Here is a 110,663-nt window from a genome sequence, read left to right on the forward strand (position 1 = left end):
GCAAGATGGTGGAAGCAGAGAGAGCAGAGAGAGAGAGAGAGAGAAAGACAGACTCTCTTCCTTTAAAGCCCTCGGAACCACGCCCCTGACCACCAATTTTAATCCATTCACTACTGCACGGTCCTACAATCACCTCTTCAAGGCTCCACCTTTCAATCACCATAATAGTATTTACCACCTTCTTAACAGTCACAGTGGGGCTGTTTCTAATACATAAAACTTAGAGGACACAATTCAAGCTTTAGGGAGTTTTAGGGGGACATAATTCAATGCACTACAAGGGGCTTAGGTTAGGCCTGGGGAAGAACTGTCCCCCAACGAACAGCGATGTGTTCCAACCTGGGAAGCCCTGGATTCCCGCTCCTGACAAGATCCCAGAGGGCACTGCCTGGGCCTCATGCCCTGACGCCAAGCCCCTTTCCACACACCCTGACTCCACTGGCCCAGCCTTGGGGATTTCCTGGCTAAGGAAATGGCCAGCCCGGCCCATCTCAGAAAGGCCAAGTGGCCTGAGGGTGGGGAGGGTGGCAGCTAGAGGAAGGCCAAGATCCTTGTGGCCAGACCGCGAAGCCCTGCTCCCCTCCAGCCTGGCCTGATGTCAGAGTCCCCTCCCGTGACGTTCATGCAGGCTGGCTCCTCCCTCATGAGCCCCTCCCTAACCCAATCATCATTCATTCGCATGTTGTCCAACTTGCCTGCGTTCAGATCCCAGCTCTGCGCTTACCAGCCATGGCAACCTACTTACCTCTCTGGGCCTCAGTTTTCCAATCTCAGAAGTGGGGGGAAACGATGGTATCTGTAGCCTGTCAGCCTCCTCGTGAGGGTAAGCTGCGGTCTTAAACACAAAACACCTAGGACGGTGCCTGACACAGGACGCATCTTTCCTTATAGCACTTGAGGGGAGGTGGGGGCAATTCTGGGGGCTCCAGGATTGTTCTAATCCTTGGGTAATGAAGTCTACTTTATAATTATTATAATTTCATAATAATAAGTTAAGCTGTGCAGTTTTCTGTATGTTTCACAATTTCTTTTAAAAAGTTTTTAAAATTCTCTCCTTTCCCCTAAGAAGTCTTTTATCTGTTCATCACCTCCTCCCCTCACCTCTGTTCATTCCCCTTTTTGTTGTCAGTTTCTAAATCACCCAGTCACTTGCTCGTTTCATCCATGCCTTATCTCGGGACTGGCAGGTCAGCCAGTGAGAGTGCAGCCTTGTGACACCGAGGTCAAGGGTGCAGGTTCCCCTTACTGGCCAGCCACCAAAAAAAGTTCACCTTCTCTCTCCTGACACAAGGGCTGGGCGCTGCTTGCACAGGCCTGGTGCTCCCAGCGTCTCCTGTCTGGCTCCCACGGGAACGTCCATGGCCACAGGGGGCATGTGGGGAGGTGGCAGCACAGTGGCTCCAAGGCTGCTGGGCTGAGGCTGGCCAGGCAGTTGGGCAAGAGTGGAAAGACCCTGGAGGAGGGGAAGGAGGTGCTGAGGCCGTGGGCTCTGCTTGCCGCGGCCCCCACCCTGCCCTGCCAGCCCAGGTGCGTGACCGATGGGGGCCTCCCCAGGCATGGGGCACCTAGGAAAGCCAGCCCCGGGGGCCTTCTTGCATCCATTATTCATCTTCCACTTTGAGTCTTTTTTTTTTTTGTCTTTTTCGTGACCGGCACTCAGCCAGTGAGTGCACCAGCCATTCCCATATAGGATCCGAACCGGTGGCGGGAACGTCGCTGCGCTCCCAGCACCGCACTCTCCCGAGTGCGCCACGGGCTCGGCCCTTCATCTTCCACTTTGAATGCAAGTGATGTGTACCTGCAGGAGAGGGTCGTGCACAGGTCTTAGGCTGGTTTTCAGAAAGTGAACCCACTTGTGAGCTAGTGTCCTCCTGTCACTCCTGTCCCCTTCCGCACCCCACATGTCACCCTGGCTTCCAGCACCACACACGGCTCAGGTGATGTTGGAGTTTGGTAGAAACAGCACCATCCAGGACGGGTGCTTTGCCTCTGCCTTCTGTCTCTCAGCGTGGCGTCTGGAGGTTCAGCCATGTGTGTAGCAGCCCCTTGTCATCATTGAGCAGTGTCCATTGTGTCTGCCTATCCTTGTGGGATGGTCCTAGATGCATAAATGGAAATGACAGAGGAATGACTTGCAAGGCTAGTCACTCCTAGGATGCTGCCCTCTGGGTTGGGATAGGGGACAGTCATGACCAGAGGGGAGCAGGAGGCAGCAGGTGATGTGCCCTTTCTTGGCAAGGAAGAGAAGCACCTACCAAGCATATTTTTCAGAGCAGAGGGAATGGGCCTTACGCTTCTTAGACAACAAAATCAGGAACAACCTTGACCTTGACCTCATTGTGTTAGTCCTGAAATAGCACATCTTGGCTCCCCCTCCATCAGACCCTGACCTTCACCCCCAAAAGTCTAGGGGGTACCCATGGCTCAGAGTGCTCTCGGTGCCGTCTCCTTTGCCAGGGTCTCCCATGCTTGGACTCTGCAGATCTGGACTGCACATCGGCCCTGCCCACTCTCCCTGAGTTCCAGCAAGGGCCAGGAGGTGCAACACAGGCCTGCCGGGGAGGAGGGGCCTGTGGCCAGACTGCCTGGGTCTCAGGTTGGCCACCTGTGAGCTTGGATGAGCTCTATAGCCTCGGAGCCTTTTGGGCTTTAGTGAGAGAGAGGGAGAGAGGCCCCAGTCTGTCCGCAGGCTCCTGACACCTCCTTATCTCTATATCCCAAGTCCCCTTCTGCACAGAGCTGATGGTCCCATTTCACTCAGGAGGAAACTGAGTCAGCTCCGAGGAACAATTTGTTGAGCAGGATTTGAACTCAGGTCTCACTCAAAGTCTGTGCTGCATCTGTCCCAGCTGCCACCAGCCCTCAGCCACACTCGTACACCCAAGGATGTGCACCTAACCTGCGCACACGCTCCCACAGAGCTGCGCATCCATTCATCCCCTTCGTGAATTATAAAACCGCCATCAGATGTCTACAAGGAGCCACAGTGCTCCAGACCCCAGATGCAGGAGTGGGGCCAGAGCCCTTGACAAAACAGCCTGAGTCCCTGCTTTCATGGGACCCACATTCTGGTAAGGAGCGACATTGTAAAAAAAAAGGTTAAATTGCTCATACATCTGTGATAAGTGAAAATAATAAGTAGATGATAAGTAGAAAAATAAAGCAGGAAGGGGAGACATGAAGATTGATATTTTATGTGAAGCTATCAAGGAAGGACCCTCAGAGGAGGTGACTTTCGAGCAGAGAAATGAGGAAGGGAGTTACAGATAAGTGGGGGGAAGCCAGTCGAGGGGACCAGCAGGTGCAAAGGCCCTGGGGTGCGAGCAGCTTGGGCTGTTCCGGGAACAGCAGAGAGGCCAGTACAGCTGGACCAGCAGGACCAGCCAAGAGGAGAGAGTGAGAGATAACCCCCCCAACCCTGTGGGGCCTTATAGGCCACAGAGGATGAGGGAAAGTTGTCACTGCACATATGTGTGTGTGTGGCTTCACACGTCCACACCTTGTCAGCCTGAAGAGTGCCCAGAAACTGAAAGAAGAAGCAAAGCCCTTTCTGCAACCCCCCTGCCTCCTCCCACCCCCCGGACCGACCGTGACAGAGGTCACTTCCTCTTTCCAGTACATTTAAGGCCCAGCCCGGGAGTGCCCTGGAGAAGTCGAGGCCGCACCACTGCCCAGCCATGGGGGACACCTTCATCCGCCACATCGCCCTCCTGGGCTTCGAGAAGCGTTTCGTCCCCAGCCAGCACTACGTGAGTAACCCCGGGGCACCGTAGGAAGCCCAGCACTCAGGTCCAGTGCCTGCCCCTCCAGGGAGTCCTCCCTGAGCAGCTCAGTTGCAGGGGGTGGTCCTCCCGGGCGGAATGCCTGACGCCTGGAGCTCTCTCTCTCAGCCACCCATGGTGTCAGTTACATTAGAGTCAGATCTTCTCCATCACAGGGGCCATAAAACTACACCCTCCTTCCTTGAGGGGCTGGAGAAATGCCTGCCCAGACATGGCCACCCCATCATGGCCTCCCCCAAGCCCAGCAGAAGGTCAAAAAGGAACTCCACTTAGAAAATTGTATGGCACTTGTATGGAACATTTAGTACTATGTGCTATGACCTTTCTCCTTTTTTCATAACTTTTAATTTTGAAGTAATTTCAAATTTACAGAAAGGTTGCCCTCCAAAGTACCAATAACTCCAATATTTCTTCACCCAGATTCTAATCTCCCCACCTCTCTGTCTCTCTCTCTCTCTGAATATAAATTTTCTAAATCATTTGTGAGTAAGTAGAAGACATTGTGTTTCTTCATCCTGAAATACTAGGTGGTGTCTATTTCTTAAAATCAAGGACAGTCTCTCACATAACCGCAATGCACCTGTGTCAAAATCAGGAGATTAACATTGACAAAACACTACGATCCAACCCACAGACTTTGTTTAGAATTCCCCAAGTATTCTATTTGTCCTCTGTAGTAAAAACTTTTTTCAGGTCCAGGATCCAATCCAGGATCAATTAGTCATCATATCCTTTAGCCTTCTTTAATCTGGGTCGATCCTTATCAACTTTGGCATTTTGCAGAGAGCAGGCCAGTCACTGTGCAGAGTGTCTGTGGAGCTGGGTTTGTCGGATGCTTCCTCACTGGGTTCAGTCGTGCACTGGGGCAGGGACGCCTCAGAGGGCTTGCAGTGTTCTGATTGTGTCCTATCCAGTGGCACACAATTGTGACCTGCTCCAATACCGGAGATGTTAACTTTGATCCCTAGGTCGTGGGCATGTCTTCCAAGTTTCTCTACTGTAAAGTTATTGTTTTTCCCTTTGTAATTAGTAACTAACTTTTGGGGAGATTCTTTGAAACTATGTGACTCTCCTGTTGCTGATGACTCTTTCCTAAGTCAAATTAACACAATGAACACCAAAGAGTGATTTTTCAATGCTGTCTTTCCTTCTGCATTTATTAATTAAAACTTTGCTGTAAGGGTCTTTCCTTCTCCATTATTTATTTGTTTACTTACGTCATTAGGGACACATGGATTTCTACTTTATTCAGTGCGTTATAATCCATTACTATTGTGACTTATTTAATGCTTGGGTTGTCCCAGACTTGGCCAGTGGGAGCTCCTTCAAGCTGGGTTCTCTGCCCTTTTGACATGTCCCCACATCCTTCTGGCTCATCTTGATTTCTGACACAAGATGTTGCAGGATTATTCTGCATATTCCAGCCCCAGCCCTGGATTTTCTAAGGATCCCTGGTTCTTTTGAGTGGGGAGAGACATTAGAACCCAAGATCTGGAAGTGAGGCGTGCTCTTGGCTACTGGGACATCACTGCTTATGTTCTTTCGGTGTGCACGCTGGGGGACATAGTAATTTCGTACGATTTTTTCCTTTCACCATTTGGTATTTGACTGTGAGAACCCTGGCTCCCAGCAAGGTCAGTAATTTGCTGCTTTGCTCAGTTCTACAATACACGTGAAATTGTTTCGGAATGACCACACCCACACCGTGATGAGTAACAGTCTGTGCTATTCTTTTTGTCTTTTTATCTTTGGACTGAGGGGAGGAAAAGTGCTGTAACTAAAATTTACTTGGATTATTTCTTTTCCATTTTTCTTTAATATGATTATGTTACCAATTTGATATATAGTGAAGTTCGCTTGTTTGTCTCCAATTTTGAGGTTTTAAAAAGGTCTTTGTTGATTTAATTTTATTTTTATCTTATCTTCTTTTGTGGCTGGTTGGTAGGGGGATCGGAAACCTTCACCTTGGTGTTACAACACCAGCATCGAATCACCCGAGCTAACTGGCCAGCCCTCGTTTTATTTTTTAAATGTGTAAAATATTAACATGCGTTCAAGCAGCAGAATTTGACAAAAAGGGCTGGCTGGTTAGCTCAGTTGGTTAGTGCACAGCCTTATAACACCAAGGCCGTGGGTTCGGATCCCCGTACCGGCCAGCTGCCAAAAAGAAAAGAAAAGAAAAGAAAAAAACTTGACCAAAAGATGTAGTCAGAGACTTGTTCTGGCATATCTTTCCTGTGTTTCTATTTGCAAAAATAAGTAGATATAGGTATAAATATTTTCTTGTTTTTCCTTCTTTACTACACATGGGTAATAAACAAGGTAGCAATGTATGTATGCTTTTTTTTTTTTTCATTTTGCTATAATATCCGGGGGTTCTCTCCAAATTAGATCATTCATTGAGTCAGTCTCATTGTTTTTACATCTGTGCAATATTCCATTGTGCACTATGCTGTTTTTTATTTAAACGATCATTTAGATTGTTTTTACTATTTTGCAGTTACCTAATTATCCTGCATTTCTGTTGCTGTGAGGGAAGCTGAGCGCCTCTCCGTGTGTTTAAGGGCGACCTACACACGTGCGCGTGCACTACCAATTATCTGTCCGTGCCTTCTGCCCAATTTTCTATCAGACTTTTTGTCCTTTTCTCTTCAAATTAAAAAAGTTCTTTACGTATTAGGAAGAGTAACACTTTACCTGTGATAAATGTTACAAATGTTTTCTCCTAGTCTATCATTTGTCTTTTGGCTTTGCTTATGGTTTTAGATGCAAAAATTTTAAATTTTAAGAATGTATTTGGAATATCAACATTTTCTTGTATTGCCTTCAGGTTCTGAGTCAGTCGGAAGCCTTCCTACATGCCCATGCTATGATCCCACGTTTCCTTCTGGCACTTGCATAATTTCATTTTCTACATTTAGATCTTGTCTATTTAGAGATTATTCTGGTTGGATGGGGTAAGATATATTATCCAATTTTATTTCCCTAAGAGGCTACCAGTTGCCCCAACATCAGTGTCTAAAAACCCACCTCTCTTCCTGTGATTTGAGACACCACTTCAATCTTACCCTACATTTCCATTTCGAGGTACTTGGCTCTGTTTCTAGATTTTCTATTCTGTCCCATTGGTCTTTTATTCATGCACTCGTACCACACTGTTTTTAAAAAATTATTGCAGCAACATATACATAACATAAAATTAACCATTTTTAAGTGAGTAGTTACTGACATTAAGTACATTCACTTTTTTTTTTTTTTTTGGCAACCATCACCATTATCCATCTCTAGAACTTTTTCATCATTACTAATGGAACCTCTGTACCCATTAAACAGTACCTCCTCATGTACCCTTCTCCAGCTCCAGGTAACCACCATTCTACCTTCTGAGTTTATGGATTTGACTATTTTAGGCACCTCATATAAGCGGAATCCTACAATATTTGTCCTTTCGTATCTGGCTTATTTCACTTAGCATAATATCTCCAAGGGTTATCCATGTTGTAGCATGTGTCAGAATTTCCTTTCTTTTTAACGCTGAATAATAGTCCATTGTATGGATATACAACATTGTGTTTATTCATTCATGTTGATAAATAACCCTTTGGTTATTGTGAATAATGATGCCACAAACACTGGCGTACAAATATCTGTTCAAGTCCCTGTTTTCAGTTCTTATGGGTATATACCCATGTATTAGTCCATTTGTGATGCTTATAACAAAAGAGTTAGAACTGGGTAGTTTATAAAGAAAATGAAATTTATTGCTTGCAGTTTCTGAGGCTGGGAAGTCCAAAGTCCATCTGCTGGTGGCAACAGTGACCCAGGGGGTCTCACATTGCAAAATGGTGGAAGCAGAGAGAGCAGAGAGAGCCAGGAAGACAGCCTTTCCTCTTCTTTCAAAGCCCTCAGAACCATGCCCATGACCACCATTTTTAATCCACTCACTACTGCAGGGTCCTACAATCCAATCACCTCTTCAAGGCTTTTCCTTTCAATTATCATAACAGAATTTCCCACCCTCTTAAACAGTCACAGTGGGGGCCACGTTTCCAATACATAAAACTCAGGGGACACAATTCAAGCTTCAGTGAATTTTGGGGGGACATAATTCAGTCCACTACAACCCAGAAGTGGAATTGCTGGATCATATGGTAATTCTATGTTTAATTTTTTGAGGAGCTCTGTTTTCTATAGTGGCTGTACCATTTTAGATACCAATAAGCAATGCACAAGGGTTCCAATTTCTCTACATCCTCACCAATATTTATTATTTTCTGGTTTTTTTGTTTGTTTGTTTGTTTACAGCTATCCTTTTTTTTTTTTTTTGAAAGCTAGCCAGTGCTGGGATCTGAACCCTTGACGTTGGTGTTATCAGCACCACGCTCTAACCAAGTGAGCCAACCAGCCAGCCCCTTCTTCCTTTTAAATAGTTTTATTGACGTATAATTTATATACCACATATGGTTTATGGTATACTTACAGAGATTTAAGTACACCGTAATCTAATTTTTAGGACATTTTTACCTTCCCAAAAGAAACCTCGTACCCATTAGTATCTATTCTTTTTACTCTCCAATATTTATTCTGAAAAATTTTCCAACCTGGATTCCACCATTAATATTATTCTACATTGCTTTATCATGTATCTATCCATCCATTTCATTTTGTGTGCATTTCAAAGTAAGTTGCAAACATCAGTACACTTTGTCGTAAATACTTCAGCATGCATATCATTCAGTATGAGTTCAGAATTTGCTTATCGTTTTTTCTCTTTCGATGCAAAATTTACGTAAAATGAAATCCACACTCTTAGAGATACATTGGCTGGGTTTTGATAGTGCTATCTCTACATGACCCCAGAACATTCCTTCATGCCCCAGTCGTCTCCCTTGCCTCAGAAGCATCCACTGTTATGATTTTTTTCCACCTCAAATTAGCTTTGCTTGCTCTAGAATGTCATAGATGTGGGGTCGTCTTGAGTGTGGCCTTTTGTATGTGTCTTCCCTCAGCCAGCACGGTGCTTTCGAGATCCATCCATGCTGTTGCGTGTATCAGTGATTTGTTCCTTTAGGTGGCTGACTGGTATTCTCCTAGCTGTTTTTGCTTATTTTTCCTCACTGAATTCTTTTTTAAAACTATGTAATGGCTCGTAAAAGCTTTATTGAGATATAATTCACATGCCATACAATTCACTTCTGTAAAGTGTACAATTCAGTGGTTTTTAGTATATTCACAGAGTTGTACAACTATCTCCACAATCAGTTTGGGACATTTTTGTCACTCCTCCCTCCAAAAAAAACCCTGTTCCCATTAGCAGTCACTCCACATCCCCCCAGCCCTAAGCAACTACTAATCTACTATAGAGTAGTCGATTCCCTAACAGATATAGATTTCCCTATTCTGGACATTTCATATAAATGAAATTATACAGTGTCTTGCTAAGTTCTCATATTGTTTGAGCCCAGCCCTTTCTATTTCTTACTTCGTGTGATGCTTATGCCTACCCTAGGAATGAGGTCCTACTTTTATCTCCAGTTTGTAGGTGAGGAATTTGAGTTATTTGAGAGAAGCTGACCGTCTTGTCCTAGGTCCCAAAGCTGGAGAACGTTGGCTTCTGGGTCCGTGATGTTTGTGTCCTTTCTGTGGCCCAGGCTGGGCCAAAGATCTCCTTCACCCGGATCCTCTGAGCTGCCACCAAGGGGTGGGGGTGGTCTAGGAGCACGGAAGGCACCCTTAGAAGCTGAATGAGGTCCCTCTGCCCTGGCCTCCCTCCAGGTGTACATGTTCCTGGTAAAGTGGCAGGACCTGTCCGAGAAGCTGGTCTACCGGCGGTTCACTGAGATCTACGAGTTCCACGTGAGTGTGCGGGGGGAGGGGGGCACTGCCTTGCCCCACTCTGCCCTGTGGGAAGGGACCTGCCAGGTGGTCGTCGGGAGCTGCAGAACCCGGGATCCCCCCAGTCCACAGTTAAAGGGGGCATATTTTTTCACTTTAAAAATGTTTTTACCAAAAGTATATTTATAAAGTTAATACTTTCACCATCTGTAGGTCTGCAGTTCAGTGCAATTCACAGTGTCATGCTGCCATTACCACTAGCCATTCCCAGAATTTTTCATTTTGCCCGGCAGGAAGTCTGTGCCATTCAACGCTAGCTCAAGGGGACATTCTGAAGGGGTGGGCTTGCCCTGTTGCTGCAGAGAACAGCCTGGCCAGTGTCACCACTGAGGTCCCAATCCCAGGAGTGTGTTCTTTAACTGATAGTCACTGTCCTGAATAGGACCCCTCATGTACCAAAAGGAGGGTTGACAGTCCTGACACCCAAGAAAGCAGGTCCTCTTGCTTTTCGGGTGCCTGCTGTCATCAAGGCTCACGGGAGCGAATCCCAACAGCTCTAAAAGGGAGGGCCCCCAATGCCAGTGACCGGCTGAACAGAACTGGGGATGGTCATCAAGGGGTTGTGTTACACGGGCCATGGCTGCTGGGTCCCAGTCTGAGACAGGGTCAGGTTGGTGGTGGGTCCACCAGAGCCAGATGGGTCCCCCAAAGACCCACCTCTACAAGTAAGGCCCTGCTTAACACAATGAACAGAGTCTGCAACCATGGGGGCTCTGCACCCACCTGGGATGAAAAATTTAAACTGAAGTGCAAATGAGCCCTGCATACCCAACACCCAGAATTCACAATTGGTGGCACTGGGCTGTTTGCTTCAAGGCTTTTTTAAAGAAAGGCTGGCCAGTGAGCTCAGTCGGTTACAGGCCTGCTGATAACACCAGGTCCAGGGTTCCATCCCTGCAATGGCCAGTGGCAAACAAACAAACAAACACCAACATTACAAAAAGAACTCGAAGGCTGCCTTTATCCCACACCCGTGTCCCAGTTCCTACCCTTGGATGACCACACACACACACACACACGCACACACACACACACACACACACACACACACACACACACACACACAGAGGGTGAGTCCTAGGACAGCTAGTAATGTGTGTGACGGCCTTGGCACCTGTCCGTGTGGCTCTGTCTCACCTCTTTAAACTGGTTTAGGTTATTCCGCAGTAGGCTCAGCCTATATCGATGGTGGACTCATTCACTTACTGAGCGAGCTCCTTCCCGTGGATGAGCAAAAGGCAGCCAAGGGGTAAAAGCAGATGCGAACCCTCACCCTTACCTCGATAAGAACTGAGGAGAGAACAAAGCAGGGACAGGGACGGGGGTGGGAGGAGGGTGAGAGGGTGACTGTCAATGCAGTTGTCAGGAAAGGCCTGGCCGAGGGGGTGAGCCGAGCAAAAACCTGCAGGAGGAGAGAGCAGGGAATGCTGCTGATCTTGTGAGCACAGAACGGGAACAGCAGGAGCCCAGAGCAGAGTGGACCGAGGGCAAGAGTGGACCGAGGGCAAGAGTGGCCGCAGAAGAGGCCAGCGAGGTGGCCGGGGCAGGTCCGCAATGAGCGGGCAGCCAGGAGGGCTCCGAGCAGAGGAGGGACAGGCTCCGACGTGGGTGTTAGGAGGAGCCCTCCGGCTGCTGGGTCGAGGACAGACACGGGTGGGGGGAGAGACGTAGGGAGGCCGCTGTAACCCAGGCCTGCGGGTGGCTCTGCCCAGGGTGGTGGCAGTGCCGGGACTTGACGTGGAGGGGGCAGAGAGATAGAGGAATCATGGATACCACCAAAGAAGTTTCTAGCACGAGGGATAGGTTGTTTCCAATTTTGTGTTTCTACAGGGTTGTAATAACGAATATTTCTTCCCATCTTCTTTTCTCTTTATGTCTAGAAAACCTTAAAAGAAATGTTTCCTATCGAGGCAGGGGACATCAACCCAGAGAACAGGATCATCCCCCACCTCCCAGGTGAGGAGCGGGGCTGAGTCACCTGGGCCGGGTCACCTGCCCCGGGTTCCACCACCTGCCCTGCAAGCAGCCCCGCTGCACACTCCCACCCCTCTCAGCCTCGCGGTGCTCGGGAAGGTGCTCACGGCCCCTCTGGCGCCCCTCCCCGGCCCGACAGCTCCCAGGTGGTTTGACGGGCAGCGGGCCGCCGAGAGCCGCCAGGGCACGCTCACCGAGTACTGCGGCGCGCTCATGGCGCTGCCCGTGAAGATCTCCCGCTGCCCCCACCTGCTCAACTTCTTCAAGGTGCGCCCCGACGACCTCAAGCTCCCCACGGACAGCCAGTGAGTGGCCTCCTCCTCCCAGCCGGCAGGAGAGGGCGGCAGGCGGGACTTCCCCACTTTACAGATGGGGAGACTGAAGCTCAGAGAGGGAAAGAGACTCGGCCAAAGTCACACAGCCGGCCCAAGAAGGAGGCAGGACTCCAGCTCTGGCCTGGGTGATCTGGCCCGTGTAACCCAGCCAAGTCTCCATCTGGACTCCTCTGAGCCTCACGGTGCAGGGGAAGGAACTCTAGGCTGGGGGTCCGAAGTCCTGGGTCCTCATCCTGACCTTGTGACCGCCTGCCCCAGGGACCTGGAGCTGGTCAGGGCCGCCCTCTGAATGCAGGCTGCCCGTGGGTAATGGGTGGGGATGGCCAGATGCCGTAGTGGTCGCCATGCAGGGCCCCCAGAGGATAGGGGGTCGGTGCTCCTGCTAACTGCTGAGCGGGTCTCGTGCCCCTACCCTGGGGTCTCCCACACCCAGGTCCCTGCATGCAGGGCATCTAAGAGGCTGAGTGAGCTCCAGGCAGGCCGGGCAAGCCCTCTCTCTGTCTCTCTCTGGCCCCTGAAGTCGGGGGGAGATCTGTCCATCACCAAGGCACCCAGGCTGCCAGGATAGCAGCATCGCTCCAGCAAGTGCTTACTGACCCTTGAATTGCCCCGGTCCAAGGAAGGTGATGCGAATGACCCCCCACGTGATCCCCCCATGGTCCACCCCCACGGCCTGCTCTCTCGAGGCTCCAGAAGGAAAGAGATGGCCCATGAGCTGACACGCGTCTTCCCCAGGCCTAGTGCCTCGCTTCATCTGGCTGGAGCAGGAGGCCCATGCACTCTCTGCAGGGTCTGCGGGAGGCTGGGGCTGTGCCCTCCTCATGCCCCTCCCTCGGGCTGGCCGAGCAGAGGCCCCAGTCATTCCCCCAAGGCCCTTCCTTGCCAGCTCCATCGCTACCTTCTCTCAGTAGTGGCCCCATTTCCCCTGGGAAGTGGTTCTGTAGGTCTAATCAGCAGGAAGCTGAGTATCTGACCTAGACTGTTCGTTCTCTCCTCAGGCTGAAAAAGCCGGAAACATACCTGATGCCCAAAGATGGCAAGAATAACGTGACAGGTGAGAGGGCCAGTGCGGCCGGGGGCAGGGGCACCCTCAGGGGATTGTCAACACGGCCAGCAACTCAGAGCTTGGGGTGCACAGGGATGAAGGCAGGAGGTGTAAGTAGGCTGGGAAGGCTCTTGGATGCTGTATTAGTCTGTTTTCATGTTGCTCTAACAGAACACCTGAAAGTGGGTAATTCATAAAAAGTTTATTTTGCTCACGATTCTGAGACAGCTGCATCTGGCACAGGCCTCAGGCTGCTTCTACTCATGGCAGAAAGTGGCAGGCAGCAAGATCAGGTGCAAGATCACATGGTGAGGGGAAGCAAGAGAGGGCGGGAGGGGAGGTGCCAGGCTCCTTTAACAACTGCCTCTTGGGGGAACTAATAGAGCGAGAACTCAATACCACCACCCCAGGGAGGGTGTTAGTCTATTCAAGACCCAAAACCTCCCAACACTGCCACACTGGGGATCAGACTGCACCACGAGCTTTGGGGGACAACATATCCAAACTATATTAGTTGTCCACTGAAGAGCTGGGTATTTGGGGGTCACGAGAATAAAAAGGGCACCTTGCAGGTGGCTGTGTTGCCCAGCACAGATCCTGGCTCCCAGCCTGGGGATGTTTGTGGCTGAATGAATGAACAGGTTTTGATGGCCAAGATGACCTTCAGAGGTGACACAGGGGCATGACAGTTTCTCTTGTTTATTGCACAGTAGTTGCTAATAATGACACCTCACATTTATCTTGCACTTACTCTGTGCTGGGCATTATTTTAAATGTATTAACTGCCGCAACCATCTCTATAGCAGTATGAAATATTAAATGTATTAACTGCTGCAGTCATCTCTACAGCAATATGAAATAGGTACGCTGTGCTGTTATCCCCATTTTACAGCCAAGCACAATGAGACTTGATGTAAGTTGAGACTCTTGCCCAAGGTCACACAGCTGCTAAGTGCTGGAGCAGGATTTGAACCAGCATGACATCCAGACAAGTGCTCTGGGTTTTCTGAGTGTGGCCCAGAGACAGCAGTATGCCAGTTTGCCAGAGCTGCCTTAACAAAGTACCACAGGCTGGGTGGCTCAAACAACAGAAGTGTGAGCTCTCACAGTTCTGGAGGCTGGAAGTCCAAGATCAAGGTGCCAGCAGGCCAGTTTCTCCTGTGGCCTCTCTGCTTTGCCTGCATGCAGCTGCCTTCCTGCTGTTCTCACAGGCCCTTTCCGCTTCTTATAAGGACACCAGGCCTATTGGATTAGGGCCTCTCCCTTATAACCTCATTTTAACTTAATTACCTCTTAGAAGACCCTGTCTTCAAATACAGTCATATTCTCAGGGTCTGTGGGTTAGGGCTTCAGCGTGTGAGGTTTGGGCTCACAATTCAGACCAGAACAGGGAGCTTCGGCATCACCTGCGGGTAGGTTCAAAAGGCAGACTCAGGTCTCACCACAGACCCCCCCGAGTCAGGATCTGCATTTTATTAAGTTCTGCAGGGGATTCCTATGCACGTCAAATGAGAACGGGGATGCTGTGAAGCCAGGGCCAGGGTCAGAGCGTGCGAGGCGCTCAGTAAATGCAGGGCTGCGAAGACCACCTTGTCTTTGCTGCTTTCCAGTTTAGCTGGGTGGGGTGGAAAGCCAGCATCTGTGGGGTGGCCCACTCACCCTGCCCTCCCTCTGCCCCAGACATCACGGGCCCCATCATCCTGCAGACCTACCGTGCCATCGCCAACTATGAGAAGAGCTCGGGCTCAGAGATGGCCCTGGCTATGGGCGACGTGGTGGACGTCGTGGAGAAGAATGAGAACGGTCAGGCCTCCCTGCCCTGCCTTCTTCCCCAGGCGCGCAGGGACCCACAGCCACAAGCCCCCGCCGAGGCTCAGGCAGCCCAGAGCCTCCTTGTGGCTTGGCCCTCTGGGGGGCGCAGGCTCCTTCAGGGGCCCTGGATGTCCTCTCACACTGAGGGTCGCCCTTCCCTCTGAGTGCCGCCCGGGGTGTCTGTGTGTGTCCCACGCCGGGACTGTGTGTGTGCCAATGCACTGCTAGGTGGGTGTGCGACTCCCCTGTATGAGGGGCTCAGAGCCAGAATTCATGCGCATGTGTGTGATGGCGGCGTCCAGTGTGGTGAAGGGGACCTTTCTGAGTCTGAGCACTGGGAGTCTGTTTGTCTGTGTCCATCTGTCCTGCCAGGCCCCACCCCTCATTTTCCTCCCCCACACCTGGCACAGGCTGGTGGTTCTGCCAAAGGAAGGCCATGCGCGGTTGGGTCCCGGCATCCTTCTTGGAGCCCCTGGACAGTCCCGACGAGTTGGAGGACCCGGAGCCCAACTATGCAGGTGGCCCCTGCCCTCCAAGGCCATAGAGGTGTGGGAGGAAGGGGGAGGAGGGACCCAGGGATATTGAGAAGCCAGAGCGACTGCTTTGGGGTCTGGCCTGGTTGCCGGCTGGGCAGAGGGAACATCAGGGCTGAGGCCCCATGGTCTCTGGTTTGGTGGCCCTGGTAGGTCTTGATACCCTGGGTCAGGACAGGAAAGCTGGAGGTGGAGCAGAAGGTGTGGGATGGGGAGGAGGTCCGCCTGGGGCACGTGGTGGCCGTTGGCATGAGGCCAGGTCTAGTGGGAAGCTGAATGATCAGCTGACCTGAGGCTCAGGAAGGAGGGCTGCCTGGAGGTGCGGCATTATCACTGCCCAGAAGGGGAAATCTGGCAGCCCCAGGGCTGGATGGGGCCTGTGCTGAATTTGAAAAACACTGGATTTGGTTGCCCATATTTTAAAATTGAGTGATTTCACCATTTTGTGTGGATTTATGGCTCCTCTCTAAAAACTGGAGAAGACCTGCAGCCCCCCATGCCAACAGCTGGCTGGAGTGGAGTGGCTCCTGGTGCCACGTGGATGGGTGCCCCTCCCTCCCACTTCACAGCCAGCCGATCCCCACATGCGGGTGCCTGGCCCAGGGTTACGGGAGCTCCTGGTCCCTGGTGTGGATGGCGCTGGCTAGGAGGGGGCAGCTCACCCAGGTGTAGTGGGCAGAGGCAGAAGTCCTGAGTGTGCCCAGGAGTGGGTGGCAGGAGGAGCCTGCAGAGGGAGACCAAGGGGGAGCAGGAGGGGGGCGGGCGGGGAGAGCCAGAGGAGGCGGTCATGGGTCCAGGTGGGTCTGAGCAACTGGAGGAAACCCAGGCTGAGAGGAGGGGTGGTGAGCCCTGTACTGGAAAGACCCTCACACCGTGCTCTGTATCCTACTGTGGACCAGGTGAGCCCTATGTCACCATCAAAGCCTATGCTGCCGTGGAGGAGGATGAGGTGTCCCTGCCTGAGGGTGAAACTATCGAGGTCATTCATAAGCTCCTGGATGGCTGGTGGGTCATCAGGTAGGAGAGCCCCTCACCACCCACCTGAGAGTCAGCCTCAGCCAGGGCGGGGTGCATTTGGGCTCTGGGCCGATGTGGCTGTGTGACTCTGGGTAAGCCACTACCCCTCTGAGGGCTCAATTTCCATCTCAGTAGCAGGTGAGTGGTGAGCCCACCCTGCCCATCTTGTGGGCCTCAGTGTCTTGGTCCAAGTGGGTGCATTTTTCCTTTGTGACTTAGAGTCTCTTCCTGATCACGCCTTCTGTTATTCCCTCTCCAGCAACACAGTTAATCGTTGTATGAATTACTACTCTGAAAACTGGTAGAGCAGACCATACCATCCCTTTTCCTTTCAAAACTGTCTTTGCAATTCCTCCAAATGAATGTAGGAATGCTAATTACTTTTTTCTGGTTCTGGGAAAAACAGAATCATAGGGGCTTGCTGAACCATTTCGTTGGAGTGAAGGGGCCTCCCAGGTCATTGCCTGCATTCTCAGAGCCCTGGGCCACAGGGTGGCTCTGGCCCCCAGCAAGCTTATCCTGGGGCTGTGGCCACAACACACATACCGCTAGCATGTCCTGGGCCGGCGAGTTTTGAAGCAGCGTTTCTTTTAGACCCACACAGTTAATCCTCATCATGACTCTGCCCCCATCCCAATCTTCTTGTGATTCTCCCACTAGCCAGGAAGAATTAGAGTTTTACCATGTGAAGTTTGTATTATGCAAAGGTTTTTTTTTTTTTTTTTTTGTTTTCCTAACTCCCAAATATAGTATTGAGAATGAAAATGAAAATCTTTTCAACAAATGGTGCTGGAACAGCTGGATAGCCAAATGAAAAAAACAAAAACACAGACCCCTACCCCACACTATACAGAAACATGTATTTCCGGTGGATCACAGGTTTTGAAAGAAATAACAGAAAAACCTGGTAACTTGGGGGTAGGCAAAGGTTCTTAGGACACAGAAGGCAATCAGCATAAATGAAAAAATTGACAAATATAATCTTGCAGATGTCCTATAGCAAGACCTGGGGAGACCTGGATCTGCTAACTTCCTCCCCCTGCCCAGGCTTTGAAAGGAGAGCTGGCTGGGAGGGTCTGTGTTGAACAGATGAGGAAACTGATGCCCACCGGGGCAGGGTCTGGTTGTTTGCAACCTCTCAGCCTGCCTTGACCCCAACTGTTGAGAGGGAGCGCCCCCCAACCCCCAGACGACTTCCCCAGCCTCAGGGGCTGCCTCTGTTGCAGGAAAGATGACGTCACAGGCTACTTCCCGTCCATGTACTTGCAAAAGTCGGGGCAGGACCTGACCCAGGCCCAATACCAGATCAAGGGCCGAGGGGCGCCGCCCCGCAGGTGAGTGTGGGTCCCCGAGGCCGGGCGGGGTTGCGGGGGCAAAGATGCCGATGCCCAGGGCTTCCTGAGGGGGGGCAGGCGGAAGGCCGGTGAGGGGCGGGGGACATGTGCCTGGGCCCTGCGCAAGGACAGGGGCCGTGTCGGTGAAGGGGACAGCCGCTCCACCCTGCCGCTCCCCACTTCCTCGGGCTAGTCTATGGATCCCAGGGGCGCCCATCCCAGTCCCGCTGGGCAGAGACTCGGGTGCGGTGGGGGCGCTGGGGCTCTGACGACGCCCCCTACCCGCTGGGCCAGGTCGTCCATCCGCAACGCGCACAGCATCCACCAGCGGTCGCGGAAGCGACTCAGCCAGGACACCTATCGCCGCAACAGCGTCCGTTTCTTGCAGCAGCGTCGCCGCCAGATGCGGCCGGGGAAGCAGAGCCCTGGGAGCCCGCTGCGTGAGTGCAGGCTCGGGCGGCGCGGAGCCTGGAGGGCGGATTCAAAGGAGAGGGGGGGCGGGGCCTGGAGGGCAGATTCAAAGGAGAGGCGGGGCGGGGCCTGGAGGGCGGATTCAAAGGAGAGGCGGGGCGGGGCCTGGAGGGCGGATTCAAAGGAGAGGCGGGGCGGGGCCTGGAGGGCGGATTCAAAGGAGAGGCGGGGCGGGGCCTGGAGGGCGGATTCAAAGGAGAGGCGGGGCGGAGGCCGTCAGGCCGCGCCAGAGATTCTGACTGCGTTCCTTCGTCCGCCAGTCGAGGAGTCGCAGACGCAGCGTGCGAAACCGCAGCCCGCCGTGCCCCCGCGGCCCAGCGCCGACCTCATCCTGCACCATTGCAGCGAGAGCACCAAGCGGAAGCTGGCGTCCTCCATCTGAGGCAGGAGCGCCGCTCCCGGAGAGTGCCCCAGCCCCTCCTCCATCTCCTGGCCCTATCCCTGTATATATTTGTATATAGCCTCTGCTGTCTGGACGCCAAGGACAGCCCCAGGCCCCCGCCCCACATGGCTACCCGCCACCCTCAGTAAACGCTGCTTGGAGTGGACAGGAACTATGCAGAAACGCAGTGCGGACAGGACTCCGCCCTAGTGGATATTTCTAGAATAAGGACCAGGGTTGTGAGAGCTGCTGGTGGGGGGGAATTGCAAGAGCTGAGGTGCGATTGCATAATGTCTTGGCCAAGAACACGTTTGCACAAGTCCAAGTGCAAGAGGAAATCCAGGTCCTCCACTGACCGTTCGTCTGGACAGAAGCCGCCTGCTCGAACTCTGGCCTTACTGCAGAAGAGTCTTGAAGATAGATGGGTTTAGCAGGCCAGCCCTGTCTCATGACGGGAGATGAGCTGCAGTCCAGGGTCAGGAAGGACAAAAAAGTTTGCAATTTAGATATGGCGGTCCTCTGATTATTCACTGAGACCCTGCCCCAGTTAAGAGGTTGTACCAGAAAAAAACATTCACTGATGAACAGAGCCTCACCACTTACCCTAGAGATGCTGCCAGCCTGTGGCTTCAAAGTCTTTGCGGGTGGGTCTCTCCTAAACCACAAAGACACTATGGTACAAAGTGGAGCTGCAAACCTTGGAAAAGATGCAGCTTGTCATGAAGGCCATGACGGGCCTGGGGAGCTGCTCCTCCTGCATGGGAAATGGCTGTGTGAAGATGGGTAAGGCCGGTCCCCTTAGAGATGTGCTTTTCAAGAGAGTAATTTGACCATCGAAGGATTGAAAGAGGCCTTGAAACCACCGGAGCTCTCACCTAGTTTTACATTTTTGCAGACCCTTGTCTGCTGGAAAACTCCAGCATCAAGGGTTATCATAAAAAGCTATGGAAAAATTAACCACCAAACCCAATCCCTCTGTTTGTTCAGCTGCAATTATAACCTTTTTATTAAATACATTATAAAATACTTATTTTCATAATTTTTATTTTTTCCAAGCTGTAGTTCTGATCAAATGTTTTTCCGTGTTTTTTCTATATGTATTTCTGGTTGCTTTGAAGTGGCCTTGTGCCGGCAGTACTGGGGAAGAGGCCTTGAGGTGGGTGTGCATGTGGTCAGGCAGACGTGCTGCAGGCCTGCCGCCTGCAGACGTGCACGAGAGGAGGGGGGTGGGTGTGCCTGGAGATGCCAGCTCTGAAGAAGGGCTGCAGTCTGTTCAGCTAACAATTTTCTTGAGACCAGGCATAGTGCTGGGCTCGTCACATCATCTCTACTTCTGAGAACCCTGTCAGGCAGGTATTTTACAAATGAGAAAACCGAAGTCCTGGGAATGTAGGTGATCTGCTTAACGTAACATGGCAAGAAGATGGTAGAGCTGGGAGGTGAAGCCAGGCTCTTCTTTGATTCCAAAGCGCTACTGGGTCCAGTACATTGCCTGACCCTGCAGAGCACATGAACTGCAGGGCAGGCCTGGTGGCAGGGGTGTCTGAGGTATGCTCAGAGGAGGGAGTCTGTGCACACAGGTGCATGCCAAGCTGAGGGCGAGGTGCATCTGGCTTCCAGGGCCCTCTGCAGACCCTAGTGTCCCTGGGGACTGTGTTGGTGGACTGACCAGCCTTTTCTTCTGCCCATCCTGGGATGGGGAAACAGGGCCTTGGGACAGATACAGGGTACTCCCTACCCCAGGAAACTGAGAGACCCACCAAATCCAGCCCCCAGCTCCTGACCTGGTTCCTTCCCCATCTCCACCTTTAAGTGTTCCCATCTGCAGATATCCCATCACCATGACTACTGAAAACCACCTCCACTCATTCCCTCCTTTCCCACAATCCTGGCTTAGTGACATGAGTGACAGTGCTGATCAACAGGCAGTGTTCGCCAAGCCATTCTGGTCCCAAGACACATTCCAACGTAAAGAAGGAATCTCAGGGCCTTAGGAGTTGATTCAAAGCAGAATAGTCTCATGAATGGTCCAGTCAACAGAAGGCAGCCTAGGCTGAACCCTGTTGTCCCCTCTGTCATCCAATGGACTAACCACCAGGGAGCCACACACGACAGGTGATGAGCTCAGAGGCTGCATGACACATGCTAGGTCTCCACGTTAGGCATGGTGAAGGCTTAGAAATAAAGAACATGGACATTGGAATCACACAGATCCGGGTTTGAATCCTGACTCCTCTACTGGCTGTGTGACCTCAGGCAAGCCACTCAACTACTCTGAGCCCCAGTTGCCTGTGTATAAAATAGGGGGTTGATCTTTTTCTGTCACCTGGCCACACCTCTGATATATGATGTCATTATCCACTCAGGTACATCAGGAGCTGGTCCTTCCACTAGCCCCATTATAAATCAGTCCATTCTGGATTCCTTCTTCAGGAAGTGAGCCTCTGAGCTCACTGGACAGAAATTGCCTGGGTGGGGACATTTCCCCAGTGTCTGAGGATAGGCACTTGGGCTCCAGCTGGGGCTGGCACCTTGTGCAGGTCACAGCAGCCTGGAGGCTGGTCTCTCCTCCTGCGCCTCCCTTTATTTGTATCAAAGCCCCTCTCTCCACTGCTTCCTGAGGTGCGCCCCCATGCTGGGATCCTCAGCCTTCTTCCGCTCTGGTCACAATAATTCCCCCCAATCTGGAAAGTGTTCACAATTTTGGGTCACTAATTCCAGTGATTAAGAACACAGATATAAGTGCCTTCAAATGACAACCCTTCAGGGGAAAAATGCTATGCAGGAAAGGACACTAGATCAACAGACGAAACTGGAGTATGAACAGTAAACTACATAAGAGTATTGCATCAATGTTCAATTTACGGAAGTTGGTAACTGAATCATGGTGATGTAACAGAATATCCCTATTCTCAGAAAATGCTCCCTGAAGTATGAAGGGCCAAATGATGTATGTAATTTTCCCTCAAATGGTTTGGAAAAAAAAATGCGTACACATTTATACACATATTATGAATATGCATAGACATTCGTTTATACACACATAGGCACTGATCATAGACACAAACACACATATGAGAAAGGGAGAGAAAACAAATGATAAAACGCAGGGGTAAATGGTGACAACATGAGAATCTGGCTAAAGGACGTACAAGTACTTTTCATATATTTTTGCAACTTTTCTATAAATTTGAAATTATTTCAAAATAAAAAGTTAAAAAAAGAGACAACCGTCAAACCTCAACTTACTTTGTTTTTTATAGCTTATATTATTTGGATGTGGGCTTTCCATTTTAAGCTTGACCTTTCTAGCTTCATGTGAAGACAGAGACAGATAACACAAGAATACTACAGTATATGAATATGTCTCTAACCAATTCTCCTTAAACTTGGAAACATTTTAGACCACGTGGAATACCATGCAAATGGGGGAGCAGTAAATGTGTGCATATCTGCCCCTCAATGAATATACACCTCTCTCTCTATTCCTCTAAGTTAAACTTTGAAGTGCCAACCACAATGCCTGTGGGGGTCAAGCAGGTATTGTGAAGGACTGAAACAGGCCAGGTGTAAGAAAAGTCAACTCCTGAAAGGGATAGCCCTTGGCTCACCTGGGAGAGTGTGGTGCTGATAACACCAAGGCCACGGGTTTGGATCCCTATATAGGGATGGCCGGTTAGCTCACTTGGGAGAGCGTGGTGCTGACAACACCAAGTCAAGGGTTAAGATCCCCTTACTGGTCATCTTTAAAAAAAAAAAAGAAAAGAAAAGTCCCCCTAAGGTCAAGAACAGGACAAGGATGTCTGTTCTCTCCACATCTGTTCAACATTGTTCTGGAGATTCTAGCCAGGATGATCAGACAAGAAAAAAAAAAAAAAAAAGCATCCAGAAAAATCAGCTACTAGGAATACAATAAAACTTTCTTGATTTTTACTGAACTATGGTGAAGCATAAAATGTCATACAAACAGGTGTGATACTGCAAGTTACATTTCCGGTTCAAAGTGAAAAAAACTGAAAACAAAATATTTGCAGATTCATTTTCTCATCTCACAATCCCTTGGGCCTAGAAGATTCAATCCTACACAACACAGGTCACTGCCAGTTCTTTCTGTCATGTTGCAATGTGCAGCACGGAGTTCCACGGGGGGTCCTTCGGCTGGGAGCAGTATTTCATTTTACTTAGTTTCATAATGGAAAACAGCTGTTCACAAATGTGGGTACTCCCAAACATGGAGAGCATCCTGGCACAGTGGGTTTTGTATTTCGGGTAGCTGCTCCAGAGGTGTTTGTAGAATTCTGGTATCCCGACCTTGTCGTATTTTGTTTTCAGCACTGTGTTGCATTGCAGATCAATAACCTCCATCTGCAGTTCTTCGTGCACACTATCAATCTTCATGGAGAACGGAGAGCTGAACAGGGTCAGTTCACTTTCATAGAGTTTGAAATCAGACAACCTTTTCTGGAATTCAGTCTTCAATTCCACAATTTTGGGAATGTAGTTCAGGCCATCACTTTCATTTCTGGAGACTGATTTCAGTGTGGGAAAATGGGCCAGATTATTCCTGGCCAAATGAGACTCCCATAGACACAGTTTTGCTAGGAATGCCCGAATCAGGTCGTACATTTGCGTAACAATTTGTGAATGCCCTTGGAGGGATATGTTCAAAGTGTTCAGATGCATCGTCATGTCAACCAAGAAGGCCAGGTCTCTGATCCAATCTCGAGAGCTCAGTTGAGGCAGGGGTTTTCCTCTGGATGACATGAAGGAATCGATTTCTTCCAACGATTCAAAAAATCTCTTCAGCACCAGCCCACGACTGAGCCACTTAATCTCTGTGTAGTACAAAAGGCTGCCATATTGGCTGTCCAGTTCATAAAGCAAGGTTGTGAACTCGCTGTGGTTCAGCCCACGGGAGCATATCCAGTTCACAGAGTTAACTACCACGTCCATGACATGGTCCATCTTTAACTTTTGAGCACAAAGTGATTCTGGGTGAATAATGCAACAAATGGACTTAAGTTCTGAGCCCTTGCAAGACATTGCCACCTTGGACTTCAGCTTGGTGACAAGCCCATTACTTACATCCACCATCGCTGGAGTGCCAGTGGAGGCCACGCTTACTAATTTTGACCAGTCGATAGTGAACTTTTTAAGACTTTTCTCAACACGCAAAAATATCTCATTTCCAGATTTTGTACCTGTCATGGGCACCGTATCCAAAAGTTCTTCAGATACATCAAAATTCTCATCGACACCACGGATGAATATGGCCAACTGCGTGGTATTATTTATATCTGTGATCTCATCGATCGCAATAGAATATGCTACAAATGACTTGATTTTTTCACGTAACTTCTCCCATAAGTTCCCAGCCACATCTTCTACGGTCTGCACAACAGTGTTTTCAGTTGGATTCACATTTGCAAACAATTGTTTTTGTTCAGGACACTCAATTTCTGATGACCCTAAGAGATACTTCCTGAGCCCTTTTTTTAGCTCATGAAGCTTCTCATCACGCACCTTTTCAGTATACTGGTCATAGTGCTTGCTGTGGTTGGTTTGATAATGGCGCCTTAGGTTGTATTCTTTGGACACAGACATGCTCTGTTTGCATATTAAACATGTAGGAATATTCTGCACTTCCACGAAGAAATACGCTCTCTCCCACTTTTCTTGAAACACACGGCCCTCCTGGTCTATCTTTCGTTTTCCCACTTTTCATAGAGACATGGAGACAAGAAATATTTCACTTTTCTCTTTACTATCAGAACAACAACAGCAAATGCAGGATGATAAACACGAGGGCTGAAGTGGCTGGGGGCAGGGTGGGGCTGACTGGAGAGTAACCCACCCCCACAGAGAGGCACAGCTGACGCTCTGCTCCAGCCAACTGCTGCCAAGAGGGAACATGGGCCCCCCATGGCCAGATCTTCAGATTTCCAAAGAAAACCTAGAGATTGACTTTTTTGAAAGTGTGCCTGGCTTTTCTATTTTCCTTTTTTTCAAAGAAAATGTAATTTTATTAATACTATTTTTATATTCTAGGATGTTGTTGAGGAGCAGTTGGGAGGGAGGGGGAGAGGGGAAGGGGTAAGGAAATGGAATGGAAGAAGGAGAAAGGAGGAGGGGAAGGATTGAGGCCTGTGGCAGCCCCTCATTCCCACAGGGGAGACAGGGGCGCGGGGGATTGAGGGGGTTGGGGTGTTCCAGTGGTGGTTTGCTCATTGCCAGGCTGGGTGCAGATGTCAAGGGATGTGGCAAAATCCATCGCCCCCCACTGTCCCAGCTCGGGAACCTGGGGCTCTGCTTGCTGTGGCTTGGTGGTCATCACTGGGCTGGTTGCACCTTTTGGAGGGGCATGGCCGAGGCCCAAGGCCCCTCCACTGCCCTGGCTGGGGAGAGCCTGCGGTGCTTCTTGCAGTGGCTGGGTGGTCGCTGCTGGGCTATGTGCCTGGCTTTTCAGTGTTGGCTTCTACTTCTCATTTTTAAGAGGAATATGAGCCAAACAAAAGACATCTTTGGCGGGGTTCAGTGTGTAGCTGTATTTGCTACAGCTGGTTTCAACAGCAGTGATTTGACAGTATGTTTGCATTTGAATGTATATTTTCTCATTTGATTCCCAAGAGAACGTTGAAATAACAGCGATGGAAGTAAGCACAGAAAGCATATCATTTGCCTGCTGTGAGTCTCTAAAGACATGGGTGACAGCTGCAGAACTGCACAGAACTCACACATATAAATGTGTTCAGGTGTACACGTGCCGGTGTTTTAAATTTAAAGGACCTTGCCACCGTGAAGGTAAGCAAGGTACTTCCAGAGAACATAGACATGAAAGTTCACTTTAAGAAAATGTACGCAAATCTACAAAGACAGAAAGTCAATTAGTGGTTGCCTAGGGCCAGGGATAGGAATAGGAAATGACTGGAAATGGGTAGGAGTAATCCTGGGGTGATGAGAATGCTGTAATGTTAGACTGTGGTAACAGCTGCACAACTCTAAATTTACTACAAATCACTGATTGTACACTTAACACAAGTGAATTTTATGATATGCAGATGATGCCTCAATAAAGCTATTCAAAATATATAAAAAATCATTTAGCAACCAGATGAGCTTAAAAATAATAATTGAGCATTTTAAAAGAACACTTTAGCTTTCAAACTTTAGGATTAGGGGTTACCCAGTGACTCAAACTCTGGAGAACATCTCTGTTTCTTCTGCTTTACCACCTTATAGGAAACTGGCTGACCTGCAAGGGCTCTAGGGGAGACATTAAAAAGATTTAACAAGTAGAGTGGCCTGTGCATTGCTCAATCGCATTGCTGAATCAGAACGGATGTCAACTTTAGCACCGGAGGTGTTTCTGGGGCTCCTGCTGTGCCAGGTGGTACCCTTTTTGCTTTGGAACTGTGGGGATGTCAGGTTGGGGTCAGGGGTGCTAGGGGTGGGGCTGCAGTAGCAAGTAGTCACTATTTACCAACTAACCCTGACTAGTTAAGTATTGTGACCTCAAGTGCAGCTGTGCAGGTGGCCCCAAGGGAGTCCCACCACAAAGCGCTCTTGAACAAGGGTGTGCTACATCACACGTCACACACAGTTTGATGTAGATCAAGCTTCATGAAACTGTTGTATGAGAAAAAATGCCTGGTTAATAAAAAGCAACAGAATTATGGGACTTTGCAACATGCAGGAAAAAAATTAAGTACATGTAAAAGGCTGCATGCTGTGCTCTGAAGCTCAAGGCTCAAGAAGCAAGGACCCCATGGCAGTGCCCACTGAGACACCTCACACAGCATAACAGGTGCTGGGACACTCTTGCCACACAGAATACTCACCATTACTAAGCTCAAGTCCTGGAAGCGGTCTGAAGAGAAACAGACATTGGTAAATGGAACGTTTTCCCTCTCTCGTCCAATTAGTTCTATTTGACAAACTTTGCTGAGTGTCAACTCTATGCTACGAGGATTGGGAGATAAAACTGAGATGGGGTGCCCACAATCACCAAGAAACAGGAACATGAACACGACTCTCAGAAGCAGAAGATGGTAAAGTGAGAGTGAGAGGCAGCAGGGCCCAGGAGTTAACTGGAGGGACCCCATGGCCCACCTCCCGGGGCAAAAATCTCTGGCCTGCTTCCTGCCCACTTTGGGTAAGTTATGATCTTCAGATTCCTTCCCATGACCGAGCCAGGGACTCTCACTTACCTAATGACTGTGAATTTGATAAACTCTGCGGCATCCAAGATCCTTCTCATAGAGCTGATTTCCAAGTAACCAGGGGCTTTGAACACCACCCCTGGGGGCATGCCATCAATCACCACACAGCCAGGGTTGAAGGTGATTTTCCTGTAGGGAACTTTCACAGGGAAATCCACACCAATGGCTTCACCTGTGACAAGACAAGCAGCATAAAACTAGTTGAGTCTGTCACTTACTTTTCGCAAACCATGCTTAAACTTTAATGTCAAGATTTAAAAATTATTCTCATTAAATGACAACACCGGTGATCAGCCATTATTACTTTATTTTCGAGCAATACTATGATGTGTGAATACAGCCTTATTTATTTTGAAATTGTTGTGGGAAGTATAGCAGACTCAGTTTCTCCATCCATTAAATAGGAATGACCATAGTACCTACCTGAAAGGTTTTTGAGAGGATTAAATGATTAAACACATGTCAAGCACTAAAAATAATGCTCACTCAACATAAGAACTCAGTAAATCAAAGATAGCCATTATCATCATCATCAGTGTTTCCATGCACAAGGGCATCAGTGAAAATACACACTAATTTTGATCATAGACTTCTTGTAAGATAAAATCTTCTTTTATTTATTTATTTATTTTTTATTTTGGGGGCTGGCTGGTAAGGGGATCTGAACATTGACCTTGGTGTTATCAGCACCATGCTTTAACCAAATGAGCTAACCAACCAGCCCAAAATAAGTATCCTTTTAAAAAGAAGTATTTCAAGTATGCAAATACTGGATATGTAATGATATAAATTTAAAACTTACCAAATTTTCGGCTAAAGAGGTCATTGACTTGTTCTCTTAGCTGTTTAATCTTTTCAATGCTTGATAATCTCTCCTTCTCATTATCTAAAAATAATTAAACAAATAAACAAACCAGGGTTATTAATGTATTTTCCCCCATGAAAGCTTTTGGAAGAAATGCCTGTCAGCACTTGAGAAAGCACTTTACGTGGCTTACCATTCAGTTTACTTTTAGCAATAATTAAGCATTTTGGAAACTTGTAAATGGAAGCCATTATAGACAATAGAGGATTTTCCAAATTACGACCCTATATAAACATACTACATACTACTTTTAGAAAACACTTTCAATATCATGTAAGACAAAGATGTCCACTTTCACCACCACTCTTCAACATTATAATAGAAATCTGAGCCAATGAAATATGACAAGTTAAAGGAAACAGATACACTAGGATTAGAGGGGAATACTTTTCAATACTTTAAAAATTTTATTCTATTTCATTTTGAATAACTAAAGCAATCACATGTCAAAGTTCAAGAGGAAAAAGAATGAAATTCTGCCATTTGCAATAACATGGATGAGCTTAGAGAAAATTATGTTAAGTGAAATAAGCCAGGTGCAGAAAGAGAAACACTGCATGTTCTCACTCATATGTGGAAGTTAAAAAAGTTATCTCACAGAAATAGTAGAATAGTGGTTACTAGAGACTAAGGGAAGGATGAAGGGGGTGTGGGGTATGGGGATATGGTGGTCACTGGATACAGAATTGTAGAGAGATAGGAAGAGTAAGATCTAGTGTTCTATAGCAATATAGGAAGACTGCAGTCAACAAACAAATTACTGTATATCTTCAAGTAGCTAATTGAGAGGATTTTGAATGATCCTGACATGATGGATATGCTAAATATCCTGATAGCATCATTGCACACTGTATAAATGTACCCAAATATAACACTGTACTCCATAAATATATACAATTATCACAGGTCAATTAAGAAAAAAAAAAGAAGAAGAAGAAGAAGAAGAAATAGTAGAACAGTGGTTACCAGAGGCTGGGAAGGGGAAGTGTGGGGAAGAGTTTGCTAAAAGGATACAAAGTTACAGTGAGATAGGAAGAATAAGTTCTTCTGGTGCTCTAGGGTGACTAGAGCTGATATTTTATTGTGTATTTCAGGATAGTCAGAAAAGAGGATCTTGAATGTTATAACCACAAAGAAATGATAAATGTTTAGGTGACAGATATGCTAACTATTCTGGCTAGATCATTATACAATATATGTGCATGTACTGAAACAAACTGTATCCCATAAAAATGCACAATTCAAAAATAAATAAATAAATTCAAGAGGTATAAAACAGTATATGGAAACATCTCTCTCACATCCCTCTCTCAGCTGTTTCTTTTCCCAGAGGAACTACATTATTAGATTCTTTTGCATCTTTCTAGATATATTTTACATACACATAGTTAGAAAAGAAGATTATTTAACAATGGGCAACAAATACATTTCACCTCTATGACCAATTACAATTCAATGGTAGCTGGTACGTAGAGTTGCCTTCTCTGAGATGGATTTTCCAGGTAAAGCCAGGGCTTGGCCAGGAGAAACAACATACGATTAGCAGTGTCAGACGTGAGCAAGATATCTGGGGTGTGGCAAACTGCAGCGTATTTTATATTCCTGAATTATTCTTCAGTTGTCAGGGTGAACTAAGCAAAAAACGACCACTCTAAGAGACTAACCCATATCATAAAATGGTGAAGACGAAATGAAAAATATAATATAAAGTAAATTATGACAAAGCCAAATAAACATCCATACCTGGGACTGTCACCTGAACGATGTTAAGATCTTCAACACCTGCTGCAGAGTTTGTAATATTGGTTGAATTTGTGTTTCCTTAAAACAGAAATTGAAGTTTAGAATTTATAGAAAATAAGGCCAATTCTCTTCTAAAAATGTCAACAGCACCATTTTGATCAGAACCCAGACTGAATTTTTTTAAATTGCAGAGAACATTTAGCTACAGGATACCGAGGTGGCTCGGGATCAACTGACATCTGAGTCTCTGCACTTCAGTGCTGCTGTCAAAGGGGAGGGCACGAAGACTTCTACTTTGTTCTTAGCTCCTGATACTTCGGCCAGTCTATAATTTTAAGAAAGGTATTAAAATTATATTTCCTTTGTTGTTACTCTCAATATAAAGGGGAAAAAGGGAAGTCAGACTTTATAAGTATGCCCTAAAGGACATTCAAAAAGCAGATATCCTGTGAAAAATGGATTAACAGGCATAGTCTGGGAAAGGCTCAGACACGGTTAAACAACAAAAGCATGGCTAACATCATCAAGTTTTCTAGTCAAACGATAAAAACAATATTTACTTAAGTTATATGTGACGAATGTAAATTAACCTGTCTGGTCCTTTCTGAGAAACACAGAGCTCAGTCCTATGTTATGTGAATGACCTTCACTCGGGCACGGGAGAGCCTGCACCTGACCAGCATGATCTCAAAAGCACATAAGTAGTCACAGCGTCAACAAAAGGCAACAGGTTTTTCTGTGGTGCCCATGCTGCTTCCAACATAGAATTTTTGGAGAAATGTGGGAAAATTTGCTGCTCTTGACCTTAAAAGCACTCAATTTCTTTTTTTCTTTTTTTTTTTTTTAAGATGACCGGTAAGGGAATCTTAACCCTTGACTTGGTGTTGTCAGCACCACGCTCACCCAATGAGCTAACTGGCCATCCCTCTATGGGATCCGAACCTGTGGCCTTGGTGTTATCAGCACCACACTCTCCCGAGGGAGCCATGGGCCGGCCCAAGCACTTAATTTTTTAAAAAATTAAATCTAATAAATCCTGGAAAGTCTGACTCTGTCAGGTACAACAATAAGAGATTACTGAAACTACAGTGAGGTTCCATCATCACCTTGAAATAAGAAAAACATTTTAGGGCACTTAACATTGCTAAGCCTCCAAAATACTCAGAACCAAATTCAGGTCATCAAACTCAATTAACAGATCATGCCAGAGAATGAGGCACTATGTTCTCATGTTCATCTTTTTAACATAATCAAAGTGTTTATGTTTTATCATTAAAACTGATTCCTCAGGGCTGGCCTGTGGCTCACTTGGGAGAGTGTGATGCTGATTACACCAAGATCATGGATTTAGATCCCTAAACAGCAATGGCCACGCGGTGCTGACAACACCAAGTCAAGGGTTAAGACCCCCTTACCGGTCATCTTTAAAAAAAAAAAAAAAATTGATTCCTCAAAATATAAATATCTGTCACAAAACACACTAAGCACAATGTCTCTTTTAAAATTGATCAAATCCGGGCCGACCCCGTGGCTCACTCGGGAGAGTGTGGCGCTGGGAGTGCCAAGGCCGCGGGTTCGGATCCTATATAGGGATGGCTGGTGCGCTCACTGGCTGAGCGTGGTGCGGGCGACATCAAGCCAAGGGTTGTGATCCCCTTACCGGTCACAAAATAAATAAATAAATAAATAAATAAAATACAATTGATCAAATCCAATTAAAATTAATGCATACAAGTTGGCAATTAATCCATTAGTTACCCTTCACACTTCAAATGGATGGCACTTCTCAGTGGTGAGTCTATGTCTGAACTCTTAAACTCTCACTTCACACAAGCAATGACTGCTCCACTGCCTTACAAGTTAGTTTACAGCTTCTCATCTGGCTCCAGAGTCTAGCGTCATTGCAGTAATTCACGTTAGACAAAGGAGAACAAGGGCACACCTGCAGATGGACTTCCAAATGCATTAGTCCTCTGCTAGACGCATTCACATTAGTGCATACATTATTTACCGAATCACTTATGACTAATTCTTTAAAAAACTGCCACCCAGAATAAAAGGATGCTGAGGCCTGCACTCCCTATACAATTGTGATGTCCCCATAAACAAAAGTACAACACAGGAGCCACCTTGGAGACAATTTTCCATCAACCAGCATTTAAATCAGTGCTGGACTTTGATTCTACCATGAGATTTTTCTCTTTACATTCTTAAAAGTACCTTCAGGAAACAACCCAAATGTCCATTAACAGATGAATGGATAAACTGTGATTTATACATACAATGGATTATTATTCCACCTTAAAGAGGAAGAAAGTTCTGATACATGCTACAGCATGGATGAACTCTGAAGACATTAAGTGAAAGAGGCGAGACACAAAAGACCACATATTTTATAATTCCATTTATATGAAAGATCTAGAATAGGCAAATCCATGGAGCTAGAAAGCAGATTGGTGGCCAAGATCAAGGATTCAGAATCCCATACTGGCCAGCTGCCAAAAAAAATAAATAAATAAAAATAAAGCAGATTATTGGCTACCCAGGGCTAGTGAGAGGGGAGAATGGAGAGTAACTACTTAATGGGTACAGGGTCTTCTTTTGGGGTGGTGAAAATGTTTTGAAACTACATAGAGGTGGTGGTTCCACAACACTGTGGATGTACTAAATGCCACTGAGTTGTTCACTATGAAAGAGTTGATTTTATATTATGTGAATTTTACTTCAATAAAAAAAAAAATACTTTAAGGGATTTCCTTTTGTGGAATTTTAAGGAAAAAAAAATCCTCAAATGTCCTTAGCTGGTTCAGAAGGATGCTCCAAAATCAAGCGTACCTGATGCCACGCTAACCTTAGGATGACTCTGAAACTGGGCCATGTAAATACCATGTTTTATCTGTAAACCTACTAGGCCCTGCTGACTTCAAGCACAGATGAATCAGCACAAATCCAACCTCACTGATGGAAAATCCCTATGGAAATACATCGCCCCCTGGCTGTGGATCAGTGACATCGTCCCTCTGTGCTCTTCTCCCCTGACAGCAACATAAAGTTGTCAGGCTAAAACATGCAGAGAGGATGTCCATTAGCACAGACCCAGATGATATCTGAATTTTTCCCCTTAAGCAATAAATATATGCTTACTGTGAAGAATTAGGGAAATAGTGAAAGGCAGAAGGAAAAAATTAAAGTCAAACATAATCCCAATACTGTTTGAACAGTTTGTTTTTTTTGTATTTTCTTCTATTTTGTTCTTTCTATATAATAAATTTTCTAAACAAAACCAAGATCTTACTGTAATTTATGACTCCTCTGAGCCCTCCTCTCTTTTGTTTATAACTTTTCTTGTGACAGTTTTCTTAGTTTTCACGAAGCACATGTGAGCATTTTTCTAAATGAATCGCCACAGTCCATTCTGACTGTTGGACACTTAAACTGCACCTACTTTTTCTTTGCTATAAATGATGAGAGAGCTTTTACTCCCCTCTGAAACAATCAACTGGATGAAACCTTTTAGAATTCAAATGAATGAAGTACAATGGAGAAATCAAATCAGGACAGGAACGTTCAGTACATCTTGCAACTCTCCCAGTCATGGCACAATGAATTCAGGCCCTGTGGTGTTCCATGTGCAGTAACATTATCTCTAAATAAAAAAGAGCCACTCAGCAAAAAAAAGTAAAAACAACTTCAAGTGGACAAACATTTATTTTAAAAGCGTAATCATTTCTTTAGTTTGTATACTATTATCCAAAGACTACCACATTTCTGATGGAAAAATGGAAAGAATGCAGTTATTTAATTTTATAATTCAGATTTTTACTAATTCAAATTCATACTTGTTCAGGTGAGTGAGATTTTATTAAATGCTAGCGTGGAATTATATACCTAATGACATTAATTCTGAGACCTCATAACATTATTAAATATGCAAAATAAAAGAACTTCTCACACTAGGGAGACACTACGGATCAGCTCATATTCCAGAAGCAGAGATAAAAATATCCTTTAGTGGATTACTACGTGGATCACAGTGAAAGAAACTACACACATCCTTTTAACTAAATGGGCGGAAAATCCACAAATTCCAGGATAAATTGTCTCATTCATTTACCTAAGAAATCAAGACAGCTTTAAGAAATTTTTAATTATAAAAATGGTCTTGGAATATGTTTCTAAATACTTGACATGGTTTTGAAACAAGCAAACACACAAACAGAAAACTAAACAGATAACACGACAGTTTGTAAGTATTTTAAATAAAATAACCCTACAAAGGGATCCCAGGAAAGTAAGCCCTGACTAAACCACACTTTCTTCTTTCCTTCCTTTAGACACCTGCACTTGAGCTGAGTTCACAGTCGCAGGCCCGAGGAGCAGCTGTTCCTCTTGAACTCTGCTCACCCACCCTGGCAGGACAGGGTGTGTCTCTGAGTGAACGCAGTCCTTTCCCTTCCATTTGTCCCCACTGGCCCCTCACCATCCATTCTTTCCTCATTTGTTTCACTGTGGGCCAGTGCTAATTTGCAAGGCTTAATTACGTTGTCTAAAACTGGGTCCTGGGCTGGCTGGTTAGCTCAGTTGGTTACAATGCAGTGTTATAACACCAAGGTCATGGGTTCAGATCGCTGGAACAGCCAGCCGAAAACATAAATCAATAAATCAATAAAAGTGGGTCCTGATGGGACTATGGGCTGCGCGAGTCCTACAGACACACACATTGATTTCAGTCTCTTCCCCACAATAATCCTTTTACAAACAATGAAAACCATACTTAGCAATGTGACTGCAACCAGGCTTTTGGCAACTAACCTTCAATTTTCACCTCAGCTTCAGAGTTCTCATTTGTTTCAGAAGGGACCAGCTGAGTAGAATCTTGGAAAAAAAAAAATTTCTAAAATGACATTGATTATTAAGTATTCTCTTCATGTTCCAATATTTCACTGCTCTTATAACAAAAAGTAGCATATTCTGGCATTTTAAATACAGTTCATACATAATAAATGTGAAGGTAATTTTAATTTTATAAGGTATACTAATAGGATAATAAAGGATAATTTTATAAAGGATCCTCTTATAAGGGATAAACGGAGATAGAAACTTTCAGATATTATCAAATTATACAGAGTTACCCACATTAACGGACATAGAATTCTTCTATTTGGGGTAATGGGATTCATGTGGTCATAGTGTTTTCTTGTTGTCATCAGGAATTACTAGGATAAAAAAAAGCCATTTGTCTTGGTTAATAGCTCCCCTCTTATCCCACCAGTAACGCCAGGGCGATTCGTAGTCTATAGTCTATTGTTACATGCAATCATGACCGATCTTCCAGTGGACAAGAATTATGACATATATATTAAATTCTACATATAGACAAAAGGTATAAATAAATCCTAGGTAGAAGGGAGACAAAATTCCTACCTGGCTAGAGATTATCTTGCCTAACTCTGGCTCATTTTAGAAAGATTTGCCAAAGATGATATTAATTATGAGTAACAGGAAAAAGACTAGAACTCAAAGCTAATTTAACTGTTTTGATATCGTGCTGTAGCCATGTGAGACGCTGTCTCTGGAGGAAAATGGGTGAAGGTACATGGGACCTTCTCTGCACTACTTTTGTAGCTTCTTGTGAATACATAACTATTTCAAAATAAAAAGTTAAAAAACAAAATTAATTCAGGTCCATTATAGACGGACTTCCCACTGTACTGTGACAATAAAAATATCCCCAGAAAGAAAGTACCTCAAAGACCAACACCCAATGAGTACCTCTGCCTCCCCACCGAACCCCAGCTCCGCAACCGACACCCACCCACACGGTCTTCTTTCCATTCTATCTACCCATTTAAAAAAATGGCCAAATGACATCTTAACAGTCTTTAACAAAGGGAAGTAAAATGATTAAAAGAAGAACAGGTTTGGGCCGAGCCCGTGGCGCACTTGGTAGAGTGCTGCGCTGGGAGCGCGGCGACTCTCCCGCCGCGGGTTTGGATCCCACATAGGAATGGCCAGTGCGCTCACTGGCTGAGTGCTGGTCATGAAAAAGACAAAAAAAAAAAGAAGAACAGGTTTAAGCTGAATTAGAAACAATTGCTCTCCCTGACACCAAGTTCAGAGATTGAGCTGAAGAAAAAGAAAAAACAAAAAATAAACGGATGAATCCTGTCACATGATACAACATAAACGAACATTGAGAACATGGTTCTGAGTAAGACAAGTCACAAAAAGACAAAGACTGTATGATTCCATTCATATGAAGTATTTAGAGGTGTCATACAGGAAGTAGAATGGTGGTTACCAGGGGCTGGGGGAGGGGATGGGGAATTGCTGTCTCATGTGTACAGAGTTTCTGATTTGCAAGCTAAAAAAGTTCTAGAGATCTGTTTCACAACAATGTGAATATACTTCATACTACTTAGAGATGGTTAAGATGTAAATTTAATGTTATATATGTCTTAATAAAAAAAATAAAGTTAAACAATGATATAGTCAAATTGTCCTCTTGTTTTAAAGCAACTAAGTTCCAAACAACTAATTTTACAAGTGAATAAACAATTCTAAGACTGGAATCCATCTCACTATAGTCTTTTTCCTTGGGCAAAATGTATCAAAATTTTTGGGGTCACAGAACTGATGGATAAGTTACTCAGGGGGCTGTTGGAACCATCTTCTGCAATAAAGAACTCCAGACCCCACAAGTCAGAGAAGTTACTAAAAATGATCACATCAGCTCCTTGGAGAATGCTGTTGACTTAGTGAAAACAAAACAAAAGAAAATCATTTTGGTACTGTACTTGTTAACTATCTGTCTTAGACAGATAAACAACTCCTAAAAGCAAGATCATCTTGCTTGAGAATTGACAAAGATGTTTCATGCCTCTAGGTTTGGAGAGGAAATCTCTTTTACTAATTTCATCCTGGGGGGCTGGCCGATTAGCTCAGTTGGTCAGAACATGGGGCTGATACACCAAGGTCCAGGGTTCAATCCCTATACCAGCCAGACACGCCCCCCCAAAAAATAATAATAAAAAGATAATTTTATCTTGGATATACACAAACCACCTTATTCTCAAGATTTATAGATGATGCTCAAGGTTTATATATGAATGGAGGGAAGTATTATCAAATTTTACTTCTAATTCAAGAATTTCCCAAAATACTATTCAACTATGCTCAAAAGAATTTTAGCATGCCACGTCAAAAGACAAAATGAAATGAGCAACAAAGAGCACCAGGTGCAAAGTTAACTTCTCTACCCAGGAGCCTTAAGTAGAATCACTTACAGATGAGAAAAGTAAGAGAAGAGTAGAGCCCTTAATACTATGTCTGAGGACGAGGACTCGAGTTTTCTAAGGCGGCCGGCATGCCAGAAGAGTCACCTTCTTTATTTCCAAATATGTGTGTTTAAAAGAGTATGTTCTCTTGTAAAATACTACAAACTTTAGAAAAGAGAGAAAGAGAAACAAAGTGCTTCATTTTTCTAACCTTCCATTGGTAATTCCATTTCTATTACTTCATTGCTTGTGGAAGAACGATGGCTTTCTGAAAGGAAAATAAATAAAACATAACAAAGTAAGAAATAAGTATTCTAAAAAAGGAATAATTTAATACAATGCAAACAATTCAAGACCCACACAGGAACACACATGAAATACTCCCACTCCCTGAAATAAAATTCAGACAAATGATCCTTTCTTTACTTCTTCTCTTCATCATTGTATCTTGACTTTGGAAATTTTTAAACATACAAAAGCAGAAAGATCATATAAGGCAGGCCACATGCCCATCAACTCATGTAATCCTGTTTTATCTGTGTCCACTCTGCCCCCACGCACACTGCGTGTTATAAAGTTAATCCCAGCTATGATAAAATCCCACATGCAAATGCCGTGGTATGTACAAGTAAAAGACAAGGGCTCTCTTCCTTTAGGGTTACCACAGTATCATGATTACCCCCCAAGTTAACAATAATTCTTTACCTTCATCTATTATCTAGACATTGCTCAAATTTCCCCTGTACCGGCCAGCTGTGAAAAAAAAAATTCCCCAACTGTCTCATAAACATCTCTTTTGCTTGTGGTTTTCTTTTTTTTGGTGGCTGGCTGGCCGGTATGGGGATCTGAACCCTTGACCTTGGTGTTATCAGCACTGTGCTCTGACAAATTCACTGGCCAGCCCCCTCATAAATGTCTTTTAAAAAAGAAAAAGAACTATTTGGAAATAGTTTTAAACTTATAGAAAAGTTCCAAAGATACAATAGTAGAAAGAACCATAAGATGTACACACCCTTTGCCCAGATCACATTATGGTAACATTTTATTCCATATCCCTGATCATTCCCCCTCCCTCCCTCCCTATTTAGAGAGAGAGGTGTATATATACATAATTCTTTATTTCTTCTGAGCCACTTAAGGGAAAGTTACATACATCATGGTCCTTTATCTCTAAATACTTCAGTGACTATTTCCTAACAAAGGGGATATCCCTTTACATAATCACAATAAAGCTTTAAAAATCAGGAAATTTAACACTGAGACAATATTTCGACCTATTCCAGTTTTGTCAGTTGACCCCAAATGTTCTTTATAGATTTTCCCCTTTCAGTACAGGGTCCAATTTAGGGCCAGGTAGTGTTCCTAGTTGTGTCTCTTTAGTCTGCTTTAATCTGACAGTTCCACAGTCAGTCTTTGTCTTTCATGGCATCGACACTGTTTAAGAATAGAGACCCCCCTCCCCCATGTTCCCCACCCCAAAAGAATGCTCCTAATTTTGCATTTGCCTGATGTTTCCTCGCCATTAGCTTCAGGTTTTGCATTCTTGGCCAGAATACTACCTCGATGATGTCGTGTCCTTCTCAAGATGTCACATGGGGGGCGGGCATAATGTCCACCTGTCCCTCACTGTTGATGTGAATTTGATCACCTGGTCAAGGTATTGTCTCATTTCCCCGCTGTATAATTACCATTTTTTCCCCTTTCCTCTTATAACTAACTAGCAGCCTATAGGGAGAAACTTTAAGACCATGTAAATATTCTACTCTTCTCTAAGAGAAGACTCCTCTCTAAGTTTAGCATTCATTGATGATTCCCGTTTGACCCAACCTATCATTATAATGGTTGCAAAAAGATGGTTTTCCAACTCCAGCATTCTTCCTATCTTCCAGTCGTCACTTGGCACTCCACAGTGAGCAGTGTTTTTCTACAGTTTGTTCAAATCAGGATCCCAACAAAACCCACACATATGTACATGGTTATATCTCTAAAATAAATCTCTTTTACTTTAAAACAGGTGTCTCTCCATTTTTTTTTTACCTGCCGTTATTTGTTGATGAAATTAGTTCCTTTGTCTCACTGAGTCTCTCATGTTCTGGAGTTAATGACTGCATCTTTGTGATGGTTTCATATGTTCCTGCATTCCCTGGATTTTCTGAAAACTGCTTGTTAGATCTAAAGTCTGGATCAGACCTAGGTTTGATTTTTGGGGGCAAGAATCCTTGCCAAAGGTGGTGTGGTGTACTCCCTGGTTACCTCTCTTTGTGATGTTAACCAGGGGACCAGTGAGTTCATGGTAAAGTCCCCATCAACCTTTTATGAATAGTTTTAAGGGCCATTGATGATTATTGTCAAGGTGCATTGTTTCATTAGGAGTTGCAAAATGGTGACAGTTTATGATTCCTATTTTTTAAAAATTTTATTTTATTTTTGGCCGCAAAACAAGTCTTAATACATTTAAAAAGACTAAGATCACAGAAAATGTGTTCTCTGACCAAAATAACAGAAGGAAACTTAGAAAACTCACAATGTGTGGAAATTAAATAAGACTTTCCTAAATAAACAATGGGTAAAAAGAAAAATCACAGGGAAATTAGGGAGTACTTTGAGATAAAAGTCAAAGCACAACATATCAAAATTCATAGGATGCAGGGCTCACACAGTGCTTAGAGGAAAATTTAGACTTGTAAACACATATTAAAAATACGAAAAATCTCAAATCAGTAATGTAAACTTCTTCCTTAAGAAAATAGAAAAAGAAGAGCAAACGAAACCAAAGGCAAATATAATTAGATAAAAACAGAAATATATGAAATAGGGAATTAAAAAACAATAAAGAAATTAAACAAAACCAAAAGTTAATTCTTTAAATTAAAGATCAACAAAATTTGCAAACCTTTATCTGGACTGAACAAGAGAAAAAGAGAGAAGACAGAAATGACTAAAATCTAAAATAACGCACGGGCCTGGTAGAGCAGGTGCTTCTATTACGCTGGAGTGGGCTTAGAGGAGAGAGATGTCCTCTTCTTTTTCTGGTCTCTGCTGGTGACTCTCCTTGTGTCATTGCAGTCAAGTGTCTGGCAGACCACCTGCACGGCAGCTGTGGCTACTGCTGTGACATTGAGCTGCTTTTGCGTGGAAGTGGTGTTTTCGGCATGCTTTTGCCTGCTTCTAGGCAGGGGATGCTGCCGTTGGCTCCTGCCTAGAACTCTAGGCGTGCTGTTTCTTGCCTGCTTCCAGGCAGACGGGTCTGCCCTCAGCTCCTCATGACTCCTTTTAAAAAGCCTATGTTTTATTCCTCTAAATTATTATTGGTAGGGATCCAAACTCTCAACTTTGGTGTTACAGTCTCCAAATTCTTTGAGTGAAAAAAAGATGCAGGGAGGGGCTAGCCGGTTGCTCAGTTGGTTAGAGCGAGATGCTGGTAACACCCTGTACCAGCCAGCTGCCAAAAAAAAAAAAAAAAAAGGTTGTGGGGGTGGATCTAGCACATATTTTATTTGCTAGGTAAAAGACCACATCCAAATAAATTTGGGGTTTTACTATCAATGACTATAACTATATTATTAAAATATTAATTAATGTCTGTCAGCAACAACAACAAAAAAACACCATCATTTATACTTTTCTTCTACTTTTTCCCTCATGTAAAGTGCAGATGCGTATATTTACACTCTTCCAATGAATGACAAAAACCAAACCTGCCACACTGACGCACATTGTGGGACTTAAATTTAATTCCTATTCCCGTGACTTAAAAAAGAGCAACTGAGGTTTGAACAGGTAAGAGCCCTCACAAACTTCACGCTAGGAAACTCACAAGCCACACAATGTTTTACGAGGCCCATGGCCCTGACAAAACAATGAAATTTTTGTTTATTTATCAATTCTGCAATTATTTGAAAAAAAGTGGTAGGTTATATCTGGGCACGCTGGATTTAAGCTTCTTTTCTCTTTCCAGTCTCTTGCCCCCAATTTCGTTTATACTCTTAACATTTATAGAACATTAAGTGGCCATATTGGAAGAGAAGGGAATAAGAGGGAGGCTGAGGCAGGAGTGGGCTTTCCACTGAGGAGTGGGCTAAGAAGAGACTACTGGTAAGTGGTGAAGGGTGGGCACACCAGGACAAATCGGTGGAACCTTCCAACAGCATGTCACAGGAGGCTGTACATACCCAGACACTCTGGCCCACACGGAACCAGTAATTTTCATTCTCTTGTTAAATCTGAAGAGAACTACTATACTCATGCTCTGTGGCGTCATTAAAGGCAAGTAAATCTTGCACTGCCCACGTGAAGATCAGATACAAGCGAAAAGCTTTTTCTATAGCCAAAGTGCATAGTGTCGCAACACCGAACAGAACATGCAAACTGGTTTATCAATTTGCTGATTTCCATCACAACTGTGCTAAAAAGCAAACGTAGGGGGTTCGAAGCGTTTCAGGGCTGATGAGGAAAAAACACGGCAGTAGCACGCACAGCTTTATTTTGGCTATGCTTTGACAGGTCTGCAAGCCGGTAAAGTCCCTCACAGGATGAGAACATCCAAAGACTATGGGGGTGGAGGGGGCGGGGACACCATCCAGAAGGGGAGAAGGGCAAAGGAACTCCCTGGGGAGAGGGAGATGGGAGAAGGGACTTCCAACTCTATGTGAGTTGCACAGCAGCACAGAGGGGTTCTCTGGTCAGAGTTCAGAAGGGCGGCAGAGAACTGGGGGCTCTATAGCCCTGGGGTTTTTTTAATCTATGGCTAGCAGATGTTGGTTGAAGTTTCTTGGTGTACACAAAACAGGCAGGCTCTAAAAAGGGCTAAAAATCTGCTTATTCGGACTATGTTTAAAACAACTAAATGTGTAAAAACTTTAGTTTGGCATGGGCAGACTTTTGAGCTAATGGGTCTCAGCCTGCTGTGAAGAAATAAACAACCTAGGGGCCAATATCCAGAGGCCATCTTTGGCTCATTTACATAACACGAGTAACTTCCACACTGCACCATCGAGCTGTTCACGCTCAGCAACATGCAGCCACAAATACTACAAAATTCAAATCAGTTAAATACGGAAGCAAGTCAAGTACCCACGTTGGGATTTATTGTATGACTTTAACAAGCAGAAGTAGAGGTAAGTAATTTTAAAACACATTGCTCCTTATGAGGTTCATTTCCTTCTTGACCTTGGTGTTATCAGCACCATGCTCTCCCAAGTGAACCACTGGCCAGACCCCTCATTAAGTTCATTTGCAAGCAAAATAAAGTTTACATAAAAAAAAGATGTAAGCCAATGCATCTTTTTCCCTCTTCCATTTCAAAAAGTCAAAATCCAGAACTAAATATCACACACAGTAAATTTAATGTAAATTAAGTTTAAAATGCTGATGCGCTCTGCAAATTGGCTAGAAAAGTGTATCTTTGAAATATTTCAAAATGACGAATTTTCCGTCAGAAGGATCATTTTTGAACAACCTGCTTTGGAACATAAATTTAGTCATCAAATTTGGATTAAAAATATGGAATAGTAGCCATTATATAAAGAAACAAGGCAAAATTAAAAATAAGAGAGTGGCTATGAAATTCTGACGCATGCTACAATATGGATGAACCTTGAGGACATTACAGTAAGTGAAAGAAGCCAGTCACAAAGAGATAAATACTGTCTCATTTCATTCATACGAGGTGCCTGCCGCAGGCAAATTCAGAGACAGAAAGCAGAATGGCAGTTGCCAGGGGCTGGAAGGAGGGAGGAATGAATGGTGAGTTAGTGTGTAATGAGCACAGTTTCAGCTGGTGATGACAAAACAGTTCTGGAGATGGATCGTGGGTACAGCCGCACAGTAATGTGAATGTACTGAATGTCACTGAACTGTGCACTTAAAAATGGTTAAATGGTAAATTTTATGTTATATATATTCTACCACAATAATAAAAAAGCAAAAGCAAATTAGTGACATGATGACTATTATTGTGGCCAATTTACCAAGAGGACAAGGACTCAGGTAAATCTATCCACGAAGTTACAGCAAAATCCTACATCTTGAATGGGTATGAGATGTGTTGAAAAAGATCTGATAAGCAGTTTGCTCAAGTCAAAAGTTAAAATTAATCACAAACTTTCTTTCATACAGATTATTTATACAGATTACAGATACAGGTTAATCTTACATTTAATCTGCTTATTTCTTTTATTTATTCACTACATATTATTTATATACATTATTTATTTCATTTATTTTTTAAATTATGTATTATTCACATACCATAAAATTCACTCTTTTCAAGTGTATGATTCAGTAGTTTCCAGCATATTCACAAGGTTGTATAATCACCACTGCTATCTATTTCCAGAACATTTTCATCATCCTTAAAAGAAATGCTGGACACATTAGCAGTCACTCCCCATTGCCCTATTTCTCCAGACCCTGGTAACCACTAATCCACTCTGTCTCTATGGGTTTGCCTATTCTGGACATTTCATATAAATGGAATCACACAATTTGTGACCCTTTATGTCTGGCCTTTTACATTTCATATGCTTTCAAGGTTCATCCATATGACAGCAAGCATCAGTACGTCATCCTTTTCATGGTGGAGTAATACTTCATTGTATAGATACACCACATTTTGCTTATCCACTTATCAACTCATGGACATCTGACTTGTTTCCACCTTTTGGCTATTGGAAATAAGGTAAAAGTTTTTGTGTGAACACATGTTTTCAATTCTCTTGGGTATATATACATTGAATTTGGTATATGTCTAAGAGTGAAATTACTGGGTCAAGTGGTAACTGTCTGACTTTTTGAGGAATTGCCAAACTGTTTCAAAAGCCACTGTACCATTTTGCATCCCACCAGCAGTGCATGAGGGTTCGTTCCTCCACATCCTAGCCAACACTTGCTGTCTGCCTTTCTAAGTATCATCATCCTAGGGGGTGTGAAGTGGTATTTCACTGTAATTTTGATTTTCTCTAATAACTAATTATGTTTAGCATTTTTTCATGTGTAGTACATCTTCTTTGAAGAAATGTCTATTCAAATCATTTTGACCATTTTTAAATTGGGTAATTTGTATTTTTTTTTTTTATAAAGATGACTGGTAAGGGGATCTTAACCCTTGACTTGGTGCTGTCAGTACCATGCTCTCCCAAGTGAGCTAACCGGCCATCGCTATATACGGATCCAAATCCATGGCCTTGATGTTATCAGCACCACACTCTCCCAAGTGAGCCAAGGACCGGCCCTGGGTAGTTTGTATTTTTGTTGTTGGGTTGAAAGAGTTCTTGGTCAAGGGTTCAGATGCCCATACTGGCCAGCTGCCCCCGCCCCTCCCAAAAAAAAGAAAAGAAAAAGAATTCTGGATAGTAGATCCTTATCAGATATATAATTTGTAAATATTTTCTCCCATTCAGTTGGTGGTCTTTTCACTTTCTTGATAGTATTCTTTGAAGTGCCAAAGTTTTTTATTTTGATGAAGTCCAATTTATTTTTTTCTTTGGTCATCTGTGCTTTAGGTGTCATATCTAAGAAATCACTGCCTAATCCAAGGTCACAAAGATTTAGTCTGTGTTTTCTTCTGAGAGACTTTTTTACCTCTTACATCTATCTAGGTCTTTGATCCATTTTGAGCTAAGTTTTTTGGTGGCTGGCTGGTAAGAGGATCCAAACGCTTGACCTTGATGTCATCAACACCACACTCTAACCAATTGAGCTAACTGTCCAGCCCCATTTTGGGTTAATTTTTGTATACGGTTTGAGGTAGAGGTCCAAATTTATTTTTTTGCATGTGCACATCCAGTTGCCCTAGTACCATTAAAAAAAAAAGACTTCTTTCCTCATTGAATTGTCTTGGCTCTCTTGTTGAAAATCAATTGGCTATAAATTTATGTGTTTATTTATGGACTCTCAATTCTATTCCATTGATTCATGTCTATCCTTTTTTTTTTTTTTTTTTTTTTTTTTTTAAAGATGACCGGTAAGGGGATCTCAACCCTTGACTTGGTGTTGTCAGCACCACGCTCAGCCAGTGAGCAAACCGGCCATCCCTATATAGGATCCGAACCCGTGGCCTTGGTGTTATCAGCACCGCACTCTACCGAGTGAGCCACAGGCCGGCCTTCTATCCTTATGCCAGTACCACACAGTGCTGATCACTGTAGCTTTGTAGTAAGTGTTTTTGTTTGTTTTGTTTTTTTGTTGGCTGGCTGGTACGGGGATCCAATCCGTAGTAAGTTTTGAAATCAGGAACTGTAGGTCTTCCACTTTGTTCTTCTTTTTCATGATTGTTCTGGCTATTCAGGGTCCCTTAAAATTCCATATAAATCTTAGGAAAGTCTTCCAATCCATGAAAACACAGATTTATTTTATTTTATTATTATTTTTTTTTTAGATCCTCTTTAATTTTTTCAACAATGTTTTATACTTTTCAATGTATAAGTCTTACATTTCTTTGGCTAAATTTATTTCTAAGTATTTTATTATTTTTGATGTTATTGTAAACGGAATTTTTGTAATTTCATTTTTGGATTGTTCATTGCTAAAATAAAGAAATGTAATTGATTTTGTATATTGATCTTGTAACCTGAAACCTTGCTAAACTCATTTATTAGATCTGATTTGTGTGTGTGTGTGTGTGTGTATTCCTCAGGATTTTCTATATACTAGATCATGTCACCTACAAATAGAAATAGTTTTACCTCTTCCTTTCCAATCTGGATGCCTTTTTCCCCCCTTGTTTAATTGCCTTGGCCAGAACCTCCAAAATAATGTTGAATAGAAGTGGTGAGACCAGACATCCTTGTCTTGTTCCTGACCTTAGGGGGAAAGCTTTCAGTCTTTCACCATTAAGTATGACATTAACTATAGGTATTTTGTAGATGCCCTTTATCAGGTTCAGGAAGTTCCCTTCAGTTCCGAGTTTGTTCAGCATCTTTATTGTGAAAGGGTGTTAGATTTTTTCAAATGCCTTTTCCTACGCCTACTGAGATGATGGTGTGGTTTTTGTCCTTTATTCTATTAATATGTTGTATTCCATTGACTGGTTTTCATATGCTGAACTAACTTTGCATTCCTAGGATAAATTCCACTTGGTCATGGTATATAATTCTTTTTATATGTTGTTGGATTCATTTGCTAGTACTTTATAAAGATTTTTATGCCCATATAAATATACCGGTCTGCAGTTTTCTTTTCTTGGAATGTCTTTGTCTAGTTTTGGTATCAGGGTAATACTGGCCTGATAGAATGAGTTAAGAAGTGTTCCCTCCTATTCTATTTTTTGAAAGAGTTTATGAAAAATTGGCATTAATTCTTTAAATACTTGGTAGAATTCATAAGTGAAGTCATCTGGTCCTGGGCCTTTGTATGTAGGAAGTTTCTTGATTACTAATACAAACTCTACTTTTCACTGACTAACCAAATTTTTTCTTTTTTTTTCTTTAGTTTCAGTAGTTTGTCTATTTCATTTAGGTTACTTAATTTGTTGGCATACAATTATTCACAGTATTTGTGGTAGGAAGAATAATGGATCTCCAAATACACCTTACACCCGTGAATTTATTATGTTACATGGCAAGGGGAAATTAAGGTTGCAGATGGAATTATGTTTGCTAATCATCTGACCTCCAGAAAAGATCATCCTGCATTACCTGGATGGGTCCAATATAATCATGAGGGTCATTTAATTGTGGAAGAGGGAGGCAGACAAAAGTAAAGCAATGTGAGAAAGACAATGCTAATCCCTTGACAGGTAGAAAGCGGAATGGTGTTGATTCTTATACATCCATAAGTGTCAGGGAAGCCTGGGCACAGTGTAGCTTAGCAAAGCTTGCACTGTGCATACTTCATTCCCAAGGGACCTGGAGGGGGTGGTTCCTGCACATGCAAAAGACCTGATGAGATTTCTGTGAGTTCCACATGGGCCAAGATGTGGGTGTGTATATGTGCATGTGTGTGTATGTCTAAGGGTTTTCTGAGAGGTCTGTGCTGCAGACAGAGTGTGAAGTCCCAGTGGAGGTTGGGTAAGGCATCAGATTTTTTTTTTTTAAAGGTGACTGGTAAGGGGATCTTAACCCTTGACTTGGTGTTGTCAGCACCATGCTTTCCCAAGTGAGCTAACCAGCCATCCCTATATAGGGATCTGAGCCCGTGGCCTTGGTGTTATCAGCACCACACTCTCCCACGTGAGCCACGGGCCAGCCCTAGGCATCACACAGATTTGCATGAACTTCTGAGCACTGTGCCTCCAAGGGACAGACGCCATTCTGAGCACTTCACATGTGCTGCATTTATGGATTTAAAAATTTCCCCTTACTTAAGGAGTACATGAAGACATCAATACTTCAATATATGAGTATTTAACCTAGATGGTTACAAAAACATTCAGTGTTATGAAATAGTCCATGATGTCAGACAATTTGAACACTTTTAGCCTCAAGAACGACACTGCCCAGCTTAAGGAGTTCTACAAGGAATTCATCTTGAATAGTTATTTCCAAGCCAAGCAGGAGAAAGATGATAAATTATACACTGAACCTAAATGTTTTTCTTAAAAGTAATATAATTCTCTCTAAAAAATTAAAATAGAATGAATACAGATACATCCACCTAATCATTTATTTGTTTCATTGCTGCCTTTGAGCGCAAACTCTACAAGAATCCTACTTATTTTGATCATCACGAAGGTTGCTTAAGTTCAAAATTATATTCTTGGGAGTCAAGATGTAATTTAATTTTAAGTACTTTTTCAAAACAACGGTAGTTTAGAAATGGAGGTTACATGTTTCTCTGTGAGTGACACTGTGAATTCAACCAGCAGAAGTGAGTGCCCAGTGTGTACAAAGCCCTGGGCTTGAGCTCCAGGGCTGGAGTGAAATGCTGCAGCTTTACCCCAGGAGACCACCACTAGTTGAGGGAGTTCTCCGTAAGAGCTTAAATAGAAGAGAGAAGGCTGCACTAAATGCTCTGTGCTATAGTAGGGATCTGAGAAGGCTCCCTGCAGGAATTGAGATGCTGGCTGTGCCCACACGGAGGAGTGGAATCTCTTTAGAAGTCTGCAGAGTAAAAAGGGATTAACAGAGGCATCTGGTTATATAAAATCCCAGTGGAAGGAGGATTCGGGGCAGGGTGAGTGATCAAGGGAGAGTGATTGTGGTGGAAGAGGCAGGTGGAAGAGGAGGGGAGGCTGGAAGGAGGGGTAGGAATGCTGCAGTAAATGGGACTCTCTCTACAGGTGATGAGGAGCCACTGACAGCATGTGAGCAGGGGAGGGGTGGAGACCTGAACAGATCCCAGTTTGCAGATAATAACTCTGATGGGTGGTGGTGTGTGTGTAGGGTAGATTGAAAGGAAACCTCTGCCTGGATGGAGGAGACTGGTCACAAGGGACTGCAACAGGCCAGGATGCGTGGGTAAAAGTGGGGTAGAGACTGGCCCAGGACACAGCAATTATAATAGATGCATTCACTGGTTTCTGCCTTTAGATTTTTTTGGGGGGGGGGGGGCAGCTTGTACAGGGATCTGAACCCTTGACCTTGGTGTTATAACCACACACTCTAACCAACCAAACTAACTGGCCAGTCCTCTGCCTTTAGCTTTTATGAAAATGTTTTTTACTAAAACTTATTGAACTACTTAATGCTGCCAGAAAATTTCAAAGTTACGATTTTGTAGCAAATGTTTCAAATTTGATAATAATGTTTGAGGAATTAAATTGCAAATTTTTCTGCACTCTGCCTACATTCACAGTGGAGCTAAAAGAGAAAGGATCGGGATGCTATACAATAGTCAATTAATAACACACTGGGGTTCAGTAGGACTTTGCGTCTTTGGGCAAAGGACCCAGCCATATAACTGCACAGACCATCTACCTGTGCCATGTTTGAAAAGTGTGTGTGTTTGGTGTTAATTGTCTTTTGCTCCCATTTAACTTGTCTGATGTCAATAAAATTGCAACTATGATTAAGGATGCACATTTGAATTTCTTAACGCTCATCTCCATATCTTTTAATCTTTAATATTTTCTCCATAACAGAGGGGACAGGCTAGACAGGAGAGGATTAAGGGAGAAATGTTTTAGAACACAAAAAGTAAGAATATTCGGGCCGAGCCCGTGGTGCACTCGGGAGAGTGCGGTGCTGGGAGTGCCGCGACGCTCCCGCCGCGGGTTCGGATCCTATATGGGAATGGCCGGTGCACTCACTGGCTGAGTGCCGGTCACGAAAAAGACAAAAAAAAAAAAAAAAAAAAAAAAAAGTAAGAATATTTAATAAACAAACTCACGCAAAACGAACCCTAAAATACCTTTACATTCACATATGCCTAAGAGCATATGGATTTAGACTAAATAGAATCTATTTTATAACTGTCAGATCATTTACCCTACATGGCAGTATGCTAGATCCTAGGTAAATGTACATGGAACTTTATGACTTCTACCCTGTTTTTCAGGAGGGTCGTAATAAAAATTTTCTATTACAAATAACTTTTGGAGAAGAAAATTATTATAAAACAGTATTACCTTGCATATTACACTGATAGTAACTAGGATCTTCTGATTCTTTCTTGACTGACACAGCTGCTGCTTTCAGTGAAATGCCTTTGAATACAATGGAAATTATAAAATTATGTGTTAGGTCAAACCCACCAATGGAGAAATATGACCAGATAATATAACTTTCAGGTTCTGTTTTGATTAATATAGCAACATTACAATCAGCAAAAGAACTTGCAGCTTACTATGAACAAATCTGGCTTATCAATACAAAAATATAAATATATAAAACATATATTTGTTTTATGTATAAAATAATATGAATTAATAATATGAAATAATGTAAAATCAACATAAAGGAAAGAAGAAAGGAAGGAGAGAATGATGGGGGAAGGAGTGGAGGCAGGAAGGGCTTCATCTACAGTTCTAGTACCAATTTTGGGAAATTTTCCCTTTCAGGATAGTTGAATATATAAGGGTACTTTAAGAAGTTTCTGGAAAGGGCTGACCCTGTGGCTCACTCGGGAGAGTGCGGCGCTGGGAGTGCCGAGGCCGCAGATTCGGATCCTATGTAGGGATGGCTGGTGAGCTCACTGGCTGAGCGTGGTGAGGGCGACACCAAGCCAAGGGTTATGATTCCCTTACCGGTCACAAAAAAAAAAAAAAAAAGTTTCTGGAAAGACTGTATTATATTTTAATTCTATTTCTTCATGAACTTTAAAAAATACCCTCATACATATGCATTTATGTGAAATGTTGTAAACATTCTTCTGTAATGGGACCTGAATTGGCATGTATAATCTTTATCTTACTCACTATAATGGAACAGACTTCAAAACCTGGGGAAACTACGCTAGTAAAACCAAAAGCATTCATCAGGAAAAGGTCTGGTAGGCTGCAAAAATTAGCCACAGATTTCTCCCATCCCAGTATGCATGCCCCTTTGCAAAGTGGCTTTCCACACCTCTTTTCTAGCAGTTGGAATCTATTTCTCTGCCCTTTAAATCTGGGCCTGGCCGTGTGACTTGCTTTGGCCAAAGGGACATTAGCTAATGGGATACAGGCAGGGGCTTGGAAAGCGCTTGAGCATCTGTGACTGCTGCTCCTGGAACCTAATTGCCATGGGAACAAGCCTAGCCTAGTCTCCTGGAAGATGTGAGGTCACCAGGAGAGAGAGGCCCTGCTGTCCCAGCTAAGGTCTCAGGCCTGTGACCATCCAGCACCTGCTGAACCAGCCCACCCAACACACAGAAGTGTGAGAAAAAATAAAGCATTGTGGAGGCCACAGCATTTTTGAGAACTTTTTTTTTGGGGGGGGGGCAGCTGGTTGGTAGTGGGATCCAAACCCTTGACCTTTGTGTTATAATACTGTGCTCTAAACAACTGAGCTAATCAGCCAGCCCTGGAGTACTTTTTTATACAGTAATAGATAACTGACACTAAAACATACATACAACTTAACCATGAATGTTAATAATAGCAAAGATTATGGCACTGCTTGGGATTCACTGTTTAGTATTAATTTACAAGCCTTTTTCGTAACCGGTACTCAGCCAGTGAGTGCACCGGCCATTCCTATATAGGATCCGAACCCGTGGTGGAAGCGTCGCCATGCTCCCAGCGCCGCACTCTCCTGAGTGCGCCACGGGCTCGGCCCTTAATTTGCAAGTTCTAACGGGTCTTCTGAAAGCCCTTAACAGTTCTGTTGGTATAAGGATAGTGAGACAGGATACTGAAAAATGTGACTGTCAAAAAGAAAAATTTGGTGGAATAGCCGGGGAGCATAATAAACATGGCTAATGGCCATATTTTTGAAACAGAAGATTAACTTAAGGAAATTGCTCAGAAATGGGACAGAAAGGTAATCTCATGGAAAGATTAAAGGAAAATTGACAAATGGAGGTCTATTTCTGCATAAAAAAAGAAAAAAGATATTAATGTGTTTGTAAGTAATGTGAAAGAATTTTTGCAAAATGGTTAAAAGTTGTTGCCTCTAAAACGGGGATGGAATTTGAGACGTACAGGGAGATTTAGCAGGGACAGAGTGTTCTGAGAGGGGAAAGTGGAAAGGTGAAGAGGGATTTACTTACTGCTACTAATTACTTGACGGGGTACAGGACATACTACCCAAAAATATGGCCTGTTGGCATTTGAGAAAACAGAAGTACGAAGGCCTCTTTCACCTTCCCCTAGCCCTTCTCCCCAGAAAGCAGGCCAGAAAACCTAGCTGACCTTCACCTGAAGCAGGTCATAAAACTCTCAATTCAAAGGTACCCATCCTATACCTGGAGGAAAGGAATATCCTTATCTCTGAAGACAGACATGAATGAGAACAAACAGGCCTTGCTAAGCTCCCCAAGTTTATCACCATTAGACCATAACCCTTTGTCCAATCACACTTCTCCAGCTGTCCACTCTTCATCACACCTAACCAGAAAATACACAAGTTCCCCTGTTCCTCTGGGTCTTCATTTGTGAAGGCTCCCACGTCACGTAAAATGTATTAAATAAATCTGTATGCTTTCCTCATGTTAATCTGTCCTGTTACAGGTGCATCAGCCATGAACCTAATGATGGCAAAGTCCTTTCTTTCTTCCCCTACATACTAGTCTTAATTCTTTTTTATTTCAAACAGGTATAATATTTGTAATATTTTATAATACATTTCACATGAAAAGTACAAGTTCTAGGTTGATTAGACACTAACAATTCTACTAAAAGAAACCTTTGATGAACATGTATTCTCTAGCTGTGCTGTCAAGAAAAATTCCTTTTTAATCCAGGCAACTGAAACCAGATTTGACAGTTGTAGAATGTGTTTGAAATGCTAATGAAAACAGAATTACTTCAGCCTTTCCTCAAAATAAGGGAGAGAAGGAGAGAAGGAGAGAAAGAGAGAAGAGGGGAGAGCGAAAGAGATTCGAAATTCAGAACCATTGCAATACTCGTTCTATGTAGCAAATGCTGCACAGTATCATGAGAAATAACACTGTGTGTGGCCAGCTCTCAGAGCCTGCAGGCAGCAGGAAGCGATTTGTGCTGCATCATGAAATCTGCAAGAGAATATCATATTAACATGGAGTATATTTTTGTTCCAACTGAGCCACATCTCCAAAGACAGGCCTTGACAAATGCAGCCTGTGTTAAGGCAGATGAGGGAGGGGCCTGGGGAGGTGTCGGGCTTTAAAAACTAACACCACCTTAAGTGACATTACAAGTGGCGCCATTATGGGCCCACAAGGGCGTATTAACGTGGCAGCCTAAAACGGCGCCGGTGCCGGGAGGAAGTAGGGTAGGGGTATCTGCGGGAACCTTAGCCCTTATTGGCCAAGTACATGCTTCTGCACTCGAGGTTGCAATAGCTAGGCATTGAGACAAGATGCATGCTCTCTTGACCTTTAGGCTGATTATGTAAAAAACCTCCCTTCCCCATTTGCCTTTATTTTATTTTATTTTATTTTATTTTATTTTATTTTTTTGTCTTTTTCGTGACCGGCACTCAGCCAGTGAGTGCACCAGGCCATTCCTATACAGGATCCGAACCCGCGGCGGGAGCGTCGCCGCGCTCCCAAGCGCTGCACTCTCCCGGGTGCGCCACGGGCTCGGCCCCCCATTTGCCTTTAAAAGCAAGTGCTTGTGTGATAATAAACAGAACTGCTCGACAGAACCCCCGCCGCGTCTGAGTGTCCTTTAACCAGGCTGTTTTTGGGGCTGGCGGCTGTGCTCACCTCTCTTCACGGCTCTCTTCCCCTGTCTCCTTCCAAAGGGAACAGGAGGGAAAGGGGAATCCCGGGCCATTTGCTCGCCCACCGAAAGCAACGAGGCTAGGGCTGTTCGGTCGGCCAGCGGCAGACCCGACAGGGAGGGTCCCTGGACAGGTGCTGAGAACCCCTCACTCCCACCACCTGTCTCCCCAGTTTCCCGAAGGAGCCCGCGCTTGGGGGTTAAAATTCTCTGTGACCACCCATGACACAGGCAGAACGTATCTGAGCTTTGAGAAGCATTCAAAGCTAAAATTGAACAGGCAAGAATTGACCTGTCAGGTAGTAAATGAGATTAAGACTCTACTGCTGATTCTGCTGAGCTAATTGGCTCATTTCTTTCCATCAACGTGAGTTGGTTTTGCCTAGAGCCACTACAGTGGACAAGCGCCACTATTTACAGACCCTCATTTGAAGATGGAACTTCCACCAAGCACATGTTCACATGCTGACAGGAGGAACATGAGCACACACAGTTGTGGCAAAAGGACCCATAAGTACAACAAAGGAGGAGTCTTGCCAAGGAGACTGACTGGTCCACTTGTGTCCCTGGTCCCCCTCTCCAGGGATTTGGGAAACTGCTGAGCATAAACCACACCCTGAATGCCTAGGGACACTGGGGTTCTGACTTCCATTTTAGTCCAGCTAAAGTTTCTATTTTCCTTTTGTCTGTATCTTTTCCTCTTAATACTAAATATTTTCTTCCAGATTATCTTAGATAGAATTTTAATTCTATATTTACTATTTACTTCATATTTCTTGGGTGCTTTCCTAAGCATTATGAAATTCAAGTTTAACCTTGTAAATCCAGCTTGTGTTCATTTTTATCTTTTTGAGTTTTGATTTCATGTACTTGTTATTTTAAGTTTCCTAATCTTTCTACTTTTAATGCTTTCAGTGTTTCCCCATCCCTTGATTGAACACTTGAAGTTTTAAAAATTTTTTTCTATTCTTAACCTTTTAACATTTTTAACATTCCCCTCGTTTTGTTTTTTTGAGAAGTAGGGGAGGCTGGGATGGAGATCACTACTTTCATCCATTGAAGAGGGATTTTTTTCTACTATACATTGACATAATTAGCATCTATATTGTGGAACATTTAGAAATGACAGAAGAGTGCAAGAAAGCAGTAAAAAAAGATACATCTCCAAATAAAAATACTTCTCTATTTGTAAATCAAGTTATAATTGCAAATGCATATTCAAGACTTTTTACTCATTTTGCATTAAGGTTCTAATTTAAATATAACTAAAATAATATTTTGTCCACAAATACATCTACTTATTAACATCTTAGTACCTAGTATTTACTAAATTAGAAGGCTCACTTTTCTAGCTATTTGAGTAAAATATGATTATTCTGCAAATAAGGTCCCAGTTGAGGTGAGTTAGTGCCCTAACTCTCCTTCCCCCATTTTTTAGTAAAACAAAAGAAAGAAGTCAAATGATAAGCTAAATGCTTGATTCTAAAAGCATTGATGTACCTACCAGAATCTTCCACAGGTTCAGTTTTCACATTGATGGGGCCACAGCTGCAAGAAGAAGGGAGCCTGGTCAAGACAGGCCGGGTGGGGCCCGATCACAGGCACTTGGACATGCTGCACCGAAGTGCCCTGGCTCTCAATGCCATCCGACCCCTCCCCCATCAACTGAATGCAAAATTGCCTCAATTTTAACATTAATGTTCTTAATAATCTCTTACAAAATTAAAGGTGTCACTGAGTGTAGTCTTCTAATTCCAAGCATCCTTTGAAATAAAGAATTTATAACAAAATATTGAACAGTAACATATTAACCCTTCACATTGCACTTCAAATGCTGTAAGGAAGCCTTTCCATAGTCTAAAAGCTCACACTTGGTGGTTAGATGTGGATTTTATTGTTTATTATTTATTCTTTACCTTTCATTTGGCAATATTATTGATCTCTCAGCATCTGTTACCATCACATGACCACCTGTGCGGGAATAAAAAGACACAAATTAGCCTCTTTCAGAACCTCGAAAGAGGACTGACATTCAAAGGCACATAAATTGAAAACAAAGAGAAAACAGAACTCCCAGCTCAAGGTCATCATGGAATAGTAGTGGGGGGAAGAGAACAACTCAAAGCAGCCCCATGTTCTGGGGTGATTTGTGTGGGCAGAACAGGGGGGCTGCAGCATGGCTGCAGATCCCAGCCTTGCTGCTTACCAGCTGGGTGGCCTCGAGCAAGTCACTAACCCTTTCTCTGCCTCTGTTTCCTCATGGAAATGGTGCTTGTGTGAGGATTAACAAATACATGCAAAGTGATCAGAACAGTACCTGGCACATCATATGCACTAAATAAGTGTCAGCTGCCATTACTATTATTATTATTCTATAAACAAAAATACAAGTTATCTGGAACAACAATCACCTGGTCACCTGCTACTTTCCCCCTGGCGCCCCTCCTTTAATAGGAGCTAAAGTACTACAGGAACTCACGATTGCTCCGGAAATAGTCTTTACTCTCTGATTAGTCCATGGCTCAAAAGAACCAGAGCCCTCCATACCCAGCAGTGTGCCTTGTGAACTGTGCAACCCCCACCTCCAGCCATCTCATTACTCTACCTATGTAATCTCGGCAAGACATCCTCTTTAGACCTGGTCTTTCATGAACAGCCACAGGCCAAGGTTTCCAACTACATTCCAGAATAATAATTTAAGAAAATAAGAGGTGGGCATAGGCAGATCTTGAAATGCCTCTAGTGAGGCTACTTTTGTGGGGGAGGTCCCTTCATCATTACACGTTAAGTAGACTGTGAGGAGTTCTGGGTTCCCATCATGGCCTCAGGCACTCTTCCAGAAGTTTCTGCCTGTTCACATGGAGTGAGATTCCCCATAGAACCTGTTGAGACCCTGATTATCCTGAGGGCCAGATCCTCCACGAAGCCCTTCCAATCAAACAATTCTAACCCATTCCCACTGCTCTTGGAGACTTCCTCCAGCCATTCTGAGAGCACCACAGGTCACCCCTGGCTCTCTGTTAGACAGTCTCATTCCTTCTCCTAGTCCATGAGACTCAGAGGCGCAAGAACACATCCTAGATCCACTCCCAAACTCAACAATGCCTTTTCCATGGCTGGTGGTCAAAAACCACACAGTGACTTCTAGCATTCACACACTCCCACGGACAAGGATAAAGTGGGTCCCACTGCCCTCCACGGTCTGGGTGCAGAATCTCACTGCACAGAGAATCTCACTACAATGAGAGCTGGGAAGGAGAGCTGTGTCTCAGCTCTCTTGGCTAGGTGTGTCTTTCCCTGAGCTGCAAATCCCCTACAAACATCTGACCCCCAACCCTGGAATGTCAGAGGTTGCCTTCTCAAAGAGGAGAAAAAGCTTGCATATGAATTAAGGAAAGCAGAAGTGGTTTAGCAGCTCAGTTCAGCCACCAAGCATAAGAAGCTGTCACTTACCCAGCTGACTCTCTGGACCTAGGAAAGGTCTGCAAGAAAACCAATACCATTACCCAGCATGAACACATAAGATAGTATTACACATCTGAAAAATCAACTTTTAAACGTAATAGGATATAATTAACAAACTAATTCAAATTAGCTGTCAGTTTATCTTTAAGTGAACTAACTGTCATAAGGAGGCAGAGCGTGTCACCTGTTTATTACGAATGAAATCTCTGCTTTGTTTTCCAAAATCCATTTCAGGGTTACAAGATCGTAATTCTCAGGGTGTTGAAAAGCAACTCCTTCTGGAAGCCCCTGCACTACCACAGCCCCCTGGTCTTGTAGCATCTGCTCATAGGGAACAGGCACCATTGCTGTCGTCCCTAAGGCTTTACCTAGAAGAAGAGGCAAATGTCTTTACACAGCATAAGCATAAAACTCTCCTAGTCAATTTAATTTAATGTAATAAACAAACACAGGTGGTGACATTAGCCTTTGAACACATATTAAAAACATAAAGTGCCCTATTTCTCTATAACCCAAGTTAATACAATTCCCAACGGGCCAAAATAAAAAATATATACAATGTTTTACCTTAAATCTTCACATAAGAAAGAGAAAATAATAGGTCTTTTTCTCCATTCTCTTGGAGGATGCACAATTTGGGGTACCTGCCCTGGCGTATCCAGGGCTGCAGAGAGCACCCCTTAGTTAGCTAGGCTGCTAACAAAAGAGCATGAGACCCCCAACCCAAACCTTAATTGTCACTATGTCACACCACACAAGTCAGGCCAATCTGCCTTCAGAAAAAGTGATAATGTCAACATGGCTTCACATCACAATCTGGAGTTATGTCAGTCTCTCTGCACTGGTTGATGAGCCCAAAGTGCTGAAGTCCCATTTCTCATAGAGAAGTATGACCTAAGACCCCAAGATACCCTATGCTGGAGGTCCCCAAAGTCAAACACTCACAGGGACCAAAATGCGTGAAGCTATCTAGGAATGATAAACAAGGTCCCAAGACACTATTGTCCTTATATTGGAATTAAGTATAACACCTGCATAGTTATTTGGTTATCTAGTTTTCAAAACACTGTATAGGTTTTTTTTTTTTTTTAAATCTGTCTTACTGCCTCTGGGAAAGCATGGGTAGGTGGAGGGATAACTGAGGGGTGAGGGAGGTGACTAAATCAACACCGAACATATTTAACAAGCGCGCTGGCCTTGCTGTGGGGGCTCCCTGACATGGGACAATGGAATAAAGACTGGTTTGATGGATTAGAACAGACCAAGCTGTCTTCTGAAAGAACACTTAATCTGGTACTTAGAAGCCAGCTCTTCACTTGATGAGAATGTTGGTTTCAAAACGTTTGAAACATTCTAGGTAGTCACGCTAATGAAACTGTAACACTCTCCTACTCCTTAGTGAACTACTATTTAGAGAATTCATGCTTAAAGTGAACTTTACCATAACAAAAGCAGAAATAGTCCTCGACTGCTTTCCTGAGTATTTCTGTTTCTCCTGAGTGGACCTGCATCCCGTTCACAGGGCAGGGAGGTTTCACCTCATGCAGCCCTTCCACAATGCCTGCAAACGCAAGATTGGCACAAGGTCAGTAGCCAAGCATTTCTACTGTACACTTCCTTACCATATGTGTCTCTGGCATTGAAAGGAAAAAGGAAAAAAAAAAAAAAAAAAAGGAATAAACATAAAATAAGATCTTTTCATAAAAAAAAAAAAAAAAAAAAAAAAGAACAGGGTATTTATGAGGAATGGGATATAACATGGTGTTCATCCCTGAAATAAATCTATTGATAAAGAACTATAAGAATTCACCATAAAGCTGGCCGGTTAGCTCAGCTGGTTAGAGCACAAACTTATAACCCCAAGGTCACGGTTCGGTTCCCTGTACTGGCCATTTGCCACAAAAAAAAAAAAAGAAAGAAAAAAATTAGGGCCGGCCCATGGCTCACTTGGGAGAGTGTGCTGTTGGTAACACCAAGGCCATGGGTTTGGATCCCTATATAGGGATGGGTGGTTAGCTCACTTGGGAGAACGTGGCACTGACAACACCAAGTCAAGGGTTAAGATCCCCTTACCGGTCATCTTTTTTTTAAAAAAAAAGAATTCACCATAAAAGGAAATAGTAGTAGTTTAAGGAAAATTTATAATAGAAATCTTATTTGCTATGCAGTCGAAAAGTGACAATAATTGTGTAGGAAGACCATTCCTCTGAACACTTTCAAGACCAGGCCCCCAGTCTTCACTCCAAAAATTTTAAAACTGATTGTTTAATCAGGGTATAGTCAGGACACAGAAATCACACAGTAATTTGAACAGGGAAAGTTAAAAAAAGAATCATTAACTAGATGATTTCTTGTTAATCTGTAACTACTAAGGGGTAATAAGTGCTCTAAAGAATACAAAAGGAGCAGGTAAAGGGACCAGCCACGAGGGCTGGGCTGAGGCGGAGCACTCAAGGAAGGAACAAATCAGGAAGATGGTGCCCCAGGGCTGAGATCCAGACCTCTCTGGAGAGCATACAGACATGGTCTATAGGACACAAGGTCTGCTGGTGTGCTGCAAGCTGCAGTGGATAAGTAGGAACCTACTCTCTGGGGGTGCCAGCAGAAATCGCTGGCAAGTTGCCCAGAAGGTGCCTGTAAGACTTGCTGGGCACTGCATGGAAGCTGTCCTCTCGGGGGCTGGCAGAATTCTTTGGAAGTTGCTTGTAGGTTGATGCCAACAGAATTTGCTGGGAAGCCTCCTTCTGGAACTTCCCAGGAATTCTGTGGGACTTGCAGGGAAGCTGGCTAGGATACCAGTGGAAGTGACTGGGAGGCTGCATGTGGTAGAGGTCTCACTGAAACTCACAGGAGGTAAGTGCCGGGTATCCCAAATGCTGGTGGTCATAATGTGTTGCAGGCATGAGCAGATGAGAGCCCACAGGAAACAGGAAGAGAAGTTCCTTCCTCCCCCAGTATCCTCCCCGAGCCCTCTTCTGACCAAGGTAAATATTGTGCCAGCTGCCTAAGGGGCAATGTTTACACAGTCCTGCTCCAATATCACAAAGCACGGCAAAGAAGGGTGGACTTGGAGTACAGAGGCAATAAATCAAGAACTGTCACACTGAAAACTGTCACAGAGCAATTTCTGTGCAATGGAGTTATGTTCTAAGGTTGAACATAATGCAAAAATTGTGCATGGGCAAAATTATACCTGAAAACCCTCAGTCACAATTGAGTTCAGACTATATAGTTCTGTGGATACAATTCTGCAAAGCCATTCTTAGGCACATTTACATTTCAGACCAGTAAGTTAGGCTGAAAGAAGGAGGCAGATGAAAACCCATGTGTGTTTGCTCATTCAAACAATTTTGGCTTACAATTAAAGTAAGAGATGAACAGAGTGGTAGAGAACGGACAACACTGCCTGCAGAGTTTGCTCAAGGGGTCAGTAAACTACAGCCTGAGGGACAGATCTTGCCCACTGCCTTTCTTGGTAAGAGTGGTGAACTACAAATGATTTTTACATTTTGAAATGGTTAAAAAAAATTCAAAAGAAAAAAAATCACTTCATGCTACATAAAACTACATGAAATTCAAATTTCAGTGTCCATAAATAAAGTTTTGTTGACGATACTCATTCATTTACATTTTGCCTATGGCTACCTTTGCACCCAAACAGCAAGTTGAGCAGCTGCCGCAGAGACCATAACAGCCCATAAAAACGAAAATATTTACTTTCTGTCTCATTACAGAAAAAAAGTTTGACAGTCCCTGATTTACTCTATATAGTTTTAATATTAACCTATAACCCTAACATGAGTTGATCAGAAATTTCTGTTGTTGTTGTTTTGAGGATTAAATTACTGAATAACCCACAGGGAGCTGGTTTCTAACTTGAGAGTGAAGGTGAGTGTGTTCTGATGCAACTCCACAGTAATTTTTCCTTACTACCAAACAACTTCTAAAAAAACAAACATCACATATTTAAGAATCACATCCAGCATTCCAGTTTGAGAAATGGCAGAGAAGCATGTATCTACCAACCTAAGCTCTGAACAAAACAGTAAAATCAACTATTTAAAAGCACTGAGAACAACCAAAAATAGGCGGAAACTGGAGGGAATGCTATACTTAAAAGGATGGAGGCAGGGACCGGCCCGTGGCTCACTTGGGAGAGTGTGGTGTTGATAACACCAAGGCCACAGGTTCGGATCCCTATGTAGGGATGGATGGTTAGCTCACTTGGGAGAGCGTAGTGCTGACAACACCAAGTCAAGGGTTAAGATCTCCTTACTGGTCATCTTTAAAAAAAAAAAAAAAAGAATGGAGGCATTAATACTCGGTGACATTCACAATTAGCGGCTTTTTTCCTGTAAGGACTCCTTAGTTCCTGTGGTACACAAAGAAATAGAGCTCAACCAAAAGCAGCAGTCTCAGTGAAGTGAGGAAATCTAAGTGGGAGGTCAGGACTCACATAGTGGATGGAAATCGGGGGGAAAAATCCTGGAAAAGAGCAAGTCACAGAGGTAGGAGCTCCAGTATCTTCATATAAACTTCTTGTAAATTCTTGGCTGTCCCCAAAACTATGCAAGCACAGGTGAAGACTCTAAGGAAATGCAACATTTGGAAGCTAAAGAGCTGAGCAAAGTGCTTGCTTCAGCAGCACATATACTAAAATTGGAACAATACAGAGAAGATTAGCATGGCCCCTGTGCAAGGATGACATGAAGATTCATGAAGTGTACCATATGTTTTGCTGAACTTTCAGAAGGAGAGAACAGACCTATAGTTAGTAGAGGTGGGAACAGGGGTGGTTAGGGAGTCATTGGGTAAGGGACACAAAGAATAGTTATAATATGTTAATAATACTGATTTAATCATCACATACTGTACACAAATACTGATAGTTAACTCTGTACACCACAAATATGTATAATCAATTATGCTTCAATTCAAAAAATAAATTAAATTAAAAAAAAAAAAGCTGAGCAAAGATTTAAACAGTTGAGTGGTGCTAGGAAGACAGAGTTTAAAATTCAAGTCCTGCCAAGGTAGAGAAGCTTGTCACACACCTTGTAAAACCCAAGAAGAGACACACCTTAGGAGTAAGGGCCACCTTCTAAGACTAAGAATGATGCTCTAGGATAAAGGGCAAAATCAAACTAGACTCGTCCTAACATGGTCCACACAGGGTCATGGTGATCTGCCAGTAACTTAACTGCCTGCCAGAACAAACATATCATGCATAATACCCAGTATAAAATAAAAAAGTAATACAAATGTGAAACAGAAAAATGTGACCCATGATCAAGAGAAAAAAGTCTATAGAAGCAGACCCACAAATGACCCAGATGTTGAAATTATCATTAAGGACTTAAAACAACTGCTATAAATACATGAAATAATTTAGAGGGGTGATGAACAGAATAGATGAGTATGAGAGCAAAAGAGATAATATAAAACTTTCCATGAACTCCTGATATACAGGGAATCCCAATGGAGGAATATAAATATGAAAAAAAGGAAGAAAGAAAGGGAAAAAGAAAGAAGAAAATGAAATTACAGAAATAAAAAATAATCTGAATTCTGCAATAAAATTTCACAGGATGGACTTAACAACAGTACATTGGATACAGCAAAAGAAAGAATCAGTGATGTCAAAGAAAGGTCAATAAAAATGATCCAGTCTGAAGCTTTTAGAGAAAAAAGAATGAAAAAAAAAGGAACAGAGTCTTAATGAGATGTGAGACAATATCATAATTTCTTCCATCTGTTTAAACTAAGGGCTGGACAGTTAGCTCATCTGATTAGAGAACAGTGTTGATAACACCAAGGTCCAGGGTTTGGATCTCCTTACCAGCCAGCTGCCTCCAAAAAAAAAAAATGTAAATGAAGAAGAGAATGAATCAGAAAAAACATATAAAGAGATAATTGCCAAAAATGTCCAAAACTGACAGAGGCATTAATTTGCAGATTCAAGAAGTTCCAAAGAACAAGCAGAGTAAAAACAAAGAAGACAACATGTGGAAATAACATGGTCAAACTGCTGAAAACCAAAGATTAAACAGAGCTAGAGCTAGAGGAAAAAAAATCTTAAAAAGAGCTAGGGAAAAAGATACATTACCTTCAGAGGAACAAAAATAAGAATTCTAAACTGACTTTGTATCTGAAACAGTGAGAGCCAGAAGGTAATGGAATAAAATTGTTAAAGTATTAAGAGAAAAAAAAATTTGTCAAGGTAGAATTCCATATTAAGTAAAAATATTCTTCAAAAAGGAAGGCAGAAAAGTGATGTCAGCAAGATGGCAGACTAGGAAACAGCAGGCCCCCTACCCCACAGAGGCACTGGACTGACAATAATAAGACCAGAACCTCTGTGAGAATTCTAGAGACAAGTTGAGAAGCTACAGCACCTGGGCCATTGTAAAACCAAAAAGGGATTCCAGCACAAGGGGTAGGAAAATTCTCATGGTCATTTGTACCCCTCCCTCCATGTGCATAGCATGGGGCAATTGGGAGGAAACCCCCCATATTAAAGCTCCTCCTTCGGATGGAAAAAAAGTGTGGAATGGACCATTCACCCAACATTCTGGCTTGTCTGGGGGATACTTGAGACACTGGTTTCTGTCTCACCTGACTTAGAGCACTGATAGGATTGGCACCAGAGTTTGGAAGCTGCTGTAAACAGAGGCAAGTGACCATTAGAGCTGCAGTTCCACAAACAGATGCCAGGGAGAACAACACCTGAAAAGGTTTGAGAAGTCCCAGAACCTCCAGCTGATTAGTGAAGGCCTTAGCCTGCACAAAGCCAGTACACAAAGACTGGAAAAGGTGGTTGTGTTTTCAAATGCCCAAATCTCAGAAAAAAATTATAAGGCATATAAAGAAGCAGGGAAACATGGCCCAGTTAAAAGAGTAAAATAAAATTCAAGAAACCAACCCTAAAGAAACACAGAGGTAGGAGCTGCCTGACAAAGAATTTAAAATAATTGTCACAATGATGCTCAATGAGTTAAAAGAGAACATAGATAGACAAGTACATGAAAACACATAAACTATGCATGAACAAAACAAGAATATTGACAAAGAGATAGAAGCTGTTAAAAAGAACCAAACAGAAATTCTGAAGCTTAAAGATACAATAACTGGACTAAAAAAAAAAAAAAAATTAAAAAAAGAAAATAATAACTTGGCTGGAACAATTCATTAAACTATGAATAGCCCTATATCTGAACAATTAGCATGCAACTATGAATCTTAAAAAAAAGTTGTAATTAAATTTCAATGATTAGAAATTCAACTGACATCTGACGTTAATGAATTGAGAATACCCTTTTTATCAATTACATAGTCACTGTATTATATAAAGATTTCTTCTCTTTTCAATCTGTCTTTTTGATAATGGAGACCCAAATTTAGTATCTTGGAAGTTAATCTTAATCAACCTATCACTCAATCTCTTCTGCACCCCACCCCCCATATAACAGGGTACTTCAAAAAGTTTGCGGGAAAATAGAATTAAAAAATATGAATCTTTCCATTAAACTTTTGAAGACCCCTCACTCATGCGTGCATGTGTGTGTATCCTTCTCCAAGGGTTATAAGATTATCCTTGGAGATATCTATCACCACACACACCACCTTATACCCTCTGACAAATCTTCCTTGTTTTTTTTTTTCCTTTCTTGGTTCCAGGCCATACTAAATTGTTAACTCAGTATTTTGTAGATAAGCTACAGTGGTAAAAATCATAATCATAAAAGGTATAGGTTTTAAGCCCTGGTGTAGTTCCCTGACACATGGCCACATATGCCCACTAATACTCCTGGACACTCATATCTTCGCATATTGAAAGCTCTGAAAGTGCCACAGTAAAAGAAAGGGAAACAAGAATAACTGTACAATGGTTATTAACAAAGACTAATACTTGATCCCTGGAAGAGAGTTTTCCCTTTCCTTTGGGAAGAATTAAAGTGAGAGTATTTTATTAAATGTAGGTTTATTTTAGGAATTAAAGACAATTTTCTCTATGTTCTTCAAATTTCTTCTACAAAACCAGAGTACTCCTGAGAACATAATACAAAATATATTGACCATTTTTCCTGGACTCTTCATTTGGTACGCTGAGTCAAAGGAGATGTGTCAGAACCATTTGTAGGATAATGTTTATGATATGTTAGAAGAAAACATTACATACTTCTTGCCCACAAACATTTAAAAATTTATGAAATACAAAAGATAAAATCATGAACACCTACAGTATTTTGCAAAATCTTTCTGTAAATCCTTTCTGGCATTGACAAAAGCGCATCCTCTCTCGGTTCCAACAACAAACACGTCTTTTTCATATACTGCAATGCAGGCCACTTCTGCCTTGGACTTGGCCAGTTCTTTACACTGAAATAGAGACAAAAAATGATGCAATCTTTTTTGTTTGTTTGTTTTTCTTTGGTGGTACAGAGATCCAAACACGTTATAACACCATGCTCTAACCAACTGAGCTAACCTGCCAGCCCCCAAATGATGTATTCTATACAAGGGCAGATTCAGAGTTTCTGAGGCCTGAGAGGTCTGCTTGAAGAAAAGAATACAAAATTCAGTCCAAAAAGAAATATTCATTTAGAGTTACACACACACACACACAAAAAAAAACCAACTATCAAGCAAATACCATAAACATCGTGAAACCCAGAGAAGAACATATTGTCATTCACTGCTTGACAATCCTCTCCAATGTGCCTTTTTTCTTACATTTTCAGATGTAGACTCTGACTGCCTCTTCATATGACAACAATTTTATAATATTTTCTATGGAGTGAATAGAGAAAGAATTTGATATTTCCTCCAACATGGTTGCTTACATTTTTATTACTGATGATAGGCATGCATACAGCATGAAAACTCACACACAGATACATTTGGTGTTCATCATAGTGCGACAGGTTTATGCCCTACAAGAAGTCTGATAAATTCTACAACAAAAAACAAATCCTCTGTTTACAATTTTACCAGTTAATGATTGGAAGAATTTTCCAGAGTAGCTTCTGCCTCTGTACATTTAAAACCTATTTCTCTTCTACCAGCTACAAACGTCTGAAGTTGAGCACTATGGCAACACATTTATACCTCAATACAGCCTACAGCTTTGTACCCTGACATCATGGCACTGAAGAAGTTGACACTGTGGACTGGAGGAGTATGCCTGGAAACCATTTCTACACTGGGATTTCTAGCAGTAACTCACCCATACACAAAAACAACAGCAAGCCACATAACGACACTAAACTAAAACTAAATGGATATCCAACTCAGCTTCCCCTTACTGAGACTCCAAAGATGCCTGTGTCTACTCCAACATCATCTGACACAGGGGATTGTAGGAGGAAGAATAATGGCCCCCAGAGATGTCCATGTCCTAATGCCCAGAACCTGTGAATATATTACCTTAATGGCAAAATGACTTGGTAGATATGATTACATTAAGGATCTTGAGATAGGAAGATTATCCTGGATTATTGGTGGGCCCAATGTAGTCGCAAGGGTCCTTACAAAGAAACGAGAGAGATGTGACAATGGAATCAGAGTGATGCCATTGTTGGAAGGGGGCCACAAGCCAAGGAATGAGGGTTGCCTCTAGCAGCTGGAAAATACAAGGCACAAATTCTTCCTGGGAGCCTCCAGAAGGAATCTTGACACCTGACTTTAGCCCTGTAAAACCCATTTTCTGACTTATGACCTCCAGAACTGTCCGATGGTAAATTTGTGCTGTTTAAAGCCACTAAGTTTGTGATAATTTGTTACAGCAGCCATAGGAGACTAATATAAGGACTGCGGCAGAAAGAAAATCAGAGTGGAAGGGGACAACAACTTTAACAGATTGTGGTTAATAGAATACCTTTCTTTAGCACATTTTACAAAAACGTACACATATGGCTAGGACCTCTCCGAGATCATGGCAGGGGCCAGTGCAAAGGAAAGGGTTGGAAGCTTAAGCTCTATTAGCTTCATGGCAAATCTACCTCTGTTTATGTCGAATGAACCAAAAATTCAATACAGTCTATCCAAAATATATAATCTGGTATCAGGTGAACTCATCGATTTTTAGCCTTACTTAGGTCATCATTAGTAGACAAGATCTTTTAAAAGGATTTTTTCTCATTTTATAAAAATTTAAGCAGATACAGGAAAGTACAAAGAAAAAGAAATCACTTTTAATCCCATTACCCAGAAAAACCACTATATGCATTTTGGAATACGCACACATGCGTACATAATTTTTAAAAACAAAATGGGAATTGTACTAACGTATATAAGGTTGGCATTCTGATTTATTTGCTTAACATTAATTTTTGAGTATTTTTCAAAATGCAATTAAATAATCTTAAAAACACTTTTCAATGAATAGATAATATTCTATCCCTACCTATATATCATAATTTAACGATAACATTATTGAAATGTTTTTCCTGGTACAAATGACACTATGATAAATGCCCATAAATGTAAATATTTCTGTGCATGTTTATTTCCATGGGATAGAATCATACATGTGGAACACCTGAGGATGTAAATTATTTTAGGGTTCTTGAAACATTACAAATAGCATTTCAGAAAGGCTTACCCTCTCACCACCACATGAGAGAGGCCATGTCACCCTACCATTACAAGAACTGAGAATCATTATTTGTGGACCTAACTTAGTCACTGGCTTCCTAAGAACAGAATATGGAAAGGGAAAAATAATAACTTCACAATGGAGAAACGCAGCAGATGCTACCTGTATTGCTCAGAGTTCTCCAGAGAAATAGAACCAGTATGTGTATATATATACATATAGAGATACAGAGATTTATTATAAAGAATTAGCTCATGTAATTATAGAGTCAGGGAAGTCCTACTATCTGCCATGTGCCAGCTGGAGACCCAGGAAAGCTGGTGGTGTGGTTTGAAGGCCTGAAAGCCAGAGAACCAATGATATAGATTCCAGTCAAAGTCTGAAGGCCTGAGCACCAGGGAGCACCAAGAGCACCAAGGGCAGAAGATAAACGTCCCAGCTCAACAGTCAGGCAGCGAATTCAACCTTCCTCTGCCTTTTTGTTCTGTTTAGCCCTCAACAGATTAGATGATGCACACCTACACAGAGGAGGGTCATCAGTCCACCAATTAAAATGCTAATCTCGTCTAGAAACAGCCTCACAGACACACCCAGAAATAATGCTTAACCAGCTGTCTGGGAATCCTGTAGCCCAGTTGAGTTGACACATAAAATTAACCATCACAGTACCTTAACTAAGTGATCCAGGTTAACATCACCAGTGATAAGTCATGTTGACATAAAGTATTCTGTGATGTGATGAGGAGCATTTCACCTCTGTGGCCTTCTTGCCAAAACCCCATAACCCCAGTCGAAACACTGGTGAAACCCAAATTGAAAGAGAGTTGATAAAATACCCTTCAAAACTGTCAAGGTCATGAAAAACAAAGAAAGACTGAGAAACTGTCACAGACCTGAGAAGATGAAGGAAACATAACGACTAAATGCAATGTGGTATCATAGGGTGAATCCTGGAACAGAAAAATTACAATAGAAAAAATGATGATATCCAAATAAAGTCTGGAGTTGGTTAACAGCAATGTACCAGTTGATCTATTAGTTTTGACAAACGTACTATAGCTATATCAGTTATGAGTGAGGGGTATACGGGGACTCTCTGTACTACCTTTGCTGTTTTTCTGTTAATTTAGAAAGTATTGCTAAATAAAATTCACTAAAAAAATTAAAACTCTTTGGTTGCTAGGCGCTGGAGATCAGGGGGAATGAGGGCTTAGTACTTAATGCATGCAGAGTTTCAGCTTGAAAAGCTGAAGATGAAAAAGTTCTGGAGATGGATGTTTGTACAACAATGTGAATGTACTTAAGGCCACTGAACTGTACACTCACAAATGATTAAAATGGCAGTTTTTATATTATATATATTTTACCACAATAAGAAAAAAACCTCTAGATTTTCACCCAAGTAAATTTCTTACCTCACATCCAACTCATCAGTAAGTCCTATTAATACACCTTCAACAGATCTGTCTAGTCTGATCACTTCTTGACACCTCCATTATACTCTCTAATCCAGGCCACCAAAACCTCCCACCTGAACCACAGCCACAGCCTGCTCCCTGGTCTCCCTGCTTCCACTCTCGTCGCATGTTAATTGACTGTTCACACAAGCACCACTCCCTGACCTATCACTCATTCACTCAGAACCTTCCAATGGCTTCCCATCACACTGAAGGAAAAAAAGTCCAAAGCTCGATATCATCCAGCCACTCAAAACCTCTTGAAAATTTCCTCTGACCACTTTTTGCCCTACTTTGCTCCAATATTACTGGACTTCTTGATGTTCCTTGAAAATATCAAATTTGTTCCTAGCTCAGGGCCTCTACACAAGCTGTTCTCAGTGGTTCAAACACTCTGCCCCCAGATATTGGCATGGCTCACTTCCTTTCTTCATACAGGTCTTTGCATAAAAGGCAGCTGCCCTGAGAATTCCACCCCAACCCCACATCCTAACCAGCCATTCTCTCTCCTAAACCTCTATTTCCTAACCCTCCTTTTCTTTGTAATATTATATTTATTATATATACTGACACAAACACACACACATAGAATTCATTTACTGTTTCCCCAAATTTTCTCAAGTCTTCTGGCCCCAGTGCCTAGAAGAGTGCCTACTGTAGGAGGTGCTTCATGAATATTTCTGGTCAGTTCCTGTTCAATATTCCCGGGTAAGATATTCTACTTTTCTCCAAATAAATCCTAACACTTTCTTTTAAAATTTATTCCAAGTTTTTTGAAACAGTTTTATATATCCTCAGATAATACAGGATAATCTCCCCATCTCAAGCTCCTTAACTTAATCACATCTGCAAAGTTCCCCCTGCCAAGTAAGGTAACACTCACAGGTTCGAGGGATGAGAACATGGACATCTTTGGGGGCCATTATTCCGTTTACCATAGGTTGCTTTCAAGGTTTTATCTTTATATTTGGTTTCCAGCAGATTAAATATGATGGGTCTAGGTTTGGGGTATGTGTGTGCATGTGCATGCAAGTGTATATATTGGGTGAGTTACGTGTGTGTTTGATATTTTGCCACCTGACCCAATAATGTTCCTTACAGAAAATAAAATTAAATAAACGTGTATGTATGCTTTTTTTTTTTCTTTTTTCTTTTGGCTCTGGATCCAATCCAGGGCCACACTTTCTATTTGGTGTCCTATCTCCTCAGTCTCCTTCAATCTGGAACTATTCTCCAATCTGTCTTTGTCATTCATGACACTGGCATTTATTAAAAATCTAACCCTGTTATTTTGTAGAATGTCCCTCAATTTGGTTTGTCTGATGCTTCCTCATTAGATTCAGTTTCTGCACTTTGGGCAGAAATGCCACACATCATTCAGGGGACTCATGATGTCACTCTGTCCCATTACTGGAGATGTTAACTTCAATCACTTGAATGAAGTGATGTCTGTCAGGTCTCTACATAGTAAAGTTACTGATTTTCCCTTTTTAATCAATAGGAATCTCACTCAAGTCTCTCATCAAATTTTCACCCACCAGGTAAAGTTTACATTTTAGATGTAAACAGATGCATAGAAGTAGATCATTAATTTACCCTTGAATTTAGACAAAAAACATTCTCAAACAATGCAACAAAAATAACTTCATTAAATGTCAGATACGGAAAGCTTAAATTTATACAATTACACCCATAATGTAAATAAATAAATAAATAATAAAATAAATAATCATATCCTTTACGAAGGATACCCTAATACAAACAAAATGTAAAACTTGAGAACATCGAAAGTGACACTAAAGTGTTTCACAGTTCTGTAATTTTGACAATGACTCAACTATGGAACAAATTTCTAGAACTGTGAGGCCATCTCACCATGGACTCGAGAGCAGACATGAGGAACGTCACCACCATCCTGCTCTCTGAGGACTCCTCATCTTCAGCAGGCAGCGTGGACACTGCTACTTGGGCCATGATCCCTGTGCAAGAGAAATGAGAAAGTGAGTGGTAGACGTCCACAGTGTCCTATACACCTGCGTACAGCTCTGAGGGGCCTCACAAATGACCTAGTTCAAACTTCCTTTAGAGTTGAAGAAACTGACCTTTAAAAACATTTAGTGACTTGCCCAACATCTCTGAATAGTGACACTGTCTTAGAGGGTATGAGTATTTTTTCCACTAAACCTACACATCACCTCCCCATAAAACAAATTTAGGTATTAACTGTTTCCCAGATGGAGACATAGGAAATGTACCTTGTAGATCTAAAATGTTTCATCAGATTTCAGCATGGTGGTACCAGATATCACTTTCTGTTTCACTTACATGTAAAAAGGAGGTAAGTAGGTCTGTATACCTAATATAGGAAAAGAAATCTCTTTCTTTTCTACCCCCATTGGATTTCTCCTGTAGAAAAGCTGACTCTAAATTTTGCCAAGCTCTAAATCAAGTTAGCTTTTAAAAATGCCTTTGAAAAAATTCTCCAAAACCTTAAAGAGTTTTTTGAAATACAGCATGCAAATTAAATACCTGTCAGATATGTTGTGACCCTCTAATAGTTGGCTTAATTATATTTGTAAGAAAAGATAAACAGATCAATATAAATATGTACATGGAAGGAAAACTGGAGATTTAAGGGAGCAAAGTGTGGTGGTCATATAAGGCTATTCAAAATATTCACAAATATCTCTTTCTGAGCACGTGGTTCAATTCCTTGCCCACCTGAATGTAGTATGACCACATGACTTTTGTGCGCTGATGATGTCAGGGAAGTGACATCACTTCCAGGCAGAGGCTTTGCCATACTTCTCCCTCCTCCTCAAGGGCTACTGGCAATGTTCCCTATGGGACTGTTCCGTCACCCCGGGTTCCAGATTAGGGACAATGTGGAACAGACCCCCAGCCAACTCACTGTTGAACAGACCTTTAGTTCGAGCAAGAAATAAATCCTTTCTCCTTTAATACTCCAAAATCTGGTGTCATTTGTAACCACAGCACACCCTAGCCAATCAGAACAGATACAGAAGGCTGAAAAGGAATTCTAAAAATGTAACTATTTAAGTTCTCTGAAGACAATAAAAAAAAAAATTAGTTAATTTTAAAAAATAATAAATTCTCTAAAGACACTGGAGGATCCCCTAATTAGAGTTATAATCTTCCTGAGAGAACAGACTAGCTATGCTGAGCCACTAGGATGCAAACTGTTTTGGTCAAAAATTTTTATAAATCTATCTTCTTATGAAGTAGAATATGAGGGGAGAGTCTAACTTCTTACCTTCATTAATTAGTATGCAACAGCCTATTAATTAAGGCATATTAATTAATATATAGGCATGACCTGGGCAAGGAATACACACACTTGAATTTGAAGCTTTTAAAACAGATGAAACCTCTGGTACTCTTCCCGTTATCACACTCATATTTGAGAACAAATGGAGGTTTGTGAGTGTTGTTTTTCACAGCAAGGACTCTATACTGACAACAGAGCTGGAGTCAGAAAAAGCAGCACCCAACAAGGAGACTCTTAGGTCTTAGAAAGTCTTCTTGAGCTTTCTATATTCCACTACTATCACTCAGTGCACTCAGCTAAGGAAATGCATATCAAAAGGTATGTAACCGCAGAGGCATGTTCTTCCATTCACCAGAACATTCACTCAGATTATGCTCCATCCTTATTATGTCTAAGCTCAGAATATTTTTATTCATAATCTTATTTTGCCTCTAATTCCTCGAGAGAGAAAAAGGAAGAGATGTACTCTCATTCCACAAACTCAGTGACTTGTCCAGTAAAGCTAGAATACACGCCAGGACAATTTTCTGCTGATTGCTGTTTTTTTTTTTTTTTTTTGCAACTGGCCAATAAGGGGATCTGAACCCTTGACCTCAGTGTTAGCAGCACCACACTCTCCCAAGTGAGCTAACTGGCCAGCCCTGATTGCTGTTTTTTTTACTTCTTCTCATCTTAAATTGCCATAAAGCTGCTATTACGTCACAACACTCTACGTGTGTTAAGAAATGGGAGACAGATGCCATGCCAACTGCTCAGGGGGTTCTGCAGACGATGAGCGGTCCTATCTCATCACCAGCACTTTCCAGGGGAGGCGGCAGAGCCCCTGGACTCCAGTCAGGCCTAATGGGGGAGGCGCCTTGTGTTTGGGGCTTCCTGCTCATTGGGGATGCGAACATTTGGATCGCCACAGATTTGTCACTGACCTGTGCTTTTCCCGCCCCAAGAGGCTGTTTCCCTGGGGAGTCTTTAGCTGAGACTATTCCGGGACATTCCCCACAGTCCTCACCTGGAGACTGCTCCCTTTCTTTTCCCTGTCCCTGAAAGAAAGTGCCATCCACTGGTGGCATAAAGGATGACACAAGAGGACACACCACCAGCCCAGTTTATGGAGCATGAGGCATGATGCTCTGGTCCTCAGGGAGTCAAAGGCCAGAAGAGCCAGGGTGTGGGTTTGCCAGACCCCTGCCTAGCCACATGCCCCAGGGCTGTCCTCAGGTGCCTCTGCTATAAAAAGAGAGGCTACGTCAACTCCTTTAGAAAGGGCCCTTTGGCCTCTGACCTTTCATGAGTCCCCTCAATTTAAAATCAAAGGGAACCATACATGATATGATTCCATTCACATGAATGTCCAGAATAGGGAAATCTACAGGGACAGAGAGTAGATTAGTGATTGCTTAGGATGGGGGTGAGAGGAGAGTACTAAAGGATACAAGGTTTCTTTGGGAGGTAATGAAAACGTTCTAAAATTGACTGTTATGGTTGCACAACTCAGTGAATATACTAAAAACATTTACTGAACTGCTTCCTACATGCCAAGTGCTTTTCCAATCATCCAATTTAATTCTCACACATCCTCTAAGGGAAAAATTATTCCCTGTGCAAGGACACAGAGAGGTGAGGAAGCCTGCTCAGGTTGTGCAGCTGGCTAATGGCGGAGAAGGGGCTGTAACCGCAGTGAAGAAGCAGATCAGCAAATGGGAGGAAGGCCCTTGAAGTGGAAAGTGCTCTGCAATGGGATAGCCACATGTCCTGGGCCAGGACAGTCTGGGTTCAGGCCTACCACGGGTGAAATTATTATAGCACTCCCTTCATTCTCAAGTGCCTGGAAGATGAATTATAAAATGTGTACGTGTGGGTGGCTGTGTGAAATGAAAAAAAATCACTAGGACACAGCATTCTATGTCCTTAAACAACCTCCAAACACAGAGGTCTCTCAATGAAGTGGACCGAAAAGGGATCGAAGTGAGACACCTATCTTTGAACTCAAAGACTGTTTATGTCTGCATATTTTATTAGCAGGAGGAATAATGGCCAAAATGATCATTCACTGTTTCTTTTTCAATAAGCCCTTTTCTTTCTTTTTTTTTTTTTTGGATGGCTGGCTGGCATAAAAATTATTTTAACTGATGTAATGATCCTCATTAGAATTGTTTCATTTGTTTATTAAAGATGAAATACCTGTTCATGTCATTTTAAAAATGTTTAAGGTATAACTTGCATATAGTAAAACTTACCCTTTTCAGTGTACAGTTCTACGAGATTTGACAAATACAGTCATGTAGACACCATTAAAATCAAGGTATAGAACAGTTTCATCATCCCCAGAAAATTCGTCCATGCCCTCTGTAGTCAATCATAGCCCCCACGCCAACTCCTGGCAATAACTAATGTTTTCTATTTCTACAATCTTGCCTATTCCAGAATGTCATAAATGGAATCCTACACTGTGTTGCTGGGTGGTATCAGTCATTTATTCTTTTTATTACCGAGCATTCCATGGTAGGGATGTAACACAGTTTGTCTATCCTTTTGCCAGTTAATGAACATTTGGATTGTTTCCAGTTTTTGGTTATTACGAATAAACCATTCACAACAACCATTCACATATAGGCTTTTGTGTCAACGTAAGTTTTCATTTCTCTTGGGTAAATACCTAAGAGCGGGATTGCTGGGTCATGTGTTAAGTATGTTTTTAGCTTTATAAGAAAGTGCCAAACTGTTTTCCAAAGTGGCTGTACCATTTTGTGTACCACTAATATATGAGAATTCCAGTTGTTCTGCAACTTTGCCAACACACAGTATTTTCAGCTTTGAGAATAATTTTATTCATTCTAAAAGGTGTGGGCCGAGCCCGTGGCGCACTCGGGAGAGTGCGGCGCTGGGAGCGCGGCGACGCTCCCGCCGCAGGTTCGGATCCTATATAGGACCGGCCTGGCTGAGTGCCGGTCACGAAAAAGGCAAAAAAAAAAAAAAAAAAAAAAAATTAAAGGTGTGTAGTGGTATCACTCTGCGGTTTTAATCTGTATTTTCCTAAAGACTAATGATGCTAGGCATCTTTTCATGTGCTTATATGCTATCCATATATCTATCTTCTTTGGTGAAATGCCCATTCAAATCTTTTGTGTCCCCCCCATCCCCTTTTTGGCAGCTGGCTGGTAAGGGGATCAAAGTCTTTGACCTTGGTGTTATCAGCATCACATTCTCCCAAGTGAACCACCAGCCAGCCCCTTTTGCCCATTTTTTAATTGTGTTATTTGCTTATTTATTATTAGGTTTATAGAGCTTTTTACATATTCTGGTTACAAGTCCTTTACGAGTGATTTGCAAATATTTTCCCTTTTATTATAGAGAATATTATCACAGACGGGACAACGGGTAAAACCAAACGAGGTTTCAGGATTAGACAGTAGTAATGTTTCAAAGTTAATTTTTTATTTTGGTTGTAATACTGTTACATAAGAGAACATCCTTGTTTAAAGGAAGTACACCCTGTGATGGTTAATTTTATGTGACCATTTGACACTGGATGCCTAGATATCTAGTTAAACATTATTTCTGGTATGTTTTTGAGGGTGTTTCTGAAAGAGATTAGCATTTGAATCGGTGGACTGAGTAAAGCAGATGACCCTCCCCTACATGGGTGGGTGGGCATCATCCAACCCAAGGAGGGCCTGAACAGAACAAAAAAAGTAGAGGAGGAGGAATTGGCCCCTTTCTTCTGCCTCACTGCTTGAACTGATAAAGTAGCTTAGGGGCCATGATATGTAAAAAAATACGCATTTGTAAACATTAGAATCACAGGCAATGTTGTGAGATGCTCATGCTGAGAGCACCACCACTCCCCCATTTAAGGGAATGGCACATTCCAGGTTCCCATATCAAGCTCACTCCTACACATGTAGGAAGAGGAGAGTGGCAGGAAAATGCCTACAATATTTAAATGGTTATTTTTCTCATCTAATTTTTGCAGATCAACCATGGTAAAACTCTCATAAATTAAACACATACATGGTACAACTCCACTATGTATTATTTTGCACAATTCTTTCCATAGAGAAAGTTTCAACAAAAGCTCCCTTCCTCTAAAACACAAAAGCAAATTGCTTGGTTAACACCAGCTAGTACTAGTGGTAAAGATACTATTTTCTGTTAATTATACCATAGTAATCCCTAAGAGACTGTGATGTCAAAACTCTGGTTTTTAACAAAGAATTAAAAAAAAAAAAAAAGGCAGAATGAAACCAGGTGGAACTCAAAAAAGATACTATCTGTTGTCATCAACTATGCTACTAGCAATAATAAGAAAAATGAGTGTTTCATAATTATTGAGCTTTGTTTGCATCTTTTATGTAACAAGTGAAGTCTTTGTCTTTTATATTTTATGATTTAGAACCATGCGGGTTTGGCTGGTTAGCTCAGTTGTTTAGAGAGCCACCTTGTAACACGATTCAGATCCCTGTACCAGCCAGCCACCAAAAAACCCACAAAAACACACACAAAAAAACACAAAAATTAGAACCCACCATGCATTAACAGAACGTCAAAAATAATGAAATCACTTTAAGCTAAAACAAACACAGTGTTTCCCATCCCAAGAACCCTTTCCTGAAAATGAGAGAAAAATTCTATGCATTTTTTTCTTTTTTTATTTACTTTTTCCGTAAGTGCTTGTACCACAGAATAAAATCCCCCAAAGCCTATATGATGATTAACTCCTCTTCTACTCACTTCTAAAGTACCAGCAGCGTTCACTGAGATTGCAGGTACTTGACATTTTGCTATTTTAAAAGTGGAGAAGTAAACTTTATTTTATTATTATTTTTTTCTTAAAAAAGATGACCAGTAAGGGGATCTTAACCCTTGACTTGGTGTTGTCAGCACCACGCTCACCCAGTGAGCAAACGGGCCATCCCTATATGGGATCCGAACCCATGGCCCTGGTGTTATAAGCACCGCACTCTCCCGAGTGAGCCACAGGCCGGCCCCAGAAGTAAACTTTAAAAACCCTCAAATCTCACTATTTTTCCCAGCAACCCTTAAGGACTTCCTCCCCTTTCTAATGTAATACTTTACTAATGGAAAGCAAACATCTAGAACAGAGGTCAACAATCTGCACCCTGTGGGTCAAAACCAGACTGGCACCTATTTTTGTAAATATAGTTTTATTGGAACCCAGTCACACACATTCATTTACATCTTGTCTATGGCTGCTTTCCTCCATAGGCAGGAAGGAGTGCATGCGTGTGCCAGAAAGCACGTGTCCCCAAAGCCAAAAATATTTACTATCTGGACAAAGTTTGCCCATCCCTAGTCTAGAATTTATACCCACCACCTACAACTTTTCAGCATTTGGAATGTCAGCCACTCTACTTATTAAACATCTAGTTTGTTTCATTTTTTTCTTGTTTTCAGGATATGATGATAACGTTTTGGTTTGTTTTTTGTCAGCTGGATGGTACAGGGATCTGAACCTGTGACCTTGGTCTTATGAGTTAGCGCTCTAAACAACTGAGCTAACTGGCCAGCCCCCCCATTTATTAAACCTCTAAACTCATTTAATAAACCTCTGGTTTATTTTTTAAGCTGTTTCTAGCTTTTCCTTTCCAAAGACTAATTTTTCAGGACTCTGAGGGCTTGATTTTATTTTATTTATTTTATTTTTTTTTTTTGAACCAGTAAGGGGATCACAACCCTCGGCACGGTGTGGTCAGGGGTCTGAGGGCTTGATTTTAATTAACAAGTTCCTGAGATGCCACCTTCTCCAGTTTGGCGCAGGCCTATAGTAAATGAAACCACAAACTCAAGTTTCACCATTCAACAAAAATGCATTGCACACCTGCGATGTGAAAATGTGTGCTGCTGGCAGGAAAGGGAGGTGGAAACAAAGGTGAATAGAATCCAGCTACCGCTCTCCAGTGAGACAGACCTGGTTACACAACACAGAATTGCAGGTAATAAAGGCAAAAGAAAGCCAGACATCCTTGAAATGGGTCAGGGCTTGTGAGAACACAGTGAACTGGGAGGGATGAGAGAAATAAAGGCATCTGAGCATTAAGGTAGTCCTCCCCTTATCTGCGGGGTTGTGTTCCAAGACCCCCAGTGGTTTCCTGAAACCACAAATAGCACCAAGCCCTATATATACTAAGTTTTTTTCCTCTGCATATATACCTGTGATAAAGTTGAATTTATAAATTAGATACAGTAAGAGATTAACAATAATAAAAATAGAACAATTACAATAACACACTGTAACAAAAGTTATGTAAATGTGCTCTCTCAAAATATCTTATTGTACTCACCCTTCTTATGATGATGATGATGATGTGAGAATCTATTCCTAAATCTGTGTAACCATCCCTTACTTGCAGTAAATGGCTTGGTGACACTCGTTTCAGGGGATCCCTTGCTGAAGTCTTCGTATAGGCTCAATGCTTTCTGGCGCAGCGCGTTGCTGTCAATCGGAACACGTTTTCTGTTCATGTCTTCCACCCACAGATTCAAAGCCTGTTCCATCTTAACCAAGCACTTATCACGCACCGTGGCTGTAACTTTTGCAGTTTGAGGGGCGACAGCAAAACTAGCACGGATTTCTTTTTCCTTCTTCGCAATTTCACGGATAGAAGATTCGTTCTTACCGTAGATTTTAGCAACCTCAGCATAGGATTTCTTTTCTTTCCTTATTAAGTCCAAAACTTTCACCTTTTCACTTAAAGGAAGCACCTTACGGCTTCTCTTTGGCATATCTGGATTGCCAGTCTCACTCCTCTTGCGCTTTGGGGCCATTATGAAGTAAAATAGGGCTACTTAAACACAAGCCCTGTGGTACTGCAACAGTTGATCTGATAACTGAGACTGCTACTAAGTTACTAATGGGCGGGGAGCTATACAGAGTTAAATACGCTGGACAAAGGGATGATTCACGTCCCGGGCTGGACGGAGAGAGATCTCATCACGCTACTCAGCACGGCATGCAATTTAAATCTTATGAAGTTTATTTCTGGAATTTTCCATTTAACATTTTGACGGTGGTTGACTGTGGGTAACTAAAACTGTGGATAAGAAGGGAAGGGACTATCCAGGCTGAAGGCGTGGGGGAAGACCCAGGACTCTGGGCAGCAGATCTCAAGGGTTAAACAACAGGCAGACAGGCAGAACCATGACCCACTCCAAATCACCACTGCAGATTGATCCTAGCTGCAACCTGGAGCCAAGCCCTGTGTCCACTGAAGTCACACAGATGATGCCTTCGTCTCCAAGTGGAAGAAAAGGCTGCTCAATTCTTCAATTGCAGCCGTAAGCAATATCCAATTGGCCAGTTTCCAATCTTATATCTACACATCCGTTTACTTCAACTTACCAGCACGAAAATACAACATGAATTTTTTTTTTTCCTTAAAACACAAAGCTTGGACCAGCAATTCCACTTCTTGGTATACACCTATGAGAATTGAAAACAAATGTCCACACAAAAACGCGTACAGGAATGTTCACAGCAGCATTATTCATAATAGCCAAAAAGTGGAAACAACCCAAATATCCATCAATTGATGAAAAATCAAAATGTGGTATATTCATAACCATGGATTCAGCCATAAAAAGGCATGAAGGAAGCCAGACACAGAAGACTCCTTAGGATGAGTCCATCTACATGAAATGCTCAGAACAGGAAAATCCATACACAAAAGTAGATTAGTGGTTGCCAGGGGCTGGGGAATGACGGCCTAATGGGTATAGAGTTTCCTTTCAGGTGCTGAAAATGTTCTGGAATTAGACAACGGTGACAGGTGCACGACTCTGTGAATAGACTAAAACCCCTCGCATTACACACTTGGAAAGGGTGAATTTTACGGTGTATCTCAGTGAGGCTGTGAAACAACAAAGCTTGGGTCTGAAGGGCGGAGGATACAGTCCTGTGAGCCTTTTTCCCCCTTTGAACTCCAAACCAGAAATGTGATGGACTGTGCTCCTGGGCCTGAGTCCTGTTCTCCAGGTGTCTGGGTTTAATTTTTGCCAACGAACAGGGACCTGGAATCCGTCGTGCACACTAGACCCACCGACAAAACTCACGCCGCGGGCCACTCGGTGACGCGTGACGTGAGGGGGCGGAGCCAGGGCAAAGTTACCCGGCAACCGCAGCAGCCCCTCCCCTTCATCTAACCAATCAAGCGCGTCCGCAGGCAAGGCGAGAGCCCCCTCCTACGCCAGGCGGAGCGTGACCTCACGCGCACCGGCTCCCGCCCCCGCCCAGCCAATCAGAAAGGAGAGGGGTGCGCGCTCCGTGCGTGCGACCGTTGGCCCGCGGCAGGTCTTCCCCGCCCCACCCCCACTCCCCAGGTCCTGCCCGCGGAGAACCGGGTTCGGTGGACCGCCTGGGGGCGCCAGGACGGCCGAGGGCCACCTCCCGCCGTTCACCCGGGCGGGCCGGCGGCCTCCTCTCCTCGGGCCCTCGGGAGGAGAAAGTTCCGAGGAAAGCACCCGTTTTTAATGGCGGCGGAGGCTGCGGCGGGGGCGGGGTACGCACCTGAGAGCGCCGGCTAGCGGGTTGCGCTGGGCCGGCCGCGGGTCCGAGGCCCGGGCCACCCGGGCAGGGCTGGGGGGGGGCGGTGGCCGGGAGCCCGGCGCCGGGGACGAGCCCGAGGCGGGGCGCGGCGTGTCTGTGGCAGCCGAGGACTCTGCTGTCCGCTAGCCCTCCTTTTTCTCTTTCTTTCCTTTTTTTTTTTCTTTCTTTTTTTTTGTTTGCTTCCTGGAAGGCAGCCTTGACTCGTGTGTCCGCAGCGCCCCCAGCGGGGGCTGCCGCTTCCGGTCCTGGCGAATGTCGCTTGGTGTGCTGCGTTAGCTTTGAGGCGCCCAGTGTGGCTCCAGGGGGTCCGGACGTGCTCAGCAGTCACCAGTTTTTGATGAGTGACCGGCACGTGTCTTTTCTCACCGCCCCAAACGTGCATGTAGTTTCCTGCTGTTATTAATATGGTTTTTTTTTGCGTGATTGCAATTCATAACTTTAAAAGCGGTTAGGTCACAACTCGGGTGGCCGGTAAATCTGCCTTAAAGTCCATCGAGTTGTTGTGAACTGCAGCAGCCTGTCCTGACCCTTTGACGAGGTCAGTGGCATCGCCAGCCAAGCGTGAGCTGTCCTTCAGATGGTGGCGAATATCGAACGTTACAATTGAATATTTAGTCTGATTGAATTACAAGTACATATTAATAGAAACCATTTACATATTGTTCAGATTTAAAGTATCCCTTTTTTTTTTTTTTTTCTTTTTTTGGTGTGGCTGGCTGATATGGGAATCCTAATATCTTAATTACTTAGTATTTTTAAGAAATCAGACATTACGGACACATTTGAAGGCACCATTCTCATTCTTGTATTTCCTCCCCACAAGTAATTGCTGTCTTAAAGTTAATATATATGTTATAACACCAAGGTCAAGGGTTCGGATCCCCATACTGGCCAGCCACTGACAAAAACAAAACAAAGTTAATATTTATGTTCTAATGCATATTTTTATTCTGCAAAAACACAAGTGTTCCTAATTTGCTGATAGTATTCTGTAAGTGGCTGTCAAATGTTTATGCTTCGTAGCAGAAATTGTGCCCCCCCCCCGAAAAATCTTACCTTTCAAGGTAAAGACAATTCGACAGTGAGTTGAGAAGTTATCTGCTTTTCTGACAAAATTTTAGGAAGGAATATTTGAAAATATTATGCTACAGTCTATTCTCCTTGTTCAGGGTAGTTATGTTCTACAGAGTTTAAGTGAACACTGAGTGAGTTCTGAACTATTGCTGCTAGAGGAAATCCAGGATTAGGTTCCTGGAGCCCCTGGCCATTTTTGTGAACCTTTCAATATATTACATTGTCTTATGTCGGTTTCTGTTTAAAGACACCTTATTTAATATGTATTGTTAATTCGTTAACATTGAACTATAGTTACCAGCACCGTAACTCCCGTGTGAACAAAGCTTATCTAATGCATGTAATTCTCTTCGTAAGGCTTGTCACCGTCACCGCTTTCTTTGCACTTAAGGACATTAGACAACACATTAGCACTATACTTGGGGACCATTTTAAAGAGCAAAGTAATGCACACATAAAAAGCACAAAAATGTGGAAAATGTTGCATTAACTCATTAAACGTTGCATTAAGGTCAAGGAAAGGATGCTTGTTTACCATGGTATGAAACAAGAAGGCAGAGCATTACCTTGTTTGGCCTCAGCTGGAAATCTGCGCGTCAAGCAACTCATATTTTTGTCTTCCGTGTATGTCCCTGAACGACTGGGAAAACTATTCGTTTGGAGTTTACCAATAAACGTTAGTGAGTAGGCGAATTCACCAATACGAAATTCACAAATAACAAGGATTGACTATATTTTGTTGCCAAAAACAGAGCACAAAACTCCCATATTTGTCCATTTAAACTTGGAAACAATTTTCTAATTTGCTTAACAACCTTCTGTATGAAGAGTTTCAGTGTTTTGAACCCATTTGTTAAAAGTGTCAAAATATACATCTGATTAGTTTGAAAGAACAACTGATTAACATCAGAAAGGGCTGTGGTATGCACCACTATCTCTAATTTCTGTCCTCTCATTTTCTCTAACCCACTCAAATTAATCCCCATTACTCCACTAAACTGGATTTTTCTAAGGTCACAAGGACCACCACATTGCTAAATCATTTGGTCATCTTGCAGTTCGTGAATTAATTGATCTATCAGCATTTGACAAAACCAATCACTCTGTCTTCGAAACACTTCTGGGCTTCTAAGACACCACAGTTGGCTGCTGTTCTGTTTACTTTTCTGGCTGCTCTTAGTCTTTTGCTGGTCCTTCTCTTTTTCCTATCCTTTACATAGTACAATACCACAGGATCCAGGCTTGAGTCTCTTTGCTATGTGCCCTAACTCTTTAACTCTCAGGGCCTTAGATACCATTGATATGGTTATGACTCCCAAATACAGTCATGCCTTACTGTCTGAGAAATGCTTCTTAGGTGATCGATTTCATCATTGCGTGAGCATTATAGAGTCTATTTACACAAACCTAAATGGTATAATCCACTACATACCTCCAGCTCCATTCTAATGTGTGTGTGTGTGTGTGTGTGTGTGTGTGTGTGTGTGTGTGTGTGTGTGTGTGTGTGTGTGGCTGGTAAGGGGATCCTTGACCTTGGTGTTATCAGCACCACCCTCTAACCAAATGAGCTAACAGGACAGCCCTCCATTATAATCTTATGGGACTACTATTGTATATGCAGTCCATTGTTAACGGAAAGTCTTTATGTGGCACATTACTGGCTATATCTTCAGCCCAACCATTCCCCTGAACTTCAAATCTCTGAAACCAGCAGCATACTCTGAAATCTTCACTTGGAGAATGAATAGGAATCTCAAGAAGAACATGTTCCACCCCATCCAAGTTCCTCCTGAAGTCTTCCCTATCTCAATTAATGAAACTCCACTCTTCCAGTTACTTGGGCCAAAGCCTTGGAAGAACCCTTTACTTCTCCCACACCCAACACCAAACCTTGAGACAACTCAGTCAGCACTAACTTTACCCAAATTCTACCACTTCCTCTCTACAGGCACACTGGTCCAAGTCAACAGTTGTCTCTTGCAATAGACTCCTGATTTGTCTCCCTAATTCTGCCCTTAACACTCTTCATGGGCTGGCTTGTTAGCTCAGTTGGTTAGAGTGCAGCCTTGTAACACCAAGGTCAAGGGTTCAGTTCCCCATATCAGCCAGCCACCAAAACAAAACAAAAACAAAAAAATCCCCAAACACTCTTCAGCCCATTCTTAACACAGCAATAAGAAGAATCCTGTAAAATATAACTCATTTCATTCTTATGCTCAAAACTGTCTATCTCAGAGTGATGGTCCTGACTTATGCTTCTGGACAAGATGAAATACCAAGGATCAGATTTATAATCCCCCTGAAACAAACACACACAAAATGCATGAAACAATGTTTTTTCAAGGCACTGGCCATCTAAATAGGCTGGAACAACCAAACCCAAATAAATGTGTGATAATGAGGACACTCTAACCTTGAGTAAAATGAATAACTCCAACTCATGCTGAGACCAAGAACCCAGAATGATGGTAACTTGAGAGTGATGCTAATGCCCTAAGTTTTGGTCACACCCTTTACCTAGGTGAGAGCCTGACCACCTAGGGAGAAATTGCTAAATAAAAATCATTGGAGGCCATTGCTTTGGACTAAGGTCCTGTACTGGTCCCCAGTAGACCAGACTGAAAACCAAAATGGAGTCAGTCTGGCTAAATTCCACTTCACTTAGGTTGTGAATGACCTTTAGAGAAGTCAGGAGAAAGAGACAGCCAATTTCCTGATTAGGCCAGCTTAAATCTTCAATAGGTATGATAATGAAGTTCCCTCTGCTTTATTCCTTACACACAAGAACCTGAAGTAAACTGTGAACTAATCAGTTATTTTCCTATTGTCTCTGGAGGTCCCCACACCTTACAGGGAAAGTAATTTTGTTTTTTGTTTTTTTCCTTTTGGCTGTCTGGTATGGGGATCAGAACCCTTGACCTTGATGTTACAACATCATGTTCTAACCAACTGAGTTAACCACCAGCCCTATAAGGAAAATAACTTCGATGTGACCAATCTGCTTTTTGTTCTTCGTTTCTGCTTTCTTCAGCCTTTATAAAGCATTCGTTTTTTGTAACAGACTTCGGATCACTTCGCTGATTCTTTCAGATGATGTTTCCCCAGTTGATCCTCACATTTGGCTCTCCATAAGCTTTACAAAAAAAACAAAACAGAATATTGGGCTGGCCCGTGGCTCACTTGGGAGAGTGTGGTGCTGATAACACCAAGGCCAAGGGTTCGGATGCCTATATAGGGATGGCTGGTTAGCTCACTTGGGAGAGCGTGGTGCTGACAACACCAAGTCAAGGGTTAAGATCCCCTTACCAGTCATCTTTTAAAACAAACAAACAAACCCCAGAATATTAATTGTAATATTAGTAGTAAAAAAATAAAAGCAACCCAAATGACCACCCAAAGAATGGTTAAATGGTTGATACTCGTACTACCTAAAGCAATATACAGATTCAATGCAATCCCTAACAAAATACCAATAACATTCTTCACAGAAATAGAAAGAAAAATTCTGAAATTTGTGAGGAATCACACAAAAGATCCCAAATAGCCAAAGAAATCTTGAGTAAAACAAAACAAGCAAAAACAAAGCTGAAGGCATCACACTACCTGACCTCAAAACATACTACAAAGCTATAGTAACTAAAACAGTAACTAAAATGGTATGGTATTGCCACAAATACAGACACACAGACCAATGCAATGGAATAGAGAGCCCAGAAGTAAATCCACACATCTACAACCAACTGATTTTCAACAAAGGTGCCAAGAATATGCATTGAGGAAAGGAAAGTTTCTTCAATATATGATGCTGGGAAAATTGGATATCCACATGCAGAAGAATGAAACTGGACTTCTATTTTTCACTGTATACAAAAACCAGCTCAAATAAGACTTAAAACTATGAAACTACTAGAAGAAAACATAAGGGAGATGCTTCATGACATTGGACTGGGCAAGGATTTTTTGGATAAGACCTCAAAAGCACAGGCTTCAAAAGCAAAAATAGACAAATGGGATTACATCAAACCAAAAAGTTTCTGCACAGTAAAGGAAATAATCAACAGAATGAAGAGACAACCTACAGAATGGGAGAAAGTATTTTCAAACTATACATCTGACAAGGGGTTAATCCAGAATATATAAGGAACTCAAGCAACTCCATAGCAAAACACAAATAAATTAATAAATAAATAATGAGCAAAAGGCCTTAATAGACATTTCTCAAAAGAAGACATACAACAGGTATATGAAAAAATGCTCAGTATCACTGAACATTAGTGAAATGCAAATCAAAACCACAATGAGCTATCACCCCACTCCAGTTGGAATGGCTATTATCAGGGGGCTGGCTGGTTAGCTCAGCTGGTTAGAATGCAGTGTTATAACACAAAGGCCAAGGGTATAAAAGTAAAAAAAAAAAAAAAAAAAGGCTATTTTCAAAAAGACAAAAGATAGCAAGTGTTAGCAAGGATGTGTAGAAAAGGGAACCCATACACACTGATGGTGGGAATGTAAATTAGTATAGCCATTATGGAAAACAGGATGGAGTTTCCCCCCCAAAATTAAAAATAGAACTACTGTATGATCCAGCAATCCTACTGCTATGTATATATTCCTACTACTGAGTATATACCCAAAGAAAATGAAATTGATATGTCAAGGAGATATCTGCACTCTCATGTTTATGCAGCATTATTCATAATAGCCAAAATATGTGATCAACCTAAGTGTTCAACAACAAATGAATGGATTAAGAAAACACAGTATATATATACACAATGAAATACTATTCAGCCATAAAAAAGAATGAAATGCTGTCACTTGCAACTACATGGATGAATCTGGAGGACATTATGTTAAGTGAAATTAGCCAGACAAAGAAAGACAAATACATGTTCTCACTCATATGTGGGATCTAAAAAAGTTGATCACATAGAAATGGTGAATAGAACAGTGATTACCAGAGACTGGGGAGGCTGGGAGGGGGGGAGGGGGAGTGGTTGGTAAGTGGGTACAAAGTTACAATTACAAAGGAAGAATAAATTCTGATGTCCTATTGCACAGTAGAGTGATTACAATACCAGAGGAGAGGGTCTGGGGAAGCCTATGGCCAGCCTCAAACCACCCCATCCTCTTATGACTCTGCCACAGGAAAGATCTCAAGAGCAGAGTCACAGTAGACAGTGAGAACAGGTTTAATGTAATGAATAAGAGATACAGACTTCACAGAGAGAGTGCGGCCTAGCTCCAGAGACTGAGCAGGTCCGACGCCGAGTTTAACACAAAAGTAAGAAACACACACTTAAAGTTTACCTAGTGCAGGCTGGCTCAAGAGAGTGAGCAGCCACCTGCTAAAAGTAAACTTAACACACAAAAAAAGCTTATATACCTCAGCCTGCAAAGTGCGAGTTGTTCCCAGGAAAGTGAACAACCCCACCTCCTGCTGGGATTCAGCTTTTATAGTTTTGCTATCAGATACATATTCGTGATATCTAATGAATATTTAAGTAAGGGGTGGTTTCCAGTTATGTAACATATTCTTGAACATGCTCACTTGGTTTCCTTTTAGGGCATGTTCATTGGTCAAATTTTATCACATGCACCAGACATATTCAAGAATATTCTGGCTCTTAGGGCCTCCACTGGAAGGTCATTCAAAGGATAAACTCCTTTCCACTGAGTATGCTCGGTCACTGGAGTCACACACGCCCACACAAATTCCTTTTACTGGGCATGCTAAGTTACTTGAGTTATATACCTCCTTTCTACCAAGCATGCTCAGCCGCTGGATTTGCATAAATCCACCCCTTGTGATTTCAATCTCCCTGTGTTGGTACCAAAAATAGGTTCAATGAGCAACAGTAACTCTCCTCTAGGGGAGGGCCTAAGGGAGGAGCCTGAGACCTTGGGGAGTGGCTTGAAACCCAGAGGTGTGTCATGAAGCCCAAACCCATGGAAACTGAGCATCTCCTATCTCAATTATAGCCCACAAAAAGGTGTTGTATATGCCAAAATAATTAGAAGAGAGGATTTTCAATGTTCCCACCTCAAAGAAACGATAAATATTTGCAGTGATAATATGCTAATTACCGTGATTTAATCATTACACAACGTATACCTTTATCGAAACATCACATTGTACCCCATAAACATGTGCAATTATTATGTGTCAATTAAAAATAAAAATAATTTAGGGGCTGGCCAGTTAGCTTACTCAGGAGAGCTGGTGCTGATTACACCAATGCCAAGGGTTTGGATGTCAGTACAGGCCACCTGCCAAAAATATAAATAATAAAATAATCTTATTAATAAAATAAAAAAAAATTTTTTTAAATGCTAAATTTAAAGAATACATCTATTTATCCTAGTTATGCTGTGAATAAAATTGTTTAAATCTAAAAAAAAGTTAAATAAGATGTGGTTAATTGATACTGATATGCAATAGTGAAAAAGAATGGGATAGATCTGAACAAACTGTTATGAAAATAAAAGTATCTCCAAGTTTTGAGTGAAATGAAGTGCAGAATAAGGTGCATATTATACCATTTTCTTCATTTCTGAATTTTTTTCTTTTTTCTTTTTGTTTGTACCATTTTCTTTAAACACACACAAAAAATAATATTTTTTTCAATGGCAAGATATATGGGTGGGACTGGAGTTAAAGAGCCTTTACCCTTATCCATATGTGATGTTTAGTTAATTTATTATTTTTTTTTTACAAAAGAACTACATGATATATTAATTGTATAATTAAAAGTTAATAATAGGGCCGGCCCCATGGCTCGCTCAGGAGAGTGTGGTGCTGGTAGCGCCGAGGCCGCGGATTTGGATCCTATATAGGGATGGCGGGTGCATTCACTGATTGAGCATGGTGCAGATCACACCGTGCCAAGGGTTGCAATCCTCTTACCGGTCAGGAAAAAAAAAAAGTTAATAATAATGAAAATTAGGGCTGGCCAGTTAGCTCACTTGGTAGAGTAGAGCATGATGCTGATAACACCAAGCTCAAGGTTTCAGGTCCCAATACTTGCTAGCTGCCTAATAATAATAATAATAAAACATGTAAGTCTAATTGTTTCCACTCTTTTTCAGACTGGAGAAATTCAGATACCTCAGGGTATGAGATAAATCAGAACGTGTACATGAAAACATCCTTAAAGGTGGGGGGAAAATTCAGCTTGGCTAACATAGCAGATATTTTGATGCTTTGGGATCACTGATATTTTGCTGTAGGACCATCTTTTCCAAGCAAAAATCTGGACAAAGTGCAAATACTGTCCAGCATAAACCCAATCTATAAAACCAACAAGGTTTTGATAATAAAATATAAAAGCCCAATTTTGACTATAAATCCAGTTCTTTATTGGCCAAAATTGACTTTTAGGCTGTTTTATCCCATTTGTCTATGAACAAGAGCTACAAAATTGATGGGTAAGCATTGCCACCCAGAGGCTGGGGCTCGCATTGCAGAGTTTGTCTTTTTGTCTCCAAAATCTTAAACCAAGGCGTCTTTTGGATATCCCTTAAAAGTAAAATGTTTTGGAAATTCGGGAGATGCAAATAAGACTGTTGATTTTCAAAGTTTGACAAGTGGGGCCGAGCCCGTGGCGCACTTGGTAGAGTGCTGCGCTGGCAGCGCGGCGACGCTCCCGCCGCAGGTTCGGATCCTATATAGGACTGACGGGTGCACTCACTGGCTGAGTGCCGGTCACGAAAAAACGACAAAAAAAAAAAAAAAAAAAAAAAAGTTTGACAAGTGAAGATTTTTAAAAATCCTACTGTCTATCATCATTACCGGTTTGTAGAACAGACATTTAAAACAAGAAAATCATAGGGCCAGCCCGTGGCTCACTTGGGAGAGTGTGGTGCTGATAACACCAAGGCCGCGGGTTCGGATCCTATATAGGGATGGCTGGTTAGCTCACTGGCTGAGCGTGGTGCTGACAACACCAAGTCAAGGGTTAAGATCCCCTTACCGGTCATCTTTTAGAAAAAAAAAACAAAAATCAAGAAAATCATAAAGCCCCTAAACTCAGATGAGAGGACAGTCCTGCTTATGAAAAGACAGTTAAAAACTGCATACACATTTCATAGATATATAAACATCTGATGACTGTATTAATAATATTTACATAATTCTTTTTTATCCATATGTGTCTCAGTTTTATCAATTAAGCAGAGCCAGAGGCAAGGTCTTTTTAAAAAAATAATTAATTTATTTTTTGGCAGCTGGCTGGTACCCTTGACCTTAGTGTTTTAACACCACGCTCTAACCAGCTGAGCTAATTGGCCAGCCCAGAGACAAGGTCTTACACACAGATTGGGGAGATATCAGAAGTGAGAGAGCAGGGAGAGTTAATGAGTAATGCTGTCCTTCCCATGTAGAGGCAAACTGCCTAAGATCCTCTTTTGCATTGGGATTGAAAAGAACACCAGATCAGTATCCCATATCAACTTTCAGAGGCCATGTTGACCTACTCCAGTAAAATACTATACTCAACACAGCTGCTCTGATTGGGCTACACACTTGCCTAAGTTCACAGTGGTCCACTGTCATCTGTCATGATCCATTTGGTATTTTCAGGAGCCAAACTCAATGGGGGTATGATAGGAAAAACCACCCCTGAATCCTTTACATCTTTGAAGGTGGCGTGAACGTCTACAATCCCACCTGGAATGCAGTATGTGTTCTGCTTTAGTACTGGGTGGGTCAAGATAGGGTGAGGAAACCAGTGTGGGCTGCCAAGTATATCTATTCCAATCGCATACTTGGGTACAGAGAAACTACCAGGAGGTGGGTCTATGGACATGTTTGACCTCCTGTGAGGCATATGAATACTTGTGCCTTGCACCCACCAGCCCTCACTCTAACTGGAGGCCTTGATGGTGTTTCAGGTCATATGGTATCAGTGTCAACTCAGACCCTGGATCCAACAGCTCTTGGCAGATGTTATTCTCATTTCTCTAGTGTCCTGTAGCTCTTGTAAATAAACACAGGTTCCTGTGGGAAATGATTAGGAGAACATGTATTGCCTATACTTCAGGGTCCTTCCTCAAGTGGACTCAGACTCCCCTTCAATTACTGGAACGGGTCAGATCTGAAAACTGGGTGAGGGATTGTGATTTTCCATTTTCCTAACCAACGTCAGCCTTCTGCTCACCAGGTTTTATTTTGATTACACAATTCAAAGAAGCCCCCTAGCTGTCTGCCCTTACATCTCATCACTCAGAACCACCACAGTCAGATAGCCAAGGCCACAGACTGCTGGTGGTCAAGGCACTATGTTTGCTTGGCACTCTGCCCTTGTTATGCTAAATTCACCCACCTCCTGTTAGTGAAGTCTTGCCACCTGACCTATGCTGTTCTGGAACTTTCCATCCTCTTTGGGAGTCTAGTTTCATAGCAGCAACTCCTGCTATCACCCTAGCCTAGGGACCCTGAGGTTCTCCAAGGTGCTAGAGCTTTCCTCACCAGTGTATTTCTTACTGCCTTAGTGAAGAAATAGTCTCAGGGCCCTCCCACGGAACATGGTCAGCTGATGGGTTCTCTGGTCTCAGGAATCCACTCTAACATTCCCATCTCCCTGAACTTCTGACCCTTTTCTCTGCAAGGGAGTTCTGCATCTCCACCTCATTGACTGCACTACTGCCATATGTAAGGTTCAAGGAGCCGTCCCAGGAACACACTGGCATCAACTCCTAGGCAGGATGTTAAATCTGAGAGAGATATACCTGAGTCAACAAATTCTCCCCATCCACTCTGTCGAGCTAGAGCTAGGGTCTCTGGTGCTCACAGACCCCTCAAACCCGTTCACAAACCCCTAATACGCAGGTCTACGAGCTAGGTAACTGGCAAAAAGGTCCTTGGAGCATTGGCTGAAGTAGGAATAGTCTTCGTTCAGCTCACACAACATTATGAGCCAAGCAGTTGACAGAGAAACTCAGAAACTCAACCGCTACAGGCAAGGTCCAAAGAAAAACTGAAACTGAGCAGCTGCCAGCATAGTAAACGTGCTCTATTGTTAGACGTGAGCTCTCTGCCGCCAGCATGCTTCACAAACTGTAGAACACACAAAAGCTATAAAACTAAAAAGATACATTGGCGCACATGCGCACTAACTCCACCCACACAACTTGTTTACAAGAAATGTCTAGGGAGCCTGACTAAATTATTCTATTTTCCCCACACACTCTTATTCTGCCCTGGCTGGTCTACACCCTGGAGATATGTGTACATGCACACATATTCCCCTAGTTCCTGCTGGTTCATATTAGCCAGGTACTGCTATTTCCTCCTACAACAGGGACTGTTTTTCCTTGCTCAGGCTCTACTGGGAATTGATCCTAAATATTACCTGGAGCCAACGAGGTGAGGCAGCTATATCTTGAGGATAAGCATCCTCTTCTGAAACATCCTCTCAGATGAGTGCTTTGCATGGTATCCAGGCAATGGGAGACTGCTCTCTTATATCAAGGGTGAGGGGGCCACTTCTGCAGGCCTGAACATTTCAGGGGATAGGGGGTCTGTGTTTTAATATTCCCAGATGCATGGTACCAAATGCCCCATCTTAATCTCAGGGTCCCACCCCTTTGCTATCAGGGCCTGACGTGAGCATAGGAGAACTGTCAGGCTGCATATACAGCCCCCTTTGCAGCTCTGTTACCCTTACAATGACACCCCAGCCTACGGCTCCTCCATAGTTGCAGGAGGCCTGCTGGTTTTCCCAGCATGTCCTGAGTGAATAGCTGGCTGACCTGAACCTGTCATTATCTTTCTTCAAGGCTTTCTACACAGTTAATAATGCATGCCAACTCCACAAACCTTGCAGTTACTGTGAACCCCACCCTATTCATATGATAGGCACTATACATCGTCCCCCCAGCACAAGTAAGAGCTGTAGCAGCGATGATGCTACAGAAGCCAGGGGTTATCACCACCCCTATTCTGGTGTCTTAGACAATGCCTCATGTGCTGGTAGTTTATTTGGGGGGTGATCCTAGTTCCCTAGGATCCTAGGAATGAGGGAGTGGAAAGAGCCATGCAGGAAAGGAGAAAAAGCCAATAGAAGGGGGCCCAATGGAGGTTGCTATTGTGGTCAAAGGGTTCTGATTCTGCCAGGACTCCTGAGAAGTGCACAGAGGGGCTGCTCAATGGACCATGGTGGCAGCATTTATCCATTGGCTGCTAACTTCATTGATTGAAGTTTGCCTCCTAGGACACTAATGCCTTCTCACTTCCAAAGTGCATTTGTGTTTTGGGCCCATGAGCTCCATTCTGTGTCTGAGGCACCTGCAGAGGTTTTGGTAGAAATTTTTAAATGCCTGGCATGCACATGGGACAAGAAGCTCAAAGTGTGTGTTGTTCTGGAGAGTGTTCATCGAGCCATATCAGAGACAAGGCCTAGAGGATGTGCTGACGGAACTGGATGTGCCTACTCCCATACACATTTACAGATTTACAAGTGCAGAAAAGCCAAAAACTTTACAATGGCCAAAAAGTGAGCTACCATTTTTTTCCTTTCCAACCTCATCTCCTACCTCTCTTCACCTCCTTGCTCAGCTTCAATCACCCCTGCCATCTGCGTGGTTTCCCAAACACACTTTAGTTGTGATCAGTTAACATGTATTCAGAATAGCCACATACCAGAGGCAGCTACGAGGGCACTTTAAAAAGCTCATAGAAAAATAGATTAAAAATAATGCAAATCTTTTTGTAAACTTTTTGAAGTATCCTCAGATTAGGAGCCTGCAGCCATCTCTGTTTCCATCAACACTGGGGGATTTGCTAATGAGCTTAATGAGCATTAGAAATGGATTTGGTAAAATGAGTGGCTTATTAATTGGTGGACCAGCCAGGGCCCAGTGAGACAGAAACCACCCAGGAATGTGGACAGGAAAAGTTTAATGTAAAGAATAATTAATGGGGGCCGACCCCGTGGCTCACTTGGGAGAGTGCGGCGCTGGGAGCGCAGTGGAGATCCTGCCACAGTTTCAGATCCTATATAGGGATGGCCGGTGCACTCACTGGCTGAGCGTGGTGTGGGAGACACCAAGCCAAGGGTTATGATCCCCTTACCGGTCACAAAAAAGAAAAAAAAAAGAGAATAATTAACGGGCTGGCCCATGGCTCACTTGGGAGAGTGTGGTGCTGATAACACCAAGGCCACAGGTTCATATCCCTATATAGGGATGGCTGGTTAGCTCACTTGGGAGAGCATGGTGCTGACAACACTAAGTCAAGGGTTAAGATTCCCTTACTGGTCATCTTTTTAGAAAAAAAAAAAAGAATAATTAACAATGACAAGGGATTGGAAGGTAAAAAGTAAAGAGAATTCTAAAGAATATAGAAATAGCACATGGAAGAAGCAGTCACCCTGCAGGGTAGGGGAGGAAGAGGCCATCCCTAGGCTGAGTGCTAGACCTAGCTGGAAAAGCATAGCCATGACTCATTGGCTGGTAGTGAAGTCACTGTAGTGCTGAGCTGGCAGAACTCAGTGGCAATGTGCACTCTGGAACTTTCCAGAAATCCACTCTGTAGGGGGCCAAGGAAAGTCATTTATGGGGAGGTGCCTCATTGGAGGCACTCCACTGTGACGTCAGCCAAGGAGGCTGCAGGAGTAAGCTGCTGGTTGCTCTGTGCTGCTACTACCAATTGCTTCAAATGCTCTGTGAAGAGAAGAACCTGCAGCTGGGATGTGATAGGTTCTGAACTTAACTGGTGCCATTTTAGGCAAGGCCAAGCACAAAACGGTCCCAACCCTCCCCCCTTCCCTTTACAAGAAACCTCCTGATTTCAGAGAAACAGAAACCCTTTTGCTTCCACAAGGGTGCAATTCTCCACCTTGGTCTCATAGCTTCCACATTAGCATAATACCCCTCCTTGACTGTATCAGCCAGCCCTTGGCACCCTATATAAGCTCTCCTGCCCCCACACCTGGTGCTGTCCTCTATTCTGAGGACAGCCCTGGGCTGCCCTCCACTTTGAGCGCAGCCTGGCAGATTCTTTTCCTTTAATAAAGCCTGATCGGTACCCAGCATCTCAGCTTGCTTTCTTTCATTTTGGTGCAGAAACCCAGGAAGGCTCTGGCCAGTGTTGTTGGACAATCCCCACCTGGGTTGATTGGCCCTCTGCTGCCCTTCCTGGACCTGCCAATCTGGGTCCTTCCAGGACTCTCTCCTTTCGCCATTTCAGACCAACACATCCAACATCAGCCTCAATTCAGGGTGAGTCAGTGGGTCTGTCCTGCTTCTATGGGTTCCCCTGACTATTCTCTATGATTACGGTGTCTACAAAACCCAGTCGCCTGGCTGAGGGAACCCCTCTTGTTCCCCCCAGCTATTGGAGGATGCTTCTCTAACTGGTCAGTGGCTTTTCTCTCGAAAAGAAGGTGGACAGTGAAGAGGACACTCTTTGTTGGCACCCTTCTTCTACTAGGACTGCCCATTTCCTTTCTCACCCTTCACAGGGGATCCTCGCAATCCAGACCTCCAAGTTGTATGCCCTTGGGCTGTCTCCTGACCAATTTGCCCCTTGGCCTTCAGGGAGACATTAAACCTAAACATCTCATTTTCTACTGTACTCCATGCTCTATGCCTCTGGGCTGTCTCCCGGACAATCTCTTGACCTCTAGGGAGACATTAAAACTTGAATGCATCACTTTCTACTGCAATCAGGTTTGGACAGTGGATACCAGTGGCCACAAGATGGCACTCTCAATTTAGATACTCTCAGAGATTTAGACAACTTTTGTCACCAGAATGGCAAAGCTGGAGAGATTCCTTATGCTCAAGCCTTTTTTTCTATCTCCAGTTACAGTCCTTCTTTCTGTCAAAACTGTCTCAAATTCTCCTAGCTCATGCCCAACCTCCCCTTCCAGACTTAGATCAATCTTCTGATCTGTCAGCCTTCACCTTTTTCCTCTTTTCCCCCTACCTGTTCTTGAGACACTCGTGCTCAGTCACCCAACTCCTCTCCTTCTTCCCCTTCATCAGGTAACAACCCTGCCTCAGCTCCCACTCTTTTATATCCCCTCTGTGAAGTGGCTGGGATGGATGGAATTGTCCAGGTACATATCCCCTTTTCTTTTTCCGATCTCTCCCAAATTGAAAAATGATTGGAACCTTTCCAGTCTGACCCAGACACATATTTGTCCCCCAAGGACAGGGAGCAGGTCTGGATAATGGCCCAACAACAGGCAGATGAGGTACATGCTCAAAATAACAGACAGCCAGTGGAGCTGTTGCAGTGCCTTGCACGGACCCAAATTGGTACTACCAGGCTGGCCATGGGGATCAGGATCTCTGGGATAACATGATCACACACTTGATTTACAGCCTCCAAAGGGCTGCTCATGGCCAATTCCAGTGCTAGGGTAGTTGCCACCACCGCCGCGACTGCAGCTGCCACTGCAACTGCCGCCACTGCTGCCTGAAAAGTGGGCTTGGGAAGGAAGTGGTCACCATGCTTGGAGCTTTGCTCAGAAGTGTCTTTGCCCCCTGAAGCCCTCCCATGGGAATGACCATGGATAAGAGCGAGCTGGTCCAGAAAGCCAAACTCACCAAGCAGGCTGAATGCTATGATGGCATGGCTGCAGCCATGAAGGTCGTCAAGGAGCAGGGCCACGAGTTCTCCAATGAGGAGAGGAATCTGCTCTCTGTCACCTACAAGAATGTGGTGGGCACCCATCATTCTTCCTGGTGTGTCATCTCCAGCATTAGACAGAAAACAGAGAGGAATGAGAAGAAGTAGCAGGTGGGCAAAGAGTACCGGGAAAAGATAGAGGCAGAACTGCAGGACATCTGCAATGATGTTCTGGAGCTGTTGGACAAATATCTTATTCCCAGTGCTACACAACCATAAAGTAAGGTGTTCTACTTGAAAATGAAAGGAGATTATTTTAGGTGTCTTTCTGAAGTGGCACCTGGAGACAATAAGCAAACCACTGTGTCAAACTCCCAGCAGGCTTACCAGGAAGCATTTGAAAGTAGTAAGAAAGAAATGCAGCCTACACATACCATTCGACTTGGCCTGGCTCTTAATTTCTCAGTCTTTTATTATGAGATTCTAAACTCTCCTGAAAAGGCCTGCAGCCTGGCAAAAATGGCATTTGATGAAGCAATTGCTGAATTGTATACACTGAATGAAGAATCTTCAAAGATAGCACCCTGATCATGCAGTTACTTAGGGACAATCTCACTCTGTGGATGTTGGAAAACCAGGGGGATGAAGGAGATGCTGGAGAGGGAGAGAACTAATGTCTATTGCACTTTGTGATCTGTTCAGTATCACTCTGTATCCTCCACATATATCCCTTTGTGCGATTAAAAAAAAAAAATTGTACATTGACTTTCGATTTTTCACAGCCTCAGCCTAGCAAAAATGCTCCATGGGATAAACAGCTGGTGTTTGTATCTAAAACTCAGATTGGTCACATAAATGCCACGGCATTCTGAAGTTTTGATTTTGATTAATATTGGCAGGATTACTATGTGCTTAATTTTTAAAAAACTGAACACTGTGATTATGGGGTTTTGTAATTTAGCAGAACTCTTACTGGTAGAAAAAATAAACCTGAATTATGTGTAACTTTTTGGAAGGTTTAATCTGATATCAAAATAGTCACTGAAATACAATTCCATTGTAAAGTTATACAGAAAGTTATAGAGATTATATTGTGACGCTGGGACGTGGAGTGAGATACATATCATTTGGCGTTCAAGATTTATGGTAATTCACAGTAATTCTGCCTTTTGTTCACGGCTTATAGACACTTGACCAGTTTGGGCTGTTGCCACTTAAAGGTTCATGACCACATATGTCCACACAGTCTTCCTCTGAGGAAACTCGAAGCCTGAAATTGAAATTCTTTGTGGCAGATAACTGGGTTATGACAGCGCAAAAAGGTCTAGTGCTCGTACAGTGCATGTGACTAAACCCCCTTTCCTACAGCAGTGTGTTACCGATCTGCAGCTTGTACTTCAGTAGTAGAATCTGTTTCCTTGTAACCACTGAACTAAAGAACAAAAAAAGCCATGTATTTTATGAATGGCCTTATCTGTTCCGGATAAAATCTTTAAGAATAGTGTTCTGTAGAGATTACCTTTCACCCAGTCTTTGGGTTCTTCCTAGCTCGGGCCTTTTAAATTTTGAAATTTAAACCACCTTCCCCACTGTCCTTTTTGACTCTTGACTTTGGTTTTCTCTTCCTTCTTTAGATTTCTGTTCTTCCGCTTTCTTCTTTTTTTTTTTTCTTTTTTCTTTTTAATACTATATGGGTAGGGTGTGAGAGACATTGGTGAGCACCTTGGTGAACAAGCCTTGCTTTAAATAGTTGAAAAGAGCTTCTGGCACCATAGCTCTGTCTTCCTCCAGTTCTCAGCACAGTTGTTGCTCTTCAGTCGTACCAAGATCTGAATCAAAAAAGTATTTTAAATGTCCATGATTTCTCCCTGTATTGCAGCCAGCCCTGATAATGCTTGTTAGTACCTATCACCAGATCTCCTAAATGTACTCATCCAGCCCAGTTCTCAGACATGTTTAAACAAGACCCTATAATGCAGGGAAGTTCAACGGACACTGCAATGGAGAGAATCAAGAATAGCGAGGCCTATCAGTTTCAAGTTTCACCCTCCACCTTTAACATTCCACATAGCTGAAGAGTCCATATGTTTGTCCATCTGCTGAAATGAGAAAAGAAAAATTCACGCACTGATTTAAAACAAACAAACAAAAAAGAAAACAGCAACAACAACAAAATCCCTCTGTTTCTAGCTGGAAAAAAATGTGCAGTTAATACTTGATGCTTGAAAATGCAGTAGTGAATGAGGAACCAAGCCTGTCTGTATATCTGGTAGCTCTTTCTTGCTTTGTTTTTCTTTACCAGTATCCTGCCTAACATTTGCTTCTGTGATGGTTACATTGCCTAGCAAGCACACCTGTGGTTGTGAAAATAGTATAGCAAAAAGAAAAATCCCCAGTTATCGATGTACTAGATTTGTGTATGTCTTTTAAACAGTTCTAGTTTCACCTTACATGGAATAATCAGGAAAAGTGTAAAAATTCAAAAGTATAATAAAAACTTTTATCAGTTAAAGCAAAACAAAACAAAACAAAACAAAAAACCCCAAAAATCCAAAAGGCTACTCAAAAGTCAGTTAATTATGATAAGCTTAGAGAAATCACACAGATATCCACTGAAAATCCTAGTGAGTTCCTAACCCACCTCTCTGAGGCTTTACATAAATACACATGTATAGACCCAAACTCCCCTGCATGCATGGCCCTCTTACACTCTCATTTCATTACCCAATCAGCCCCTGACATTAGAAAAAAAAGAAAAACACTAAAAAACTTAAGGATGGTCCAAACATGACCCAATGGGATCTCCTCAGAGCAGCTTTCAAGGTTTTTAGCAATAGGGAGGAGGAGGAGAAGAAAGATCATTACAAAAGAGATCAGGCCAAATACCAGCTCCTGGCTAATGCCACCCGTGGCTCACATACTCCAAAGCCAGTTGCTTCCAGGGGCAAGCTGCCTGGGAACTGCTTCAAATGCAGCCAACTGGGCCACTAGGCATGGGCCTGTCCTAACCCCAGCCTTCCTCCCTGCCCTCACTGTAAACAGCCAAATCACTGGGGGGTTGACTGTTCCACTCACCAGAGAAGGAGTGGTCCAGTCCCCAACCCACAGCCTTTGGCTTCATGGCCATCCTTACTACAGCTGCTTGGCTTTGCCTAGGAGGAGGACTGATTATGCCCAGGGCTTGGGGTCCCCACAGAGATCACCACACGTGAGCCCAGGGTAACTTGCCTCATAGCATGTAAGCCGATCTCTTTTGTCATCGATACAGTGGCCACTTACTCTACCCTTCCTGAATATGCAGGACCAACAAACTCATCCTTTATCACAATAGTAGGGGTCACGGGCACTCAACCACTTTCCTATACCCTCCCTACATCACACCCAATTCACACACAAATTTTTAATAATGCCTCAATGCCCAACCCTCCTTACTGGGATGGGACATTCTTTTCAAATTCAAAGCTACTCTTACCCTAAACTCTTTAACTCCAGCCACAATACTCCTGTTACAAGCCACCCCCAGACCTGGCCCCTGAGCCTTCCACCTTCCCCTCCCCCTCAGATAAGGTTAATCCCATAGTATGGGACATTTCTTCTCCCTCCATTGCTATGCACCATTTTCCTATCCTTGCTAAGTTGTGGAACCCCTCTTTGTTCCCTAATGTCTCACAACACCCCATTGCTAACAAACACCTAATAGTCTTAAAACCCATCATACACAAACTCCTTTCTTCTCATCTCTTATGGCCTATCCACTCACCTTTTAATATACCCATCCTTCTGGTTATAAAACCTAATGGCTCATACTATTTAGTACAGGACTGATCCTGACACGCACCACTCCCAACAACTTACTTGGACAGTGTAGAGGATTCATAAAGCAAATGTACTTCACAGGGCCCGGTTTTCCAAAGCCTTGCAGTTTCAAATATTGACCTTGCAAAGGACAAGAAATCTTCCTCAGGCTATAAAGTCTCTGGTGTAAGATAAAGATTTGTAATACAGCAAGGTTGCTGGCTCAAAGACAGACTAGTTACTGATTGTTATGTAAAGTTATTGGAAAGCTGCTGGAGGGAGAAGGAATGTTTGCTAAGATCAAGCTTTTGTTAACGGACCACTTAATTGCCTTACTGGAATGTCATCTGACTTGTTTCACTGAAAGTTACCAGCCTATATTGTTAAACTATAACTCCACCTATGTCTCTTCCTGGAACTTCCTGGACTGGAGAATAAATGCAGGAAGAGAACCCCAATTCAGGGTTAACTTCCCAAGGAAGGAATGCCTCTCGCTTGAGGGTTCTGGGGAAGTTAACCACTTTGGGGCTTCTCACTGCTCAGATGAGATGGGCTATGAGTAATACTTTGCAGTTCCGTCACCCAGGGGAAGTGGAATGACAAATCCGTGGGGGACAAAGCAACAGCACAGTTTTGCCCCAGGGATTTTGGGATAGCCCCGACTTCTCGGCCAGGCCTTCACTCAAGACTTATCTGAACTTCCTTCAACTTCTAGCACTTTAATACAATATGTGGACAACCTCCTCCTTTGTAGCCCATCCAATGAGGTCTCACAGGCCCACACTGTTGCTCTCCTTAATTTCCTGGCTTCCAGGGGATATTGAGGGTCCCCCAGCAAGGCCCAAATTTCTTTTCCTTCAGTTACCTATTTGGGAGTCCACCTCGCCCCCCCCCCCAACGCCAGAGAAATAACAGGGGATTGCTAGTTTCTGAACTTCCTACTCCTACCACAAAGGGTGAAATCCTTTCTTTCATGGGGCTTGCAGGGTATCTTCGCCTGTGGATTCCTAACTTTGGTGGCTAGCAAAGCCACTTTATGCGGCAGCCAAAGGGGATCCTGCCATTCCTTTAAATCCCACAAAGTCCATTCACTCTGCCTTCCAGTGATTAAAAGCTGCTCTCCTCACAGCCCCAGCTCTATCCCTCCCAAACCTACCTCATCCTTTTATCCTATACCTCACTGAAACCCAAGGATTGGCAGTCAGGGTTTTGGGACAAGTGGCAGGAGATATTTTCTCCCCAGTTGCATACCTCTCTAAATACTGGACACCACAGCTCGAGAATGGGCCCCCTGTTTATGGGCCTTGGCGGCAGCTGCCCTTTTAAAAACAAGAAAGCTCTAAACTAACTTTTGGACAACAAACAGTTAAGACCTTCTCAGCCATAAGGCCAAGTCAATTCTCTCCCCTTCCCACCTACAAACTATCCACCTTACTTTCATTGAAAACTCCCAGTTCTCCTTTAAACCTTGCCCTCCCTTAAATCCAGCCACTTTCATCCCCAAACACTCCCAACCCTTAGAACACAGTTGCATGGAGGCTTTAGACTTCTTTCTCAATCCTTTTCCACACATCTCCCCACATCCCATGACGCGGCCCCAACATACATGGTTCATAGATGGAAGCACCACCTCCATGCCTGCCCCCTGGGTGGGTTATGCCAGAGTAAATCTAACACAAACTATTGAGGTTGCCCCCTCTCCCCTAACACCACTTCCCAACAGGGAGAACTCATTGCCCTCACCTGCACTCTCACTCTAGCAAGTAACAAATGAGTCAATATATACACTGGCTCTAAGTGTGCTTACCACATCCTACACTCCTGCGTGGCCATGTGGAAGGAAAGAGGATACATGACCACTCAAGGAGGGCCCATAAAAAATGGCTAACTGCGAAACAGGCTGCTCAATCACCAGCGCCCCCTCACTCTTCCTCTCTCGCTCAGGTCCTTCTCATTGCCCCTACACCCTTATCCCAATACACACCCCAAGAAATACAACACCTCCAACATTTGGGAGCACAGAGGAAGGACAACTGGTATACTCTCTCTGGTCGCTATGTCCTCCCTACTGGGCAAGCTGAGCTAATCCTTTTAGATTTCCATAATTCAGTTCATATAGGCTATGAACCCCTACTACGCCTTCTTTAGCCCTTATATTACTCTCCCCACATGGGCAAGTTACTAAAACAGATCACTCAGAACTTACTTTTGTGTACTCATTGCTCCAATCAAGGTGGCCTCCAAGTTCAGTCCTTTCCCACCCACCAGGCCAAGAAGGTACACTCCTGGCCAGGACTGACAAATTGACTTTACTCACATGCCTCCCCACAAAAGGACACACTATCTTCTAATCTTAGTAGATACCTTTCCAGGATGAACTGAGGCTCTTCCATGCACTTCAGAGGATGCTACACCAGCAACGCATGCTCTTACCTCAAAAATCATCCCTCATTTTGACTTGCCCACCAGCCTCCAGTCTGATAATGGCCCAGCATTCATTTCCCAGATTACACAATTCACAACACAGGCACTACATACCAAATGGGACTTACATATACCATATCGGCCTCAGTCATCGGGCAAAGCAGAAAAAGCCATTCACCTCATAAAAACACACCTCACCAAGCTGTCCATGGAACTTCACCTCCCTTGGACCCAACTTCTCCCTTTAGCACTCACTCGCCTGTGAGCTACCCCCTGCAAGCCCACAGGCCTCAGCCCCTTCAAACTTATGTACAGCAGACCCTTTACTCTCATATCTCTCCCTTCCAGTTCATCACCTTTAGGCAAGTATCACTGTGGGGAAAATAGGATAATTTAGTCAGGCTCCCTAGACATTTCTTGTAAACAAGTTGTGTGGGTGGAGTTAGTGCACGTGTGCACCCATGGATCTTTTTAGTTTTGTAGCTATTGTGTGTTCTGCAGTTTGTGAAGCAGGCTGGCAGCAGAGAGCTCACGTCTAACAATAGAGCACATTTACTATGCTGGCGGCTGCTCAGTTTCAGTTTTTCTTTGGACTTCACCAGTAGCAGTTGAGTTTCAGAGTTTCTCCTTTGTACTGGCTAGCTCATAGATGTGTGTGTGCTGAATAAAGACTATTCCTTCTTCAACTAAGGCTCCAAGGAACTTTTTGCCAGTTACCTAGCTCATAGACCTGTGTGTGAAGGGTTTGTGAATGGGCTTGAGAGGTCTGTGGTCTTCAGACCCTAGCCCTAGCTCTACAACTGGAGTAGTCAGAGTAGGATTCTGAGCAGGTACAGGAGCCAAGAAGCCCTTGGAGAAGGTGGAAATGTGGCTACTTTTGAACATGTTGTGCCCCGTGGCCACTTTCCTATTGATGGGGATCTGGTTGCTGCTCGCTGTAATGCAAGGCAGCATAGACCAGGCACTGAAGAGGAAAGCCCCTTGGGAGGGGGAGGAAATGTGGCTGTCCTTGAGTGTGTGGTGCCCAGTGGCCATTTTTCTGCTGACTGTAGCCTGGCTGCTGCTCACTCTGCTGCAAACTGATTGAGAGCTGAAGAAGAAAGCAGAGTTGTTGGAAGCACGGACAATTATCCTGGAGGAAGACGTGCAGTGACTGGAAGATTCAAAGCAAAAAGCAGACTTGTTGGAAGTGCAGATAGATGTCTTGGAGGATGACGTGTGGCAACTGGTCACTCCTGCCTCTCACACCAGGGAAAACGATGAAGCCAGTGGTGAGTTGGGGTAGATTGTGCATCCCCAGGCATGACCTGTCACGCACCAGAAAGTGAAATGTGAGCAGCCTATGGGACCGGGCGGGAAACCAGTGCACATTCCACAGGTGACCCAATTTACTACCTATGTCCCATATACCCAGGTTGAGTTAGTTGACTTTGGGAGACAGTTTTGGCAGAAACAGGGGGAGCCCCTGGCTGCTTGGGTGTTGCAGTTATGCGACCTAGGGGTGGATAGTGTGATATGCTCTGGTGAGGAGATGGAAAAATTAGTCTCCATCACCATCCCTGAGGCAGCGGCTGCAGAATAGCCACAGATATGCGCAAGGGCCAGGTAATCACTCCCTAATGGAATGGGTGAGTGCAGCTGCCCAAACCATGTGGGCAAATGCTGGAGAACTGCTCAAGATTGGTAGTAAATGGCAAACATATGCTGAGTTAGTTCAAATAGTTTGAGAGCTGGGGATCTGGTAGTCCATATTTAATGTGAACACTCATGGCCCAGACAATGAAAATTTTACAGGCAGCGTGAGAGACATAGTGCTGCAGAATGCCCCATCAACGTCCTTTGGGTCACTGATGGCTGTACTGGCCCCATACATTGGTCATCTTATACATGAGGTAATGACCATGATAGCTGGCTTGGGTGAAGTAGAGGACAGGAGACAGGCAAAAGGGGTCCAAGAGGTGGCTAAGACCAACCCCCAAGAAATACTTGGGATTTTATCCCAAAGAGACCAAGCAAGACTAGCCGTAAGCAGATGTGGCTTGAGTTGCTTTTAGCAGGGGTTGATAAAAAGAAAATTGACTGGCAGCCAAATGCAGTTCTGTTTGCCTTGTGGCAGCAATTGCATCCTGAACAGCGTTTTACTAAACGTCCAGAAACAGGTAGCAAGGTATGTTCAGTGGATTTAAAGGACTTTTTGGTTGCTCCAGAGGAGGCAGATGAAATGTTCAATTTTGAATAGGGAGCAGGCCAAGGTACTCATCTTTTGGGGCCAAGTGAGGACTGGAGGCCTCATGTTGAATTGGCAGTGATGAAGCTGATGCGCTGGCTAAGGTAAGATGGCTGGAGAGAGCTCCAGCAGCTGATGTGGCTGGGTGGCTACATTGGAGAATGCAGCATGCTGGCTGCAAGACCAGGTGGTCAGTGGCTTGCCAGGTGCCATGTAAACCTGAGAAAAAATGCCATTGATGGGCAGATGTGCTCCTCATCAGCAGACAGGTGCCCCTGATGGGCAGATAACTCATGTGAAAGTGCTCCTGGCACTGTGGCAGGTGGATCTTGTGGGACCACTGTCAAAGTCAGAGAGTTACTGGTCTTCTGTTTGTATGGCCAATTATGAGTTCCCCTATACTGTTACATGTAGAACCTATAGATCCCACAGTGTTAGCAGATAAAGTATGGTATCATAAACCAGGTAAGATACCTATTCCTGCAACTATCCTTTCTCAGGATGGCAAACTGGCATGTATCTTATCAGAGGGGAAAGAACCTCCTCTATTGGTACTAATAACCCTTCTGTCTTTTCACCCATAGTGTTCTGGCTGCAGGCACTGCACCAGAGTTGACTGGGTACATACATACATTGGCGTGATCATCTACTGAATATGCACTGAACTTCACATCAGTATGACTACAAGGTTCCCATGGGAAATCACACCAATAATGACTACTAACCAGACATATGTGACTAAAGGACAGAATTATGGGACAAGCCTTAAGGCATATCGAACAGACAATAGGTTGTATAAATAAAAGGGTCATTTATCCTCACTAAGGGAACATCGTAGAAGATTTTTATCGTGGAAGATTTTTAATGCGTAGATTGTATGGCGAGGGACCCTGAAGGGGTGGATTGCGGGGAAAATAGGATAATTTATTATTATTATTATTATTTTGTCTTTTTCGTGACCGGCACTCAGCCAGTGAGTGCACCAGCCATTCCTATATAGGATCCGAACCCGCGGCGGGAGCGTCTCCGTGCTCCCAGCGCCGCACTCTCCCGAGTGCGCCACGGGCTCGGCCCGAAAATAGGATAATTTAATCAGGCTCCCTAGACATTTCTTGTAAACAAGTTGTGTGTGGGTGGAGTTAGTGCACATGTGCACCCACGTATCTTTTTAGTTTTTTAGCTATTGTGTGTTATGCTGTTTGTGAAGCAGGCTGGCAGCAGAGAGCTCACGTCTAACAATAGAGCATGTTTACTCTGCTGGCAGCTGCTCAGTTTCAGTTTTTCTTTGAACCTTGCCGGTAGCAGTTGAGTTTCTGAGTTTCTCCTTTGTACTGGCTAGCTCATAGATGTGTGTGTGCTGAATAAAGACTATTCCTTCTTCAACCAAGGCTCCAAGGACCTTTTTGCTAGTTACCTAGCTCATAGACCTGTGTGTGAAGGGTTTGTGAATGGGCTTGAGAGGTCTGTGAGCTTCAGACCCTAGCCCTAGCTCTACAATCTCCCTACTCTTTCACTCATTAGGGATCTTCTTTGGGAACAGGCCAACCTATTACCTTATCCTTTCCCCACCACCCTCTCAGACTTTAAACTGAGCCCGGGACAGCAAGTATATATTAAAACCCGAATCCCAAAGCCTCTCTCGCCATGCTGGGAAGAGCCTTATACTGTACTTCTCACCACCCGCATGGCAGTGAAAGTACTAGGAATGGCCCCATGGTATCACTTATCCTTAGTAAAACTACCACCTGAAACTTTACCCAAAGAATCTGTTAACACCAAGCCAGAACGGTCCCTCTGCTCAACCCCCATCCCAACATCTCCTTACACTTCATCTATTTTAGGACCCACAAAACTGAAAATCTCCAGGACCGCCACTCTTCTCCCAATCCCAGAAGAAGAATGATCTTTCCCCCAGCGATTATCCTCTCACTTTTGCGGGCCCGCTTCATATCCTTCACACAAGAGCTGCTCCAAGACTGGTTCTGATGTGCTATTGTGGGTTTGCCACCATGGGACATGATAAGTATATGCCACCCCATGTCCCTAAACCTTTATTATACTACCTGTTCTAGTACTTGCTACAGGATTGGCCAGCGCAATTTCATTGTGGCAACGTACCCTTCAAATTCTTTTGGCTCCCTAATCCTTCGCATCCTTCCCGTGTTTTTCCTCCTATCTCAATGCTCCCCCTTACCTAGGACATGGAGGTTCCAGGTCCGCAGGGACAATGCAGTCCTCAGTGAATCAGACTGGTCGCTGAGCAACTCATCTGTCTCCCTCTTCACGAGAAACTTTTTGTGGTCACCCCCTCCCTGTTGATGCAGCCCACAATGTTCCCACAAACGTCTCTTCACTTTCCTCTAATCTCACTTCAATGGGGACTGTCAGCATTATGTGGGGCCTGCCCCACTCTGCCTTACTAAAACCACCAAATGCTACCACTCACTTACCCCTCCTCATCCATGCCCTAAAACCAGACTATATTTCCTTTGAAAAACTACGCTATCCTGTTGCCAGCCCCCCATGCGATTTCTTGCATATTTGTTTGGTTCATCCCTGACATCACCAACCAGACAGATACAGGGATGAAGACGGGACTGGGACTAACTTCAGTCTCCCCTTCAGGAAGTGCCCCTGCTCCCTTAGGGCACTAATTGTACCTTTTAATTGGGGCAGGGATCCTTCCTGCGACTGGAACTGACATAACGGGCCCTGCTACTGCCTCTCAATTCTATCAAAAACTCTCGGAAGAACTAAGTATAGATAGCATCTCTTCCCTCCAGCAACAGGTCACCTCACTCGACAGTTGGACAGTTGCTTTACAGGACCCTCGGGCCCTTGACTTCTTTACAGCTGAGAAGGGAGGCACCTGCCTCTTCTTGCCGGAGGAATGCTATTATTATGTAAATGAGTCTGGGGTGATCCAAAACAAACCATTTAAAGGCAAACATTGATCACTGATGCAAAGGGTTACAAAACACGAACACACCTTGAGGGTGGCCCCAGTCACTGAACCCTTGGATATCCTGGCTTATGCCCCTACTAGGACCCCTATCTGTGCTGGGACTCATCCCACTTTTTGGTCCCTGTCTCTTTTGGAGTTTCTCTAATTTCTTGCAGTAACGAATGCAGGCTTTCACCAACCAAAAGGTCGCTGAATTGTTCCTGCGAGGAGGATATCAGCCCCTCAGGATCAGCAACTCTTCCCCAGAAGAATACAGCCTCCTCACATGAAACCAATACCCCGCCACCTAATTGTTTTACCCACCAACATAAATCATCTATTTTTTTCATATCTCCACCCATCTCCAGCAGGAAGTACCTTCAGAAGAATGAGACCTTTGCCCCCTTTCCCTTCTCCCTATACTTAAAAGGTGGGAACGATAGGTTCTGAACATAACTGGTGCCATTTTAGGCAAGGCCAAGCACAAAATGGCCCCAACCCCTCCCCCTGTCCCTTTACAAGAAACCTCATGATTTCTGAGCAACAGAAACCCTTTTGCTTCCACAAGGGTGCAATTCTCTACCCTGGTTGCATAGCTTCTGCATTAGCATAATGCCCCTCCTTGATTGTATCAGCCAGCCCTTGGTGCCCTATATAAGCTCTCCTACCCCCACACCTGGTGCTGTCCTCTATTTTGAGGGCAGCCCTGGGCTGCCCTCCACTTTGAGTGCAGCCTGGCAGATTCTTTTCTTTTAATAAAGCTTGATCAGTACCCAGCACCTTGGCTCACTTTCTTTCAGGACAAAAGGTTTTCTCCTGCTATGTCTCTTCAGGAAAAATATTTAAGGGCCCATCTTAATGTTTGCAGGGCAGGCAATGAAGAGCAGATCTACAGCGGAGAGGCTATCAATTGATACTGGACACAACTGGCATTAGAGGATGTGAGAAATGGGCTTCATTTGGGAAGATACTGGGGGTTGAGATTAGGAAAGCAGATTTTTTGAAAACTATTTCCTCTCTTGCACGAACAGGATACGAGAATCCACTAAAGCCTTTACTCTTAGAGCTGGCACATGAGGTTTGATCCCTAAACACTTCTGTCATGCCAAATGCCAACTGCTGTTAAAAAGAAAACAAAAATCCTGCTTCTGGAATGTTCTATCTGCCTTCAGAAAATCTTTTGTGCTGGTAGGTGTGTTTAAAAAGACATAGGGAGAGAGGGCTGGCTGGTGGCTCACTAGGGAGAGTGTGGTGCTGATAAGACCAAGGTCAAGGGTTTGGATCCCTGTACTGACTTTACTGGGCTTACAGAATAGGTTTGATGAATTGTTTTATCCCTGCTTCCTAATGTATATTATATCCATGCTTTTTAACCATTAGCAAAGCAAAGTTTTTTGTGGCTATCACCATCTACCAAACACAACCTAAGAGTTGTGGGGACTAATGGGTTAGCTTAAGTTGCTTGGGTCAGTTTGCAGCACACACATCCATGCAGTCTCTCACTTCTGGGAATTTGTACTTGCTGTATCTCCTTTCTAGACAATTCCAAGATGGATTTAATGGGCAAGAATTTTATTAGGGGAACTGTTTCTGTAAGAGAAAATGGGAATGGAACCTGAGAAAGCAGGAGGTCCATTAGGCCACAATGCAAGTCTGACCCTAAGTAAGGAAGAAAAGGAGAGAAGTTTGGGTAAAAGTGTCCTAGACTGCAGCGTAGTCTAAGGAAGGCTTGGCTAGCCCCTGGGGAGTCCTCCAGCTAAGGGTGACCATCAGAGGAACCATGTCTCCCAGGAACAGGTTTGCCTTAGTGTCCATCCCTGCCTGGCTCAGTCACTGGGAGCAGCCCAAGGGAAGCACGACCTCAGTGCAGAGAATAGATTTCACAGCCCAGCAGACTACGAAATCTATGAATTTCAGAGCCACGGTGAATTATGCTCCCCGAGGTTAGAGGTCTTCAAGGAGCAGTCTCGTGGCTACCACATCTTATCAGTTGGTTTTCTCTGTTCACCCTCTGTAAAACAGTCCCACAGAACTGTAAAACATTAACATTTTACCACAGACTGGTTACAAGGTACGTTCTATTTTTTTTTTTTTTTTTTGGTGGCTGGTTGGGTATCTGAAACTTGGTGTTCTTTTTTAACTTTTTTAATTTTTAATTTTTTAAGATGACTGGTAAGGGGATCTTAACCCTTGACTTGGTGTTGTCAGCACCATGCTCACCCAGTGAGCTAACCAGCCATCCCCATATGGGATCCAAACCCATGGCCTTGGTGTTATCAGCACCACACTCTCCTGAGTGAGCCATGGGCCTGAACCTTGGTGTTATATCACTGTGCTCTAACCAATTAAACTAACTGGCCAGCCTTCAAGGTACATTCTAAGAAAACAAAATAATTTGAATGGTCTTGAGAGTAGATTAAAACTGGATTAGTTCCAGGTATCAAGCAATATAAAGACAGCAAGAGAAAAGGAAGCAAGGGAGGAAAGAGTTTGCCCTCAGCATTTGGGACTAGTATTTAGGAACCCCTGTCATGGATCATAAGGGGCTCCACGAGATTCTACAGGCCATAATATCCAAACCCCTCATTTTATTTAAAAAATTTATTTCATGTATTGATTTTTCTTCACCCCCTCATTTTACTTATTTACTTAAAAGATGACTGGTAAGGGGATCTTAACCCTTGTCTTGGTGTTGTCAGCACCACACTCTCCCAAGTGAGCTAACCGGCCATCCCTATATAGGGATCCGAACCCATGGCCTTGGTGTTATCAGCACCACACTCTCCCAAGTGAGCCACTGGCCGACCCTACACCCCCTCATTTTAGAGGTGAGATCCAAAAAAGGGAGACAACTTCCCAATGCGGCATAGCAAGCTAGTCGCAGAGCCAGGCTAGAACCAGGTCGCCAGACTCCCGGGTCATTTATTCATGAAGGCCTCCTTGTTCCGGCTGCATGCTATACTCTAGGAGTACAGAACTAGTGACGACTCTCTGAACTGAAGCTCCTGCCTCCAAGGATCCTCAGAGGAGGTGCTGGGGCTAGATTTTAGAAGGTGGGTAGGAGTTTGCGGACATCTGGAGCTAGAGAGGACAGTGCGGAGGGCATTCGAGGTCCTGTGCGCAGAAGGGAGGCCGGAAACGGCGCTGGGTCGGAAATTACCAGTAGAGCCGTCTGTCTCGAGTGGAGTGGTGGGCTGAGGGGCACTGGCGAAGGCCGCAGGGAATCGCTGGGGGTGTTTCGTGCCAATACAATAGTAAGAGCTCCAATCTAGCTCCCTGGTTGGAGGGCGGGATGGAGTAGTCTGGGAGCGGTGGCCGCGAGGAGGGCTGCACAGGCCAGGTGAGGA

General features: G+C 43.5%; 2 protein-coding genes, 1 non-coding gene and 1 pseudogene across 6 annotated transcripts; 3 read left to right on the top strand and 1 right to left on the bottom strand.

Annotated features, from left to right (window-relative positions):
- Positions 1-3,677: 3,677 nt before the first annotated feature.
- On the top strand, positions 3,678-18,580 carry NCF1 (neutrophil cytosolic factor 1). The gene is made up of 11 exons (XM_063091786.1): positions 3,678-3,749; positions 9,558-9,638; positions 11,558-11,633; positions 11,791-11,956; positions 12,985-13,040; positions 14,712-14,834; positions 15,254-15,361; positions 16,276-16,393; positions 17,620-17,727; positions 18,022-18,167; positions 18,459-18,580. The coding sequence occupies exons 1-11, from the start codon at positions 3,678-3,680 to the stop codon at positions 18,578-18,580; spliced, it is 1,176 nt and encodes a 391-aa protein (XP_062947856.1).
- A 3,057-nt stretch (positions 18,581-21,637) lies between these two features.
- GTF2IRD2B (GTF2I repeat domain containing 2B) lies at positions 21,638-80,406 on the bottom strand. 4 transcript variants are annotated; one of them, XM_063089589.1, is made up of 16 exons: positions 80,236-80,406; positions 70,301-70,404; positions 64,612-64,750; positions 57,813-57,932; positions 56,556-56,739; positions 56,360-56,388; positions 54,823-54,877; positions 54,411-54,454; positions 49,190-49,267; positions 36,896-36,952; positions 34,220-34,282; positions 29,408-29,485; positions 27,602-27,685; positions 26,788-26,971; positions 26,419-26,447; positions 21,638-24,297 (listed from the first exon to the last, which is right to left on the bottom strand). In XM_063089589.1, the coding sequence occupies exons 2-16, from the start codon at positions 70,397-70,399 to the stop codon at positions 22,694-22,696; spliced, it is 2,847 nt and encodes a 948-aa protein (XP_062945659.1). In that variant the 5' UTR covers positions 70,400-70,404; positions 80,236-80,406; the 3' UTR covers positions 21,638-22,693. The 4 variants fall into 4 exon arrangements, with proteins under 4 accessions (XP_062945659.1, XP_062945657.1, XP_062945658.1 ...); XM_063089587.1 differs by lacking the exon at positions 80,236-80,406 and adding an exon at positions 78,014-78,209; XM_063089590.1 differs by lacking the exons at positions 21,638-24,297; positions 80,236-80,406 and adding exons at positions 26,152-26,206; positions 78,014-78,209.
- LOC134374158 (U6 spliceosomal RNA) lies at positions 61,001-61,107 on the top strand. The gene has a single exon (XR_010023033.1). It is a non-coding gene; the product is annotated as a U6 spliceosomal RNA (small nuclear RNA).
- Positions 80,407-95,854: 15,448 nt separating the features above from the next.
- On the top strand, positions 95,855-96,600 carry LOC134373724 (14-3-3 protein beta/alpha-like; annotated as a pseudogene).
- The last annotated feature ends 14,063 nt before the right edge of the window (positions 96,601-110,663 follow it).

Source organism: Cynocephalus volans, chromosome 3 (genome assembly GCF_027409185.1).
Source record: "Cynocephalus volans isolate mCynVol1 chromosome 3, mCynVol1.pri, whole genome shotgun sequence".
Taxonomy (NCBI): domain Eukaryota; kingdom Metazoa; phylum Chordata; class Mammalia; order Dermoptera; family Cynocephalidae; genus Cynocephalus; species Cynocephalus volans.

What these genes read in the sequence shown, in the direction of transcription:
- GTF2IRD2B (XM_063089587.1), bottom strand. Translation starts at nt 78,194, where the DNA reads ATGAACAGAAAACGTGTTCCGATTGACAGCAACGCGCTGCGCCAGAAA. An exon ending in TGAACCTGTGGAAGATTCTG is followed by an intron (nt 49,268 to 54,410) that starts GTAGGTACATCA and finishes TTGTATTCAAAG; the next exon opens with GCATTTCACTGAAAGCAGCA. An exon ending in ATCAAATTCACAGTCATTAG is followed by an intron (nt 26,448 to 26,787) that starts GTAAGTGAGAGT and finishes GTTTCTCTTCAG; the next exon opens with ACCGCTTCCAGGACTTGAGC.
- NCF1 (XM_063091786.1), top strand. Translation starts at nt 3,678, where the DNA reads ATGGGGGACACCTTCATCCGCCACATCGCCCTCCTGGGCTTCGAGAAG. An exon ending in GATCATCCCCCACCTCCCAG is followed by an intron (nt 11,634 to 11,790) that starts GTGAGGAGCGGG and finishes CCGGCCCGACAG; the next exon opens with CTCCCAGGTGGTTTGACGGG. An exon ending in AAGCTCCCCACGGACAGCCA is followed by an intron (nt 11,957 to 12,984) that starts GTGAGTGGCCTC and finishes TTCTCTCCTCAG; the next exon opens with GCTGAAAAAGCCGGAAACAT.